Source organism: Meles meles, chromosome 8, assembly GCF_922984935.1.
Source record: "Meles meles chromosome 8, mMelMel3.1 paternal haplotype, whole genome shotgun sequence".
NCBI lineage: Eukaryota > Metazoa > Chordata > Mammalia > Carnivora > Mustelidae > Meles > Meles meles.
This window is the reverse complement of record NC_060073.1, coordinates 87,705,539-87,849,115: the sequence shown is the minus strand read 5'-3', so window position 1 is coordinate 87,849,115 and position 143,577 is coordinate 87,705,539. Positions and strand designations below refer to the sequence as shown.

Below are 143,577 nucleotides of genomic sequence, written 5' to 3'. Positions count from 1 at the left end.
CCTTGTGTTCCCAGTTCAGGAATGAACTTAGAATATGGGAACACTATAAGCCAGTTGATTACTCTGAGTTAACTGTTCGTCCAGTCCCTGATGCTTCCAAACTGTATGAACGCACTTCAGGTGAAGGGTCCTATGCGGCCTTGTGTTCCCAGTTCAGGAATGAATTTAGAACATGGGAACACTATAAGCCAGTTGATTACTCTGAGTTAAGTGTACGTCCAGTCCCTGATGCTACCACCTGTATAAACGCTATTCAGTTGAAGAAGCCTATGCGGCCCTGTGTTCCCAGGTCAGGGAAGAACTCAGATCAGGGGCAGTGTATAAGCCAGGTGGTTACTCTGAGTTGAGTGCACATCCTGTCCCTTATGCTTCCAACACGTAGAAACGCTCTTCCTGGGAAGTGGCCTATGCGGCCGTTTGTTCCCAGTCCAGGAAAGACCTTAGAACAGGGGCAGACTCTAAGCCAACTGATTACTCCAAGTTAAGTGTACGTCCAGTCCCTTATGCTACCAAATTGCATAACCGCTCTTCAGGGGAAGAGGCCTTTGCGGCCGTGTGTTCCCTGTTCAGGAAATAACTTAGAACAAGGCCGACTATACACCAGTTGAATCCTCTGATATAAGTGCACAGCCAGGCCCTTATGCTTCTGAAACATATAAGCGCTCCTTAGGCGAGAGGCCTATGCGGCTGGGTGTTCCCAGTTCAGAACAGAACTTAGAACAATGGCAGACTATAAGCCAGTTGGATACTCTGAGTTAAGTGCATGTCCCGTCCCTTAGGTTTCCAAAACGTAAAAACGCTATTCAGGTGAAGAAGCCTATGCGGCCTTGTGTTCCAAGTTCAGGAAAGAACTTAGTACAAGGACAGACTCTAGGCAAGTAGGATACTCTGTGTTAAGTGCACAGCCAGTCCCTTATGCTTCCAAAACGTATAAGCGCTCTTCAGGTGAAGAGGCCTATGGGGCCGTGTGTTCCCAGTTCAGAAAGAACTTAGATCAGAGGCACATTATAAGCCATTTGTTTACTCTGAGTTAAGTGATCGCCCCGTCCCTTATGCTTCCAAAACGTAGAAACGCTCCTCAGGCGAAGGGGCCTATGCGGCCTTGTGTTTCCAGTTCAGGAATGAACTTAGAACATGGGAACACTATAAGCCAGTTGATTACTCTGAGTTAAGTGTACGTCCAGTCCCTGATGCTTCCAAACTTTATAAACGCACTTATGGCAAAGAGTCCTATGCGGCCTTGTGTTCCCAGTCCAGGAATGAACTTAGAACATGGGAACACTATAAGCCAGTTGATTACTCTGAGTTAAGTGTACGTCTAGTCCCTGATGCTTCCAAACTGTATAAACGCTCTTCAGGCGAAGAGTCCTATGCGGCCTTGTGTTCCCAGTTCAGGAATGAACTTAGAGTATGGGTACACTATAAGCCAGTTGATTACTCTGAGTTAAGTGTACGTCCAGTCCCTGATGCTTCCAAAGTGTATAAACGCTATTCAGTTGAAGAAGCCTATGCGGCCGTGTGTTCCCAGTTCCGGGAAGAACTCAGAACAGGGGCAGTTTTTAAGCCAGTTGGTTACTCTGAGTTATGTGCACATCCTGTCCCTTATACTTCCAACACGTAGAAACGCTCTTCCAGGGAAGTGGCCTATGCGGCCGTGTGTTCCCAGTTCAGGAAAGAACTTAGAACAGGGGCCGTTTATAAGCCAGGTGGTTACTCTGAGTTAAGTGCACGTCCTCTCCCTTATGCTTCCAAAACGTAGAAACGCTCTTCAGGGAAGACGCCTATGCCGCCGTGTGTTCCCAGTCCAGGAAAGACCTTAGAACAAGGGCAGACTCTAAGCCAGTTGAATACTCTGATATAAGAGCACGACCAGTCCCTTATGCTTCCAAAACTTAAAAACGCTCCTCAGGCAAAGAAGGCTATGCGGCCTTGTGTTCCCTGTTCAGGAAATAACTTAGAACAAGGGCAGACTATACACCAGTTGAATCCTCTGATATAAGTGCACAGCCAGGCCCTTATGCTTCTGAAACGTATAAGCCCTCTTTAGGCGAGAGGCCTATGCGCCTGGGTGTTCCCAGTTCAGAACAGAACTTAGAAAAAGGGCAGACTATAAGCCAGTTGGATACTCTGAGTTAAGTGCATGTCCCGTCCCTTAGGTTTCCAAAACGTAAAAACGCTATTCAGGTGAAGAAGCCTATGCGGCCTTGTGTTCCAAGTTCAAGAAAGAACTTAGTACAAGAACAGACCCTAGGCAAGTGGGATACTCTGTGTTAAGTGCACGGCCAGTCCCTTATGCTTCCAAAACGTATAAGCGCACTTCAGGTGAAGAGGCCTATGCGGCCGTGTGTTCCCAGTTAAGGCAGAACTTAGACCAGAGGCACATTATAAGCCATTTGGTAACTCTGAGTTAAGTGAACGTCCTGTCCCTTATGCTTCCAAAAGGTAGAATCGCTCCTCAGGCGAAGGGGCCTATGCGGCCTTGTGTTCCCAGTTCAGGAATGAACTTAGAACATGGGAACACTACAAGTCAGTTGATTACTCTGAGGTAACTGTACGTCCAGTCCCTGATGCTTCCAAACTGTATAAACGCTCTTCAGGCGAAGAGTCCTATGCGGCCTTTTGATCCCAGTTCAGGAATGAATTTAGAACATGGGAACAGTATAAGCCAGTTGATTACTCTGAGTTAAGTGTACGTCCAGTCCCTGATGCTTCCAAACTGTATAAACGCTATTCAGTCGAAGAAGCCTATGCGGCCGTGTGTTCCCAGGTCAGGGAAGAACTCAGAACAGGGGCAGTTTATAAGCCAGTTGGTTACTCTGGGTTAAGTGCACATCCTGTCCCTTATGCTTCCAACACGTAGAAACGCTCTTCCTGGGACGTGGCCTATGCGGCCGTGTGTTCCCTGTTCAGGAAATAACTGAGAACAAGGGCAGACTATTCACCAGTTGAATCCTCTGATATAAGTGCACAGCCAGGCCCTTATGCTTCTGAAATGTATAAGCGCTCTTTAGGCGAGAGGCCTATGCGGCTGGGTGTTCCCAGTTCAGAACAGAACTTAGAACAAGGGAAGACTATAAGCCAGTTGGATACTCTGAGTTAAGTGCATGTCCCGTCCCTTAGGTTTCCAAAACGTAAAAACGCTATTCAGTTGAAGAAGCCTATGCGGCCTTGTGTTCCAAGTTCAGGAAAGAACTTAGTACAAGGACAGACTCTAGGCAAGTAGGAGAGTCTGTGTTAAGGGCACAGCCAGTCCCTTATGCTTCCAAAACGTATAAGCGCACTTCAGGTGAAGCGGCCTCTGCGGCCGTGTGTTCCCAGTTCAGGAAGAACTTAGTTCAGAGGCACATTATACGCCATTTGGTTACTCTGAGTTAAGTGTACGTCCTGTCCCTGATCCTTCCAAACTGTATAAACGCACTTCAGGCAAAGAGTCCTATGCGGCCTTGTGTTCCCAGTCCAGGAATGAACTTAGAACATGGGAACACTCTAAGCCAGTTGATTACTCTGAGTTAAGTGTATGTCTACTCCCTGATGCTTCCAAACTGTATAAACGCTCCTCAGGCGAAGAGTCCTATGTGGTCTTGTGTTCCCAGTTCAGGAATGTACTTAGAATATGGGTACACTATAAGCCAGTTGATTACTCTGAGGTAACTGTACGTCCAGTCCCTGATACTTCCAAACTGTATAAACGCACTTCAGGCGAAGAGTCCTACGCGTCCTTGTGTTCCCAGTTCAGGAATGAATTTAGAACATGGGAACACTATAAGCCAGTTGATTACTCTGAGTTAAGTGTACGTCCAGTCCCTGAGGCTTCCAAACTGTATAAACGCTATTCAGTTGAAGAAGCCTATGCGGCCGTGTGTTCCCAGGTCAGGGAAGAACTCAGAACAGGGACAGTTTATAAGCCAGTTGGTTACTCTGAGTTAAGTGCACATCCTGTCCCTTATGCTTCCAACACGTAGAAACGCTCTTTCTTGGACGTGGCCTATGCGGCCGTGTGTTCCCAGTCCAGGAAAGACCTTAGAACAGGGGCAGACTCTAAGCCAACTGATTACTCCAAGTTAAGTGTACGTCCAGTCCCTTATGCTACCAAATTGCATAACCTCTCTTCAGGGGAAGAGGCCTATGCGGCCTTGTGTTCCCTGTTCAGGAAATAACTTAGAACAAGGGCAGACTATACACCAGTTGAATCCTCTGATATAAGTGCACAGCCAGGCCCTTATGCTTCTGAAATGTATAAGCGCTCTGTAGGCGAGAGGCCTATGCGCCTGGGTGTTCCCAGTTCAGAACAGAACTTAGAACAAGGGAAGACTATAAGCCAGTTGGATACTCTGAGTTAAGTGCATGTCCCGTCCCTTAGGTTTCCAAAACGTAAAAACGCTATTCAGGTGAAGAAGCCTATGCGGCCTTGTGTTCCAAGTTCAGGAAAGAACTTAGTACAAGGACAGACTCTAGGCAAGTAGGAGAGTCTGTGTTAAGGGCACAGCCAGTCCCTTATGCTTCCAAAACGTATAAGCGCACTTCAGGTGAAGCGGCCTATGCGGCCGTGTGTTCCCAGTTCAGGAAGAACTTAGTTCAGAGGCACATTATAAGCCATTGGTTACTCTGAGTTAGGTGTACGTCCTGTCCCTGATCCTTCCAAACTGTATAAACGCACTTCAGGCAAAGAGTCCTATGCGGCCTTGTGTTCCCAGTCCAGGAATGAACTTAGAACATGGGAACACTCTAAGCCAGTTGATTACTCTGAGTTAAGTGTATGTCTACTCCCTGATGCTTCCAAACTATATAAACACTCCTCAGGCGAAGAGTCCTATGTGGTCTTGTGTTCCCAGTTCAGGAATGTACTTAGAATATGGGTACACTATAAGCCAGTTGATTACTCTGAGGTAACTGTACGTCCAGTCCCTGATACTTCCAAACTGTATAAACGCACTTCAGGCGAAGAGTCCTACGCGTCCTTGTGTTCCCAGTTCAGGAATGAACTTAGAACATGGGAATACTATAAGCCAGTTGATTACTCTGAGTTAACTGTACGTCCAGTCCCTGATGCTTCCAAACTGTATAATCGCACTTCAGGTGAAGAGTCCTATGCGGCCTTGTGTTCCCAGTTCAGGAATGAATTTAGAACATGGGAACACTATAAGCCAGTTGATTACTCTGAGTTAAGTGTACGTCCAGTCCCTGAGGCTTCCAAACTGTATAAACGCTATTCAGTTGAAGAAGCCTATGTGGCCGTGTGTTCCCAGGTCAGGGAAGAACTCAGAACAGGGGCAGTTTATAAGCCAGTTGGTTACTCTGAGTTAAGTGCACATCCTGTCCCTTATGCTTCCAACACGTAGAAACGCTCTTCCAGGGATGTGGCCGATGCGGCCGTGTGTTCCCAGTCCAGGAAAGACCTTAGAACAGGGGCAGACTCTAAGCCAACTGATTACTCCAAGTTAAGTGTACGTCCAGTCCCTTATGCTACCAAATTGCATAACCGCTCTTCAGGGGAAGAGGCCTATGCGGCCGTCTGTTCCCAGTTCAGGAAAGAACTTAGAACAGGGGCAGTTCATAAGCCAGGTGGTTACTCTGAGTTCAGTGCACGTCCTGTCCCTTATGCTTCCAAAACGTAGAAACGCTCTTCAGGGAAGACGCCTATGCCGCCGTGTGTTCCCAGTCCAGGAAAGAACTTAGAACAAGGGCAGACTCTAAGCCAGTTGAATACTCTGAAATAAGAGCACGACCAGTCCCTTATGCTTCCAAAACTTAAAAACGCTCCTCAGGCAAAGAAGCCTATGCGGCCTTGTGTTCCCTGTTCAGGAAATAACTTAGAACAAGGGCAGACTATACACCAGTTGATTCCTCTGATATAAGTGCACAGCCAGGCCCTTATGCTTCTGAAATGTATAAGCGCACTTTAGGCGAGAGGCCTATGCGGCTCGGTGTTCCCAGTCCAGGAATGAACTTAGAACATGGGAACACTATAAGCCAGTTGATTACTCTGAGTTAAGTGTACGTCTAGTCCCTGATGCTTCCAAACTGTATAAACGCTCTTCAGGCGAAGAGTCCTATGCGGCCTTGTGTTCCCAGTTCAGGAATGAACTTAGAATATGGGTACACTATAAGCCAGTTGATTACTCTGAGTTAAGTGGACGTCCAGTCCATGATGCTTCCAAACTGTATAAGCGCACTTCAGGCAAAGAGTCCTATGCGGCCTTGTGTTCCCAGTCCAGGAATGAACTTAGAACATGGGTATACTTTAAGCCAGTTGATTACTCTGAGTTAAGTGTACGTCCAGTCCCTGATGCTTCCAAACTGTATAAACGCTATTCAGTTGAAGAAGCCTATGCGGCCGTGTGTTCCCAGTTCCGGGAAGAACTCAGAACAGGGGCAGTTTTTAAGCCAGTTGGTTACTCTGAGTAATGTTCACATCCTGTCCCTTATACTTCCAACACGTAGAAACGCTCTTCCAGGGAAGTGGCCTATGCGGCCGTGTGTTCCCAGTTCAGGAAAGAACTTAGAACAGGGGCCGTTTATAAGCCAGGTGGTTATTCTGAGTTAAGTGCACGTCCTGTCCCTTATGCTTCCAAAACGTAGAAACGCTCTTCAAGGAAGACGCCTATGCCGCCGTGTGTTCCCAGTCCAGGAAAGACCTTAGAACAAAGGCAGACTCTAAGCCTGTTGAATACTCTGATATAAGAGCACGACCAGTCCCTTATGCTTCCAAAACTTAAAAACGCTCCTCAGGCAAAGAAGCCTATGCGGCCTTGTGTTCCCTGTTCAGGAAATAACTTAGAACAAGGGCAGTTGTATCCTCTGATATAAGTGCACAGCCAGGCCCTTATGCTTCTGAAACGTATAAGCGCTCTTTAGGCGAGAGGCCTATGCGGCTGGGTGTTCCCAGTTCAGAACAGAACTTAGAACAAGGGCAGACTATAAGCCAGTTGGATACTCTGAGTTAAGTGCATGTCCCGTCCCTTAGGTTTCCAAAACGTAAAAACGCTATTCAGGTGAAGAAGCCTATGCGGCCTTGTGTTCCAAGTTCAAGAAAGAACTTAGTACAAGAACAGACCCTAGGCAAGTGGGATACTCTGTGTTAAGTGCACGGCCAGTCCCTTACGCTTCCAAAACTTATAAGCGCACTTCAGGTGAAGAGGCCTATGCGGCCGTGTGTTCCCAGTTAAGGCAGAACTTAGACCAGAGGCACATTATAAGCCATTTGGTAACTCTGAGTTAAGTGAACGTCCTGTCCCTTATGCTTCCAAAAGGTAGAATCGCTCCTCAGGCGAAGGGGCCTATGCGGCCTTGTGTTCCCAGTTCAGGAATGAACTTAGAACATGGGAACACTACAAGTCAGTTGATTACTCTGAGGTAACTGTACCTCCAGTCCCTGATGCTTCCAAACTGTATAAACGCACTTATGGCAAAGAGTCCTATGCGGCCTTGTGTTCCCAGTTCAGGAATGAACATAGAATATGGGAACACTATAAGCCAGTTGATTACTCTGAGTTAACTGTACGTCCAGTCCCTGATGCTTCCAAACTGTATGAACGCACTTCAAGTGAAGAGTCCTATGCGGCCTTTTGTTCCCAGTTCAGGAATGAATTTAGAACATGGGAACAGTATAAGCCAGTTGATTACTCTGAGTTAAGTGTACGTCCAGTCCCTGATGCTTCCAAACTGTATAAACGCTATTCAGTTGAAGAAGCCTATGCGGCCGTGTGTTCCCAGGTCAGGGAAGAACTCAGATCAGGGGCAGTTTATAAGCCAGTTGGTTACTCTGAGTTAAGTGCACATCCTGTCCCTTATGCTTCCAAAACGTAGAAACGCTCTTCCTGGGAAGTGGCCTATGCGGCCGTGTGTTCCCAGTCCAGGAAAGACCTTAGAACAGGGGCAGACTCTAAGCCAACTGATTACTCCAAGTGAAGTGTACGTCCAGTCCCTTATGCTACCAAATTGCATAACCGCTCTTCAGGGGAAGAGGCCTATGCGGCCGTGTGTTCCCTGTTCAGGAAATAACTTAGAACAAGGGCAGACTATACACCAGTTGAATCCTCTGATATAAGTGCACAGCCAGGCCCTTATGCTTCTGAAACATATAAGCGCTCTTTAGGCGAGAGGCCTATGCGGCTGGGTGTTCCCAGTTCAGAACAGAACTTAGAACAAGGGCAGACTATAAGCCAGTTGGATACTCTGAGTTAAGTGCATGTCCCGTCCCTTAGGTTTCCAAAACGTAAAAATGCTATTCAGGTGAAGAAGCCTATGCGGCCTTGTGTTCCAAGTTCAAGAAAGAACTTAGTACAAGAACAGACCCTAGGCAAGTGGGATACTCTGTGTTAAGTGCACAGCCAGTCCCTTATGCTTCCAAAACGTATAAGCGCTCTTCAGGTGAAGAGGCCTATGCGGCCGTGTGTTCCCAATTCAGAAAGAACTTAGATCAGAGGCACATTATAAGCCATTTGGTTACTCTGAGTTAAGTGAACGCCCCGTCCCTTATGCTTCCAAACTGTATAAGCGCACTTCAGGTGAAGAGGCCTATGCGGCCGTCTGTTCCCAGATCAGGAAGAATTAAGAACAGAGGCACATTATAAGCCATTTGGTTACTCTGAGTTAAGTGAACGTCCTGTCCCTTATGCTTCCAAAAGGTAGAAGCGCTCCTCAGGCGAAGGGGCCTATGCGGCCTTGTGTTCCCAGTTCAGGAATGAACTTAGAATATGGGAACACTATAAGCCAGTTGATTACTCTGAGTTAACTGTTCGTCCAATCCCTGATGCTTCCAAACTGTATGAACGCACTTCAGGTGAAGAGTCCTATGCGGCCTTGTGTTCCCAGTTCAGGAATGAATTTAGAACATGGGAATACTATAAGCCAGTTGATTACTCTGAGTTAAGTGTACGTCCAGTCCCTGATGCTTCCAAACTGTATAAACGCTATTCAGTTGAAGAAGCCTATGCGGCCGTGTGTTCCCAGGTCAGGGAAGAACTCAGATCAGGGGCAGTTTATAAGCCAGTTGGTTACTCTGAGTTAAGTGCACATCCTGTCCCTTATGCTTCCAACACGTAGAAACGCTCTTCCTGGGAAGTGGCCTATGCGGCCGTGTGTTACCAGTCCAGGAAAGACCTTAGAACAGGGGCAGACTCTAAGCCAACTGATTACTCCAAGTTCAGTGTACGTCCAATCCCTTATGCTACCAAATTGCATAACCGCTCTTCAGGGGAAGAGGCCTATGCGGCCGTGTGTTCCCTGTTCAGGAAATATCTTAGAACAAGGCCGACTATACACCAGTTGAATCCTCTGATATAAGTGCACAGCCAGGCCCTTATGCTTCTGAAACATATAAGCGCTCTTTAGGCGAGAGGCCTATGCGGCCTTGTGTTCCCAGTTCAGGAATGAACTTACAATATGGGTACACTATAAGCCAGTTGATTACTCTGAGTTAAGTGAACGTCCAGTCCATGATGCTTCCAAACTGTATAAGCGCACTTCAGGCAAAGAGTCCTATGTGGCCTTGTGTTCCCAGTCCAGGAATGAACTTAGAACATGGGAACACTATAAGCCAGTTGATTACTCTGAGTTAAGTGGACGTCCAGTCCCTGATGCTTCCAAACTGTATAAACGCTCTTCAGGCGCAGAGTCCTATGCGGCCTTGTGTTCCCAGTTCAGGAATGAACTTAGAACATGGGAATACTATAAGCCAGTTGATTACTCTGAGTTAAGTGTACGTCCAGTCCCTGATGCTTCCAAACTGTATAAACGCTATTCAGTTGAAGAAGCCTATGCGGCCGTGTGTTCCCATTTCCGGGAAGAACTCAGAACAGGGGCAGTTTTTAAGCCAGTTGGTTACTCTGAGTTATGTGCACATCCTGTCCCTTATACTTCCAACACGTAGAAACGCTCTTCCAGGGAAGTGGCCTATGCGGCCGTGTGTTCCCAGTTCAGGAAAGAACTTAGAACAGGGGCCGTTTATAAGCCAGGTGGTTACTCTGAGTTAAGTGCACGACCTGTCCCTTATGCTTCCAAAACGTAGAAACGCTCTTCAGGGAAGACGCCTATGCCGCCGTGTGTTCCCAGTCCAGGAAAGACCTTAGAACAAGGGCAGACTCTAAGCCAGTTGAATACTCTGATATAAGAGCACGACCAGTCCCTTATGCTTCCAAAACTTAAAAACGCTCCTCAGGCAAAGAAGGCTATGCGGCCTTGTGTTCCCTGTTCAGGAAATAACTTAGAACAAGGGCAGACTATACACCAGTTGAATCCTCTGATATAAGTGCACAGCCAGGCCCTTATGCTTCTGAAACGTATAAGCGCTCTTTAGGCGAGAGGCCTATGCGCCTGGGTGTTCCCAGTTCAGAACAGAACTTAGAACAAGGGCAGACTATAAGCCAGTTGGATACTCTGAGTTAAGTGCATGTCCCGTCCCTTAGGATTCCAAAACGTAAAAACGCTATTCAGGTACAGAAGCCTATGCGGCCTTGTGTTCCAAGTTCAGGAAAGAACTTAGTACAAGAACAGACTCTAGGCAAGTAGGATACTCTGTGTTAAGTGCACGGCCAGTCCCTTACGCTTCCAAAACTTATAAGCGCACTTCAGGTGAAGAGGCCTATGCGGCCGTGTGTTCCCAGTTAAGGCAGAACTTAGACCAGAGGCACATTATAAGCAATTTGGTAACTCTGAGTTAAGTGAACGTCCTGTCCCTTATGCTTCGAAAAGGTAGAATCGCTCCTCAGGCGAAGGGGCCTATGCGGCCTTGTGTTCCCAGTTCAGGAAAGAACTTAGAACATGGGAACACTACAAGTCAGTTGATTACTCTGAGGTAACTGTACGTCCAGTCCCTGATGCTTCCAAACTGTATAAACGCACTTATGGCAAAGAGTCCTATGCGGCCTTGTGTTCCTAGTTCAGGAATGAACTTAGAATATGGGAACACTATAAGCCAGTTGATTACTCTGAGTTAACTGTACGTCCAGTCCCTGATGCTTCCAAACTGTATGAACGCACTTCGGGTGAAGAGTCCTATGCGGCCTTTTGTTCCCAGTTCAGGAATGAATTTAGAACATGGGAACAGTATAAGCCAGTTGATTACTCTGAGTTAAGTGTACATCCAGTCCCTGATGCTTCCAAACTGTATAAACGCTATTCAGTTGAAGAAGCCTAAGCGGCCGTGTGTTCCCAGTTCCGGGAAGAACTCAGAACAGGGTCAGTTTTTAAGCCAGTTGTTTACTCTGAGTTATGTGCACATCCTGTCCCTTATACTTCCAACACGTAGAAAGGCTCTTCCAGGGAAGTGGCCTATGCGGCCGTGTGTTCCCAGTTCAGGAAAGAACTTAGAACAGGGGCCGTTTATAAGCCAGGTGGTTACTCTGAGTTAAGTGCACGTCCTGTCCTTTATGCTTCCAAAACGTAGAAACGCTCTTCAGGGAAGACGCCTATGCCACCGTGTGTTCCCAGTCCAGGAAAGACCTTAGAACAGGGGCAGTCTCTAAGCCAACTGATTACTCCAAGTTAAGTGTGCGTCCAGTCCCTTATGCTACCAAATTGCATAACCTCTCTTCAGGGGAAGAGGCCTATGCGGACGTGTGTTCCCTGTTCAGGAAATAACTTAGAACAAGGGCAGACTATACACCAGTTGAATCCTCTGATATAAGTGCACAGCCAGGCCCTTATGCTTCTGAAACGTATAAGCGCTCTTTAGGCGAGAGGCCTATGCGGCTGGGTGTTCCCAGTTCAGAACAGAACTTAGAACAAGGGCAGACTATAAGCCAGTTGGATACTCTGAGTTAAGTGCATGTCCCGTCCCTTAGGTTTCCAAAACGTAAAAACGCTATTCAGGTGAAGAAGCCTAGGCGGCCTTGTGTTCCAAGTTCAGGAAAGAACTTAGTACAAGGACAGACTCTAGGCAAGTAGGATAGTCTGTGTTAAGGGCACAGCCAGTCCCTTATGCTTCCAAAACGTATAAGCGCACTTCAGGTGAAGAGGCCTATGCGGCCGTGTGTTCCCAGTTCAGGAAGAACTTAGTTCAGAGGCACATTATAAGCCATTTGGTTACTCTGAGTTAAGTGAACGTCCCGGCCCTTATGGTTCCAAAACGTAGAAACGCTCCTCAGGCGAAGGGGCCTATGCGGCCTTGTGTTCCCAGTTCAGGAATGAACTTAGAACATGGGAACACTATAAGCCAGTTGATTACTCTGAGTTAAGTGTACGTCCAGTCCCTGATGCTTCCAAAGTGTATAAACGCACTGCAGGCAAAGGATCCTATGCGACCTTGTGTTCCCAATCCAGGAATGAACTTAGAACATGGAACACTATAAGCCAGTTGATTACTCTGAGTTAAGTGTACGTCTACTCCTTGATGCTTCCAAACTGTATAAACGCTCCTCAGGCGAAGAGTCCTATGCGGCCTTGTGTTCCCAGTTCAGGAATGAACGTAGAATATGGGTACACTATAAGCCAGTTGATTACTCTGAGGTAACTGTACGTCCAGGCCCTGATACTTCCAAACTGTATAAACGCACTTCAGGCGAAGAGTCCTATGCGGCCTTGTGTTCCCAGTTCAGGAATGAACTTAGAACATGTGAATACTATAAGCCAGTTGATTACTCTGAGTTAAGTGTACGTCCAGTCCCTGATGCTTCCAAACTGTATAAACGCTATTGAGTTGAAGAAGCCTATGCGGCGGAGTGTTCCCAGTTCAGGGAAGAACTCAGAACAGGGGCAGTTTTTAAGCCAGTTGGTTACTCTGAGTTAAGTGCACGTCCTGTCCCTTATGCTTCCAACACGTAGAAACGCTCTTCCAGGGATTTGGCCTATGCGGCCGTGTGTTCCCAGTCCAGGAAAGACCTTAGAACAGGGGCAGACTCTAAGCCAACTGATTACTCCAAGTTAATTGTACGTCCAGTCCCTTATGCTACCAAATTGCATAAACGCTCTTCAGGGGAAGAGGCCTATGCGGCCGTCTGTTCCCAGTTCAGGAAAGAACTTAGAACAGGGGCAGTTCATAAGCCAGGTGGTTACTCTGAGTTAAGTGCACGTCCTGTCCCTTATGCTTCCAAAACGTAGAAACGCTCTTCAGGGAAGACGCCTATGCCGCCGTGTGTTCCCAGTCCAGGAAAGACCTCAGAACAAGGGCAGACTCTAAGCCAGTTGAATACTCTGATATAAGAGCACGACCAGTCCCTTATGCTTCCAAAACTTAAAAACGCTCCTCAGGCAAAGAAGCCTATGCGGCCTTGTGTTCCCTGTTCAGGAAATAACTTAGAACAAGGGCAGACTATACACCAGTTGAATCCTCTGATATAAGTGCACAGCCAGGCCCTTATGCTTCTGAAACGTATAAGCCCTCTTTAGGCGAGAGGCCTATGCGGCTGGGTGTTCCCAGTTCAGAACAGAACTTAGAACAAGGGCAGACTATAATCCAGTGGGATACTTTGAGTTAAGTGCATGTCCCGTCCCTTAGGTTTCCAAAACGTAAAAACGCTATTCAGGTGAAGAAGCCTATGCGGCCTTGTGTTCCAAGTGCAGGAAAGAACTTAGTACAAGAACAGACCCTAGGCAAGTGGGATACTCTGTGTTAAGTGCACGGCCAGTCCCTTATGCTTCCAAAACGTATAAGCGCACTTCAGGTGAAGAGGCCTATGCGGCCGTGTGCTCCCAGATCAGGAAGAACTTAGAACAGAGGCACATTATAAGCCATTTGGTTACTCTGAGTTAAGTGCACGTCCAGTTCCAGATGCTTCCAAACTGTATAAACGCACTTCAGGCGAAGAGGCCTATGCGGCCTTGTGTTCCCAGTTCAGGAATGAACTTAGAACATGGGAACACTATAAGCCAGTTGATTACTCTGAGTTAAGTGTACGTAAAGTCCCTGATGCTTCCAAACTGTATAAACGCACTTCAGGCAAAGAGTCCTATGCGGCCTTGTGTTCCCAGTCCAGGAATGAACTTAGAACATGGGAACACTATAAGCCAGTTGATTACTCTGTGTTAAGTGTACGTCTAGTCCCTGATGCTTCCAAACTGTATAAACGCTCTTCAGGTGAAAAGTCCTATGCGGCCTTGTGTTCCCAGTTCAGGAATTAACTTAGAATATGAGTACACTATAAGCCAGTTGATTACTCTGAGTTAAGTGTACGTCCAGTCCATGATGCTTCCAAACTGTATAAGCCCACTTCAGGCAAAGAGGCCTATGCGGCCTTGTGTTCCCAGTCCAGGAATGAACTTAGAACATGGGAACACTATAAGCCAGTTGATTACTCTGAGTTAAGTGGACGTCCAGTCCCTAATGCTTCCAAACTGTATAGACGCTTTTCAGGCGAAGAGTCCTATGCGGCCTTGTGTTCCGAGTTCAAGAATGAACTTAGAACATGGGAATACTATAAGCCAGTTGATTACTCTGAGTTAAGTGTACGTCCAGTCCCTGATGCTTCCAAACGGTATAAACGCTATTCAGTTGAAGAAGCCTATGCGGCCGTGTGTTCCGAGTTCCGGGAAGAACTCTGAACAGGGTCCGGTTTTAAGCCAGTTGGTTACTCTGAGTTATGTGCACATCCTGTCCCTTATACTTCCAACACGTAGAAACGCTCTTCTAGGGAAGTAGCCTATGGGGCCGTGTGTTCCCAGTTCAGGAAAGAACTTAGAACAGGGGCCGTTTATAAGCCAGGTGGTTACTCTGAGTTAAGTGCACGTCCTGTCCCTTATGCTTCCAAAACGTAGAAACGCTCTTCAGGGAAGACGCCTATGCCGCCGTGTGTTCCCAGTCCAGGAAAGACCTTAAAACAAGGGCAGACTGTAAGCCAGTTGAATACTCTGATATAAGAGCACGACCAGTCCCTTATGCTTCCAAAACTTAAAAACGCTCCTCAGGCAAAGAAGCCTATGCGGCCTTGTGTTCCCTGTTCAGGAAATAACTTAGAACAAGGGCAGACTATACACCAGTTGAATCCTCTGATATAAGTGCACAGCCAGGCCCTTATGCTTCTGAAACGTATAAGCGCTCTTTAGGCGAGAGGCCTATGCAGCTAGGTGTCCCCAGTTCAGAACAGAACTTAGAACAAGGGCAGACTATAAGCCAGTTGGATACTCTGAGTTAAGTGCATGTCCCGTCCCTTAGGTTTCCAAAACGTTAAAACGATATTCAGGTAGAGAAGCCTATGCGGCCTTGTGTTCCAAGTTCAAGAAAGAACTTAGTAAAAGAACAGACCCTAGGCAAGTGGGATACTCTGTGTTAAGTGCACGGCCAGTCCCTTACGCTTCCAAAACTTATAAGCGCACCTCAGGTGAAGAGGCCTATGCAGCCGTGTGTTCCCAGTTAAGGCAGAACTTAGACCAGAGGCACACTATAAGCCATTTGGTAACTCTGAGTTAAGTGAACGTCCTGTCCCTTATGCTTCCAAAAGGTAGAATCGCTCCTCAGGCGAAGGGGCCAATGCGGCCTTGTGTTCCCAGTTCAGGAATGAACTTAGAACATGGGAACACTACAAGTCAGTTGATTACTCTGAGGTAACTGTACGTCCAGTCCCTGATGCTTCCAAACTGTATAAACGCACTTATGGCAAAGAGTCCTATGCGGCCTTGTGTTCCCAGTTCAGGAATGAACTTAGAATATGGGAACACTATAAGCCAGTTGATTACTCTGAGTTAACTGTACGTCCAGTCCCTGATGCTTCCAAACAGTTAAACGCACTTTAGGCGAGGAGTCCTATGCGGCCTTGTGTTCCCAATTCAGGAATGAATTTAGAACATGGGAACACTATAAGCCAGTTGATTACTCTGAGTTAAGTGTACGTCCAGTCCCTGATTCTTCCAAACTGTATAAACGCTATTCATTTGAAGAAGCCTATGCGGCCGTGTGTCCCAGGTCAGGGAAGAACTCAGAACAGGGGCAGTTTATAAGCCAGTTGGTTACTCTGAGTTAAGTGCACATCCTGTCCCTTATGCTTCCAAAATGTAGAAACCCTCTTCCTGGGAAGTGGCCTATGCGGCCGTGTGTTCCCAGTCCAGGAAAGACCTTAGAACAGGGGCAGACTCTAAGCCAACTGATTACTCCAAGTTAAGTGTACGTCCAGTCCCTTATGCTACCAAATTGCATAAACGCTCTTCAGGGGAAGAGGCCTATGCGGCCGTGTGTTCCCTGTTCAGGAAATAACTTAGAACAAGGGCAGACTATACACCAGTTGAATCCTCTGAAATAAGTGCACAGCCAGGCCCTTATGCTTCTGAAATGTATAAGCGCTCTTTAGGCGAGAGGCCTATGCGGCTGGGTGTTCCCAGTTCAGAACAGAAATTAGAACAAGAGAAGACTATAAACCAGTTGGATACTCTGAGTTAAGTGAATGTCCCATCCCTTAGGTTTCCAAAACGTAAAAACGCTATTCAGGTGAAGAAGCCTATGCGTCCTTGTGTTTCAAGTTCAGGAAAGAACTTAGTACAAGGACAGACTGTAGGCAAGTGGGATGCGCTGTGTTACGTGCACAGCCAGTCCCTTATGCTTCCAAAACGTATAAGCGCTCTTCAGGTGAAGAGGCCTCTGCGGCCGTGTGTTCCCAGTTCAGGAAGAACTTAGATCAGAGGCACATTATAAGCCATTTGGTTACTCTGAGTTAAGTGAACGTCCAGTCCCTTATGCTTGCAAAATGTAGAATCGCTCCTCAGGCGAAGGGGCCTATGCGGCCTTGTGTTCCCAGTTCAGGAATGAACTTAGAACAAGGGAACACTACAAGTCAGATGATTACTCTGGGTTAAGTGTACGTCCAGTCCCTGATGCTTCCAAACTGTATAAGCGTACTTCAGGCAAAGAGTCCTATGCGACCTTGTGTTCCCAGTTTAGGAATGAACTTAGAACATGGGAACACTATAAGCCAGTTGATTACTCTGAGTTAAGTGTACGTCCAGTCCCTGATGCTTCCAAACTGTATAAACGCACTTCAGGCGAAGAGTCTTATGCGTCCTTGTGTTCCCAGTTCAGGAATGAACTTAGAACATGGGAACACTCTAAGCCGGTTGATAACTCTGAGTTAAGTGTACGTCCAGTCCCTGAGGCTTCCAAACTGTATAAACGCTATTCAGTTGGAGAAGCCTAAGCGGCCGTGTGTTCCCAGTTCACGGAAGAACTCAGAACAGGGGCATTTTTTAATGTCCCTTATGCTTCCAAAGCGTAGAAACGCTCTTCCAGGGAAGAGTCCTATGCGGCCGTGTGTTCCAGTTCAGGAAAGAACTTAGAACAGGTGCCGATTATAAGCCAAGTGGTTACTCTGAGTTCAGTGCACGTCCTGTCCCTTATGCTTCGAAAACGTAGAAACGCTCTTCAGGGAAGACGCCTATGCCGCCGTGTGTTCCCAGTCCAGGAAAGACCTTAGAACAAGGGCAGACTCTAAGCCAGTTGAATACTCTGATAAGAGCACGACCAGTCCCTTATGCTTCCAAAACTTAAAAACGCTCCTCAGGCAAAGAAGCCTATGCGGCCTTGTGTTCCCTGTTCAGGAAATAACGTAGAACAAGGGCAGACTATACACCAGTTGAATCCTCTGATATAAGTGCACAGCCAGGCCCTTATGCTTCTGAAACGTATAAGCGCTCTTTAGGCGAGAGGCCTATGCGGCTGGGTGTTCCCAGTTCAGAACAGAACTTAGAACAAGGGCAGACTATAAACCAGTTGGATACTCTGAGTTAAGTGAATGTCCCATCCCTTAGGTTTCCAAAACGTAAAAACGCTATTCAGATGAAGAAGCCTATGCGTCCTTGTGTTTCAAGTTCAGGAAAGAACTTAGTACAAGGACAGCCTGTAGGCAAGTGGGATACTCTGTGTTAAGTGCACAGCCAGTCCCTTATGCTTCCAAAACGTATAAGCGCTCTTCAGGTGAAGAGGCCTCTGCGGCCGTGTGTTCCCAGTTCAGGAAGAACTTAGATCAGAGGCACATTATAAGCCATTTGGTTACTCTGAGTTAAGTGAACGTCCCGTCCCTTATGCTTCCAAAACGTAGAAACGCTCCTCAGGCGAAGGGGCCTATGCGGCCTTGTGTTCCCAGTTCAGGAATGAACTTCGAACATGGGAACACTATAAGCCAGTTGATTACTCTGAGTTAAGTGTACGTCCAGTCCCTTATGCTTCCAAACTGTATAAACGCACTTCAGGCGAAGAGTCCTATGCGGCCTTGGGTTCCCAGTCCAGGAATGAACTTAGAACATGGGAACACTATAAGCCAGTTGGTTATTCTGAGTTAAGTGCACGTCCTGTCCCTTATGCTTCCAACACGTAGAAACGCTCTTCCAGGGAAGTGGCCTATGCAGCCGTGTGTTCCCAGTCCAGGAAAGACCTTAGGATAGGGGCAGACTCTAAGCCAATTGATTACTCCAAGTTAAGTGTACGTACAGTCCCTTACGCTACCAAATTGCATAAAGGCTCTTCAGGGGAAGAGGCTTATGCGGCCGTGTGTTCCCAGTTCAGAACAGAACTTAGAACAAGGGCAGACTATAAGCCATTTGGATACTCTGAGTTAAGTGCATGTCCCGTCCCTTAGGTTTCCAAAACGTAAAAACGCTATTCAGGTAAGAATCCTTTGCGGCCTTGTGTTCCAAGTTCAGGAAAGAACTTAGTACAAGGACAGACTCTAGGCAAGTGGGATACTCTGTGTTAAGTGCACAGCCAGTCCCTTATGCTTCCAAAACGTATAAGCGCTCTTCAGGTGAAGAGGCCTATGCGGCCGTGTGTTCCCAGTTCAGGAAGAACTTAGATCAGAGGCACATTATAAGCCATTTGGTTACTCTGAGTTAAGTGAACGTCCCGTCCCTTATGCTTCCAAAACGTAGAAACGCTCCTCAGGCGAAGGGGCCTATGCGGCCTTGTGTTCCCAGTTCAGGAATGAACTTCGAACATGGGAACAATATAAGCCATTTGATTACTCTGAGTTAAGTGCACGTCCAGTCCCTGATGCTTCCAAACTGTATAAACGCACTTCAGGCGAAGAGTCCTATGCGGCCTTGTGTTCCCAGTTCAAGAATGAACTTAGAACATGGGAACACTCTAAGCCGGTTGATTACTCTGAGGTAACTGTACGTCCAGTCCCAGATGCTTCCAAACTGTATAAACGCACTTCAGGTGAAGAGTCCTATGCGGCCTTGTGTTCCCAGTTCAGGAATGAACTTAGAATATGGGAACACTATAAGTCAGTTGATTACTCTGAGGTAACTCTACGTCCATTCCCTGATGCTTCCAAACTGTATAAACGCACTTATGGCAGAGTCCTACGCGTCCTTGTGTTCCCAGTTCAGGAATGAACTTAGAATATGGGAACACAATAAGCCAGTTGATTACTCTAAGATAACTGTACGTCGAGTCCCTGATGATTCCAAACTGTATAAACGCACTTCAGGTGAAGAGACCTATGCGGCCTTGTGTTCCCAGTTCAGGAATGAATTTAGAACATGGGAACACTATAAGCCAGTTGATTACTCTGAGTTAAGTGTACGTCCAGTCCCTGATGCTTCCAAACTGTATAAACGCACTTCAGGCGAAGAGTCTTATGCGTCCTTGTGTTCCCAGTTCAGGAATGAACTTAGAACATGGGAACACTCTAAGCCGGTTGATAACTCTGAGTTAAGTGTACGTCCAGTCCCTGAGGCTTCCAAACTGTATAAACGCTATTCAGTTGGATAAGCCTAAGCGGCCGTGTGTTCCCAGTTCACGGAAGAACTCAGAACAGGGGCATTTTTTAATGTCCCTTATGCTTCCAAAGCGTAGAAACGCTCTTCCAGGGAAGAGTCCTATGCGGCCGTGTGTTCCAGTTCAGGAAAGAACTTAGAACAGATGCCGATTATAAGCCAAGTGGTTACTCTGAGTTCAGTGCACGTCCTGTCCCTTATGCTTCGAAAACGTAGAAACGCTCTTCAGGGAAGACGCCTATGCCGCCGTGTGTTCCCAGTCCAGGAAAGACCTTAGAACAAGGGCAGACTCTAAGCCAGTTGAATACTCTGATAAGAGCACGACCAGTCCCTTATGCTTCCAAAACTTAAAAACGCTCCTCAGGCAAAGAAGCCTATGCGGCCTTGTGTTCCCTGTTCAGGAAATAACGTAGAACAAGGGCAGACTATACACCAGTTGAATCCTCTGATATAAGTGCACAGCCAGGCCCTTATGCTTCTGAAACGTATAAGCGCTCTTTAGGCGAGAGGCCTATGCGGCTGGGTGTTCCCAGTTCAGAACAGAACTTAGAACAAGGGCAGACTATAAACCAGTTGGATACTCTGAGTTAAGTGAATGTCCCATCCCTTAGGTTTCCAAAACGTAAAAACGCTATTCAGATGAAGAAGCCTATGCGTCCTTGTGTTTCAAGTTCAGGAAAGAACTTAGTACAAGGACAGCCTGTAGGCAAGTGGGATACTCTGTGTTAAGTGCACAGCCAGTCCCTTATGCTTCCAAAACGTATAAGCGCTCTTCAGGTGAAGAGGCCTCTGCGGCCGTGTGTTCCCAGTTCAGGAAGAACTTAGATCAGAGGCACATTATAAGCCATTTGGTTACTCTGAGTTAAGTGAACGTCCCGTCCCTTATGCTTCCAAAACGTAGAAACGCTCCTCAGGCGAAGGGGCCTATGCGGCCTTGTGTTCCCAGTTCAGGAATGAACTTCGAACATGGGAACACTATAAGCCAGTTGATTACTCTGAGTTAAGTGTACGTCCAGTCCCTGATGCTTCCAAACTGTATAAACGCACTTCAGGCGAAGAGTCCTATGCGGCCTTGGGTTCCCAGTCCAGGAATGAACTTAGAACATGGGAACACTATAAGCCAGTTGGTTATTCTGAGTTAAGTGCACGTCCTGTCCCTTATGCTTCCAACACGTAGAAACGCTCTTCCAGGGAAGTGGCCTATGCAGCCGTGTGTTCCCAGTCCAGGAAAGACCTTAGGATAGGGGCAGACTCTAAGCCAATTGATTACTCCAAGTTAAGTGTACGTACAGTCCCTTACGCTACCAAATTGCATAAAGGCTCTTCAGGGGAAGAGGCTTATGCGGCCGTGTGTTCCCAGTTCAGAACAGAACTTAGAACAAGGGCAGACTATAAGCCATTTGGATACTCTGAGTTAAGTGCATGTCCCGTCCCTTAGGTTTCCAAAACGTAAAAACGCTATTCAGGTAAGAATCCTTTGCGGCCTTGTGTTCCAAGTTCAGGAAAGAACTTAGTACAAGGACAGACTCTAGGCAAGTGGGATACTCTGTGTTAAGTGCACAGCCAGTCCCTTATGCTTCCAAAACGTATAAGCGCTCTTCAGGTGAAGAGGCCTATGCGGCCGTGTGTTCCCAGTTCAGGAAGAACTTAGATCAGAGGCACATTATAAGCCATTTGGTTACTCTGAGTTAAGTGAACGTCCCGTCCCTTATGCTTCCAAAACGTAGAAACGCTCCTCAGGCGAAGGGGCCTATGCGGCCTTGTGTTCCCAGTTCAGGAATGAACTTCGAACATGGGAACAATATAAGCCATTTGATTACTCTGAGTTAAGTGCACGTCCAGTCCCTGATGCTTCCAAACTGTATAAACGCACTTCAGGCGAAGAGTCCTATGCGGCCTTGTGTTCCCAGTTCAAGAATGAACTTAGAACATGGGAACACTCTAAGCCGGTTGATTACTCTGAGGTAACTGTACGTCCAGTCCCAGATGCTTCCAAACTGTATAAACGCACTTCAGGTGAAGAGTCCTATGCGGCCTTGTGTTCCCAGTTCAGGAATGAACTTAGAATATGGGAACACTATAAGTCAGTTGATTACTCTGAGGTAACTCTACGTCCATTCCCTGATGCTTCCAAACTGTATAAACGCACTTATGGCAGAGTCCTACGCGTCCTTGTGTTCCCAGTTCAGGAATGAACTTAGAATATGGGAACACAATAAGCCAGTTGATTACTCTAAGATAACTGTACGTCGAGTCCCTGATGATTCCAAACTGTATAAACGCACTTCAGGTGAAGAGACCTATGCGGCCTTGTGTTCCCAGTTCAGGAATGAATTTAGAACATGGGAACACTATAAGCCAGTTGATTACTCTGAGTTAAGTGTACGTCCAGTCCCTGATGCTTCCAAAATGTATAAACGCTATTCATTTGAAGAAGCCTATGCGGCCGTGTGTCCCAGGTCAGGGAAGAACTCAGAACGGGGGCAGTTTATAAGCCAGTTGGTTACTCTGAGTTAAGTGCACATCCTGTCCCTTATGCTTCCAAAACGTAGAAACCCTCTTCCTGGGAAGTGGCCTATGCGGCCGTGTGTTCCCAGTCCAGGAAAGACCTTAGAACAGGGGCAGACTCTAAGCCAACTGATTACTCCAAGTTAAGTGTACGTCCAGTCCCTTATGCTACCAAATTGCATAAACGCTCTTCAGGGGAAGAGGCCTATGCGGCCGTGTGTTCCCTGTTCAGGAAATAACTTAGAACAAGGGCAGACTATACACCTGTTGAATCCTCTGATATAAGTGCACAGCCAGGCCCTTATGCTTCTGAAATGTATAAGCGCTCTTTAGGCGAGAGGCCTATGCGGCTGGGTGTTCCCAGTTCAGAACAGAAATTAGAACAAGGGAAGACTATAAACCAGTTGGATACTCTGAGGTAAGTGAATGTCCCATCCCTTAGGTTTCCAAAACGTAAAAACGCTATTCAGATGAAGAAGCCTATGCGTCCTTGTGTTTCAAGTTCAGGAAAGAACTTAGTACAAGGACAGACTGTAGGCAAGTGGGATACTCTGTGTTAAGTGCACAGCCAGTCCCTTATGCTTCCAAAACGTATAAGCGCTCTTCAGGTGAAGAGGCCTCTGCGGCCGTGTGTTCCCAGTTCAGGAAGAACTTAGATCAGAGGCACATTATAAGCCATTTGGTTACTCTGAGTTAAGTGAACGTCCTGTCCCTTATGCTTGCAAAACGTAGAAACGCTCCTCAGGCGAAGGGGCCTATGCGGCCTTGTATTCCCAGTTCAGGAATGAACTTAGAACATGGGAACACTATAAGCCAGTTGATTACTCTGAGTTAAGTGCACGTCCTGTCCCTTATGCTTCCAACACGTAGAAACGCTCTTCCAGGGAAGTGGCCTATGGGGCCGTGTGTTCCCATTCCAGGAAATACCTTAGAATAGGGGCAGACTCTAAGCCAAGTGATTACTCCAAGTTAAGTGTACGTCCAGTCCCTTATGCTACCAAATTGCATAAACGCTCTTCAGGGGAAGAGGCCTATGCGGCCGTGTGTTCCCAGTTCAGGAAAGAACTTAGAACAGGGGCAGTTCATAAGCCAGGTGGTTACTCTGAGTTAAGTGCACGTCCTGTCCCTTATGCTTCCAAAACGTAGAAACGCTCTTCAGGGAAGACGCCTATGCCGCCGTGTGTTCCCAGTCCAGGAAAGACCTCAGAACAAGGGCAGACTCTAAGCCAGTTGAATACTCTGATATAAGAGCACGACCAGTCCCTTATGCTTCCAAAACTTAAAAACGCTCCTCAGGCAAAGAAGCCTATGCGGCCTTGTGTTCCCTGTTCAGGAAATAACTTAGAACAAGGGCAGACTATACACCAGTTGAATCCTCTGATATAAGTGCACAGCCAGGCCCTTATGCTTCTGAAACGTATAAGCGCTCTTTAGGCGAGAGGCCTATGCGGCTGGGTGTTCCCAGTTCAGAACAGAACTTAGAACAAGGGCAGACTATAAGCCAGTTGGATACTCTGAGTTAAGTGCATGGCCCGTCCCTTAGGTTTCCAAAACGTAAAAACGCTATTCAGGTGAAGAAGCCTATGCGGCCTTGTGTTCCAAGTGCAGGAAAGAACTTAGTACAAGAACAGACCCTAGGCAAGTGGGATACTCTGTGTTAAGTGCACGGCCAGTCCCTTATGCTTCCAAAACGTATAAGCGCACTTCAGGTGAAGAGGCCTATGCGGCCGTGTGTTCCCAGTTCAGGAAGAACTTAGAACAGAGGCACATTATAAGCCATTTGGTTACTCTGAGTTAAGTGAACGTCCTGTCCCTTATACTTCCAAAAGGTAGAATCGCTCCTCAGGCGAAGGGTCCTATGCGGCCTTGTGTTCCCAGTTCAGGAATGAACTTAGAACATGGGAACACTACAAGTCAGTTGATTATTCAGAGGTAAATGTACGTCCATTCCCTGATGCTTCCAAACTGTATAAACGCACTTATGGCAAAGAGTCCTATGCGGCCTTGTGTTCCCAGTTCAGGAATGAACTTACAATATGGGAACACTATAAGCCAGTTGATTACTCTTAGTTAAGTGTACGTCCAGTCCCTGATGCTTCCAAACTGTATAAACGCACTTCAGGCCAAGAGTCCTATGCGGCCTTGTTTTCCCAGTTCAGGAATGAACTTAGAATATGGGAACACTATAAGCCAGTTGATTACTCTGAGTTAAGTGTACGTCCAGTCCCTGATGCTTCCAAACTGTATAAACGCTATTCAGTTGGAGAAGCCTAAGCGGCCGTGTGTTCCCAGTTCACGGAAGAACTCAGAACAGGGGCATTTTTTAATGTCCCTTATGCTTCCAAAACTTAGAAACGCTCTTCCAGGGAAGAGTCCTATGCGGCCGTTTGTTCCAGTTCAGGAAAGAACTTAGAACAGGTGCCGATTATAAGCCAAGTGGTTACTCTGAGTTCAGTGCACGTCCTGTCCCTTATGCTTCGAAAACGTAGAAACGCTCTTCAGGGAAGACGCCTATGCCGCCGTGTGTTCCCAGTCCAGGAAAGACCTTAGAACAAGGGCAGACTCTAAGCCAGTTGAATACTCTGATAAGAGCACGACCAGTCCCTTATGCTTCCAAAACTTAAAAACGCTCCTCAGGCAAAGAAGCCTATGCGGCCTTGTGTTCCCTGTTCAGGAAATAACGTAGAACAAGGGCAGACTATACACCAGTTGAATCCTCTGATATAAGTGCACAGCCAGGCCCTTATGCTTCTGAAACGTATAAGCGCTCTTTAGGCGAGAGGCCTATGCGGCTGGGTGTTCCCAGTTCAGAACAGAACTTAGAACAAGGGCAGACTATAAACCAGTTGGATACTCTGAGTTAAGTGAATGTCCCATCCCTTAGGTTTCCAAAACGTAAAAACGCTATTCAGATGAAGAAGCCTATGCGTCCTTGTGTTTCAAGTTCAGGAAAGAACTTAGTACAAGGACAGACTGTAGGCAAGTGGGATACTCTGTGTTAAGTGCACAGCCAGTCCCTTATGCTTCCAAAACGTATAAGCGCTCTTCAGGTGAAGAGGCCTCTGCGGCCGTGTGTTCCCAGTTCAGGAAGAACTTAGATCAGAGGCACATTATAAGCCATTTGGTTACTCTGAGTTAAGTGAACGTCCCGTCCCTTATGCTTCCAAAACGTAGAAACGCTCCTCAGGCGAAGGGGCCTATGCGGCCTTGTGTTCCCAGTTCAGGAATGAACTTCGAACATGGGAACACTATAAGCCAGTTGATTACTCTGAGTTAAGTGTACGTCCAGTCCCTGATGCTTCCAAACTGTATAAACGCACTTCAGGCGAAGAGTCCTATGCGGCCTTGGGTTCCCAGTCCAGGAATGAACTTAGAACATGGGAACACTATAAGCCAGTTGGTTATTCTGAGTTAAGTGCACGTCCTGTCCCTTATGCTTCCAACACGTAGAAACGCTCTTCCAGGGAAGTGGCCTATGCAGCCGTGTGTTCCCAGTCCAGGAAAGACCTTAGGATAGGGGCAGACTCTAAGCCAATTGATTACTCCAAGTTAAGTGTACGTACAGTCCCTTACGCTACCAAATTGCATAAAGGCTCTTCAGGGGAAGAGGCTTATGCGGCCGTGTGTTCCCAGTTCAGAACAGAACTTAGAACAAGGGCAGACTATAAGCCATTTGGATACTCTGAGTTAAGTGCATGTCCCGTCCCTTAGGTTTCCAAAACGTAAAAACGCTATTCAGGTAAGAATCCTTTGCGGCCTTGTGTTCCAAGTTCAGGAAAGAACTTAGTACAAGGACAGACTCTAGGCAAGTGGGATACTCTGTGTTAAGTGCACAGCCAGTCCCTTATGCTTCCAAAACGTATAAGCGCTCTTCAGGTGAAGAGGCCTATGCGGCCGTGTGTTCCCAGTTCAGGAAGAACTTAGATCAGAGGCACATTATAAGCCATTTGGTTACTCTGAGTTAAGTGAACGTCCCGTCCCTTATGCTTCCAAAACGTAGAAACGCTCCTCAGGCGAAGGGGCCTATGCGGCCTTGTGTTCCCAGTTCAGGAATGAACTTCGAACATGGGAACAATATAAGCCATTTGATTACTCTGAGTTAAGTGCACGTCCAGTCCCTGATGCTTCCAAACTGTATAAACGCACTTCAGGCGAAGAGTCCTATGCGGCCTTGTGTTCCCAGTTCAAGAATGAACTTAGAACATGGGAACACTCTAAGCCGGTTGATTACTCTGAGGTAACTGTACGTCCAGTCCCAGATGCTTCCAAACTGTATAAACGCACTTCAGGTGAAGAGTCCTATGCGGCCTTGTGTTCCCAGTTCAGGAATGAACTTAGAATATGGGAACACTATAAGTCAGTTGATTACTCTGAGGTAACTCTACGTCCATTCCCTGATGCTTCCAAACTGTATAAACGCACTTATGGCAGAGTCCTACGCGTCCTTGTGTTCCCAGTTCAGGAATGAACTTAGAATATGGGAACACAATAAGCCAGTTGATTACTCTAAGATAACTGTACGTCGAGTCCCTGATGATTCCAAACTGTATAAACGCACTTCAGGTGAAGAGACCTATGCGGCCTTGTGTTCCCAGTTCAGGAATGAATTTAGAACATGGGAACACTATAAGCCAGTTGATTACTCTGAGTTAAGTGTACGTCCAGTCCCTGATGCTTCCAAAATGTATAAACGCTATTCATTTGAAGAAGCCTATGCGGCCGTGTGTCCCAGGTCAGGGAAGAACTCAGAACGGGGGCAGTTTATAAGCCAGTTGGTTACTCTGAGTTAAGTGCACATCCTGTCCCTTATGCTTCCAAAACGTAGAAACCCTCTTCCTGGGAAGTGGCCTATGCGGCCGTGTGTTCCCAGTCCAGGAAAGACCTTAGAACAGGGGCAGACTCTAAGCCAACTGATTACTCCAAGTTAAGTGTACGTCCAGTCCCTTATGCTACCAAATTGCATAAACGCTCTTCAGGGGAAGAGGCCTATGCGGCCGTGTGTTCCCTGTTCAGGAAATAACTTAGAACAAGGGCAGACTATACACCTGTTGAATCCTCTGATATAAGTGCACAGCCAGGCCCTTATGCTTCTGAAATGTATAAGCGCTCTTTAGGCGAGAGGCCTATGCGGCTGGGTGTTCCCAGTTCAGAACAGAACTTAGAACAAGGGCAGACTATAAACCAGTTGGATACTCTGAGTTAAGTGAATGTCCCATCCCTTAGGTTTCCAAAACGTAAAAACGCTATTCAGATGAAGAAGCCTATGCGTCCTTGTGTTTCAAGTTCAGGAAAGAACTTAGTACAAGGACAGACTGTAGGCAAGTGGGATACTCTGTGTTAAGTGCACAGCCAGTCCCTTATGCTTCCAAAACGTATAAGCGCTCTTCAGGTGAAGAGGCCTCTGCGGCCGTGTGTTCCCAGTTCAGGAAGAACTTAGATCAGAGGCACATTATAAGCCATTTGGTTACTCTGAGTTAAGTGAACGTCCCGTCCCTTATGCTTCCAAAACGTAGAAACGCTCCTCAGGCGAAGGGGCCTATGCGGCCTTGTGTTCCCAGTTCAGGAATGAACTTCGAACATGGGAACACTATAAGCCAGTTGATTACTCTGAGTTAAGTGTACGTCCAGTCCCTGATGCTTCCAAACTGTATAAACGCACTTCAGGCGAAGAGTCCTATGCGGCCTTGGGTTCCCAGTCCAGGAATGAACTTAGAACATGGGAACACTATAAGCCAGTTGGTTATTCTGAGTTAAGTGCACGTCCTGTCCCTTATGCTTCCAACACGTAGAAACGCTCTTCCAGGGAAGTGGCCTATGCAGCCGTGTGTTCCCAGTCCAGGAAAGACCTTAGGATAGGGGCAGACTCTAAGCCAATTGATTACTCCAAGTTAAGTGTACGTACAGTCCCTTACGCTACCAAATTGCATAAAGGCTCTTCAGGGGAAGAGGCTTATGCGGCCGTGTGTTCCCAGTTCAGAACAGAACTTAGAACAAGGGCAGACTATAAGCCATTTGGATACTCTGAGTTAAGTGCATGTCCCGTCCCTTAGGTTTCCAAAACGTAAAAACGCTATTCAGGTAAGAATCCTTTGCGGCCTTGTGTTCCAAGTTCAGGAAAGAACTTAGTACAAGGACAGACTCTAGGCAAGTGGGATACTCTGTGTTAAGTGCACAGCCAGTCCCTTATGCTTCCAAAACGTATAAGCGCTCTTCAGGTGAAGAGGCCTATGCGGCCGTGTGTTCCCAGTTCAGGAAGAACTTAGATCAGAGGCACATTATAAGCCATTTGGTTACTCTGAGTTAAGTGAACGTCCCGTCCCTTATGCTTCCAAAACGTAGAAACGCTCCTCAGGCGAAGGGGCCTATGCGGCCTTGTGTTCCCAGTTCAGGAATGAACTTCGAACATGGGAACAATATAAGCCATTTGATTACTCTGAGTTAAGTGCACGTCCAGTCCCTGATGCTTTCAAACTGTATAAACGCACTTCAGGCGAAGAGTCCTATGCGGCCTTGTGTTCCCAGTTCAAGAATGAACTTAGAACATGGGAACACTCTAAGCCGGTTGATTACTCTGAGGTAACTGTACGTCCAGTCCCAGATGCTTCCAAACTGTATAAACGCACTTCAGGTGAAGAGTCCTATGCGGCCTTGTGTTCCCAGTTCAGGAATGAACTTAGAATATGGGAACACTATAAGTCAGTTGATTACTCTGAGGTAACTCTACGTCCATTCCCTGATGCTTCCAAACTGTATAAACGCACTTATGGCAGAGTCCTACGCGTCCTTGTGTTCCCAGTTCAGGAATGAACTTAGAATATGGGAACACAATAAGCCAGTTGATTACTCTAAGATAACTGTACGTCGAGTCCCTGATGATTCCAAACTGTATAAACGCACTTCAGGTGAAGAGACCTATGCGGCCTTGTGTTCCCAGTTCAGGAATGAATTTAGAACATGGGAACACTATAAGCCAGTTGATTACTCTGAGTTAAGTGTACGTCCAGTCCCTGATGCTTCCAAAATGTATAAACGCTATTCATTTGAAGAAGCCTATGCGGCCGTGTGTCCCAGGTCAGGGAAGAACTCAGAACGGGGGCAGTTTATAAGCCAGTTGGTTACTCTGAGTTAAGTGCACATCCTGTCCCTTATGCTTCCAAAACGTAGAAACCCTCTTCCTGGGAAGTGGCCTATGCGGCCGTGTGTTCCCAGTCCAGGAAAGACCTTAGAACAGGGGCAGACTCTAAGCCAACTGATTACTCCAAGTTAAGTGTACGTCCAGTCCCTTATGCTACCAAATTGCATAAACGCTCTTCAGGGGAAGAGGCCTATGCGGCCGTGTGTTCCCTGTTCAGGAAATAACTTAGAACAAGGGCAGACTATACACCTGTTGAATCCTCTGATATAAGTGCACAGCCAGGCCCTTATGCTTCTGAAATGTATAAGCGCTCTTTAGGCGAGAGGCCTATGCGGCTGGGTGTTCCCAGTTCAGAACAGAACTTAGAACAAGGGCAGACTATAAACCAGTTGGATACTCTGAGTTAAGTGAATGTCCCATCCCTTAGGTTTCCAAAACGTAAAAACGCTATTCAGATGAAGAAGCCTATGCGTCCTTGTGTTTCAAGTTCAGGAAAGAACTTAGTACAAGGACAGACTGTAGGCAAGTGGGATACTCTGTGTTAAGTGCACAGCCAGTCCCTTATGCTTCCAAAACGTATAAGCGCTCTTCAGGTGAAGAGGCCTCTGCGGCCGTGTGTTCCCAGTTCAGGAAGAACTTAGATCAGAGGCACATTATAAGCCATTTGGTTACTCTGAGTTAAGTGAACGTCCCGTCCCTTATGCTTCCAAAACGTAGAAACGCTCCTCAGGCGAAGGGGCCTATGCGGCCTTGTGTTCCCAGTTCAGGAATGAACTTCGAACATGGGAACACTATAAGCCAGTTGATTACTCTGAGTTAAGTGTACGTCCAGTCCCTGATGCTTCCAAACTGTATAAACGCACTTCAGGCGAAGAGTCCTATGCGGCCTTGGGTTCCCAGTCCAGGAATGAACTTAGAACATGGGAACACTATAAGCCAGTTGGTTATTCTGAGTTAAGTGCACGTCCTGTCCCTTATGCTTCCAACACGTAGAAACGCTCTTCCAGGGAAGTGGCCTATGCAGCCGTGTGTTCCCAGTCCAGGAAAGACCTTAGGATAGGGGCAGACTCTAAGCCAATTGATTACTCCAAGTTAAGTGTACGTACAGTCCCTTACGCTACCAAATTGCATAAAGGCTCTTCAGGGGAAGAGGCTTATGCGGCCGTGTGTTCCCAGTTCAGAACAGAACTTAGAACAAGGGCAGACTATAAGCCATTTGGATACTCTGAGTTAAGTGCATGTCCCGTCCCTTAGGTTTCCAAAACGTAAAAACGCTATTCAGGTAAGAATCCTTTGCGGCCTTGTGTTCCAAGTTCAGGAAAGAACTTAGTACAAGGACAGACTCTAGGCAAGTAGGATACTCTGTGTTAAGTGCACAGCCAGTCCCTTATGCTTCCAAAACGTATAAGCGCTCTTCAGGTGAAGAGGCCTCTGCGGCCGTGTGTTCCCAGTTCAGGAAGAACTTAGATCAGAGGCACATTATAAGCCATTTGGTTACTCTGAGTTAAGTGAACGTCCCGTCCCTTATGCTTCCAAAACGTAGAAACGCTCCTCAGGCGAAGGGGCCTATGCGGCCTTGTGTTCCCAGTTCAGGAATGAACTTAGAACATGGGAACACTACAAGTCAGTTGATTACTCTGGGTTAAGTGTACGTCCAGTCCCTGATGCTTCCAAACTGTATAAGCGCACATCAGGCAAAGAGTCCTATGCGACCTTGTGTTCCCAGTTTAGGAATGAACTTAGAACATGGGAACACTATAAGCCAGTTGATAACTCTGAGTTAAGTGTACGTCCAGTCCCTGATGCTTCCAAACTGTATAAACGCACTTCAGGCAAAGAGTCTTATGCGGCCTTGTGTTCCCAGTTCAGGAATGAACTTAGAACATGGGAACACTCTAAGCCGGTTGATTACTCTGAGGTAACTGTACGTCCAGTCCCAGATGCTTCCAAACTGTATAAACGCACTTCAGGTGAAGAGTCCTATGCGGCCTTGTGTTCCCAGTTCAGGAATGAATTTAGAACATGGGAACACTATAAGCCAGTTGATTACTCTGAGTTAAGTGTACGTCCAGTCCCTGATGCTTCCAATCTGTATAAACGCTATTCAGTTGAAGAAGCCTATGCGGCAGTGTGTTCCCAGGTCAGGGAAGAACTCAGAACAGGGGCAGTTTATAAGCCAGTTGATTACTCTGAGTTAAGTGCACATCCTGTCCCTTATGCTTCCAACACGTAGAAACGCTCTTCCAGGGAAGTGGCCTATGCGGCCGTGTGTTCCCAGTCCAGGAAAGACCTTAGAATAGGGGCAGACTCTAAGCCAATTGATTACTCCAAGTTAAGTGTACGTACAATCCCTTATGCTACCAAATTGCATAAACGCTCTTCAGGGGAAGAGGCCTATGCGGCCGTGTGTTCCCAGTTCAGAACAGAACTTAGAACAAGGGCAGACTATAAGCCAGTTGGATACCCTGAGTTAAGTGCATGTTCCGTCCCTTAGGTTTCCAAAACGTAAAAACGCTATTCAGGTGAAGAATCCTTTGCGGCCTTGTGTTCCAAGTTCAGGAAAGAACTTAGTACAAGGACAGACTCTAGGCAAGTGGGATACTCTGTGTTAAGTGCACAGCCAGTCCCTTATGCTTCCAAAACGTATAAGCGCTCTTCAGGTGAAGAGGCCTCTGCGGCCGTGTGTTCCCAGTTCAGGAAGAACTTAGATCAGAGGCACATTATAAGCCATTTTGTTACTCTGAGTTAAGTGAACGTCCCGTCCCTTATGCTTCCAAAACGTAGAAACGCTCCTCAGGCGAAGGGGCCTATGCGGCCTTGTGTTCCCAGTTCAGGAATGAACTTCGAACATGGGAACACTATAAGCCAGTTGATTACTCTGAGTTAAGTGTACGTCCAGTCCCTGATGCTTCCAAACTGTATAAACGCACTTATGGCAAAGAGTCCTATGCGGCCTTGGGTTCCCAGTCCAGGAATGAACTTAGAACATGGGACCACTATAAGCCAGTTGGTTACTCTGAGTTAAGTGCACGTCCTGTCCCTTATGCTTCCAACACGTAGAAACGCTCTTCCAGGGAAGTGGCCTATGTGGCCGTGTGTTCCCAGTCCCGGAAAGGCCTTAGAATAGGGGCAGACTCTAAGCCAATTGATTAATCCAAGTTAATTGTACCTCCAGTCCCTTATGCTACCAAATTGCATAACCGCTCTTCAGGGGAAGAGGCCTATGCGGCCGTGTGTTCCCTGTTCAGGAAATAACTTAGAAGAAGTGCAGACTATACACCAGGTGAATCCTCTGATATAAGTGCACAGCCATGCCCTTATGCTTCTGATACGTATAAGCGCTCTTTAGGCGAGAGGCCTATGCGGCTGGGTGTTCCCAGTTCAGAACAGAACTTAGAACAAGGGCAGACTATAAGCCAGTTGGATACTCGGAGTTAAGTGCATGTCCCGTCCCTTAGGTTTCCAAAACGTAAAAACGCTATTCAGGTGAAGAAGCCTATGCTGCCTTGTGTTCCAAGTTCAGGAAAGAACTTAGTACAAGAACACACCCTAGGCAAGTGGGATACTCTGTGTTAATTGCACGGCCAGTCCCTTATGCTTCCAAAACGTATAAGCGCTCTTCAGGTGAAGAGGCCTCTGCGGCCGTGTGTTCCCAGTTCAGGAAGAACTTAGAACAGAGGCACATTATAAGCCATTTGGTTACTCTGAGTTAAGTGAACGTCCTGTCCCTTATGCTTCCAAAAGGTAGAATCGCTCCTCAGGCGAAGGGGCCTATGTGGCCTTGTGTTCCCAGTTCAGGAATGAACTTAGAACATGGGAACACTACAAGTCAGTTGATTATTCTGAGGTAAATGTACGTCCAGTCCCTGCTGCTTCCAAACTGTATAAACGCGTAGAATTGCTCGTAGTATGTTCTTATAATTGTCTGTATTTCTTTGGTGTTAGTTGTGATCTCTCCTCTTTCATTCATGATTTTATTGATTTGGGTCCTTTCTCTTTTCTTTTTGATAAGTCTGGCCAGGGGTTTATCAATCCTATTGATTCTTTCAAAGAACCAGCTCCTAGTTTCATTGATTTTTTCTATTGTTTTTTTGGTTTCTATTTCATTGATTTCTGCTCTGATCTTTATGATTTCTCTTCTCCTGCTGGGTTTAGGGTTTCTTTCTTGTTCTTTCTCCAGCTCCTTTACGCGTAGGGTTAGGTTGTGTACTTGAGACCTTTCTTGTTTCTTGAGAAAGGCTTGTACCGCTATATATTTTCCTCTCAGGACTGCCTTTGCTGTGGCCCACAGATTTTGAACTGTTGTGTTTTCATTATCATTTGTTTCCATGAATTTTTTCAATTCTTCTTTAATTTCCTGGTTAGCCCATTCATTCTTTAGAAGGATGCTGTTTAGTCTCCATGTATTTGGGTTCTTTCCAGCTTTCGTCTTGTGATTGAGTTCTAGCATCAGAGCATTGTGGTCTGAAAATATGCAGGGAATAATCCTAATCTTTTGATACCGGTTGAGACCTGATTTGTGACCCAGGATGTGATCTATTCTGGAGAAGGTTCCATGTGCACTAGAGAAGAATGTGTATTCTGTTGCTTTGGGATGAAATGTTCTGAATATATCTGTGATGTCCATCTGGTCCAGTGTGTCATTTAAGGCCTTTATTTCCTTGTTGATCTTTTGCTTGGATGATCTGTCCATTTCAGTGAGGGGAGTGTTAAAGTCCCCTACTATTATTGTATTATTATTGATGTGTTTCTTTGATTTTGTTATTAATTGGTTGATATAGTTGGCTTCTCCCACGTTAGGGGCATAGATATTTAAAATTGTTAGATCTTCTTGTTGGACAGACCCTTTGAGTAGGATCTACGCCAACAAATTGGACAATCTGGAAGAAATGGATGCATTCCTAGAGACATATAAACTACCACAACTGAACCAGGAAGAAATAGAAAGCCTGAACAGGCCCATAACCAGTAAGGAGATTGAAACAGTCATCAAAAATCTCCAAACAAACAAAAGCCCAGGGCCAGATGGCTTCCCAGGGGAATTCTACCAAACATTTAAAGAAGAACTCATTCCTATTCTCCTGAAACTGTTCCAAAAAATAGAAATGGAAGGAAAACTTCCAAACTCATTTTATGAGGCCAGCATCACCTTGATCCCAAAACCAGACAAGGATCCCACCAAAAAAGAGAACTACAGACCAATATCCTTGATGAACACAGACGCAAAAATTCTCGCCAAAATACTAGCCAATAGGATTCAACAGTACATTAAAAGGATTATTCACCACGATCAAGTGGGATTTATTCCAGGGCTGCAGGGTTGGTTCAACATCCACAAATCAATCAATGTGATAGAACACATTAATAAAAGAAAGAACAAGAACCATATGATACTCTCAATAGATGCTGAAAAAGCATTTGACAAAGTACAGCATCCCTTCCTGATCAAAACTCTTCAAAGTGTAGGGATAGAGGGCACATACCTCAATATTATCAAAGCCATCTATGAAAAACCCACCGCAAATATCATTCTCAATGGAGAAAAACTGAAAGCTTTTCCGTTAAGGTCAGGAACACGGCAGGGATGTCCATTATCACCACTGCTATTCAACATAGTATTAGAAGTCCTAGCCTCAGCAATCAGACAACAAAAAGAAATTAAAGGCATCCAAATTGGTAAAGAAGAAGTCAAACTATCACTCTTCGCAGATGATATGATACTATATGTGGAAAACCCAAAAGACTCCACTCCAAAACTGCTAGAACTTGTCCAGGAATTCAGTAAAGTGTCAGGATATAAAATCAATGCACAGAAATCAGTTGCATTTCTGTACACCAACAACAAGACTGAAGAAAGAGAAATTAAGGAGTCAATCCCATTCACAATTGTACCCAAAACTATAAGATACCTAGGAATAAACCTAACCAAAGAGACTAAGAATCTATACCAAACTGTATAAACGCACTTTTGGCAAAGAGTCCTATGCAGCCTTGTGTTCCCAGTTCAGGAATGAACTTACAATATGGGAACACTATAAGCCAGTTCATTACTCTGAGTTAAGTGTACGTCCAGTCCCTGATGCTTCCAAACTGTATAAACGCACTTCAGGCCAAGAGTCCTATGCGGCCTTGTGTTCCTAGTTCAGGAATGAACTTAGAATATGGGAACACTATAAGCCAGTTGATTACTCTGAGTTAAGTGTACGTCCAGTCCCTGATGCTTCCAAACTGTATAAACGCACTTCAGGCGAAGAGTCCTATGGGTCCTTGTGTTCCCAGTTCAGGAATGAACTTAGAACATGGGAACACTATAAGTCAGTTGATTACTCTGAGTTACATGTACGTCCAGTCCCTGATGCTTCCAAACTGTATAAACGCTATTCAGTTGAAGAAGCCTATGCGGCCGTGTGTTCCCAGGTCAGGGAAGAACTCAGAACAGGGGCAGTTTATAAGCCAGGTGGTTACTCTGAGTTGAGTGCACATCCTGTCCCTTATGCTTCCAAAACGTAGAAACGCTCTTCCAGGGAAGTGGCCTATGCGGCCGTGTGTTCCCAGTCCAGGAAAGACCTTAGAATAGGGGCAGACTCTAAGCCAACTGATTACTCCAATTTAAGTGTACGTCCAGTCCCTTATGCTACCAAATTGCATAAACGCTTTTAAGGGGAAGAGGCCTATGCAGCCGTGTGTTCCCTGTTCAGGAAATAACTTAGAACAAGAGCAGACTATACACCAGTTGAATCCTCTCATATAAGTGCACAGCCAGGCCCTTATGCTTCTGAAATGAATAAGCGCTCTTTAGGCGAGAGGCCTATGCGGCTGGGTGTTCCCAGTCAGAACAGAACTTAGAACAAGGGCAGACTATAAGCCAGTTGGATACTCTGAGTTAAGTGCACATCGTGTCTCTTATGCTTCCAACACGTAGAAATGCTCTTCCAGGGAATTGGCCTATGCGGCCGTGTGTTCCCAGTCCAGGAAAGACCTTAGAACAGGGGCAGACTCTAAGCCAATTGATTACTCCAAGTTAAGTGTACGTCCAGTCCCTTATGCTACCAAATTGCATAAACGCTCTTCAGGGGAAGAGGTCTATGCGGCCGTGTGTTCCCAGTTCAGGAAAGAACTTAGAACAGGGGCCGACTATAAACCAGGTGGTTACTCTGAGTTCAGTGCACGTCCTGTCCCTTATGCTTCCAAAACGTAGAAACGCTCTTCAGGGAAGACGCCTATGCCGCCATGTGTTCCCTGTCCAGGAAAGACCTTAGAACAAGGGCAGACTCTAAGCCAGTTGAATACTCTGATATAAGAGCAAGACCAGTCCCTTATGCTTCCAAAACTTAAAAACGCTCCTCAGGCAAAGAAGCCTATGCGGCCTTGTGTTCCCTGTTCAGGAAATAACTTAGAACAAGGGCAGACTATACACCAGTTGAATCCTCTGATATAAGTGCACAGCCAGGTCCTTATGCTTCTGAAACGTATAAGCGCTCTTTAGGCGAGAGGCCTATGCGCCTGGGTGTTCCCAGTTCAGAACAGAACTTAGAACAAGGGCAGACTATAAGCCAGTTGGATACTCTGAGTTAAGTGCATGTCCCGTCCCTTAGGTTTCCAAAACGCAAAAACGCTATTCAGGTGAAGAAGCCTATGCGGCCTTGTGTTCCAAGTTCATGAAAGAACTTAGTACAAGAACAGACCCTAGGCAAGTGGGATACTCTGTGTTAAGTGCACGGCCAGTCCCTTATGCTTCCAAAACGTATAAGCGCTCTTCAGGTGAAGAGGCCTATGCGGTCGTGTCTTCCCAGTTCAGGAAGAACTTAGAACAGAGGCACATTATAAGCCATTTGGTTACTCTGAGTTAAGTGAACGTCCTGTCCCTTATGCTTCCAAAAGGTAGAATCGCTCCTCAGGCGAAGGGGCCTATGCGGCCTTGTGTTCCCAGTTCAGGAATGAACTTAGAACATGGCAACACTATAAGCCATTTGATTACTCTGAGTTAAGTGTACGTCCAGTCGCTGATGCTTCCAAACTGTATAAACGCACTTATGGCAAAGAGTCCTATGCGGCCTTGTGTTCCCAGTTCAGGAATGAACTTAGAACATGGGAACACTATAAGCCAGTTGATTACTCTGAGTTAAGTGTACTTCCAGTCCCTGATGCTTCCAAACTGTATAAATGAACTTCAGGCGACGAGTCCTATGTGGCCTTGTGTTCCCAGTCCAGGAATGAACTTAGAATATGGGAACACTATAAGCCAGTTGATTACTCTGAGTTAAGTGTACGTCCAGTCCCTGATGCTTCCAAACTGTATAAACGTACTTCAGGCGAAGAGTCCTATGGGGCCTTGTGTTCCCAGTTCAGGAATGAACTTAGAACAAGGGAACACTATAAGTCAGTTGATTACTCTGAGGTAACTGTACGTCCAGTCCCTGATGCTTCCAAACTGTATAAACGCTATTCAGTTGAAGAAGCCTAAGCGGCCGTGTGTTCCCAGTTCAGGGAAGAACTCAGAACAGGGGCAGTTTATAATGTCCCTTATGCTTCCAAAACGTAGAAACGCTCTTCCAGGGAAGAGGCCTATGCGGCCGTGTGTTCCCAGTTCAGGAAAAACTTAGAACAGGGGCCGATTATAAGCCAGGTGGTTACTCTGAGTTCAGTGCACGTCCTGTCCCTTATGCTTCCAAAACGTAGAAACGCTCTTCAGGGAAGACGCCTATGCCGCCGTGTGTTCCCAGTCCAGGAAAGACCTTAGAACAAGGGCAGACTCTAAACCAGATGAATACTCTGATATAAGAGCACGACCAGTCCCTTATGCTTCCAAAACTTAAAAACGCTCCTCAGGCAAAGAAGCCTATGCGGCCTTGTGTTCCCTGTTCAGGAAATAACTTAGAACAAGGGCAGACTCTGCACCAGTTGAATCCTCTGATATAAGTGCACAGCCAGACCCTTATGCTTCTGAAACGCATAAGCGTTCTTTAGGCGAGAGGCCTATGCAGCTGTGTGTTCCCAGTTCAGAAGAGAACGTAGAACAAGGGCAGACTATAAGCCAGTTGGATACTCTGAGTTAAGTGCATGTCCCGTCCCTTAGGTTTCCAAAACGTAAAAACGCTATTCAGGTGAAGAAGCCTATGCGGCCTTGTGTTCCAAGTTCAGGAAAGAACTTAGTACAAGAACAGACCCTAGGCAAGTGGGATACTCTGTGTTAAGTGCACGGCCAGTCCCTTATGCTTCCAAAACGTATAAGCGCTCTTCAGGTGAAGAGGCCTATGCGGCCGTGTGTTCCCAGTTCAGGAAGAACTTAGAACAGAGGCACATTATAAGCCATTTGGTTACTCTGAGTTAAGTGAACGTCCTGTCCCTTATGCATCCAAAACGTACAATCGCTCCTCAGGCGAAGGGGCCTATGCGGCCTTGCGTTCCCAGTTCAGGAATGAACTTAGAACATGGGAACACTACAAGTCAGTTGATTACTCTGAGTTAAGTGTACGTCAGTCCCTGATGCTTCCAAACTGTATAAGCGCACTTCAGGCAAAGAGTTCTATGCGGCCTTGTGTTTCAGGTTCAGGAATGAACTTAGAACATGGGAATACTATAAGCCAGTTGATTACTCCAAGTTAAGTGTACGTCCAGTCCCTTATGCTACCAAATTGCATAAACGCTCTTCAGGGGAAGAGGCCTATGCGGCCGTGTGTTCCCAGTTCAGGAAAGAACTTAGAACAGGGGCAGTTCATAAGCCAGGTGGTTACTCTGAGTTAAGTGCACGTCCTGTCCCTTATGCTTCCAAAACGTAGAAACGCTCTTCAGGGAAGACGCCTATGCCGCCGTGTGTTCACAGTCCAGGAAAGACCTCAGAACAAGGGCAGACTCTAAGCCAGTTGAATACTCTGATATAAGAGCACGACCAGTCCCTTATGCTTCCAAAACTTAAAAACGCTCCTCAGGCAAAGAAGCCTATGCGGCCTTGTGTTCCCTGTTCAGGAAATAACTTAGAACAAGGGCAGACTATACACCAGTTGAATCCTCTGATATAAGTGCACAGCCAGGCCCTTATGCTTCTGAAACGTATAAGCGCTCTTTAGGCGAGAGGCCTATGCGGCTGGGTGTTCCCAGTTCAGAACAGAACTTAGAACAAGGGCAGACTATAAGCCAGTTGGATACTCTGAGTTAAGTGCATGGCCCGTCCCTTAGGTTTCCAAAACGGAAAAACGCTATTCAGGTGAAGAAGCCTATGCGGCCTTGTGTTCCAAGTGCAGGAAAGAACTTAGTACAAGAACAGACCCTAGGCAAGTGGGATACTCTGTGTTAAGTGCACGGCCAGTCCCTTATGCTTCCAAAACGTATAAGCGCACTTCAGGTGAAGAGGCCTATGCGGCCGTGTGTTCCCAGTTCAGGAAGAACTTAGAACAGAGGCACATTATAAGCCATTTGGTTACTCTGAGTTAAGTGAACGTCCTGTCCCTTATGCTTCCAAAAGGTAGAATCGCTCCTCAGGCGAAGGGTCCTATGCGGCCTTGTGTTCCCAGTTCAGGAATGAACTTAGAACATGGGAACACTACAAGTCAGTTGATTATTCAGAGGTAAATGTACGTCCATTCCCTGATGCTTCCAAACTGTATAAACGCACTTATGGCAAAGAGTCCTATGCGGCCTTGTGTTCCCAGTTCAGGAATGAACTTACAATATGGGAACACTATAAGCCAGTTGATTACTCTGAGTTAAGTGTACGTCCAGTCCCTGATGCTTCCAAACTGTATAAACGCACTTCAGGCCAAGAGTCCTATGCGGCCTTGTTTTCCCAGTTCAGGAATGAACTTAGAATATGGGAACACTATAAGCCAGTTGATTACTCTGAGTTAAGTGTACGTCCATTCCCTGATGCTTCCAAACTGTATAAACGCTATTCAGTTGGAGAAGCCTAAGCGGCCGTGTGTTCCCAGTTCACGGAAGAACTCAGAACAGGGGCATTTTTTAATGTCCCTTATGCTTCCAAAACTTAGAAACGCTCTTCCAGGGAAGAGTCCTATGCGGCCGTGTGTTCCAGTTCAGGAAAGAACTTAGAACAGGGGCAGTTCATAAGCCAAGTGGTTACTCTGAGTTCAGTGCACGTCCTGTCCCTTATGCTTCCAAAACGTAGAAACCCTCTTCAGGGAAGACGCCTATGCCGCCGTGTGTTCCCAGTCCAGGAAAGACCTTAGAACAAGGGCAGACTCTAAGCCAGTTGAATACTCTGATATAAGAGCACGACCAGTCCCTTATGCTTCCAAAACTTAAAAACGCTCCTCAGGCAAAGAATCCTATGCGGCCTTGTGTTCCCTGTTCAGGAAATAACTTAGAACAAGGGCAGACTATACACCAGTTGAATCCTCTGATATAAGTGCACAGCCAGGCCCTTATGCTTCTGAAACGTATAAGCGCTCTTTAGGCGAGAGGCCTATGCGGCTGGGTGTTCCCAGTTCAGAACAGAACTTAGAACAAGGGCAGACTATAAGCCAGTTGGATACTCGGAGTTAAGTGCATGTCCCGTCCCTTAGGTTTCCAAAACGTAAAAACGCTATTCAGGTGAAGAAGCCTATGCGGCCTTGTGTTCCAAGTTCAAGAAAGAACTTAGTACAAGGACAGACTCTAGGCAAGTAGGATACTCTGTGTTAAGTGCACAGCCAGTCCCTTATGCTTCCAAAACGTATAAGCGCTCTTCAGGTGAAGAGGCCTCTGCGGCCGTGTGTTCCCAGTTCAGGAAGAACTTAGATCAGAGGCACATTATAAGCCATTTGGTTACTCTGAGTTAAGTGAACGTCCCGTCCCTTATGCTTCCAAAACGTAGAAACGCTCCTCAGGCGAAGGGGCCTATGCGGCCTTGTGTTCCCAGTTCAGGAATGAACTTAGAACATGGGAACACTACAAGTCAGTTGATTACTCTGGGTTAAGTGTACGTCCAGTCCCTGATGCTTCCAAACTGTATAAGCGCACATCAGGCAAAGAGTCCTATGCGACCTTGTGTTCCCAGTTTAGGAATGAACTTAGAACATGGGAACACTATAAGCCAGTTGATAACTCTGAGTTAAGTGTACGTCCAGTCCCTGATGCTTCCAAACTGTATAAACGCACTTCAGGCGAAGAGTCTTATGCGGCCTTGTGTTCCCAGTTCAGGAATGAACTTAGAACATGGGAACACTCTAAGCCGGTTGATTACTCTGAGGTAACTGTACGTCCAGTCCCAGATGCTTCCAAACTGTATAAACGCACTTCAGGTGAAGAGTCCTATGCGGCCTTGTGTTCCCAGTTCAGGAATGAATTTAGAACATGGGAACACTATAAGCCAGTTGATTACTCTGAGTTAAGTGTACGTCCAGTCCCTGATGCTTCCAATCTGTATAAACGCTATTCAGTTGAAGAAGCCTATGCGGCAGTGTGTTCCCAGGTCAGGGAAGAACTCAGAACAGGGGCAGTTTATAAGCCAGTTGATTACTCTGAGTTAAGTGCACATCCTGTCCCTTATGCTTCCAACACGTAGAAACGCTCTTCCAGGGAAGTGGCCTATGCGGCCGTGTGTTCCCAGTCCAGGAAAGACCTTAGAATAGGGGCAGACTCTAAGCCAATTGATTACTCCAAGTTAAGTGTACGTACAATCCCTTATGCTACCAAATTGCATAAACGCTCTTCAGGGGAAGAGGCCTATGCGGCCGTGTGTTCCCAGTTCAGAACAGAACTTAGAACAAGGGCAGACTATAAGCCAGTTGGATACCCTGAGTTAAGTGCATGTTCCGTCCCTTAGGTTTCCAAAACGTAAAAACGCTATTCAGGTGAAGAATCCTTTGCGGCCTTGTGTTCCAAGTTCAGGAAAGAACTTAGTACAAGGACAGACTCTAGGCAAGTGGGATACTCTGTGTTAAGTGCACAGCCAGTCCCTTATGCTTCCAAAACGTATAAGCGCTCTTCAGGTGAAGAGGCCTCTGCGGCCGTGTGTTCCCAGTTCAGGAAGAACTTAGATCAGAGGCACATTATAAGCCATTTTGTTACTCTGAGTTAAGTGAACGTCCCGTCCCTTATGCTTCCAAAACGTAGAAACGCTCCTCAGGCGAAGGGGCCTATGCGGCCTTGTGTTCCCAGTTCAGGAATGAACTTCGAACATGGGAACACTATAAGCCAGTTGATTACTCTGAGTTAAGTGTACGTCCAGTCCCTGATGCTTCCAAACTGTATAAACGCACTTATGGCAAAGAGTCCTATGCGGCCTTGGGTTCCCAGTCCAGGAATGAACTTAGAACATGGGACCACTATAAGCCAGTTGGTTACTCTGAGTTAAGTGCACGTCCTGTCCCTTATGCTTCCAACACGTAGAAACGCTCTTCCAGGGAAGTGGCCTATGTGGCCGTGTGTTCCCAGTCCCGGAAAGGCCTTAGAATAGGGGCAGACTCTAAGCCAATTGATTAATCCAAGTTAATTGTACCTCCAGTCCCTTATGCTACCAAATTGCATAACCGCTCTTCAGGGGAAGAGGCCTATGCGGCCGTGTGTTCCCTGTTCAGGAAATAACTTAGAAGAAGTGCAGACTATACACCAGGTGAATCCTCTGATATAAGTGCACAGCCATGCCCTTATGCTTCTGATACGTATAAGCGCTCTTTAGGCGAGAGGCCTATGCGGCTGGGTGTTCCCAGTTCAGAACAGAACTTAGAACAAGGGCAGACTATAAGCCAGTTGGATACTCGGAGTTAAGTGCATGTCCCGTCCCTTAGGTTTCCAAAACGTAAAAACGCTATTCAGGTGAAGAAGCCTATGCTGCCTTGTGTTCCAAGTTCAGGAAAGAACTTAGTACAAGAACACACCCTAGGCAAGTGGGATACTCTGTGTTAATTGCACGGCCAGTCCCTTATGCTTCCAAAACGTATAAGCGCTCTTCAGGTGAAGAGGCCTCTGCGGCCGTGTGTTCCCAGTTCAGGAAGAACTTAGAACAGAGGCACATTATAAGCCATTTGGTTACTCTGAGTTAAGTGAACGTCCTGTCCCTTATGCTTCCAAAAGGTAGAATCGCTCCTCAGGCGAAGGGGCCTATGTGGCCTTGTGTTCCCAGTTCAGGAATGAACTTAGAACATGGGAACACTACAAGTCAGTTGATTATTCTGAGGTAAATGTACGTCCAGTCCCTGATGCTTCCAAACTGTATAAACGCGTAGAATTGCTCGTAGTATGTTCTTATAATTGTCTGTATTTCTTTGGTGTTAGTTGTGATCTCTCCTCTTTCATTCATGATTTTATTGATTTGGGTCCTTTCTCTTTTCTTTTTGATAAGTCTGGCCAGGGGTTTATCAATCCTATTGATTCTTTCAAAGAACCAGCTCCTAGTTTCATTGATTTTTTCTATTGTTTTTTTGGTTTCTATTTCATTGATTTCTGCTCTGATCTTTATGATTTCTCTTCTCCTGCTGGGTTTAGGGTTTCTTTCTTGTTCTTTCTCCAGCTCCTTTACGCGTAGGGTTAGGTTGTGTACTTGAGACCTTTCTTGTTTCTTGAGAAAGGCTTGTACCGCTATATATTTTCCTCTCAGGACTGCCTTTGCTGTGGCCCACAGATTTTGAACTGTTGTGTTTTCATTATCATTTGTTTCCATGAATTTTTTCAATTCTTCTTTAATTTCCTGGTTAGCCCATTCATTCTTTAGAAGGATGCTGTTTAGTCTCCATGTATTTGGGTTCTTTCCAGCTTTCGTCTTGTGATTGAGTTCTAGCATCAGAGCATTGTGGTCTGAAAATATGCAGGGAATAATCCTAATCTTTTGATACCGGTTGAGACCTGATTTGTGACCCAGGATGTGATCTATTCTGGAGAAGGTTCCATGTGCACTAGAGAAGAATGTGTATTCTGTTGCTTTGGGATGAAATGTTCTGAATATATCTGTGATGTCCATCTGGTCCAGTGTGTCATTTAAGGCCTTTATTTCCTTGTTGATCTTTTGCTTGGATGATCTGTCCATTTCAGTGAGGGGAGTGTTAAAGTCCCCTACTATTATTGTATTATTATTGATGTGTTTCTTTGATTTTGTTATTAATTGGTTGATATAGTTGGCTTCTCCCACGTTAGGGGCATAGATATTTAAAATTGTTAGATCTTCTTGTTGGACAGACCCTTTGAGTAGGATCTACGCCAACAAATTGGACAATCTGGAAGAAATGGATGCATTCCTAGAGACATATAAACTACCACAACTGAACCAGGAAGAAATAGAAAGCCTGAACAGGCCCATAACCAGTAAGGAGATTGAAACAGTCATCAAAAATCTCCAAACAAACAAAAGCCCAGGGCCAGATGGCTTCCCAGGGGAATTCTACCAAACATTTAAAGAAGAACTCATTCCTATTCTCCTGAAACTGTTCCAAAAAATAGAAATGGAAGGAAAACTTCCAAACTCATTTTATGAGGCCAGCATCACCTTGATCCCAAAACCAGACAAGGATCCCACCAAAAAAGAGAACTACAGACCAATATCCTTGATGAACACAGACGCAAAAATTCTCGCCAAAATACTAGCCAATAGGATTCAACAGTACATTAAAAGGATTATTCACCACGATCAAGTGGGATTTATTCCAGGGCTGCAGGGTTGGTTCAACATCCACAAATCAATCAATGTGATAGAACACATTAATAAAAGAAAGAACAAGAACCATATGATACTCTCAATAGATGCTGAAAAAGCATTTGACAAAGTACAGCATCCCTTCCTGATCAAAACTCTTCAAAGTGTAGGGATAGAGGGCACATACCTCAATATTATCAAAGCCATCTATGAAAAACCCACCGCAAATATCATTCTCAATGGAGAAAAACTGAAAGCTTTTCCGTTAAGGTCAGGAACACGGCAGGGATGTCCATTATCACCACTGCTATTCAACATAGTATTAGAAGTCCTAGCCTCAGCAATCAGACAACAAAAAGAAATTAAAGGCATCCAAATTGGTAAAGAAGAAGTCAAACTATCACTCTTCGCAGATGATATGATACTATATGTGGAAAACCCAAAAGACTCCACTCCAAAACTGCTAGAACTTGTCCAGGAATTCAGTAAAGTGTCAGGATATAAAATCAATGCACAGAAATCAGTTGCATTTCTGTACACCAACAACAAGACTGAAGAAAGAGAAATTAAGGAGTCAATCCCATTCACAATTGTACCCAAAACTATAAGATACCTAGGAATAAACCTAACCAAAGAGACTAAGAATCTATACCAAACTGTATAAACGCACTTTTGGCAAAGAGTCCTATGCAGCCTTGTGTTCCCAGTTCAGGAATGAACTTACAATATGGGAACACTATAAGCCAGTTCATTACTCTGAGTTAAGTGTACGTCCAGTCCCTGATGCTTCCAAACTGTATAAACGCACTTCAGGCCAAGAGTCCTATGCGGCCTTGTGTTCCTAGTTCAGGAATGAACTTAGAATATGGGAACACTATAAGCCAGTTGATTACTCTGAGTTAAGTGTACGTCCAGTCCCTGATGCTTCCAAACTGTATAAACGCACTTCAGGCGAAGAGTCCTATGGGTCCTTGTGTTCCCAGTTCAGGAATGAACTTAGAACATGGGAACACTATAAGTCAGTTGATTACTCTGAGTTACATGTACGTCCAGTCCCTGATGCTTCCAAACTGTATAAACGCTATTCAGTTGAAGAAGCCTATGCGGCCGTGTGTTCCCAGGTCAGGGAAGAACTCAGAACAGGGGCAGTTTATAAGCCAGGTGGTTACTCTGAGTTGAGTGCACATCCTGTCCCTTATGCTTCCAAAACGTAGAAACGCTCTTCCAGGGAAGTGGCCTATGCGGCCGTGTGTTCCCAGTCCAGGAAAGACCTTAGAATAGGGGCAGACTCTAAGCCAACTGATTACTCCAATTTAAGTGTACGTCCAGTCCCTTATGCTACCAAATTGCATAAACGCTTTTAAGGGGAAGAGGCCTATGCAGCCGTGTGTTCCCTGTTCAGGAAATAACTTAGAACAAGAGCAGACTATACACCAGTTGAATCCTCTCATATAAGTGCACAGCCAGGCCCTTATGCTTCTGAAATGAATAAGCGCTCTTTAGGCGAGAGGCCTATGCGGCTGGGTGTTCCCAGTCAGAACAGAACTTAGAACAAGGGCAGACTATAAGCCAGTTGGATACTCTGAGTTAAGTGCACATCGTGTCTCTTATGCTTCCAACACGTAGAAATGCTCTTCCAGGGAATTGGCCTATGCGGCCGTGTGTTCCCAGTCCAGGAAAGACCTTAGAACAGGGGCAGACTCTAAGCCAATTGATTACTCCAAGTTAAGTGTACGTCCAGTCCCTTATGCTACCAAATTGCATAAACGCTCTTCAGGGGAAGAGGTCTATGCGGCCGTGTGTTCCCAGTTCAGGAAAGAACTTAGAACAGGGGCCGACTATAAACCAGGTGGTTACTCTGAGTTCAGTGCACGTCCTGTCCCTTATGCTTCCAAAACGTAGAAACGCTCTTCAGGGAAGACGCCTATGCCGCCATGTGTTCCCTGTCCAGGAAAGACCTTAGAACAAGGGCAGACTCTAAGCCAGTTGAATACTCTGATATAAGAGCAAGACCAGTCCCTTATGCTTCCAAAACTTAAAAACGCTCCTCAGGCAAAGAAGCCTATGCGGCCTTGTGTTCCCTGTTCAGGAAATAACTTAGAACAAGGGCAGACTATACACCAGTTGAATCCTCTGATATAAGTGCACAGCCAGGTCCTTATGCTTCTGAAACGTATAAGCGCTCTTTAGGCGAGAGGCCTATGCGCCTGGGTGTTCCCAGTTCAGAACAGAACTTAGAACAAGGGCAGACTATAAGCCAGTTGGATACTCTGAGTTAAGTGCATGTCCCGTCCCTTAGGTTTCCAAAACGCAAAAACGCTATTCAGGTGAAGAAGCCTATGCGGCCTTGTGTTCCAAGTTCATGAAAGAACTTAGTACAAGAACAGACCCTAGGCAAGTGGGATACTCTGTGTTAAGTGCACGGCCAGTCCCTTATGCTTCCAAAACGTATAAGCGCTCTTCAGGTGAAGAGGCCTATGCGGTCGTGTCTTCCCAGTTCAGGAAGAACTTAGAACAGAGGCACATTATAAGCCATTTGGTAACTCTGAGTTAAGTGAACGTCCTGTCCCTTATGCTTCCAAAAGGTAGAATCGCTCCTCAGGCGAAGGGGCCTATGCGGCCTTGTGTTCCCAGTTCAGGAATGAACTTAGAACATGGCAACACTATAAGCCATTTGATTACTCTGAGTTAAGTGTACGTCCAGTCGCTGATGCTTCCAAACTGTATAAACGCACTTATGGCAAAGAGTCCTATGCGGCCTTGTGTTCCCAGTTCAGGAATGAACTTAGAACATGGGAACACTATAAGCCAGTTGATTACTCTGAGTTAAGTGTACTTCCAGTCCCTGATGCTTCCAAACTGTATAAATGAACTTCAGGCGACGAGTCCTATGTGGCCTTGTGTTCCCAGTCCAGGAATGAACTTAGAATATGGGAACACTATAAGCCAGTTGATTACTCTGAGTTAAGTGTACGTCCAGTCCCTGATGCTTCCAAACTGTATAAACGTACTTCAGGCGAAGAGTCCTATGGGGCCTTGTGTTCCCAGTTCAGGAATGAACTTAGAACAAGGGAACACTATAAGTCAGTTGATTACTCTGAGGTAACTGTACGTCCAGTCCCTGATGCTTCCAAACTGTATAAACGCTATTCAGTTGAAGAAGCCTAAGCGGCCGTGTGTTCCCAGTTCAGGGAAGAACTCAGAACAGGGGCAGTTTATAATGTCCCTTATGCTTCCAAAACGTAGAAACGCTCTTCCAGGGAAGAGGCCTATGCGGCCGTGTGTTCCCAGTTCAGGAAAAACTTAGAACAGGGGCCGATTATAAGCCAGGTGGTTACTCTGAGTTCAGTGCACGTCCTGTCCCTTATGCTTCCAAAACGTAGAAACGCTCTTCAGGGAAGACGCCTATGCCGCCGTGTGTTCCCAGTCCAGGAAAGACCTTAGAACAAGGGCAGACTCTAAACCAGATGAATACTCTGATATAAGAGCACGACCAGTCCCTTATGCTTCCAAAACTTAAAAACGCTCCTCAGGCAAAGAAGCCTATGCGGCCTTGTGTTCCCTGTTCAGGAAATAACTTAGAACAAGGGCAGACTCTGCACCAGTTGAATCCTCTGATATAAGTGCACAGCCAGACCCTTATGCTTCTGAAACGCATAAGCGTTCTTTAGGCGAGAGGCCTATGCAGCTGTGTGTTCCCAGTTCAGAAGAGAACGTAGAACAAGGGCAGACTATAAGCCAGTTGGATACTCTGAGTTAAGTGCATGTCCCGTCCCTTAGGTTTCCAAAACGTAAAAACGCTATTCAGGTGAAGAAGCCTATGCGGCCTTGTGTTCCAAGTTCAGGAAAGAACTTAGTACAAGAACAGACCCTAGGCAAGTGGGATACTCTGTGTTAAGTGCACGGCCAGTCCCTTATGCTTCCAAAACGTATAAGCGCTCTTCAGGTGAAGAGGCCTATGCGGCCGTGTGTTCCCAGTTCAGGAAGAACTTAGAACAGAGGCACATTATAAGCCATTTGGTTACTCTGAGTTAAGTGAACGTCCTGTCCCTTATGCATCCAAAACGTACAATCGCTCCTCAGGCGAAGGGGCCTATGCGGCCTTGCGTTCCCAGTTCAGGAATGAACTTAGAACATGGGAACACTACAAGTCAGTTGATTACTCTGAGTTAAGTGTACGTCAGTCCCTGATGCTTCCAAACTGTATAAGCGCACTTCAGGCAAAGAGTTCTATGCGGCCTTGTGTTTCAGGTTCAGGAATGAACTTAGAACATGGGAATACTATAAGCCAGTTGATTACTCCAAGTTAAGTGTACGTCCAGTCCCTTATGCTACCAAATTGCATAAACGCTCTTCAGGGGAAGAGGCCTATGTGGCTGTGTGTTCCCAGTTCAGGAAAGAACTTAGAACAGGGGCAGTTTATAAGCCAGGTGGTTACTCTGAGATAAGTGCACGTCCTGTCCCTTATGCTTCCAAAACGTAGAAACGCTCTTCAGGGAAGACGCCTATGCCATCCTGTGTTCCCAGTCCAGGTAAGACCTTAGAATAAGGGCAGACTCTAAGCCAGTTGAATACTCTGATATAAGAGCACGACCAGTCCCTTATGCTTCCAAAACTTAAAAACGCTCCTCAGGCAAAGAAGCCTATGCGGCCTTGTGTTCCCTGTTCAGGAAATAACTTAGAACAAGGGCAGACTATACACCACTTGAATCCTCTGATATAAGTGCACAGCCAGGCCCTTATGCTTCTGAAACGTATAAGCGCTCTTTAGGCGAGAGGCCTATGCGGCTGGGTGTTCCCCGTCAGAACGGAACTTAGAACAAGGGCAGACTATAAGCCAGTTGGATACTCTGAGTTAAGTGCATGTCCCGTCCCTTAGGTTTCCAAAACGTAAAAACGCTATTCAGGTGAAGAAGCCTATGCCGCCTTGTGTTCCAAGTTCAGGAAAGAACTTAGTACAAGAACAGACCCTAGGCAAGTGGGATACTCTGTGTTAAGTGCACGGCCAGTCCCTTATGCTTCCAAAACATATAAGCGCTCTTCAGGTGAAGAGGCCTATGCGGCCGTGTGTTCCCAGTTCAGGAAGAACTTAGAACAGAGGCACATTATAAGCCATTTGGTTACTCTGAGTTAAGTGAACGTCCTGTCCCTTATGCTTCCAAAACATAGAATCGCTCCTCAGGCGAAAGGGTCTATGCGGCCTTGTGTTCCCAGTTCAGGAATGAACTTAGAACATGGGAACACTATAAGCCAGTTGATTACTCTGAGTTAAGTGTACGTCCAGTCCCTGATGCTTCCAAACTGTATAAACTCACTTCAGGCGAAGAGTCCTATGCGACCTTGTGTTCCCAGTTCAGGAATGAACTTGGAACATGGGAACACTATAAGCCAGTTGATTACTCTGAGTTAAGTGTACGTCCAGTCCCTGATGCTTCCAAACTGTATAAACGCTATTCAGTTGAAGAAGCCTATGCGGCCGTGTGTTCCCAGTTCAGGGAAGAACTCAGAACAGGGGCAGTTTATAAGCCAGTTGGTTACTCTGAGTTAAGTGCACATCCTGTCCCTTATGCTTCCAACACGTAGAAACGCTCTTCCAGGGAAGTGGCCTATGCGGCCGTGTGTTCCCAGTCCAGGAAAGACCTTAGAACAGGGGCAGACTCTAAGCCAATTGATTACTCCAAGGTAAGTGTACGTCCAGTCCCTTATGCTACCAAATTGCATAAACGCTCTTCAGGGGAAGAGGCCTATGCGGCCGTGTGTTTCCAGTCCAGGAAAGACCTTAGATCAAGGGCAGACTATAAGCCAGTAAATTACTCCGAGTTAAGTGTACTTCCAGTCCCTTATGCTACCAAATTGTATAAGCACTGTTCAGGGGAAGAGGCCTATGCGGCCGTGTGTTCCCATTTCAGGAAAGAACTTAAACATGGACAGATTCTAAGCCAGTTCGATCCTCTGAATTTAGTGCAGAGCCAGTCCTTATGCTTCCGAAACTTATAAGCGCTCTTCAGGCGAGAGGCGTATGGGGCCGTGTGTTCCCAGTTCAGAAAAGAACTTAGAACAAGGGCACATTATAAGCCAGTTGTTTACCTTTGAGTTAAGTGCACGTCCTGTCCCTTATTCTTCCAAAAGGTAGAAACGCTCCTCAAGCGAGGGGCCTATGCGGCCTTGTCTTCCCAGTTCAGGAATGAACTTAGAACAAGGGCAGACTATAAGCCAGTTGATTACTGAGTTAAGTGTACGTCCAGTCCCTTATGCTTCCAAACTGTATAAACGCTCTTCATGGGAAGAGACCTATGCGGCCGTGTGTTCCTAGTCCAGGAAAGACCTTAGAACAAGGGCAGAGTATAAGCCAGTTGAATACTCTGATATAAGTGCACGTCCAGTCCCTTATGTTTCCAAAACGTAAAAACGCTCTTCAGGCGAAGAAGCCTATGCGGCCTTGTGTTCCCAGTTCAGGAAAGAACTTAGAACACAGACAGACTCTAAGCCAATTGATCCTCTGAATTTAGTGCACAGCCAGGCCCTTATGCTTCCGAAACGTATAAACGCTCTTATGGCGAGAGGCCTATGTGGCCGTGTGTTCCCAGTTAAGAACAGAACTTAGAACAAGGGCAGACTACAAGCCAATTGGATACTCTGAGTTAAGTGCACGTCCCGTCCCTCGTGCTTCCAAAATTTATAAATTCTCTTCAGGCGAAGAGTCCTATGAGGCCTTGTGTTCCCAGTTCAGGAAATACCTTAGAACATGGGCAGACTATAAGCCAGTTGAATATTCTGAGTAAAGTGCACGTCCAGTCCCTTATGTTTCCAAAACGTAAAAATGCCCTTCAGGCGAAGAAGCCTATGCGGCCTTGTGTTCCCATTTCAGGAAAGAACTTAGAACAAAGAAAGACTCTAAGCCAGTTCGATACTCTGAGTTAAGTGACCGGCCCATCCATTATGCTTCCAAAACGTATAAGCTCTCTTCAGGTGAAGAGTCCTATTCGGCCGTGTGTTCCCAGTTCAGGAAAGAACGTAGAACAAGGGCAGACTATAAGCCATTTGGATCCTCTGAATTTAGTGCACAGCCAGTCCTTTATGCTTCCGAAACTTATAAGCGCTCTTCAGGCGAGAGGCCTATGCGGCCGTGTGTTCCCAGTTCAGAACAGAACTTAGAACAAGGGCAGACTATAAGCCAGTTCGATACTCTGAGTTAAGTGCCCGGCCCGTCCATTATGCTTCCAAAACGTATAAGCTCTCGTCAGGTGAAGAGTCCTATGCGGCCGTGTGTTCCCAGTTCAGGAAAGAACGTAGAACAATGGCAGACTATAAGCCAGTTGGATACTCTGAGTTAAGTGCACGTCCTGTCCCTTATGCTTCCAAATGTAGAAACGCTCTTCCGTGGAAGAGACCTATGTGGCCGTGTGTTCCCAGTCCAGGAAAGACCTTAGAACAAGGGCAGACTATAAGGCAGTTGAATACTCTGAGTTAAGTGCACGTCCCGACCCTCATGCTTCCAAAGTGTATAATCACTCTTAAGGTTAAGTCTCCTAATGGCAGTGAGTTCCCAGGTGAGGAAAGATCGTAGAACAAGGGCAGACTATAAGCCAGTTGGATACTCTGAGTTAAGTGCTGGTCCCGTCCCTCATGCTTCCAAAACGTATAAACGCTCTTCAGGCTAATCGTCCTATGCTGCCATGTGTTCCCAGTTCAGGAAAGAACTTAGAACAAGTTCAGACTATAAGCCAGTTGAAGACTCTGAGTTAAGTGCCGGCCACGACCCTTATGCTTCCAAAACATAAATACGATCTGAAGTGAAGATTCATATGTGCCTTTTTGTGTCCAGTTCGGAAAGAAGTTACAACAAGGCCGCACTATAGGCAATTTGGATATTCTAAGGTACGTGCATTCCATGTCCCTTATGCTTCCAAAACGTATAATCGCTCTTAAGGTTAAGTCTCCTACGTAGCAGTGAGTTCCCAGGTGAGGAAAGATCTTAGATCAAGGGCAGACTATAAAAATGTTGGACACTCTGAGTTAAATTCAAGTGAAGGCCCTTATGCTTCCAAAACCTACAAACGCCCTGAAGACGAACACTCCTAAATGGCAGTGTTTTCCCATTTAAGGAAAGGTGTTAGAACAAGGGCGGACTCTAGGCTATCTGGAGACTCTGAGTTAAATGCTCGCCAATGCAATTCTGCTTCGAAAACTAAAAATCCCGCTGAATACGAAAACCCATTCTGGCCTTGTTTTCCCAGTTGAGGAAAGAAGTTAGAACAAGGGACTGGAGTCACGCTGGATACTCTGATTGAAGTGTATACCAAGTCCCTTAGACTTCCAAAACGTATCGTCCCTCTGAAGGTGAAATCTCATTAGTGGCAGTGTGTTCGCAATTCAGGAAAGAACTTAGAACAAAGGCGGACTATAAGCAAGTTGGAAGCTCTAAGTAAAATGTAGGCTAAGGCTCTTAGGCTTCCAAAACTTATAAACGCTCTTAAGCCGAAGAGGCCTATGCAGCCGTGTGTTCCCAGTTCAGGAAAGAACTTAGAACAAGGGCCAACTATTAGCCGGTTGGATACTCTGAGTTAAGTGCACGTCTAGTCCCTTATGCTTCCAAAACCTATATATGCCCTTAAGTTTGTTTCCTAAGTGGCAGTATGTTCCCTGTTAAGGAAAGAATTTAGAACAAGGGCGGACTAGAAGCTTGTTGGATACTCTGAGTTAAGCACACAAAGACGCTTATGCTTCCAAAACGTAAATGCGATCTTAAAGTGAAGTTTCAAAAATGGCAGTTTGTTCCCAGTTGTGGAAGGAAGTTAGAACCAGGGCACATGATAGGCAATTTGCATCCTCTAAGTTAAGTGCACGCCAAGACCCTTATGCTTCCAAAACGTAACCTCGATCTGAAGTGAAGATTCATATGTGGCATTTTGTGCCCAGTTGTGGAAAGAAGTTAGAACAAGGCTGCACTATAGGCAAGTTGGATACTCTAAGATAAGTGCATGCCAAGTCCCTTATGCTTCCAAAACGTATAATCGCACTTAAGGTAAGTCTCCTAAGTGGCAGTGAGTTCCCAGGTGAGGAATGATCTTAGAACAAGGGCAGACTATAAACATGTTGGGCACTCTAAGTTAAATTCATGTGAAGGCCCTTATGCTTCCAAAACCTACAAATGCCCTGAAGACAAACACTCCTAAATGGCAGTGTTTTCCCAGTTGAAGAAATGTGTTAGAACAAGGGTGGACTCTAGGCAGGTTGGAGACTCTGAGTTAAGAGCTCGCCAATGCACTTCTGCTTCCAGAATGTAAAATCCCGCTGAATACGAAAACCCATTCTGGCATTGTTTTCCCAGTTGAGGAAAGAAGTTAGAACAAGGACGGACTGGAGGCAAGATGGATACTCTGAATGAAGTACACACCAAGTCCCTTAGACTTCTAAAACGTATCATCGCTCTTAAGGTGAAGTCTCATTAGTGTCAGTGTGTTCGCTGTTCAGGAATGAACTTAGAACAAAGGTGGACTATAAGCAAGTTGGAAGCTCTAGGTAAAATGCAGGCTAAGGCCTTTATGCTTCTAAAACGTATAAACGCTCTTTATGCAAAGAGGCTTATGTGGCCGTGTGTTCCCATGCAGGAAAGAACTTAGAACAAGGGCCGACTATAAGCCAGTTGGATACTCTGAGTTAAGCGCACGTCCAGTCCCTTATGCTTCCAAAACGTATAATCGCAGTTAAGGTTAAGTCTCATAAGAGCCAGTGTGTTCCCAGTTAAGGAAAAATTGAGAACAAGGGCGGACTAGAAGCTTGTTGGATACTCTATGAGTTAAGGGCACACAAAGACGCTTATGCTTCCAAAACCTAAAAGCCATGTTAAAGTGAAGATTTAAAAATGGCAGTTTGTTCCCAGTTTTGGAAAGAAGTTAGAACCTGGGTGCACTCTAGGCAAATTGCATACTCTAAGTTAAGTGCACTCCAAGACCCTTATCCTTCCAAAACGTAAACTCGATCTCTAGTGAAGATTCATATGTGGTTGTATGTTCCCAGTTGTGGAAAGAAGTTAGAACCTGGGTACACTATAGACAAGTTGCGTACTCACAGTTAAGTGCAGGCCAAGACCCTTATGCTCCAATATGTAAAATCCATCTGAAGTGAAGATTCATATGTGGCTCTGTGTTCCCATTTGTGGAAAGAGGGTAGTACCTGGGTTCACTATAGGCAAGTTGCATACTCTAAGCTAAGTGCAGGACAAGACCCTTATGCTTCCAAAGCATAAACTCGATCTCTAGTGAAGATTCATATGTCGCTGTGTGTTCCCAGTTGTGGAAAGAAGTTAGAACCTGGGTGCACTATCGCAAGTTGCATACCATAAGTATGCATAAGCAGGCCAAGACCCTTATGCTTAAAAACGTAAGTTCCATCTGAAGTAAAGATTCATTTCTGGCAGTTTGTGTCCAGTTGTGGAAAGAAGTTAGAACCAGGCTGCACTATTAGCAAGTTGGACACTCTAACGTAAGCGCATACCAAGTCCCTTAGGCTTCCAAAATGTATAAACGCTCTTAAAGCAAAGAGGCCTATGTGGCTGTATTTTCCCAGTTCAGGAAAGAACTTAGAACAAGGGCAGACTATAAGCCAGTTGGATACTCTGAGTTAAGTGCAGGTCCAGTCCTTATGCTTCCAAAATGTATAAACGCTCTTCAGGTGAAAAGGCCTATGGGGCCTTGTGTTCCCAGTCCAGGAAAGAACTTAGAACAAGGACAGATTGTAAGCCAGTTGGATACTCTGAGTTAAGTGCACGTCCCATCCCTTATGCTTCCAAAGAGTATAATCTCACTTAAGGTTAAGACTCCTAACTGGCAGTGAATTCCCAGGTGAGGAAAGATCTTAGAACAAGGGCAGACGATAAACATGTTGGACACTCTGAATTAAATTCAAGTGAAGGCCCTTATGCTTCCAAAACCTACAAATGCCCTGAAGACGAACACTCCTAAATGGCAGTGTTTTCCCAGTTGAGGAGAGATGTTAGAACAAGGGCGGACTCTAGGCAGGTTGGAAACTCTGAGTTAAGTGCTCGCCAATGCGCTTCTGCTTCCAGAATGTAAAATCCCGCTGAATACGAAAACCCATTCTGGCATTGTTTTCCCAGTTGAGGAAAGAAGTTAGAACAAGGACAGACTGGAGGCACGTTGGATACTCTGAAGGAAGGGCACACCATGTCCCTTAAACTTCCAAAACGTATCATCGCTCTTAAGGTGAAGTCTCATTAGTGGCAGTGTGTTCGCAGTTCAGGAAAGAACTTAGAACAAAGGTGGACTATAAGCAAGTTGGAAGCTCTAAGTAAAATGCAGGCTAAGGCCCTTAGGCTTCCAAAGCTTATAAACGCTCTTAAGGCAAAGAGGCCTATGCGGCCGTGTGTTCCCAGTTCAGGAAAGAACTTAGAACAAGGGCAGATTATAAGCCAGTTGGATACTCTGAGTTAAGTACACGTCCAGTCCCTTATGCTTCCAAAACCTATAATCACACTTAAGGTTAAGTCTCATAAGTGGCAGTATGTTTGCAGTTAAAGAAAGAATTTAGAACAAGGGCGTACTAGAAGCTTGTTGGATACTCTGAGTTAAGGGCACACAAAGACGCTTATGCTTCGAAAACGTAAACGCGATCTTAAAGTGAAGATTCAAAAATGGCAGTTTGTTCCCAGTTGTGGAAAGAAGTTAGAACCTGGGCGCACTATAGGCAAGTTGCATACTCTAAGTTAAGTGGAGGCCAAGACCCTTATGCTTCCAAAACGTAAACTCGATCTCTAGTGAAGATTCATATGTGGCTGTGTGTTCCCAGTCGTGGAAAGAAGTTAGAACCTGGGTGCACTATAGGCAAGTTGCATACTCTAAGTGGAGGCCAAGACCCTTATGCTTCCAAATTGTAAATTCGATCGAAGTCAAGATTCATATGTGGCAGTTTGTGCCCAGTTGTGGAAAGAAGTTAGAACAAGGCCACACTATAGGCAAGTTGGATACTCTAAGGTAAGTGCATACCAAGTCCCTTATGCTTCCAATACGTATAATCGCTCTTAAGGTTAAGTCTCCTAAGTGGCAGTGAGTTCCCAGGTGAGGAAAGATCTTAGAACAAGGGCAGACGATAAACATGTGGGACACTCTGGGTTAAATTCATGTGAAGGCCCTTATGCTTCCAAAACCTACAAACGCCCTGAAGACGAACACTCCTAAATGGCAGTGTTTTCCCAGTTGAGGAGAGATGTTAGAACAAGGGCGGACTCTAGGCAGGTTGGAAACTCTGAGTTAAGTGCTCGCCAATGCGCTTCTGCTTCCAGAATGTAAAATCCCGCTGAATACGAAAACCCATTCTGGCATTGTTTTCCCAGTTGAGGAAAGAAGTTAGAACAAGGACAGACTGGAGGCACGTTGGATACTCTGAAGGAAGGGCACACCATGTCCCTTAAACTTCCAAAACGTATCATCGCTCTTAAGGTGAAGTCTCATTAGTGGCAGTGTGTTCGCAGTTCAGGAAAGAACTTAGAACAAAGGTGGACTATAAGCAAGTTGGAAGCTCTAAGTAAAATGCAGGCTAAGGCCCTTAGGCTTCCAAAGCTTATAAACGCTCTTAAGGCAAAGAGGCCTATGCGGCCGTGTGTTCCCAGTTCAGGAAAGAACTTAGAACAAGGGCAGATTATAAGCCAGTTGGATACTCTGAGTTAAGTACACGTCCAGTCCCTTATGCTTCCAAAACCTATAATCACACTTAAGGTTAAGTCTCATAAGTGGCAGTATGTTTGCAGTTAAAGAAAGAATTTAGAACAAGGGCGTACTAGAAGCTTGTTGGATACTCTGAGTTAAGGGCACACAAAGACGCTTATGCTTCGAAAACGTAAACGCGATCTTAAAGTGAAGATTCAAAAATGGCAGTTTGTTCCCAGTTGTGGAAAGAAGTTAGAACCTGGGCGCACTATAGGCAAGTTGCATACTCTAAGTTAAGTGGAGGCCAAGACCCTTATGCTTCCAAAACGTAAACTCGATCTCTAGTGAAGATTCATATGTGGCTGTGTGTTCCCAGTCGTGGAAAGAAGTTAGAACCTGGGTGCACTATAGGCAAGTTGCATACTCTAAGTGGAGGCCAAGACCCTTATGCTTCCAAATTGTAAATTCGATCGAAGTCAAGATTCATATGTGGCAGTTTGTGCCCAGTTGTGGAAAGAAGTTAGAACAAGGCCACACTATAGGCAAGTTGGATACTCTAAGGTAAGTGCATACCAAGTCCCTTATGCTTCCAATACGTATAATCGCTCTTAAGGTTAAGTCTCCTAAGTGGCAGTGAGTTCCCAGGTGAGGAAAGATCTTAGAACAAGGGCAGACGATAAACATGTGGGACACTCTGGGTTAAATTCATGTGAAGGCCCTTATGCTTCCAAAACCTACAAACGCCCTGAAGACGAACACTCCTAAATGGCAGTGTTTTCCCAGTTGAGGAGAGATGTTAGAACAAGGGCGGACTCTAGGCAGGTTGGAAACTCTGAGTTAAGTGCTCGCCAATGCGCTTCTGCTTCCAGAATGTAAAATCCCGCTGAATACGAAAACCCATTCTGGCATTGTTTTCCCAGTTGAGGAAAGAAGTTAGAACAAGGACAGACTGGAGGCACGTTGGATACTCTGAAGGAAGGGCACACCATGTCCCTTAAACTTCCAAAACGTATCATCGCTCTTAAGGTGAAGTCTCATTAGTGGCAGTGTGTTCGCAGTTCAGGAAAGAACTTAGAACAAAGGTGGACTATAAGCAAGTTGGAAGCTCTAAGTAAAATGCAGGCTAAGGCCCTTAGGCTTCCAAAGCTTATAAACGCTCTTAAGGCGAAGAGGCCTATGCAGCCGTGTGTTCCCAGTTCAGGAAAGAACTTAGAACAAGGGCAGACTATAAGCCAGTTGGATACTCTGAGTTAAGTGCACATCCAGTCCCTTATGCTTCCAAAGCATATAATCGCACTTAAGGTTAAGTCTCATAAGTGGCAGTATGTTTCCAGTTAAGGAAAGAATTTAGACCAAGGGCCGCTACAAGCTTGTTGGATACTCTGAGTTAAGGGCACACAAAGACGCTTATGCTTCCAAAACGTAAACGCGATCTTAAAATGAAGATTCAAAAATGGCAGTTTTTTCCCAGTTGTGGAAAGAAGTTAGAACCTGGGCGCACTATAGGCAAGTTGCATACTCTAAGTTAAGTGCACACCAAGACCCTTATGCTTCCAAAACGTAAACTCGATCTTTAGTGAAGATTCATATGTGGCTGTGTGTTCCCAGTTGTGGAAAGAAGTTAGAACCTGGTCGCATTATAGGCAAGTTGCATACTCTAAGTTAAGTGCAGGCCAAGATCCTTATGCTTCCAAAACGTAAATTCAATCTGAAGTGTAGATTCATATGTGGCAGTTTGTGCCCAGTTTTGGATAGAAGTTCAAATAATTCATGTCGCCATTTTTTTCCTGATATTTACACCCTTTCTAGGGTGTTAGATACCAACAGATTGTTGTAAGATACCAAGAGAGATACCAACAGATTATTTCAGCAATATGAGCCCTCATTCATTCAACAAGAATTCATTGAGATGATGGATACTACTCCATGCCTGGTTCTGTGCTAGGGATGGAGTTATGAATGAAATGTGATCCCTGCCCCCATGGTATTCTGGGAGATGCATATATATGGAGCATATAAGAGGGTCATGGAATCTTCCCTAGATTTGTGCATATGGGAAGTCTTCCTGAGGAAAAGGCCTGGCCTCTTAGCTATCTTTGTTCTCCTTTAGTTTTAATCTAATCTCATTCTCCCATCTACTATTTTAGTTCAGGCATTTTGTTTCATATCTGAATTATAGCAACAAGTTTCCAAGTGGATTAGATATTTCTGCTCTTATCCTGGTCCCTAATACCCAATTCATCCTTTACTGATGAAAGAATGATTTTTTTTTTTAACTTAGAAACATTTTACTAGGGGCACCTGGGTGGCTCAGTGGGTTAAAGCCTCTGCCTTCGGCTCAGGTCATGATCCCAGGGTCCTGGGATCGAGCCCCACATCGGGCTCCTTGCTCTGTAGGGAGCCTGCTTTCTCCTCTCTCTCTGCCTGCCTCTCTGCCTACTTGTGATCCGTGTCTGTTAAAAAAATAAATAAATAAAATCTTTAAAAAAAATTTACAAAAAAAAAACAAAAACAAAAACCCCAAACCCAAAACATTTTACTAAAGTGTAAGATACAGACACAAAGATACATATGTAAGTCTACAGTTTAATGAATTTACTCAATAGAACACACCCATTAACCAGTGTGTCTGTCAATAAACAGGGCTAGCACACCAAAGCCTATCTTATGTCAACTTCCAAATACTGGGCACCCCTCACAGTGAGCTTGTACAAATACTAATCCCATTAATTGCTCCCTTCCTTTGTTAAAGCCTTTTGAAGACTCTCTCCAGCCTTCAGGCGAAAACCCCCATCTCCTTAGCCAAACTAAACTGTAGTGACTTCTAACCAACCATCCTCATCCTCACTGTCTGGCCGTTGGTATGCTGCCCCTTCTTCTAACATTTCAGCCCGCTTCCTGATTTTAATGGACCCTAATTACTCCAGGAGCCACCTTCTCAAAGCCTTCTAGGATTCCTTCCCTCTGTTTCAGATTCTTGAAGGTAGAAATAGTATTTTTTATTCCAGTTTCCCAACTGGTTACATAAATAAATAAGAATACTCTATTCCTTTTTTTTAAAAAAAGATTTTATTTATTTATTTGACAGAGAGAGATCACAAGTAGGCAGAGAGGCAGGCAGAGAGTGAGAGGGAAGCAGGCTCCCTGCCAAGCAGAGAGCCTGATGCGGGACTCGATCCCAGGACCTTGAGATCATGACCTGAGCCGAAGGCAGCGGCTTAAACCACTGAGCCACCCAGGCGCCCGAATACTCTATTCCTTTAAAATAAGAGCAAACCATGACCCAGGGAGTAAATGAATCACTTGGTTGTAGAGAAGTCATGATGGGTTTTTATCAATCCAACTATACCCTCTTCTAGGTATCCCTTCCCTTAACATCAAGATAAGACTAAACAGAGAGTTGTATCCTTCACCCTACCAAGATAAGTAGAGACAATGGAAACTGATGTTCTTGAGATGACTCTGACAATAGAGTTTGACAGAAAAGGAAAGAGAGAGAACACAAGCAGGGGGAGCGGGAGAGGGAGAAGCTCTCCCCAGGATGCTGGGATCATGACCTGATCTGAAGGCAGACACTTAACTGACTGAGCCACCTAGGTGCCCTGGTTTTGTTTTGTTTTGTTTTGTTTTGTTTTGTTTTATTAAAAGTGTAAGAGTAGAAGTGAAATTCCTAATTTCAATGACAATTGGCTTAAGTAGCTTGAAAATGATTCTGTGAAATTAAAAAAACAAAACACACAAGTAAGGTTTTAGTGTGTAAGAAAGGGTCACTACATTGATGGGTACAGTTAAAACTGTCACTGTGGGCCAGGAGGCAAGGCACATGAAACCATCTTTATAGAAGCTTTCACAATCTGTACTTGATTTTTTAAAAAAGATTTACTATTTATTTGTGGGGGGGAGGGGGCAAAGGGAGAGGGAGATACAGTCTTAAGCAGACTCCCAGCTGAGCCCAAAGCCCATCTGGGTGTGTGTGTAGGGGGGAGGGGTTGGGGAGGGCTGGATCTCAAGGCCCTGAAATCACAACCCTGAGATCAGGGACCTGAGTTCAAACCAGGAGTCTGATGCTTAACCCACTGTGCCACCCAGGTGCCCCTACAATCTGTACCTGACTTTTAATGAGAAAGTTCTTCCTAGGAAATTCTAATGGCAAATCCAGGTTTATCTTCTGTATGCATAGCATCAATAACACCTGACAGGCTGGCCCCATTCTCAGCAAATCTATTTCTCCTAACATCCTATAACTTAATATGACACTGGGCTGGGGGAACCACCATGCACAGCTGTGTTCTACTACAAGTTCTCTCCCAGCTGCCACCTCTCCTTAGGTCAGCAGCCCACCTATGGCCTATTGGAATTTCACTGAATAAGAGTTTAATAACTTAAGTGAAGGCCTAAATTCTGGGTCTAAACCCAGAAATCCGGGCCCCTGGGTGGCTCAGTGGGTTAAAGCCTCTGCCTTCGGCTCAGGTCATGATCCCATGGTCCTGGGATCGAGCCCCACATCGGGCTCTTTGCTCTGTAGGGAGCCTGCTTCCTCCTCTCTCTCTCTCTGCCTGCCTCTCTGCCTGCTTGTGATCTCTGTCTGTCAAATAAATAAATAAAATCTTAAAAAAAAATAATAAACCCAGAAATCCAAATTCAAGCTGTAGGGGAAAAAACTGCTCAAGTGACTGTAGAAGTGGATGCCTGGGTTGGGACTCACTGATGCAGGAGGAATTGAGATCCTTATCTTTTACATCCTAAACTTGGGTGCTGTCGTAATTATCCTGGCCATCATTTTACAGTCCAGAGTGTTCGCCCATCCAAGTACTAACCAGGCCCGACCCTGCTTAGCTTCCGAGATCAGACCAGATCGGGCGCGTTCAGGGTGGTATGGCGGTAGACCAGAGTGTTCTGTGTGATCTTCATGAGTACAGAAATTCGGTCGTTTCTTCCGTGCTTAGACAAATGAATAGTGCTGTTCATTCATTCCTTTCACTGAATAGGCAGGAAGTGCCTTGAGCACAAGGCCACAAGGGCCATACCTTTATCTTTGGCTTATGAGTTCTCCTATCCCCATACAAAGAATGCTATGGGCTAGCAGTCAGAAGTATTTCGAGGCGGAGGGAGGGAAAAGAATGTTTCGATTGCTCAGAAAATGTTTTATTCTTCCGATCCTCTCCTCGGGAGGCAGGCAAAGGAAACGTTCTTGTGACATCAGGGTTTAACTATCCTCCCTGGAAACTTGGTTTCACAAAATGCACTACCGCTCTGTGGGTCGCGCTGCCGGCCGGTCTCCGAGGGTCGCGAGGTCATGGTCACCGCCACGGTGGCCGCGCCTCAGCCCGCACGTCCCCGCGGCCTCTCGGGCTCCCTCCCTCCAGCAGGCGTCGCTGGCCACAGCAGGGCGGTGAGGAAGGAAGAGCACCCGATCTTCCGTCCCCGCCCCCCCCCCCCCCCGGGGTCTCGGCACCCCCGGCCTTCCTTCCCCAGGAACCCGCGCCTGCTTTGCGGCTCTCCGCACGCGCCCAGCGATGAACCGAGTCCAGCGATGAACCGAGTCCCCCCTCTGCAAGGCGAGGGTGCAGGCCACCGCGACTGAAAGCCGGGGCTCAGCTGGGAGAGAGCCGCGGGCAGGCCCCGGCTCAAGGCCGGAGTGCTGGTCGCGCGCAGAAAGGCCCGGGACCCGGGGAGGCGGGATCCCGAGGAGCGGGTGAGCGGCCTGGGCCGCGCAGCTGGGCGTCCGGGAGCCCCGGACAGGGTGAGGCGGGCGGAGGCGCGGCAGGAAGGGCCCGCGGCAGCCGCGCGGGTCCGGCTGGGGGCATGGTGGAGGGGAGGGACGGGGCGGCGCCCTCCTGGTCTGCCCTGACGGCTCACCTCGCCCCGGCGGCGCGCCCTGCGGGAACTCGCGGGGAGGAGAGCCAGACCCGCGAGCCTCGGGATTCCGGGACCGCCCTCTCCCGCCCCAGGGCCAGTGGCGAGCGGCAACGACGGCTGGAGCCGCGGCGGCAGCATGAGAGCTGGTTCCGCCGCTCTCCGCCGGCGGACGCTGGGCGACAGGCGGCGGCAGTTCCTGCGCGCGCCATGGGGGCGCCGTGGGGCCGGGCGGCGGGTCGGGGCTTCGGGCGGCGCCGAGGCCGGGGGCTTCCGCGGGGCGCTTTGGCGCTGGCCGCCGGCCTGCTGTGCACCGCTCTGGCAGCCTACTCCTGCTGGACTCGGCTGCCGCCGCTGCCCTGGGCATCCCCCGCCCCGCCAAGGCCGGTGGGCGTGCTGCTGTGGTGGGAACCCTTCGCGGGGCGCGACAGCGGCGCGCGGCAGCCCCCGGACTGCTGGCTGCGCTTCAACATCAGCGGCTGCCGCCTGCTCACCGACCGAGCGGCCTATGCGGAGGCCCAGGCGGTGCTCTTCCACCACCGGGACCTCGTAAAGGGCCCCCCCGACTGGCCCCCGCCCTGGGGCGTCCCGGCGCGCGGGACGGAGGAGCTTCAGTTGCGGGTGTTGGACGACCAGGCGGCGGCCGCGGCCGAAGTCCTGGCCACCTCGGGCCTCAGGCCCCCAGGCCAGCGCTGGGTGTGGATGAACTTCGAGTCGCCTTCCCACTCCCCAGGCTTGCGCAGCCTGGCGGGTAACCTCTTCAACTGGACCCTCTCCTACCGGGCCGACTCGGACATCTTCGTGCCTTACGGCTTCCTCTACCCCAGGGCCCATCCCAGCGACCAGCCCCTGGGCCTGGGCCCGCCGCTCGCCCGGAAACGGGGGCTGGTGTCCTGGGTGGTGAGCAACTGGGACGAGCGCCAGGCGCGGGTCCGCTACTACCACCAGCTGAGCCAGCACGTGGCGGTGGACGTGTTTGGCCGCAGTGGGCCTGGGCGGCCGGTGCCGGACGCCGGTCTCCTGCACACGGTGGCCCGCTACAAGTTCTACCTGGCCTTCGAGAACTCGCAGCACCTCGATTACATCACCGAGAAGTTCTGGCGCAACGCGCTGCTGACCGGGACCGTGCCGGTGGTGCTGGGCCCTGACCGTGCCAACTACGAGCGCTTCGTGCCCCGCGGTGCTTTCATCCACGTGGATGACTTCCCTAGTGCCTCCTCCCTGGCTGCCTACCTGCTCTTCCTCGACCGAAACCCGGCAGTCTACCGTCGCTACTTCAACTGGCGCCGGAGCTACGCCGTGCACATCACCTCCTTCTGGGACGAGCCCTGGTGCCGAGCCTGCCAGGCTGTGCAGACCGCCGGGGACCGGCCCAAGAGCATACGCAACTTGGCTCGCTGGTTTGAGCGGTGAGGCCACTCTCCTGTGCGTGTATCCCTGGGGAGGTCAGATCGGCAGCTTTTTGAGCCTCAGCTGTGCATCTCCTGAACTCCTGAATCATGGGATGGAGTTTTCCAAACACCCATTTGCACTCTTTGGGGAAATGGTAGTTTCCGTATGGCCAATCAGTATTAGCGCAAAGACTGGGTGGGAAGGATTCCTGGTTCTCATGGGGTTTTTGCATAAACAGCAGTTGGCCTCTGTCTGCTGTTCATGGGTATCAGTGTTTACCTGTGAAGAAGGGAGCCCTTCCTTACTGTGTAACTTGTGCAGAGGGGAAGAAATAGCTTATCTACCAGAAGCCTTTGCGTTGTTGCTCTGGCTTTCCTCATCCGCCCCAGGCAATATTAGTGGTCTGTGTGGACTCCAAATCCACACTTCCGTTTCACTGCGCCAATGGGCAGCAAGCTTCGGGTTTAGGAAGGCGCCTTGTTGTGGAACAGTGATAGGACTAGGCCACCAGTGGGTCCTCTTTGTTGAATTCTGAAAAGCCTCATCTCCTAAGAAGAAGGAAGATGAGAAGGAGGGTCGCCCAAGAATCCATTGACTGTTCCTTAACAAGTCCTTTTTATTGCCCTGCTCTATGAATGCAAAGAAGATGCTAGATTTTCCTTGAAGGAGAGTTCAGATGAATCTATAGGTATACCTCACTTTTACAAATGTATTTTTGAAATGTATTTTTGGAAAGCTGCTTTTAGATCAAGTCCCAATCACTGCTTTAGGAGAGTTCAGTATTTAATGCAGCCCTATGGAGAATCCCTTTGCAATGTGAATGATCATCTAACTTATTTCCTCTGTGTCTCTGTTTTTCTATAACTTAAAATTTTTAAGAAGTGTATTGAAATTACAGATGTGAAAATAAAGTGGAAGCAATCTCTCCCCTCTTTCCAGAAAACCAGCCTGTGTTTACAAACAGAGGAGAAGGAAGCCACGGTGTCACTTTCCACAAAATTACTTGTTCTCATCTATTTCACTGGACCAAAATTTCAGCAGGAACACCAGTCCTCCAGGGGTGCTGATATTACCTGTTTGCAGAACAAGGAAAGATTGTACTGCATTATGGAATCATGGAAGAGGGAAAAAGTGTCTGTTAATGCTACTTTTTTTCCCCTTCCAGTCAGTTTTTGGTAAAATGTTTAGTTACTAGGGAGTGGAATTAAATTAGTTTCTGCAGTGAGCTTTGGGTTTTGTTAAAATCCAAATCTGCAACTTTTCTTAGGGCCAGCAGGTTCCCCTCCTGGTCTGCATGGTAGTCAAGTGCATCCTTACCTTCCTAGTGACCTTGACATAGTGTCCTGGGGCCAACTTTGAAAATATATGTATTGCCTTGGAAAGTTGTTGAATCAATAGCTTACTTAGTAGGTGTCCTCATGTGCCTGCTCTGTGCCAAACACTGGGCTGCAGGTGCCGGGAAAGACACAAAAATGTGTAAGGCAAGGAAGGTCCTTTGAAGGCGCCTCGAATTGCCACTGCCAACAAGTAAGTAAGTAACTTTGATAAATCAGTTGGCAGAACCTATTTGTTTAAAATGACATTCTTTAATGTAATACAGGCCATAGGTCAATAACTAGAAAACCAGTTGATTTACAGCCTCAAACAATGGTTTCTTTTTCTCCTAGATTTATTATTTTCTTTCAGTTATATTAAGAAATAATTATTTCTACATACATGTCACTGTATACGTTGAAGGCATAGAGCATGATGGTTGGTTTACATAAAACGTGCGATGGTTATTGCAATACGTTCAGCTAACACCCATTATCTAATACAGATACAATATAAAGAAATCCTCGATTTATTATAACAAAGCTCCTCAGCAACTCATTGTTATGGGTGTGGTACAAGATTAATCAGGTTTATATAACGTTCTGCCGTAAACAGCAATTGTGCACTTGATTAAGACAATTAGCTGAATCATAGAGTAAGTACTTTGTTGCAGACTCACTTGAAAAGCTCACTAAAATCCAGCCGCTTCTGTTCTTCTTTTCCTTGAAAGGAGAGAGTAAAGGGGTGCCTCGGTGGCTTAGATGGTTGGGTGTCTGCCTTCAGCTCTGGTCTCTCTCTGGTCGTGGTCCCTGTCTGGGTCCCCGTCATGGTCCCCGTCGTGGTCCCCGGGTCCTGGGATCTGGCCTGCATCGGGCTCCCTGCTTGGCAGGGTGCCTGCTTTTCCCTCTCCCGATGCTTGTGTTCCCTCTATCGTGGTGTCTCTCTGTCATATAAATAAATGAAATCTTAAAAAAAGAGAGAGAAATTAAGGCCCACCAATAAAATTTCCTTATTTAAATATTATAGTGTGGGTGGCATTACAAATTATCAGCTAGCCAATAAAGAAAAAGTTAAAAATTCTATTCTTTTAAAAAAATACTTTGTGTATTTGAGGGAGAGAGCACACACGAGCGTGAGCACGAGTGGGTGGAGGGGCACAGGGAGAGGGAGAAGCAGATGCGGATCATGACCTGAGCTAAAGTCAGACGCTGAACGGACTGAGCCACCTGGGTGCCCAGAAAAACTCTTTTCTTGAAAATGAGTATTTATGAGGTGCTGGTGTTACTGGGAATCTGCATGGGGCAGCAGGAGAGTAGATTTCGGAGGTAATCTGGCTTAGATTTGATTCCAGCTGTGTGACCTCTGCAGATTAGTAATAGCCTTGAACCTAGATTCCTTATCTGAAAAATGGAGGAGGACAGTACTTCACAGCTCATTCTGAGCATTTGGGGAAGTAAAATAAAGGTGCCTAACACATAGCAGACAGTTGGCAAAAGAGAAATTTTTTCTTTGTTTCCTGTTTTGTTTTTTTGCAGTGATTTCAGGGTTCCTCCATATCTGTTTGTATGTCTACAATTCTCAACATATATTTCAGGATATATCTGAAATAAAAAGGGGCCTCATACTGTATTACAAATGTATCCCTAAAGCTAAACTGTATGATTTCAAGAATCACCATTGTTACTTAGACTGAACTTGCATTTTCAGACTAGGAGGAAGCACCTATGCTTTCTTTGAAAAAAAAAATTATCAAATTACATAGTTACATGAGTAACTATTATTTTACCATGCTTTTCTTGGTGGTAAGTCTATTTAAAACTGACCATATTTATTAAATATTTTGCTGAAGGAAGGTATACTTGCATTTTTACGTACGTGCAAATTGTGGGTATAGAAGGAACAATATTTTTTAGACCGATCTCTTCAGAGTAAGAAATATAGCAGTTGCTCATTTTATGTTGTTTTTCATACTCTTAAATTGAGTAGGTGAAAATTCATATCCAGAATGCATATAAGTGCATCATATATATTTAAAAATGTCTCTTCTGTGGTTGTCATGCCGTCTCTTTCAGGCATAAACTTTTCTTTCAAAAATTTACAAATTTCATATTTTTGGTACTGGATGACTCTAACGACGTGAGCGCACCTGGAACGATACTGGGATAGGGAAGGCAGTCTGACTTGCTTTCAAGCAGTAGCTTAGAGAGGACAGGGTAGCTTCGTGGGAAGAGTTGGCAATTTGGAGTCAGAAACTGGGTGCATGGTTCTGATTAGGCAGGTTACTTAAACTCTCTGAGCTTTAGCTTCCTCCTTTATAAAGCATGAATGTCCAAGCAAAATGAGGATTAAATGTGATTATGTGGCCCTAAGTGCATTGTACTCAGTAAAGTGCTACAGAGTTACAGTACACTCTAGATCTTCAAAGTTCTAGTATGGAATGAGCAAACCCTCTGTAAAGGGCCAGAGTAATTATTGCTGGCTTTGGAGGCCATCCAGTCTCTGCTGCTGCTAAACTCTGCTGATGTAAGGGCAAAAGCAGCCTTTGACAATACTAAACAGATTGCGGGGGGGGACTGGTTTTGTCAGTGGTTTGTCAATGCTGTGCAAGTCTTTCAGCTATAGAAGGAATTTGGGAACCCACCTGATGGGTATTTCTTAGAAGGGATTTAAGAATTGGAATGGAGGAATTTGGGAGGCAAATATTCCTGGGTTCCTAGATCAGCTTTGCAACATTTCCTAATTGTCTTATCTTGGGTACATCATCTAAGGCTTCTGTGTTTTGATAGTCCCATCTCTAATTGAAGGTAATCATCTATAGGTTATGGAGGTGTTGGAATAATTAGATCAGACACTTAAAGTCCTTGGTTTGGTGTCTGGCACATAGGAAGCCCCTGGAAGATGTTTGCTGTGACTATCACCTGTCCATTGTACAAAGGAAGGAGTCCAGACGTGCCTGAGGTTACGGTCATAGTGGCAGAACCAGCTGTGCTTGTCACAAGACATACCCCTTTGAGCCTCTGTCACTTGAACTGCAAAGTGAGGGGGTTGGACAACGTCTTTTTGGGAGACCTCCTAGTTTCACTTGCCATCATTCTGTCGACTGGCACCCCAGGGCTTAAGAAATAATTCACCTCCCCATGAGCCTTCCTTACAGTCTGAAAATGACTTCCTGCCCAGCAGCAGTAAACTGGCAGAAAGTCAGGCAGCAGAAAATCAGGCAGCAGAAAGGGAGACTGGTTTAGCGTTGAAACATGCATCTATATATATGACCACACACGTATATCCAAGTGTCACCTGCCTCAGATACAAGGGAAGGGAGCCAAGTTCTTGGTAATTAGTATGGTGAATAATCGTATTTAATATGCTTCACATCATTTTTGGATGTATCTCAGGGATTTTTTATGCCGCACGTTCTTATAACAAAGTATTTATGTATGCGTGTTCAGATTATTTTGGTAAAATTATTAAAGTGTTGAGATGGAAAGCAACTCCTTGTTTATAATGTCTATCCCCCAGGCACTGACGTGTGCAACCGGGACATGGGGGGTGTTTCTTGGTTGCGGGGTTTCTGTAAGGTCATCAGTCCTGGATTAGTCACTAAAATGTGATGGTTTTGTCTCTTCCGAGGTGTGCCAGGTCTAATTCAGCTCATCCTCTTTACTTTCTTGCCTGGTTTCTTCACTTGAACCTGGTGACTTGTCCCCAAGAACATAAGTAGGGTTTTCCCTTCTCTCATTCCAATTTATTTTACTAAGTGCTCCAACACACTCCTGTTCAGTAAGCTGAATAATGCCATTTAAAAGAGATAGAATGAAGACTGGGAACAGGATGGTGGACAGAGGCATCATTCTTAACAGCTGATGCTTAAATGATTGAAAAGGGGAAAACATCAAATATTTTCTGGGCATTCCTTTCTCCAACACACACACACACACACACACACACACACACACACACACACTGATGTGATGCTCATTTCAGTAGATTGTGAAAACTGATGATGACCAGTGGAGAGTAGGAGCAGGCATGATAAGAAAAGGGGATTCAGGGGTGCCTGGGTGGCTCAGCGGGTTAAAGCCTCTGCCTTCGGCTCAGGTCATGATCCCAGGGTCCTGGGATCGAGCCCCGCATCGGGCTCTCTGCTTGGCTGGGAGCCTGCTTACTCCTCTCTCTCTCTCTGCCTGCCTCTCTGCCTACTTATAATCTCTATCTGTCAAAAAAATAAATCTTAAAAAAAAAAAAAAAGAAAAGGGGATTCAAAAGTGAGGACTCAATAGTGAATAATAAATGAGTGCAAAGGAGGGTGCCCCAGAAAGTAGGACAGCTGGTGATCACACGTGGGAAGTGCAGAGAAAAAAGGAAAAAGCAAAGACATTGAAGTAAATGAGTGAGAAGTATTTGAAGAGCAAGTGAGAAGAGCAAATAGAAAAGAAGGAGGGGGAAGATAAGCAGTAACTGACATGTAAAGACACAGGACCAAGGAGGAACAGATGCGCAGAGAATGAGGGAATAGAGGAAACTCTCCATTTGGTGTACTGTTCTGAAAGGCAAGCTTTGTTCTACCTTGAAATACAGCATCTGTTGGCACACGGGAAGTGAAATCAAGAAGTCTGAACTCACTGACAGGGAAAGTCAGGACCTTAACAAGGAGTACACTAACATTTCAGCAGATACAGAAAACTGTCCCCTGATTTCATTACAAGAGATTCTTGAACTCTTGTGAATGCTTCTTTTTTATCTTGCAAAACCCACTTTTGTTGCAGGTTTCTGTTTATTCGGGTTTTTTTTTTTTTCCTGTTGTTTTTTAATTCCTGGTTGGCTACTTCAAGTGTACTCAGTATCTACTTGTAGAGAAATTTATTATTTTTTTTATGTAGCCATAATCACGGAATGACTCCTTTGAAAAAGAGCCCAAGGGAAACAAGAGACTCAGTACATTGGACAGAGTTACTAGTCTCATGGGGAACCGTGTGACAAAACTATTTCAAGTAAGGGGTACCGGGTTGGATTTTTGAGATCTTTTAATTCATGGGTTGTGTTTTTTTTTTAAGGTTTATTTATTTATTTTAGAGTGTGTGTGTGTGTGTGTGTGTGTGTGTGTGTGTGTGTAGGGGGGAGGGCCGAAGGAGAGAGAGAGAGAGAGAATCCTTAAGTGGACTCTCTTCCCCTACATGAGGCTCGATCCCAGTACCAGGAAATCATGACCTGAGCCAAAATCAAGAGTCAAATGCCCAACAAACTGAACCACCCAGTTACCCCTCGAATTCATGTTTTTAAAATATACAGACTTTTATCTAAATATACTAAAAAACATTGCCCTGTTAGACCATGAGTGCTAAACATTTTAACCTGAGGTGTTTTTTTTTTTAATATTTTACTTTATTTGACAGAGATCACAAGTAGGCAGAGAGAGAGGAGGAAGCAGGCTCCCTGCTGAGCAGAGAGCCCGATGTGGGGCTCGATCCCAGGACCCTGGGATCATGACCTGAGCCGAAGGCAGAAGCTTTAACCCACTGAGCCACCCACGTGCCCCTAATCTGAGTTGTTTTTAAGAGGGGAGAGAAATGGGCTATTCAACACTTCATGAACATTTCTTAAAAAAAAAAAAAAGATTTTGTTTAATTTGAGAGAACACAAGCAGAGGAAGGGGCGGAGGGAGAGGGAGAGAGAACCTCAAGCAGGCTGAGTGCAGAGCCTGACTCAAGGCTCCATCTCACAACCCTGAGGTCAGGACCTGAGCCAAAATCAAGAGTTGGCCTCTTAATCCACTGAGCCACCCAGGTGCCCCATTAACGCAAATTTCTTGTGAGATCACAGACTAAGTCTTTTTGATGTTCTTCCCCCAAAATACACTTACTTCTGGTCTCAACACTTACCTACCTGATTATTTTCACTAATACTACAGTTAAAAATAAATGTCATTATGAAGTATCGCCTTCAAAATGACTAAACTCTGTAGGGATTTTGCTCTCCTAGCAACTAGGAACAGCTGCCCCTACCCACTGATTTTTTCTCAGTAGGTAAACATTTCAGAAATTTCTGTTGCAGTACCTGAAACTTAGTCTGAGATACAATTAAGTACAGTTATCTTAGTGATCAAGTCTTTAGATAAAAATGAATCTTATCTAATAATTTATCATGGCTCCTTCTTCCAGAGGTACAAATTTGTGGCTTTTAAACAAGAATTGTTTGCCAGAAGTTCACTAATATTTATTACTTATTAGACTCCTACTAAACACAGGGTGCTTTCCATATACTTTTCCCCTTGACATTGAAGCCATTGTGGTAGGCAGCCTCTAAGATGACACTCATTGGTCCCCCACCGCTGGTCTCCATGCCCCTGTGTAACTATCTCCCTTTGAGTATGGTCTGGATTTATAGACTCAATTCCTTTTTTTTTTTTTTGAAGATTTAATTTATCCATTTATTTGAGAAAGGAAGAGCAGAAGTAGGGTCAGAGGGAGAGGAACAAGCAGAATCTCCAAGGTGGGGTGAGGGGTGAACCCATGACCCTGAGATCATGACCTGAGCTGAAATCAAGTGTTGGATGCCCAATGGACTGAGCCACCAGGAGCCCCTTTAGGGACTCATTTCTAATGAATAGAATATGGCTGAAGAGTGAGGCTGAATCTTTGAAATATGTTTACTAATAGTTTGGTTTTCTGTCTTGGGAGCCCTTTGTTGCTTTCTAGCTTGCCAGCTCTGAGAGAAGCCAGCTGACATGGCGTGAGCTGCCCTGTGTCAAGAGACTGAGGAAAACTGGGAAACTCATGTAAGTTGCCCTCAGTCCACGAGCTCAAGAACAACGGAGTCCTGCCAACCAGATGAGTGAGCTTGGAAGCAGTTCTCCCCAAGCTGAGCTTTCAGATGTGTCCTCACACCCGGCTACCACTTTAAGGGCAACATCAGGAGAGACGGTAAGTCGGAGGCCCCCAGGTGCACCACACCTGCATTCTGACCCACAGAATCTGTGAGATAATGTTTCTTGTTTTAGGGTTTGGAGGTATTCGTTGTGCAACAATAGCTGACAAACGCCGTCATTAACCCTATTTTAGAGATAAGAAAACTAAGAATCAAACTGGTTAATCATTTATGAAGATAATACCTGAGCCCAGATTCTGGCTCTGTTTGGTTCCAAATCTTTCTTTCTTCCTAGTATCCTGCTTTTCACTAAGTCTAATTCTTGTAGTGACTGTGATGTAGACCCCTCTGTCCTAGTTTACTTGAGTTTCACTAGTCCTCAGCTACTGATATGGGCAATCTTCTCAAGTACTGTCCATTTGGGATATGGGGCATATATTTAGCACTGGCTTCCCAGGAAGCTTGCTGGGACTTCCATGGCTGGGCATTTGGAAAGACATTTGGTTAGATAAGGTTGGCCAGCTCACTCACTAGAAACAAGGCCTCTGGTTGCGTGTCAACAACCCTTACTATAGTATCTCCAAGAGCCTGGAGACCTCATGGTGAGGGCTGGGATCAAGCTAACAGCAGTTGTGATCTTCTGGACTAAGTACAAGACTCTCCAGTGGACAGGACGAAGGGCCAGATGGGTAACTGCACCCTTGCTAGTTAAGATGTTTGGTCCATGTGATTTAAAGCAGGATCTCCGTCCCATGCTAGGGCCCAGTCCCTAGAGGGAGGAGGTTGGTCAGAGCTAGAGAAGATTCCAGGTCTTCTGAGCAGGGCTGGGGTGAAAGAGGCTGGAAAATACAACTGGTCTTCTCAACTGGTCCCACTGGTGCCAGGTTCCTCATCATGACACTAGCTTTCTAGCTCTCTGCATTCTCAGTGATGGAATGACAGCAAATACTGGCCACATGAAGAAATAATCTGGCCCTCGAGCAGCGTGTAGCTGAAGAGAGCATTGATTTCAGCTCCCGATTCACTGTAACCACGGCTCTAGATTTTCCCAGATCCCCCAATTTACAATATTTTGTCATGGATGCATATTCATACCATTTCCTAATGCTGGATTTTAAAAAGATACCATAGGTTTCTGCCATCTGCAGTACATTCCCCAATTCAAGCTGGACAAAATCCTTCTGGCGATGAGTGAATGGAAAGAAGAAGGGTGTGGGTGGTGGGGGCCAGAGAGATGTTGCTGAGTTGCCCATTGGTGCTTTGATTATTTCTTTGCTTTTTGAGAACCAGAAGTTTAGGGATTAAGGGTTTACTGTGTTCAGGAGATTCTTTCTTAGATTGAATCTGAAAAATTTGAATAACACTTAAAAAAAAAAGGTTTGCAAAGGGATTTAATAGCAGCCTATAGAATTTTATCTCAGTATGCATTTTGATGTGGTATGGATTTATGGATTTCCTACATGACTTCTCTAAAACTGTGACACTAGAATGTTGTCTAGCTCTTAAATATCAGCTATTTGTCCTAGACTCATAGCTCTGGATTAATGTTCATATCTGAGGCATCTTTGTTCTAGAGTTCTGTTTCTGTTATTAATAGGTTTGTATTATTTAAACTGTAGGTGAACACAAATAACTAGAAGCTATGAGCAAATGTGAGGTCAGAATTCCAGTTAGCAGAACTCAGAATCACTGCACTGACCTTCAGTAGTGTTTAACACTAACAGCCTGACAATTGGTTGCTTTGCTTTTCATACCATATTATATGCATATTTATCATAATCATTTATATTACTTGAATTGCATATTGCACCAACTTATTAAGTTTAAGAGTATCTGGGAGAAAGTATTGTTATGCCAAAAGTACATTTTAAAAGTATTTTTAAAAAATATTTTATTTATTTATTTGACAGACAGAGATCACAAGTAGACAGAGAGGCAGGCAGAGAGAGAGGAGGAAGCAGGCTCCCCGCTGGGCAGAGAGCCCGATGTGGGGCTTGATCCCAGGACTCTGGGATCATGACCTGAGCCGAAGGCAGAGGCCTTAACCCACTGAGCCACCCAGGTGCCCATTAAAAGTATTTTTTAATTATTAGATTTTTCCCTCATGCACGATTATTTAATATATTCATTTTGCTTCATTCATCTAAGCCTAGCTCTCTGTCCCCATTAATTATCTAAGTAGAGCATAGTGTCCTTTTCTGCCCATTCCTGCCACTTCTCCTTTTCCTCAATGCAGAGGAGGAAGATTACGGTTATATTTTAGCTATTTGATGCTATTTTTGAGATTAAATGTGGGCCTATAGAACCATGATCAAACTGGAACAGTACATAGTAACTGTCTGATTTGCTGGTCATCTTGATGTTGTCTAAGCCATGATTCTTGTATTTTCTGAAAGGTGCTGCCATACAGACGTTCCACAGCCAAGCAATGTTAAAATACGCAAGTCCCCTCCAACCCAGTACGTACTATTTTCTGCAGCTATTATAATCTAACTTAATCGGTATGCATTTCATATCTGAAAACAGGGAGTGGTGGTGGGATAACTAGAAATCCAAAATCAGTCCATCAGATTAATTGATGAACAAGAAAATAGAGAAATATACATTTACATACTTATTTTATAGCTTTTCTTTATGTATCCAGCCATCATTCATCCATCCACATCCATCCACTCAGCCATTCATGTAATCAATACGTATTTTCATGTAATAGGTATCACGCCAGACTCTAGACACAGAGGTGAAAAATGTGATCTTCAGGGAGATGACAGGCTAGAAGCAGACACAAATGAAGCAATGATTTTCAGTGGCCTGATTAGAATCACAGCACAGGAATGTATGAAGCATTATGGGAGCACAGATGAGGGCTGTCAACTTCTGCTTGGGTGCTGAGAGTGAGCAGAGATCACGGAAAGTGTCCCTTGGTTTAGAGATGTTTGAGTGAGTCTTTAAGTGTGAAGAGGAGTTACCAGTACACTTTCGAAGCGAGGAGAAGAGGTATGTATTTAGGAGGAACTAGAATAGGCAGAGCCCGTAAGTATGAGAGAATACGGTGAGTTAGAGGAATACTCTGTCATTCTGGACAAGAAGACAAGGGCATGCTGGGGCAGGAGGGATGGGAGGGGGCTAGAGATCATTTGCTAGAGAGCAAATCAGGATCTGATCGTGAAAAGTCTTATAAATGAAGCTAAGAATTTTGGATTGTTTCCAAAAAGGGGAGAGAACCATCAAAGGCTTCCGTTTGGTTTGCCTGGAGTCAATGTCAAAGAGGAGCCATGGCCTGCCTCTGCAGCTGCTTCCTCGTTTTACAGATTTCTGAGCAGATAGCCATCTTAGATGTTCACTTCCCTGGGCTCATTTGCATGTCTGAAATCTAATGAAATGTGGTTAGTTCAGGTAATTCACTCCAGTGATCTGATGGCCCCGCACTGCGGGTGCCCCTCCAGGATCCAGGAAACAAGTCTTGCAGTCAAGTTCCATCATTCCTTACATTTTCCTTCTGCCTCTTTGGGCACAGTTCCCGCCCCCACCCCCCCCACCCCCCACACCGACCTGGTTTTAGCAACCCCTGATCTGTTCTCTATTGCGGTATTTTGCTTTTTGCTAAAACATCATAAATAAAACTGAGCACTAGGTAGACTTTCAATCTGGCTTCTTTGGCTTAACATAATACATTTGGCCCACTTCAGTATTATTGCATGGATCAGTAGTTCTTTTAAAAATTTTATTTAAATTCAGGTGCCTGTGTGGCTCAGTTGGTTGGGAGACTGCCTTTGGCTTGGGTCATGATCCCAGGGTCCCCGGATCGAGTCCTGCATCAGGCTCCCAGCTTCATGCAGAGTCTGCTTCTCCCTCTGACCTTCCCCCTTCTCATGCTCTCTCTCTCACTCATTTCGAATAAATAAATAAAATCTTAAAAAACATTTATTTTATTTAAATTCAATTAATTAACATATACTGTATTATTAATTGCAGAGGTAAAGTTTAGGGCTTCATCAGTTGCATATAACAGCCAGTGCTCATTCCATCACATGCCCTCCTTAATGCCCATCACCCAGTAACCCTATCCCTCCACCCTCTTCCCCACCAGCAACCCTCAGTTTGTTTCCTAGAGTTAAGAGTCTCTTATGGTTTGTCTCCCTCTGATTTCATCTTATTTTATTTTAGTTCCTTTTTATTGCTGAAGAGCATTCCATTAAATCTTTGCATAATCTGTATACACGTTCTTTACCTTTGTGTGTGTGTGTGTGTGTGTGTTTGATAGACTTTCTATTTTAGTTTTTTTTTAAAGATTTTATTTATTTATTTTAGAAAGAGAGAGAGAGCAGAGAGGGAGAGAGAGAGGGAGAAGCAGACTCCCCGCTGAGCAGAGTCCCACATGGGGCTTGATCCCAGGACCTTGAGATCCTGACCTGAGCTGAAGGCAGACGCTTAATGACTGAGCCACCCAGGCACCCCAACTTTCTAACTTAGAGCAGTTTTAGTTTCAGAGCAAAATTGAGAGGAAAGTACAGAGATTTCCCAGATGTCCCCTCACCCTCATTGTCAATATCCCCCACCGGAGTGATACACTTGTTACAACTGATGAGCCTGCACTGATACACTGACAATCACCCAGTCTTTTTACATTAGGGTTCACCTTTGGTGTTGTACATTTTATGAGTCTGGACAAATGTCTAATGATGTGTATGCACCATTACAGTTTCATACAGGGTAGTTTCACTGCCTTAAAAATCCTCTGTGCTTCACCTCTTCAGCCCCCCACCCCTCAGACCCCCGGCAACAACTGATCTTTCTACTGTCTCCATAGTTTGGCTTTCTATAATATCATATGGTCAGAATCATACAATATTAGCCTTTTCTGATTGGCTTCTTTCACTTACTAATCTGCATTTAAGTTTCTTCTATGTTTTTTAAGGGCTTGAGAGCCCAATTCTTTTTAGCACAGAATAATATTCCATTGTCTGGATAGACCACGGTTTCTCTATCCATTCACCTACCAAGGGACATCTTGATTGCTTCTGAGTTTTGGCAATTATGAGTATGAGTAAGACTGCAATAAACATCCATATACAGCTTTTGAGAATGTAAGTGTTCAACTCCTTTGGGTAAATACTAAGGAGCTCAATTGCTGGATCATATGGTAAGAGGTGGGTTATTTAAGTTTGTCCCTTGAACCGTACCACTTATCCATAATCTCCCAGGTTTTTAAAAATAAGTAGAAATAATAATAATAACAATAATAATAATAATTATTATTATTATTATTTTGGGGAGTGAGAGAAAAAGCATGCAAGTGGGGTGGCAGAGGGGAAGAGCAAAGTGAGAGAGGGAATTTAAGCAGGCTCCATGCCCAGCGTAAAGTCTGACATGGGGCTCAGTCTCATGACCCTGACCCTGAGATCTTGACCAGAGTTGAAATCAAGAGTCAGAGGCTTAACTGACTGAGCCACGCGGATGCCCCAAGAAATGATTTTATTGTTGCCTTAGTAACTATGACTACATTCTTCTTTTTTGCTGTTGTTCTTATTTAAAGGTCTGACAATACTGTCCTTTTTCTTGATGTACTGGAAAGAAGATGGTTCAAGATACTCCTGTCTGGGAGACAAACATGGCTTGTGGGCCAACTTTGTGTGGGACCATTCTTAGCTTTAAGTCAGTACCACTGTCTGGGGCAGGACACTTAGTAGACGACTCCTGGCAAGTCCTGTTACTCATTTATTGAGAAGGACTGATATGGTATTAAGATCATTAGTTCGTATAGTACTGGCAGCTTTGCTCTTGAATTCTTATTCTGTAAAGCAAATCAGTGAGACTGACTATAGACTACTTACTTTATTTTCACTTAGCCATGTATCTGTTTGAGTCTTCAGGGCATAAACACTTTGCCTGCGCTATTTTCTGAGCTTCTGTTAATCATGAGCTTGTTAAATGAGCTTCTGTTTATCATGCTCCATACATATCTGAACAAAGAATCATTAGTAAGGCAGATACATTTTTAAAAATTTCAATAACAGGTCCATTTGCTTCTTTCTTTTATACCTTACCATATTGTATTTATTCTTTCCACCAGTCTTAACAGATAAATTCCTCTTGGAAAAAGAAACGAATGTCTCTGCTTATTCCAGTTGAAAGCATTTTACTTGCCAGCAGTCCTCTAGAATGAGTAATAGAGTTCTAAACTTTTTTTCATGATTTCATAATAAAATAGTTGAAAATATTATAGAGTACTCTTGGAAATTAGTCATACTCAATTCCTTCCTTAAAGGTTTAACAAGGTCCTTTATGGCCTAGTAATTCCATAAGCATGTAGCATACATCATAAACCAGAAACCACAATTATTTAGACATCAGTTTTGGCAGACCTGCTGTTCTGCTTGAAATTCCATTTACATTCTTTTGGGATTATGGGTGTAATGTCTTGCTTTATTTATTATGTATGCTAGTCCTGGACTAGACTCTGAGCAGTGAGTAAGTTGAACTAAGTAAGCAAGATACAAGTTTCCGTGTGTCATAATGCATGAGAGTGAATGATTTTTTGTCTTATGTTAGTAGTAATCTACTTTCATACGTGCCAAAATTGCTGAGCCATTTGGGAAACAAGATTAAAGAGTTGGAATGCAAATTCTTTAGGAAAAAAAAAAAAAAAAAAAGAAGCAATGGGACAGTATTAACCAGAGAAGAAAAAGCAATGGGGAGTTTCCTCCTGGTCTTCAAGCATCTTCAATCATCTAACAAATAATTTTGCGAGGCGCTGGGACCAGAGTAGTTGCTGGGGATAAAGTATCAAGCATACAAAGTTCAACTTCTCTTGGTGGAACCATATGGAGGGAACGGAAAGAGTACAAGGAAAACAATAAATAAAATAATTTTCTATAGCACCTGAGGGCTCAGGATGTTCAGGATGATATCCAGCACCTTTTATCTTTCCTGGAGCCCAAAGAGAAAACAGGTTTTGCACCATAGAATAGAAAAGAAATTCCTTTTGCAGGGAGAGTAGGTAGGGGTTGCCCCTAAGGGGGCAAAGCAGCAAAGAGAAGGTGAATTTTACTGAACCTGCTATGTAGCCATCTAAGCCGGATACTTTCTCACATCTGTGAAAGTCTGCATTTTACAATCACAACACGCCCTGTGAGTTAACTTTTATGATCCCCATTTTGCAGATAACGAAGCGGCCACTTACTTGCTCAGGGCTGCACATCTCATCACTGCTGAGCTGGGGTTGATTGTCTTGGACTCTAGGGCCACTTGTTTTCACTGTGCACAGTCTTGAGTGCTGGGAGATGGCATACTGCCATTCTAAATCTTTCAGCTTGTGTATAGGAGTCCATAAGTAGCTTCTTGCTCAAAAGTAAGGAAAGAGACTGAGTCTCACACCTGTTTTTTTGAGACGGAGAGTCTAGTTTTTAATAGGACTTAGTGTGAGATACCACTGTATAAAACAGATAAAGCAGACCAGCCCTGCTAGATTTGGGGTGCATTGTTAAGAGCTCCCCCCCTCAGTGAAGCTCCACTGGGATTCAGGAACTTACTCCTTGCCTAGTGGTGGACATTTTAGAACAGTTACTAAGAAACAAAGTGAATAAAGCCAAGTACTGATAGGAGGGAAACAAAGAGGAAACAGAAAGGGGTAGGTCATGAGACTTAATTCATCCCCACAGGGCGGGAATCTTTAGATATTCATTTAAAAATGGGATGAATAAGGGTGCCTGACAGGCTCAGTTGGAGTAGCATGTGACTCTTGATCTTGGGGTCATGAGTTCAAGGCACCACGTTGGGTGTAGGGATTGCTAAAATAAATAAGTACATTTTAAAAAATGGGATGAATAAAATGGATATCTGTGGGGTTAAAACAATTTAATACAGCACTACCTAATGTTGGGTGGAACAAAGGGACTCCCTACTGCTCTCCCAACATTAAAGGGCCCCCAAAAAGTCTACTCTATTTACCCCTGTTTGGAGAAACTCAGGAAGTTAAAAGGCAGGAATTGCAAGGAGGAAACTTGACCAGCAATTCCCCAGGGCAATAGGCCAATTAATCAAGTTAAAGAGTCACCAAAGGGCCTGGGCCCCTTGTTCAACTCCCAGCTGGTAACCCAAAGCCTTTTGCACAAGAGGGTCAGGGGAGTGGAGAAGAGAAGTTCCCAGGATTCCTTGATTCAGGAGTCCCATTGACTGTGGTACCGAAACCCACTGGTGAGGCCCTCACTCAGGGTGCAGTTAGTTTTGAGAGCATGTAAAGTAAGGGTCAGTAAGATGATGAAAACTAGAATGTTGAACCAGGCTTTATGTGAAGTAACTGTACCTTATTGCTGATCTTAGGAGGAAAATAACCAGTATTTTGTTTTGTTTGTTTTTTTTTAAGATTTTATTTATTTATTTGACAGGCAGAGATCACAAGTAGGCAGAGAGGCAGGCAGAGAGAGTGAGGAGGAAGCAGGCTCCCTGCCCAGTGTGGGGCTCAATCCCAGGACCCTGACACCATGACCTGAGCCAAAGGCAGAGACTTTAACCCACCGAGCCACCCAGGTGCTCCAATAACCAGAGTTTTGCCATGTTTGCTATAGGATTTCTCATAAATGCTCTTAGTCAGATTGGGAAAATTTCCTTCTACTATTAGTTTGTTGAGTGTTTCTTTTGTCATAAAAGGGTTCCAGATTTTATCAAATACTTTATTTTCTCCATCTGTTGAGGTAAACATGGGTTTTTCTTTTTTATTATTTTATTATATTATTTATTTATTATTTATTATTTTATTAATATGGTATATTTTGTTAATTGATTTTTTTGGATGTTAAACCAATTTTACATTCCTGGAATAAATTCCACTTAGTCATGTGTATATTTCTTTTTATTTGTTGCTAGGTTTAATTTGCTATGTTTTCTTGAGGATTTCTGTGTCTATATTCAGGTATTGGCTTTTCTATCCTTGTGATATCTTTGTCTGTTTTTTTTTTGTTTGTTTGTTTTTGTGGTTTTTTTTTTTTCTTTGTCTGGTTTTGGTGTCTGATTAATACTGGCCTCATAGAATGAGTTGGGTTGTATTCCCTACTCTTCTTTTTGGAAGTGTTTGTAAAATCATTATTAATTCTTTAAATATTTGGTAGAATTCGTCAGTGAAGCCATTTATTCTAGGCTTTTTTGGGGGGCGGGGCAGAGGGAGAGGATAGTTTTTGGTTACTGATTGATTCAATCTTTCAACTTGTTATAGATATATTCATACTGCCTGTTTCTCCTCTAGTGAGTTTAGTACTTCCTCTTTCTATGAATTTGTCTATTTTATCTAAGTGATCTAATTTCTTGGCAAATAATTGTTCATAATATTCTTTTATAAATCTCTTTATTTCTCTGTGGTCAGTCATAATGTCCCCTCTTTTATTGCTGATCCTAGTAATTTGTCTTCTCTCTCTTCCTTCCTCCCTTCCTCTCTCCCTCCCTGCCTTCTTTCCTTCTTCCTTCCTTCCTTCCTTCCTTCCTTCCTCCTTCTCTCTCTCTCTCTCTTTGTGAGTCTAGGTGAAGATTTGTTAGTTTTGCTGCTCTTTCAAAGGACCAAATTTGATTTAGTTAATTTCATGTATTGCTTGTATATTCCCTTTATTTCATTAATTTCCCCTCTAACCTTACTTTTTCCTTCTTTCTGCTTGCTTCTGGTTTAGTTTGCTTCTCTTTTTCCTTTGGTGTAAGGTGAAAGATTAGGTAATTGTTTTGAGATGTTTATTTTATTTTTTATTATTATTTTTTATTATGTTATGTTAGTCACCATACAGTAAGAGATGTTTCTCTCTCTCTCTCCTTTTTAAAGATTTTATCTATTTATTTGACAGAGAGAGAGGGAGAGATATCACAAGTAGGCAGAGAGGCAGGCAGAGAAAGAGAGGGGAAGCAGGCTCCCTGCTGAGCAGAGAGCCCGATGTGGGGCTTGATCCTAGGACCCTGAGATCATGACCTGAGCTGAAGGCAGAGGCTTTAACCCATTGAGCCACCCAGGCGCCCCTGTTTCTCTTTTTTTAATGCATACATTTACAGCTATAAATTTCCCTCTCAGCACTGCTTTAGTAGCATCCCATAAAATTTGCTATTTTCATTTTCATTAATCTCAAGAATTTTCTAATTTCCTTTTGATGTCTTCTTTGATCCTGGTTTTATAGAAGTGCGTTGTTTAATTTCCACATATTTGTGAGTTTCTCGAATTTCTTTCAGTTACAGATAAATTTCTAATTCCATGCCACTGTGATAAGAAAACATATTTTGTATCATTTCTATCATTTTTAATTTTTAGAGGTATGTGGCCTAGCAATGGTTTATCCTGAAGAATGTCCCATATGCATTTGAGAAGAATGTATATTCTGCTATTGTTGGGTGAACTGTTTTGTAAATGTCGGTTAGTTTATTCTGTTGGTTCATAGTATTATTCATGTCCTCTTTTTCTATTATTGTTGACCTTCTACATAGTTGTCTTATCTGTTATCAAAAGTGGGATATTGAAGTCTCCAACTATTGTGCTTATATTGTCTATTTCTCTCTTAATTTCTGTCAGTTTTGTTTTCATGTCTTTAATACTTGGTCATTAGATGCATATGTGTTTGTAATTACTTTATTTTTCTGATGGATTAATCTTTTTATCAGTATAGAATGTCCCTGTTATCCCTGTGCATATTTTTTAAAAAGTCTCTTTTGTCCACTCCAGCTTTTTTTACAGTTGCTGTTTGTCTGGGATGTCTTTTCCCATCCATTTAACTTTAATCTATTTGTAATTAAATCTGTGTCTTTAATTTGTAATTAAATATGTGTCTGCTATAGACAGCATAGTTGGTTCTTGTTTGGTTTTCAGTCTAACAATGTGCACTTTGATTCACTTGTTTAATTTATATTTACATTTAATGTGAATACTGACACAGTTGAATTTATGATGCCATTTTGCTTTTTGTGTTCTGTTTCTTGGGTACTTTCCTTCCTCTTTTACTGACTCCTTTTTTATTAAGTGGATGTTTTCTACTATAATTTTTAAATGATTTAATGATATTTTACTACGTTTCTGAGTCATTTTATTTATTTATTTATTTATTTATTTGAGAGAGAGAGAGAGAGAGAGAGAGAGCAAGCGAGCATGGTAGAGAGAGGGGCAGAGGCAGAAGGAGAAGCAGATTCCCTACTGAGCAGGAATCCTGATATGGGGCTTAATCCCAGGACTCTGAGATCACCACCTGACCCGAAAGCAGATGCTTAAACAGCTGAGTCATCCAGGTGCTCCTGAATTATTTTCTAAGTAGCTCTTTTGTCATTTTTATTGCAGGCATTTTTAAGTTTTTTTTCTTTTTATCATATATAATATGTATTTATGTTACGTATTTATATAAAATTTTGATTATATTGCTCTGTGTCACACAATTTCAATATTGAATTTTTATGAACTTCTTTTTACTATATTTTCTTTCTGCTGATTCTCCTAGTTTTTTTTTTCCATTTGTACTCATTTCTTGCTGTAAGTTGCTCTGTTTTCTTATGAAATTATTTGTGTAAATTCTTTGACACCTAGGTTAAATATAGATTCACTAGGGACTTTTGTTTCTTTCTTCCAATTTTTGGGTTATCACAAATCCAGGGCCACTATAAAATGAAATCATAGCTTGAGGTTATTTTGGCTCAAATGGTAAAGCAAATTTAGATTATAAATGACAGATGGGTTAGCTCATGATTACAAATTCCCCCAAAACATGAAATTTTCTTAGAAAATTCTTCTATTAGAAGGTAGAGCAGATTTTATTTTGTTTCATTCTTATTCTGAGAATATGAATGTTGCTTTCTCAGATTTTCAGAGAGGGGTTATCTCATATGCTCCCCACATGAATAAACTCTGGGCATCATTTCCTGTCTGTCACAACTCATGAGCCTGAGAAAACCACAGCTAAGATTTTTCCGGATTTTGCAAATGCCCTAAGGTTAAAACCAACTGTTCTTTCTGGATTATTGCCCACTTTTATATTTTTGGGCCAAATGATTATTCTCTTGATAGTTGTACTATACTTTTTGATGTTTTTTACATTTTATCAATTATTTTTCATGGAAGAGGCAACTTAAAAATCAAGTCTACCATGTTACTGGACATGGAATCCCATTTACTTTTTCACTCCTATTCTTTTTTTTTTCCCCCACTCTGTTTTTTCACTCCTGTTCTTTTATCTGGGACCAGGACAAGCCCTGGAATACAAGCTACTTTGTGTCTTCAGTAGTAAGCCAGTGCTGGTTTGTGAACTATTTGTTATCAAGATACAGACAGGAATTGAAAGTGAGTATGAGCAACTAAACCTCTACCTTATCTTGTCCCAGACTGGTAATTGCCACACACACACACACACACACACACACACACACACACACACACACACACAGAGAGAGCATTTATATCATGCCATGGATCTGCTGAAGACTGATAGCTCTTCACCGGCCAGAGATGAGTAGCATAGTTTCTAAACAAGAATTGTTTTTTTTAGACTTTTGCCAGGACCGCATAGAAACTGATGTGTTATGGATACTCTTTCCAGAAATATGTGCACATAAAGAGGAATAAAAAGTTAATGTAAAGTATCGGTGTATATATACAGATTCTCTGAAATCTTACAGATCTTTTTCTTTTAATCTTAGCAACAAAGGCAAGGAGATTCTGAGTAATCATTTCACCATTCAGCTTATTTGCCACGCACTTATTTGTGAGTATAAACCAGAGTGGACAGGAGGAGGGGTCCCCATAAGACCCTATCGAGGGAATAAGTTGAAAGATGTCATTTGTTAGTCACTCATTCATCCAACCACACCCAAGTGCCTACAGTCTACCAGATCAACTTCTAGATCTCAGATCATTGCTCCCAAAATTAGAATTGACCATTCTTTTTTCCATTGCCTACCTCCAAGTTCCACTTCTGGAACCTGTACCCTGCTTCCACATTAGAATCCCACATTTACAGTCTAGGTAGGAAGCAGAGCCCACTTTCCTCCATAAGAGAGGAAAACTCACCTTCCCAAACATTCTTGTATTGAAGAGAGCACAAAGTTCCAGTATTCTGGTGGTCTTGAGTCAGAGGGTGGCACATGGTCAGCAAACCTCACCGTCAGCTCCAGTGTCTGGCATCACAGGAGTCAGTGCTGTGGACAATGACGTTTGTGTTCAGGGGCTTCTTAGAAATTCAGAACCACATAGGGTGCGATTCTGGATTCTGTTCCCAGCTGAGTAGCCTCAAGCCTGTTCTGTAGTGTTCCCTGAAATAAAACAAGGCATGTATATGTATGCATGCATGCCTGCCTGCCTTCTTCCTTCCTTCCTCCTTTCTCTCTCTCTCTCTCTTTCTTTCTTTCATCTCTATTAGAACAACTTGGAATCTGTTGTTCACACCAAGAAGTGAAAAGAGAAATTCATGTAAGATATGGTCTCAGTAGGGATTCAGAAATTTGTTTTTCAATTTTATTGAGATGCAGTTGACATATAACATTGGATAAGTTTCAGATGTATGCCTGTTTAAAAAAAAAAAGATGTACACCTGTTGATTTGACATACTTATATATTGCAAAAAGATCACCATCCCAAGGTTAATTACACCTGCAAGTTACATAATTACCATTTCTTTTTTTGTGGTGAGTACATTTAAGATCCACTCTCTTGGCCACTCAGAGATTTTTTTTATGTTGAGCAGCTAATTTCTTCCTAAATCTTCCACCTGGCTGTACTCTAATAGAGAAAACAACATGTATCTATCTCCTCTTGACTTTTTGTTCACAGGAAAAAAAAATAACATTGAAATGTGGACTCAAGTCCCTTTACCACTCTGAGGGCTCTGCCAAAATTGCCCCTCAGCTATAGAACTTATGCTCCACAAGGCTGGCAGTGTTGACCTATTTTGTTTCATTTTTTTTTTTCCACTGAGGTTTTCTACATCAAAGAGAGTCTGTCATATATCTGCCACACAACAAATATCAGTTGAATGAATAATCAGTGTAGAACACCTCCCTGCTCTAGAGATATTATCTTTATTAATGCGACCTTTAGGCCAAATGCTGTTTTGTGGCAGCTGCCCTACCCATCCACTCACTTTGCCATCAATCCTGCCTGTGCTTTCTCACAGTGCTGCTCTCCTTCCCTCTGTTAGGCTCCTCCCTCCACACCAACCCTCCTGCACAGCCCAGGATTACATTTCTTTCTTCAGAAAAGATGACCCTAGGCTATGGGTCCCATTTTCTAACCAACTGTGAATCTAAATTAAACTCTTTCTTGTAAACCCATGAGTTTGGGCCCCTGGCTAGCTCAGTCGTTTAAGCATCTACCTTTGGCTCAGGTCATGATTCCAGGATCCTGGGATCAAGCCCTACATCAGGCTCCCTGCTCAGTGGGGAGTCTGCTTCTCCCTTTCTCTTTGCTACTCCCCTGCTTGTGTTCTCTTTCTCGCTCTCTCTGCTGAATACATAAAATCTTAAAAAAAAAAAAATCCATGAGTTTGCATGAGTTTGCAAGAGCCAGCACTTGGATAACTGGAGGGAAGGGCAGAGGAAGGGGGCAAGCTGCAGAGAAGGTAGCAACCCAACAGGAATTCAATTAAGATAAAAACTGTTGGATCCCTCCTCTCTACTAATTCGAGAATCTGATTTTTTTTTAAAAATCAGGGAATAAATAACCCAGGACTCAGCCCTAGAAGGAGGGCAAGACCTGGATGAGTGTGAAAATGAGTCTCTCGAAGCTACAAGAGGCCTGTGGGCAGGGGTTCCCTGGGATTGGTAAGAACAATCACAGGAAGAATGACTCCTCCTGCTGTGAGAGATGGGGGAAGCCCAGAGGAAATGAGGCCAGAACTCTACACATGAAAAAGAAGAGGTAGAATCCAAAAGAACCCACAGAAGCAAAATATAAATACACAAAGGAGAGGGGCTGAGGGCTGGACCCAAGCCTGAACACAGGCTGACGGAGCTACATGAACCTCTTCCTGCTCAGGGACCTGGAAACAGGACAAGATCCTCATGATGTCCTAGTCCTTCTGATCATGGGTCCTAGTGGGACAGGTTTCTACTGGAGGGATAAGGACAAAGGAGCAGAGAAGATGACCCTGCCCAAGAGTGACCGTGGTGAAAGACCACACAGCCTCGTCATGGCTTCGTCCATGCTAGGCTCCCTGCAGCCTCTCCTGTCCCCACCGGCAACATAGCACCTCCCACATGCAGATTCTGGAAGGTTCTCAGTGCTTCCCCTTACTTCCTGTCTCAAACTTTACGAATCTTCTCCTTTATTAACCCATCAACCCCATGTGACAAGAAGTAGAAAGAAGAAACTCATATCCAGACCTTTATTTTATTTTTTAAGGATTTTATTATTTATTTGGGATAGAGAATGAGAGCGAGCCCATGAGAGGGGAAGGTCAGAGGGAGAAGCAGACTCCCCACTGAGCAGAAAGCCCAAGCAGGGCTCAATGCTGGACTCCAGGGTTATGACCTGAGCTGAAGGCAGTCACTTAACCAGCTGAGCCACCCAGGCACCCAGTGGATTTTTATTTTAAATAGGGAAGTAGGACATTACTATTTAGTGGGACATGAAGTAAAAACGGGGAGGGAGACAGCATAGCTTTTCTTCTGCTGGAACCGGAAAGCTGACGAGGGAAGAAACATGTAGGTCAATGTGGGGAGGGGGTCCTCGTGGGCAGGGGTGGGTCAGTCTCCCTAGCTCCTTGCATCGTGCTAATAGGAACACAGACATGTCCAGATGCCAGTGGCAAAAAGAGAAGCCAGGGGTTCTGGAAGTCATGTGCTGGAAGTGGGAACAAATCTTGCGTCACCAGTCTGACACAAGACAGCTGTCTCATACTATAGAAAAAAGTAGTCACGAACAAATTCAGGTTGGTCACACAAGGGTTTTGTTTTTGCTTTTGTTTTAAAGAATTAAATTGTTTTAAAGAATGTGCTAATGTACCCGAACAGGGAGAGCAAAGGGAGAAGCAGTCTCCCCGCTGAGCAGAGAGCCCAGTCTGATGCTGGGCATGATCCCAAGATTCTGGGATCATGACCTGACCTGAAGGCAGATGCTTAAACGACTGAGCTACCCAGGCATCCTGGTCACACAAGTGTTGACATTCTCAGCAGTCTATTAAATGCCCAAAATGTCCCACTCAAAGAATCTCCATAACCCCATTGTGTCCCCTCTGTCCCAACCCCTTCCCTACCCTGGGCCCTCCAGGGTCTCACCTTTAACCCTAGGGACACATCAGAGCCCCAGGCACTGTCACTGCCTGGATTAGAACAATAATAGGATGTGGTCCAAGCTCAGAGCAGTAACTAAAGGAGGAAACATGGGGTGGGCGAGCCTCCCCCTCTTACCCTGACCATGGGCATAGTGTCTCAGGGATCAACCTCCTGACCCAAACTCACTTGAGGCTGAGCATCAACCCCCTTCCTTTTTTCCTGTGGGAAAAAAACATCATGTGAGAGTCCAGGGAGAAGACTGGACAATGAGAGCCTAGACATCCCCCAGCCCTGGACCAGAGGCTCTTGGCACACTTCGGATCTTAGTTTTGTATGTTTAGGGATCCATCTTGTTCCATGATTGTATGTTACCAGCAGCACAAGTGTCTCAGACTGCTTTCTCTTCGAAGGTTCTCTAATAGTTATCCTATACCCGTCCCATAGCTGTATTTGTGTTTCCCAGTCCTGCCCTGAGTCTTCAGTCACAGAAGAATTTTAGGGCTCTCTGGGACTCCTTTCATTTATACTATCTTTTCACCTTTTACTGAAAACTTGGGGTATTTATGTAAATCTAATTCTCCTAAAAAACCTCTCTTCAAAGTCCAGCCTCTGACTTTGAAGTCAAAATACTGCCTGATTCCAAAGCTATGACCTCATTTTAATTTTTTTTTTGCAACAGCACCCCATTCCCAGACACCAAATCCTGTAATAGTTACCTACTGCTGTGTAACAAATTATTTTTAAAAAAGGAGAAAACTGGAAACAGTGAACATTTCTTGTCTCAATCCATTTCTGAGGGTCTGAATTCGAAGAACAGTCTAGCTGGGTATTTCTGGCTAGAGGTTTCTCATTGGGTTACTATCAACAGGTTGGCTGGAATTGCAGTGATGAGGGGTCTTGACCAGGGCTAATGGATGTGTATTCAAGCTCACACATGGGGCTGTTGGCTGGAAGCTTTGGTTCCTCGCTGGCCTCTTAGCTGGAAGCCCTGGCCTTTGACTACATCTTTATGACATGGCGCGTGGCTTCTTCGAAAACACAGGCGCAAAAAGAAGGAGAAAGCAAGAGTGCAAAAGACCACAGACCCTTTTATGGCCTAATCTCTAAAGTCACACAACATGGCGCCCACTTTATTCGTTAGAAGTGAGTCACTGAGTCCAGTCCACACCCAAGAGGAAAGGAAGTAGTTGGACGCCTGGAGAGGAGGGAAATTTGAGTCTGTAAACATTTTCAAACCACCACACACTATACGTAAGGTATTATTATCTCCTGCTGCTTTCCAGATTTTTTTTTTTCCCTATCTTTGGTTTCCATCAGTTGAAGAGAGATGTGCCTGGGTGGTCTTCTTGGTGGTCTTCTTGGTGGTCTCTTTTGGTGTATTGAGCATCTTGGATCTGTGTGTTAAAGTTGGGGCCTTCTAAATGTGATTTCTTCAAAATTTTTTCTTCTCTTTTCCTCCTTATTTTTGAACTCTGATTGATTGTCTATTGCCTATTATTGCCTTTTATATATTCTTCCATGGGTTTCTAAGGATTTATTCATTTTTCATTCCCTTTTTTCTCTCTGGTTTGTGTGTGTGTGTGTGTGTGTGTGTGTGTGTGTGTGTGTTGTGTTTTGGATTGCGTAATTTCTGTGGACTTCTATTCAACCTCACTGCTTTCCCAAGATCTTCTTTTGCACTTGTCCACTGAATTTTTATTTCAGTTTGCGAATTTTTATTTGGTCCTTTTTATACTTTTCATTTCTTCATTCAGATTTCCTGCCTGTTCACTTTTTAATACCAAGATTTCCTTTAATTCCTTCAACATGTTTTCATTCAATTCTTTGAGTTTCTTAGATCCACGTGGGAGTCTTTGAATGCTGAATCCAATATTGGGACATACTGGGAATACTTTTTTTTTTTTTTGCTGGGAATACATTTCTGTTGACTTTCTCATTATGGTCACATACTTCTCTTTCTTTGCATGTCTGATAATATTTAATTTAAAAGTGGGCATTAGAGATATGTTTTAGCAAATCTGGAACCTATTTTATTTCTCTGAGGATTGCCTTTATTTTTTTTCCTATAAAGTGGTCGACCTGCCTGAACCACACTGTGAAATGGGAACCCCTGCCATGTGCGACAGTTGGTGGGTCGACTCCATTTTTAGGTATCCAGTTGCTGTGTTTTTATCCTGAATCTTGAGCAAGGATCTATCCCTGCATCTGTGTAATTTAGTGGCCAACCAAGGATTTCGACCGTTTCTACTCCCATTTTGGCTTCACTGCCTCTGTGGTCGCCTTATTCTTGTATTTCCCCTAAATTTCCAGATGGACCCCGACCACACATTCTGACCTTAGAAACCTCAAAACAGTAAGGTTTTTTTTCTTTCTGCTGCCTAAGCTTTGTGGTAACTGAAGAATTCATCAGTCCAAGTGTGGACTTGCAGAATTCACCAGGATCCATCTGGTTCTCACTGCATTTTCAGCAGTTTCTCTTGAGGGTCCCACAACTACACGCACAGTTCAGCGTCAACCAGAGATTTTGTTGCAGGCTTATTTGGGATCTCAATACTTCTGCTGCTCTCTCGCTTTCATATTTTTCCCTCTAAACTTCCAATTACTCTGTACCATGAATGCCATCACCTGTCTTCTTGAGCCATGGGGGCTGCAGTTATCAATAGTCAAAGAGAAGGGGAGAACGAGACAAGAAAAGAGAGCAAAAGAGGTAGGAGAACATGCCCATAGGTAAGAAGGTGACAACTTGCCGCTCCTACCCGTTTCATTCAAGATTCAAGTAATTCAAGATCAAAGTGCTTCTCGTCTTTGACCTGCCTGTGTTTCTTTTTCAGTGACTTCAAATATTTGTTTTGAATATTTGTGTCCAGTTTTCATAATTGTCTTCTGTGGGAAGATTTGCTCTGCCTCTTTGTACTGCCATTATCAGAAGGCCCACCTTGCAAGAGAGTTTAGGGGAGAGAAGGCCCTAGGCCATCTTTTGATTTCCAGAGACTAAAATGGATCTAGGTAGGCACTATTCAGTTTTCTCAAATGGAAATAAGATGAGGCCTGGGGTCTGGGCACACAAACTCCCCCAGAGGAATCCCTGACTTCATGCCACCCACAGTGACAAAGGACACCCCCATGTCATTGCTTCTCTAGTGTTGGAGACCACAAATTACATACCTGAGAATTTTCACACATTTCTGAATGAATTCACCAAAAATGCAGCTAAATCTGAACAGCGGCCGTAGAAGTAGTTCAGTTAAATCTGAAGCAGGTTCTGCCTTTGTCCTCCATCCTCCTCAGGACTGTGAAGTGACGGGCGTCTCTCACCAACTGATGGCTGTTTGTAGCCTTTGTCAGTGACAGGCCCCAGCTATTTTGTGGGATCTGTCTTATAATCTACCTCCGAGGAGTGTAAACCCCTTGAGACATAACTGCATCGGTGTAATCAAATCCTAGCGAATAACAATGACCAAGCCCAAGGGAAAGTCACGACATCTTATCCCACTTGGGGTCTTCTCTGAATCAAAGTCGTAAAAGGTACACAAGCTCCCACATGAAATGGAAATGGCACGTCTACCTGAAGGCCAAGCCTGGATGCAGAGGCCTTAGCAATCTGCACCAAGGGATGATGGGCAACCCATGTGCCCATCACTGCTTTCCCAAATCCCTGGCCACCGAGGGATGTGACAACAGACGTGCCACCTGAGAAAGAAGCCCGTTCCATGGGGGCACCTCCAGAGGAATGCTGCAGCCGTCCACGGTTGGAAGGTGAGGGCTGACAGCCCACGGCGTTGGAGACTCTGCGCAGCTACCTGACTGGCCACGGAGCACACAAGCTGACGTGGACTGACACACATAGACTTGTGGGCCTTCACTGAGCTGCTGAACAGTCAGGCCACTGGGCCCCTGAATACTGAATTTTGAATGGTACATCACATGGCAAACCCTTTTATAGATGCAGGTTAAACCCCAGACACAAATTCAGACTTCATGTTTGATCTTTCATGCCCATGAGAATGGATTTCTCTGTTTCTATATTTAGAGGCTAAATTATTGGATGGACATTAAAGAGTCGTATCTTTCTATTAAACTGACATTGTCCTTATTATGTGGCCAGTAATGTATTATAATATGGCATACTTCTTCTTGCCTTAAGTCTACCTTCTCAGACAGTAAGAGAGCTTCTCCAGCTCTTTCCTGGTTCGCTTTTCATGGTATTTTTTAACCCCCCTTCTTTTCAACCTACTGCATCCCAGTATTGAAAATGTATCCTTTAAATAGCTTGTATTGGTTTTTTTTCTTTATCTAGCCAGACCATCTTTGTCATTAAACTGGTATATTTAGCTTACTTACTCTCTTCCTTATTTACATAGAGGAAAAAATTAATCTTCATGATATACTCGATGGGATTTTGCAAATCCTAGAGTGTATGTCCATTACCATAGTCATCACATGGCAGAGTTCCATCTCCCATAAATTTCATCTTGTTATATACCCAAACTTGGCAATGATCTGTTCTCCATCCTTCTCGTTTGTCTTTTCTAAAATGTCATGGGAGTAGAATTCTGCAAAGTGTTACCCTTTGAGTTTGGCAACTTCCACTTAGCAACACGTATTTGAGATTCATTCATGTTGTGATAATCAGTATTTCATTGCTTTTACTGTTGAGTAATAGATGTAACACAGTTTGCTTATCCATTCACCTGTTGAAGGACATCTGGACCACAACTGGGAGTGGTAACTAATAACTAATAGTGATAATTAATACATAATAATACATAATACATAATACATAATAATAGTGATAACTAATACAGCTACAAGAACAGTGACTTATGTGAATGTAAGTGTTCAATTCTCTTCGATCAGTGAGAGTGGGTTTGCTAGGTTATAGTGTAAGCACACGTTTAAATTTATGACACTGCCAAACTGTTTTCCGAAGTGGTTGTATCATTTTACACTCACACCAACATATATGAGAGTTCCGGTTGCTCCGTGTTATTGCCAGCATTTGGCACTGTCGGCTTTGGGTGGTGTTTTTTTGTGTGTTTGTTTGTCTTAGATATTGTATGAGGTGTGTAAAAGGATCACACCATGGTTTTAATTTGCACTTCCCTTATGGCTAATGATACTGAGTATTTTTCGTATGCTGTGTTGCCTCCCACATATTTTTTTGGTGCGGTTTTTACCCCTTTGGTGAAGCCTCTATTCAGGTATTTTGCCCATTTTAATTTTTATTTAATGAAATAATTAATTAATTCATTGCTTGTTTAATTAGTTAATTAATTAATTTAAAGGTTATTTATTTGTCAGAGAGAGCACATGAGTGGGGAGGAAGGGCAGAGGGAGAAGCAGGCTCTTCCCTGAGCAAAGAGCCCAATGTGAGACTCGATCCCAGGACGCTGGCATCAAGACTTGAACCAAAGGCAGATGCTTAACCCACTGAGCCATCCAAGCATCCCCAGCTCATTTTAAAAATTGTTTTTCTTACTGTTCAATTTTGAGAATTTTATATATCTTCTGGGAAAAAGTCCTTATTAAAATGTGATTTGCAAGTATTTCTTCTCAGTTTCTCATTTGCCTTTTCATTGTCCTTACAGCACCTTACACAGAGCAAGTGTTTAGTTTTGTTAAAGTCAAATAAATCATTTTGTTCTTACATAGATTGTACTTTTTGTAGTGCATATAAGAACTTTGTCTAATCAAAGATCACAAATATTTTCTTCTATACCTAATTTCTGGCAGTTTCATAGTTGCACATTTTACGTTTAAGTCTACATTCATTTTGAATTAATTTTTATAAAGTGTGAGGTATGGGTAGATTTCCCCTTGTTTGCAAATAACAAATCATTCCAGCACCATTTGTTGAAAAAAATGATCCTTTCTTCATTGAGTTGCCTTTAAAATTTGTCAAATATCCATTTAATGCATTTGTGTGTGTCTATTTCTGTTTTCATCCTCATTATTTCCTTTCTTCTTGCTTTGGGTGTACTTTGTTCTTTTTCTAGATTCCTAAGATGGAAGCTTTTAGACTACTGATTTGATAACTTTCTCTTTTAAAAAAGTGTTTAATGCTATGAATTTTTCTCTAAGCACTCCTTTAGCTATATCCCCCAATTTTGCATATGTTTAAATTGGTCCTAATTTAAAAATTCTTGAGGCATCTGGGTGGCTCATTCGGTTAAGTGTCTGCTTTCGGCTCAGGTCATGATCTCAGGGTCCTGAGATGGAGCCCCACATCAGATTCCCTGCTCAGTGAGAAGTTTGCTTCTGCCCTCCCCCTGACTTGTGCACTCTCTCTCTCTCAAATAAATAAATAAGATCATTAAAAAGAGATTCTTTTGAAACTTCCTCTTTGACCCAGGAATTATTTACAAGTGTGTATAAAATTTCTAAATACATGGAATCTTTGGGAAATAATTCAGTTTTCATTTTCTAATTGAGTCTTACATTGGTCACAGAATATATGTTGCATGATATCTATTTTTTTAATCCTTTAAAGTTTGTTTTATAGTTCAGCATATGGTCCTCTTGGTTAATGTCCCAGATACACTTGAAAAGAGCTATATTCTGCTGTTGTTGAATGTTCTTAATGTCATTTTAAGTTTTCCCTTTTCATCCCTGATAATATTCTTTGTTTTAAAATCTACTGTGTCTAACAGTATACAAGTTTGCTAGGGCTACTGTAATAAAGCACCACAGCTCTGGAGGATAGAAGTCCAAAGTCAAGGTGTGGGCCAGGGTTGGTTCCTTCTAAGGGCTGGGAGGGAAGGTTCTGGTCCAGGATCTCTCACTGGCTTGTAGATACCCACCTTCTCCTTCTCTCTCTCCACATCATCTTTCTTTTTTTTATGTGTCTCTCTGTAAGTTTTCCCTTTTTACAAGGACCCCAGTCATACTGGAGTAGGCCCTACCACAATGACTTCGCTTTACCATGATTACCTCCATAAAGAACTAATCTTTAAATCAGATCACATTCTAAGGTACTTAGGACTAGGATGTCAACATATGAATATGGGGGACTTGATTCACCCATAACAGATAGTAGTACAGGTACTCCATTTTTCTTTTAGTTAGGATTTACATGACATATCTTTTTTCCATTCTTTTAACCTATCTATGTGTGATATTTAAAATAGGTTTTTTTTTGTAGACAGCATATAGCTTGTCTTTTAATTGTCACATTTAGACCACATATATTTAATATAATCATTGATACAGTTGGATTAAAATCTACCATCTGGCTAGGTGTTTTCTATTCCATCTTTTTTTTTTTTTTTGCTTTCTCAGGTAATTTGAACATTTTTTATGATCCTATTTTATCTCCATAATTGACTTATTATGTATTTATAATTGTCCTTATAATTCTTTATTGAATACCCTAAGGTTTACTAATATATCAATAACTAATTAGAGTCTACCTTCAAATACTGTTATAGTGCTTCCCGAATAGTGTTACCTTATAATAATGTATTCCCAAGTCCTCCCGTCCTTGGCTATTGGCATACATTTTATTTTTACACATTGCTACTATTTTTGGCTTTGGATTGTTATCTTTTAGAGAAAGTAAAAATGCAAAAAAAAGATATTTTATTTTACATTTATTTATTGCTGCACTCTTCATGTCTTTATATAGATCCAAGTTTCTCTACACTCTCATATTTCTTTAGCTTAAAGAATTTCCTTTTACATTTTTTATAGTATAGATCTACTGACTCTGAATTCTCTTTCTCTGAGAAAGTCTTTATTTCACCCTCATTTTGAAGGTATCTTTGCTGGCTTTAGAATTCTGAGTTGACATTTTTCTTCTTTGAACACTTCAGAAACATGACTCTTTTGTCTTCTAGCTTGCCTGGTTTCTGACGAGAAGTTTTATGGGACTCATTTTTCTGGCAAGTTGTGCTGGTTGCTGACATGAGGCCTCCGTTTCTCACCCTATAAATCTCCTAAGGTTGCTTGAGTGTCCTTATGCTATGGCTGCTGACAGCCCCCAGAGCAAATGATTTAAGAAAGACAGAGCAAGGAGGAAGCTACAGTTTGTCTTCCATGACCTACTCACAGAAGACACAACCATCATCTCTGTCACATTCTATTTGTTAGAAGAAAGTCACTAAGAGAAGCCCATGCTTAATGGGAGGGAATTAGACTTGGCCTTTTGAGAGGAAGAAAATCAGAGCATCTGTACAATTATTGAAAAACTGCTACAGGGTTTAAAGACCCTCACTCTGGGGGTACCTGGGTGGCTCAGTTAAGTGTCCCACTCTTAAGTTTCAGCTCAGGTCATGATCTCAGGATTATGAGATTGAACCCAGAGTCAGGCTCTGCACTCATTGCGGAGTCAGCTTGAAATTTTCTCCCTCCTCCCTCTGTCCTTCCCCCTGCTCTCTCTCTCTTTAAAATAAAATAAATAAATACAATCTTTAAAAAGCCTCACTCTGTAGGGGCTTGTGAAGTGAATTCCTCGCCCTTGCCCATACCTGTGAAGGTGCTAATATGATTTGAATGCTTCAGTCAACACACTGTTCTTACCAGTGGCCCTTTTCATGGGTGGACACAGTTACCAGGGCTCATAACTGTCTTTTCTTGTCTGAGAAGAAGAAAACATATTTTAAACTCGAGTTTAAATATATATATATACACACACACACATATATATACATCCACACACATACTCCTGAAGGATAAAAGATAATATGTGAACAGTAAATTTATAAAGTCAATAAAATAAAATATCATATAATGTCCTTGTAAACTTAGGGCCGGGTAAACGTTCTTTTGAAAAGACCCCCAAAGTACAAACCAAGTAGGTATGACTACACCAAAATTAAGGATTTGGGTTAGATAAAGGACTTCCTAGTTAAAAAATAACGAGGGATAGATTGGGAGTAGATATTTACGATGTTAAAAAAAAAAAAAAGAAGGATAAAATTTCTTCCAAATCAAAAGAAAAACATGAGAAACCCAGTTCTTAAAATGGCAACAGGAGTTACCAGTTCAGAGAATGGAAAGCTCTGTAGCTATCACGCACAGAAGAGGTGCTTGGCCACGCTAGTGAGCAGAGAAGACCAATGGAGAAAAGCGAGTCTGATGCAACCTTACAGGCATAACATGGGCAAAACCCAGTATGTTGGAAGATGCCAAATTTGGAGGGGGTGGGGGATGGCGAGTCAAGGGAAGTCGGGGCTCCGCCCCGCCCCCGGTCACGTGCTCCCCGGAGCAGGCAGGATCCCGCAGGCGGTGCTCGCCCCTGCACCCACGCGTGGGCCGCCGCCGTGTCTCCCGGCCCCGGCGTCAGAGACTCGCCGCGACCGCCACCTCGAGTCACAGCCTCGCCCTTTGGACTCCAAGGGGAAAATACTCTTCTTGAGACCTTGCTGCCTGGAGAGTCCCCCTGCGCTCATCAGTAACATGAGTGGCCGCGCCCGCGTGAGGGCCAGAGGCATGGCCCGCAGCCCCCGCGCCGTGGAAGCCGGTCGCACCTGTGCCCCGCCATCACGGTCACGGTTGCCATCACCATCGGTGTGTAGGACTCGTGGCGGACAGGGCCTCGCGCTCTCCTCCTCGGTGGCCTTTATGCACACCGCCTTCCTCTGCTTTTACCTCCTCAGCTCTGCTGGGAAGGAGTGGGGGTATCTTCTTCCCGCTGGACTTTGGGTCTTTCCAGGATTTCTCATATTTTTCCCTTCCCGGGAGGTGGGGTGCTTATCTGGGTAGGATAGTCATGTAGATATTTTTGGCCGGTGAAGAGTACTGAAGATTGGAGGCAAGTGCCTTGTTCCTTCTGCTTTCTGAGAGTTTAATTACTTAACTCAGTTTTAAGTCTCTTGGTAAAACTGTTGTACTACCATTGTAGGACATAGCAGCTAATATGATTTGTCTCTCTAATTCCTACGCCCGCATAAGTAATCTCAGACACAGATATGGTTTAGATTAAATCGCTGTTTCTTGATCCACCAGCGTGGGTAGGGCTTCTGGTTACATTTAGGCAAGATTAGATTAAATTGACCGGGGAATCAGCAACTTTTGAGGGATGTTAGGCCGACCTATCAGTATTTGGAGCAGTCTCTTAGACCAGCAGTTCTCAAGTGTGCTCCCTGTGCCTTTACTTTCATGTCATTGTTTTCCCTTGACTTCATGCATTTCTTAGCAGGTCAACATATACTTCTTGAGCCAACAGAAATAGTTACTGTGAAAAGAGGAAATATCAGTGGTTCCCTTGGCCTATCTCTTAAACTAATTTGGGACCCATTTATTCAAAAGAGTCATCACCTGAGCTGGTGACCCAGGTCCTCTGGGCTCAGTTTGTTTTCTTGCTATAAATGTTTACATCGGAGGCCCCATGCGTGGAGGCAGGGGAAGCATGAGGTCCGTTTTCATCTCCGCCACCTTCCCTCTGATGAGTTCCCCGGGGATGAGAATCACAGCTCTGCCTCCTTATACCTCTTATCTAGCTCAGAGTCAAAACTAAAGTTTGATAAATGGGGAAAACTATAGCTGGTCCTTATCCTTTTTTTGTTTTGAATGAACAGTCTCTTCTCATCATCTCTAGCATTTTAAGGACATTAGTTAACATTAGCTGACATTCGTTAACATTAGTTATTGAAGACTTAGGACATGATACACTTCTTATTTTGTGATAACCTTTTTGTTTATGACTTAACATCTTAAATCTAACCAAGCTTTTCTCCGCCCCCCTCCCCCATTTTAGCCTACATCTGTTGATACTGGCAACAATGAAACATCTTCTACCAGTAGCTTCGTGGGAACAAGCAGGATGTCCCAGAGTTGTAAGTGCAGCTTGATCTGCCCTCCCCTGCATCCCATCCCATCCCATCCCATCCCATCTGAATGGAACCGGAGTGACTGCTAGGCTTTACAGCAGTCCACTCACTTCTCTGGCATCTCATTTACCTCTTCTCAGAGGATCCCGTGTGTGTGTTCGGTTTCTTTGGGACCCCAAAACACAGTCTGTCACTGAATTTCCTGATACTCCTTGGCACTTGGGCATCCACAGTTGCCAGGAATCCAGTCTTCTGGTTTTTTCTGTTCACTGAGTAATTCTTTTTTTGTTTTGTTTTTTGTTTAAAGATTTTATTTATTTATTTGTGAGAGAGAGAGCAAGCACAGGCAGACAGAGTGGCAGGCAGAGGCAGAGGGAGAAGCAGGCTCCGTGCCGAGCGAGGAGCCCGATGTGGGACTTGATCCCAGGACGCTGGGATCATGACCTGAGCCGAAGGCAGCTGCTTAACCAACTGAGCCACCCAGGCATCCCTGTTTAGTGAATAATTCTGAAAAATATTCAGAAGTTCTTTATGACATAGAAGTGTCTGTGCCCCATCCTGAAGGGATGGTAGAAACCTACCACCCCAGCTGCTATGCTCTATTCTTTTTTCCCACCATTTGATGGTAGCTGTCTTCACTACAAATCCAGACTGGGACTCAGGGTACTTTTCCACTGGCTACCGCAAGTTGCCACTATCACGATGTGGGTTGGCAAACCAGGGGTTTTCTAGGGCTGCCATGACAAAGTGCTGTAGACTTGGGATAGAAGTGTGGTGTTTCATAATTCTGAAGGCTGGAAGTCCAAGATCAAGGTTCCACAGAGTTGGTTTCTTCTGAGGCCTCTCTCCAGGGCTCATAGAGGGCTGTCTTCTCCCTGTGTCTTCACATGGTCTTCTCTCTGTATTTGTCTGTGACTTTATCTCTTCTTATAAGGACACAGTCATATTGCATTAGGGCTCATGCTAATGACATTATTTTATTTTATTTTTTTAAAGATTTTATTTATTTATTTGAGAGAGAGCCAGCTAAAGAGAGCACGAGCAGTGGGAGGGGCAGAGGGATAGGGAGAAGCAGGCTCTCCGCTGAGTAGGGAGCCTGATGTGGGGCTCGATCCCAGGACCCTGGGATCATGACCTGAGCCAGAAGCAGATGCTCAATAACTGAGCCACCAGGTACCCTCTGGTAACTACCATCTTATGGTAGATTCATTTTTTATAAACCACCTAACATTCTGAAATCAAGAGCAGTGAATGATATGGATAATCTAGTAAGAATAATTTTTAAACATTTTTAAAAATTAAATAAATGTGATTTTCCTGGGTGACTCAGACTCCACAGAAAGGATATGAGCAGTGGTTTTGAGCCAGGGATAGTGTCATTTGAGGGGGTTGCGGTGGCTGTATCAAAGGGTAGTCAGAGTCCTAGAGATTGGTCATACTATTACTTCATAGGAATACTACTATTACGCTTGCTTTGTAGAAATACTCTGTACTTTCCTATTTTCACATTATCTTCAAAGTGCCACGTCATACCCCAACAAACAACATCTCTGTACTTGTTTAAAGAGAAAATGTTCATTTGGAAACAGATTTTCCTTTCACATTTGCCAGAACCTAACAGTAAGTAACTAACATGCCCCACGGTGAAATGCTGGCTTTCATTTTCGAAGGAATGAACTACATAAAAACTGACAGCAGTGTTCTCGGAGTTCTCTTCTCATGACTGAGAGACGTCACAGATTCAGTCCCAATCTGTAAAGAAGTTGGTGTGGACAGTCTTTGTCTGTGAGTGTTCAGGGAGTTATGCAAGAGCTGAAGGAGGGACAGCTGCCCTCCATACCTGTGTGTGGAGGAGGGCATAGGGGATGGGCCTTTCTCTCCTTAACAAAAAGAGGAGAATCAGACTAGATCGAAACATTATGAGGTAGAATTAACTTGTGGTATGTTCTTTCTAACAGCACATATCACGCTTCCTTTACGGTTTTCAGGTTTTAGGCTGAAGACTTCTACATAGTCACGATTATTTTCAGCAGTGTGGGTCGGTTTTCATTAAAGCCACAAAAGTCTGGGCTTCGGTTAGAGACTCAGTTTTGACATAGTAGTTGTTAACAGCATCACTAGAATGAAACATGAGATGTCATGGCATTCTCTTCACATTTTAGGTCAAGACGTTGTATCTTCCGGTGATGCTGGAGGTACTTTCACTGAAAGAGGTGGGAAAATCAGACGGGACTTCAAAGATCTGAGTGTCTGTACCAGAGAGAAATTAGCCCATGTGAGAGATTGCAAAAGAGGTATGGAGTAATCGTGTGACTTACTTTTTAAATGTTACCAAATCGTGCTTAAGGAATTTTAATTTCTAGATCTAAAATAAACAAGTTTACATATTGACTTAAAAGACATTTATTGAGTGTCTGTTATATTTAAAACATTATTTAGACACTAGTTGTTTTAGCCTTAATTCACTCCTTTATTAATAGAAGTAAGAATATTTCCCCTAAACCTATCACTTTTTGAAAGGATTTTCTCCTTACACTTGGGGTAGGGGTTGAAGGATAGGCTCTGTTTCTTTTCCAACAGTTTTCCTATGGGAAACAATAACGTCTCTGGACTTCAATTGTAAAAAGAAAGATCTAGTCAGTTTTGGGAATTTTTAACTATTTTTCAAAGTCCCCCCTGAAATTACACCCAGAATTATGGTCCTATGCATCTTCAGGAAGTTAGGTGTTTTCATTAGATTCTTGAAAGGCTTTGTGACACCCTCCCAAAAGTTGAGAAAAACTCCCTGATGCAGATCAGTTTTCTTCAAGCTTTTTATAACCATGCAAAAAATTAAGGAGTAGATACGTTGTTATCTAGCATACACACAGTACCACAAAAAATGGGAGCCAAGTTTCATGAAAGAATGCTTGCCTTTACTATGTACAAGGCACTCTGGTCAATTCTGTTGCATTCTAGTCATTTCATAAAATGTGTTGGGTCATGTCATATGTTGTCATAACATCAGCTCTAATGGGTCATAATCACAGTGTACAAACACTGGTGGAGGTAATATCCAAGGGTCTTGCCAGATCTGACATTCTAGGATGACTCCTCTTTGTCCATGAATATGAGTAGCTAAAATATACTGCCTTTTCCCAGGATACAGGAGAACAAAAGAAAGCTTTTCTTTTTTTTTTTTTAAGATTTTATTTATTTATTTGACAGAGAGATCACAAGTAGGTAGAGAAGCAGGCAGAGAGAGAGGAGGAAGCAGGCTCCCTGCGGAGCAGAGAGCCTGATGCAGGATCAATCCCAGGACCCTGAGATCATGACCTGAGCTGAAGGCAGAGGCTTAACCTGCTGAGCCACCCAGGCACCTGAAAGCTTTTCTTTAAAATAGCACAAGAATCACTTGCTCCTAACAGATATCTACCATACATAGAAACTGAGGAAATACCAACGCACACATGATGCTCTTTTTCTTTACCACCTTGGGGGCTCATGTTTCCACTTCCTTCATGAAAGGAAGCAAAATAGTGCCCATCTAATAGAATTCCTTTCTATAAGACAAACACTGGATGATTCCCTACAAGGAGAAGTCAGAAGTACCTCCTTTGTGCCCTCCTAGATTCCGTCCTAGAGGGAGCTGATGCCATCTTGAGCACTGAACAACAACTACAATGAGGTCATCCCTGAATTTGTCTGATACACTTTGAAGAAGTGAATAAAAAATTCTGTAGGGGATGGAATTTCTGGAAGCTTACCCATGTCTGCAGAAAAGAAGCCCAGAGACCTTGTCTGTTTTCATGCATAAAAGATGTGTAATTTCTTTCCTTCCCCCGTTCTCCCCTCAATCTCTGAGGGCCTTCCACTTTTCCCTGATTGAACTATTTCAGAATTGTCAGAAGGATGGGTAACTTTTGATTGTCTCGATTTCCAAGGGGTTGGGGGCTGTGCTCATGGTTAGAACTGGACAGCGTCTTTATAATCTAAGAGCAGCATAATTTCAGAGCAGCATCTGAAAATACTGCTTGATTTAATTTGCATTGCACAGACGCAGAGCTGGAAGGCAGGCTCTAGAAGAAATCCTATGACAAGAATGTTAGTATCTTCTCTTAGGTTCTTACAAGGCCTGCTTTACACATGATCACATGATCTCTTTTTAATTCCCGAATGTGTGTGTGTAGGATTCCATAAGGTTAATGGGCGGTAGGTTATGAAAGCTTGTCTTGTGTCACTGAACCAGAACCCTTGCTTTACAACAACAATGATGCACAGGCAAGTAAAAAATCTTAAATGGTGTGATTAATATTAACAAGGTGTGATTTTATTTTGGTGGAAAAAAGTCTTTTTTCTTTGTCTCAGGTTCCAGTGGAGTACCTGTGAAACTGGTCACAAACCTCTTTAGTCTAGATCTGCCCCCGGACTGGCAGCTCTACCAGTACCATGTGGCCTATGTTCCAGATATCGAGTCCAGACGGCTGAGGATTGCTTTGCTTTACAGTCAGGAGGCACTTTCCAGCAAAGCAAAAGCATTTGATGGCACCATCCTTTTCCTCTCACAAAAGCTGGAAGCAAAGGTACAGTAGGGTTACATTTTACACCTACACATATGTATGTACGTACACTCACCCGAGTATAGTTAAGAGGTTAGTTGATTGTTATTACAGTTGGAATGAGTGTCTCACTCCTTTACTCTGTCCTGTCCCATGCCTGAGAGCAAAAAGACTTCCTAATTAAGATCTCATCAGTAATTGATTTCTTAATTAAGAAGCTGATGATGTGGCATTTAAAAAATAAGAGCTGTATTACAAACACTGCCTTTTTAAATACAGCAATTTTTTTTTTTTTTTTTGCAAAGTGTCCTTGAAATAGGCCTCCTTTTAAACTTTTCCCAAATAGGCAAGACTTCAACAAACACCATTTAGCCTATGGCTTCAGAGCCTTAAATTTGTTCTTTTGCTCCTGCACAATTGTACCTGTGTGTCAGGTTATATTAGAGATTATATCAATTTCTAATTTGAAAGCTGTCATTTATTTCATCATATAAAATGTGAGTTATTGATACCAATTCTAAGGATTTTTTTAATGGTGTGATCACTGGATATGGCGGTCGCATGATTCATATTCCTTTATCCATGTTTTTGTACATTCAGCATTTTCAGTCCCAAAATATACAGTTTTTGATGCCTTTAATCATATCTGTTCTAAGGCAGTTTTAAATTACTACAAGGAAAAAAGAACCAGTGTCTTTATAAAAAATTAAAGTAGAGCATCGAATTAAAACTTTATGTTTCTATCCCTGAGAAACCTTAATCTTTAGTTCAACATTTTGGACAGGATGGTACAAGGCATAAATTTAAATTTCTAGACTCCATATAAATCTCTGCGAATTTCCTCAAGAAATGCATTTCTGAGCACTCTTGGGGCCTTTATCTTTTTATGAGAGTCTAAGATTTACATGAGCTGCTTGAGTGATTATTTTCTCTGGATATGGAATTAAAAAATCATACCATAGGCTTAAAATGTAGAGACTTGGAAAATCTGGATCTGTAAATTTAGAAACATTTTAATTCGTCGTAAATCCTTATTGATCCTTCAGGGTTTCGTCCTATGACCAGACATCGATAGCAGACTAATATGGTGCCTCTCATACTTAAATGCTGTATTTCAAGTGTATTGTTATCATTAAGGATTATCTTGTTCTTGTTGATACATCTGCAGTAACAGTGAATTAAATATGTTAATATTATCCCCCCCCACACACACACCATGAGTGGTCCAGCTTTCTTTGATTGAACCTAATCAAAATGGAGAAATTTTACTCTACAGATGCTCCGAATAAACATATTATTTGTTTCTCATTCAAAATGAGCATGTAGTATGCACCTTGGGGATGGTATCTAATAAAGAGGCAGGTGAGTAAAGAGTGTAAAAACACTGTTAGATCGTGGATCATGTGGATGGCTCAGTGAGTTAAGTGTCTGCCTTCGACTCAGGTCATAATCCCCGAGTGCTGGGATAGAGCCCCTGCTCAGCAAAGAGCCTGCCTCTTTTTCTGTGCATTCTCTCTCTCTCAAATAAATAAATCTTAAAAAAAAAAAAAGGTAGTGGGACAAATCAGGGTTGTTGACTTTATTTCCCAGGTTTCAACAAAAATGTCTTATATCTTATCGCCCTATGGCCTGCCTACCCAGTGATAGTGAGATAGAAATAGTAGAAATAGTGTCAAAACAAACATGTTACTGTGCTCACCTTTTTATTCACCTTCACAGTGACTCAGGCTTAATCCTACACTCCCATCCATCCTCTGCACACTTTGTAGGATCCCTGTTTTTGTTGAGCGAGACCCTGCACTCACGCATTCATCACAGCCCCCCAGAGTGCGGTTCTAGAAGTCCTAGTCGGCTGCTTCCTGGCCTTCCACTGTCTTGCAGACTCCATCTGTGTATCTGTGGCCACCATGTGGCCTGCTCTCACTGGTCACATCTAGCTGCCACTCCTAGCATTCATTCTGCCCTTAGAGCCTGCGGTGTGATTTCAGGGTGCTGGCATCATTGAGGTAATGACAGATAAAACACGGCTCGTGTCAAATCATTTCCACTCAGTAGGAAAGTTACTGATGACCAAGTACAGGGCGAGGTTATTTACAAATGAATACGGTACAAGATTACATTTCACCAGTACCTGCTCTTCCAGGCTCTTTATCTGTGCGCTCTTCTCTTGCTCTCACTTAATCCTCTCAACACCAGGATCCCCAGACAAGAGGACCGGGAGGAGCAAGGGCGCAGTGATAGGAGGCTGGGGAGGGGAGGGGCATATTTTAGAAACTTCTGATTGTTCAGGTTTAGCTAGGAAGGAATGACGTTGTGGCTCCAAAGGTAGGGAGAATCTTAAATGTCCTGCTGGGGGATAGGGACCGTCCTCCATGGAGCACTGAATCCTCTGAGAGAGTGCTTCTCTGCTAGATTACGTTTACTTGATCACATCCTGCTGGACGGTTGACGGGAGAAAATGGAAAGATTAATAAAGAGCCACTGGAGTCATCTGGGCAGAAGTCAAAGGGGCTTGAACCAAGGGACAACGCCCTGCAATTTATTTAACCTTCCTGCGTGTGTGTGCTGTGGGATAAAGATGAGATCCATGAATTATCCCATTTAATCTTCACAACACTGGGACTGAGGCGAGATGTTCTCCTATTTTAGAGATGGAGAAGGGTCTTAAGGAATAGAAGTGACTTGCTCTGTGTCACACGGGCTGCAAGAGGCAGAGAGCAGGTACTCCAGGGTTTGTCCAATTCCCAGTCATGTCCTCTTAAGCCCTAGTGGTAAGTAACTGGAGCAGTGGAAGCCGATGAAAGACATTGTTGGTGTAGAAGTGCTAAGTCCGCCAACCAGACGACCATGAGGTGGCTGCTTGGTTGAGAAGTGAAAGCACAGTCTGACGTAGCCTGGGACGGGAAGCCTGGGGGGTCGTGGGCAAGAACAAACACAGGAACCCAAGAGGAGTTGGCGTCTGGCCGGGGAGGTGCAGGGAGCACTGAGAGTTTGCTTAGAAGTCTCCGAGGAATGCAGTTCCTGGATGGCAGTGTGAGGGGGGACCTTTGCTGCCACCTGCCCGCCAGCCCCTCGGCCCAATGTCCTTTGTTGTCTGAAGCCTTTGTCCTGAAATCCCCACAGCGGTTTAGAAGTATCTCACCTCTTTTGCCTGCTAGACTTCTCCCAGGTGTTGATGCGCTCTTCCTACAGCTCTTCACCTCTGACTTCTCACAAGTTGAATAAGCAATCACCTTAGTGGAGTACTTCACCCCCCGTGGAAGGAGTCATCTGTCTGTGTCCATGCAATGAGCCATTCCTGCCCTACATTTCTGTTTCGGCCTGAAAGTGATTACAAGTACAGTGTAGCTACAGAAAGTAGGGATAAAATACTGGCTAATGAACTGGCCTCTTCTGATTCCTTAAACCTTCCTGAAAAGTCCTTGGTCATTGGTTTTTATTGTCTGATTTGGTCACTCTTTTATTCCAAAAGCCTGTACCAAGTCCTGTCTGGTCTGGCAAACTTCATATCTCGTTGAGTAGCTGATATAGAAACCGGTTCATGCGATTATTCTATTATTAGAACATTGTTTCAGATTATAAGAAACATACAGATTTCTCTAGACCTTTCAGAAGTTAGTAGATTTCCTGTGTGTTTTAATGCCTGCTGATTTCTTCCCCATGTTTACTTGCCCTCTCCCAAATTCCCTCTCCTTACCTTTCTTTTCTGCTTTTCTGTTTTTTTAAAAAGGATTTATTTTATTTACTTGTCACACAGAGAGAGAGAGCACGTGCCCCGTGTGCAAGTTGGGGGGAAGGGCAGAGGGAGAGGTGAAAGATTCCTCAAGCGGACTCCCCACTGAGCATGGAGTCCCACTCGGGCTCCTTCCCAGGACCCTGGGATCATGACCTGAGTCAAAATCAAGAGTCAGATGCTGAACCAACTGAGCCATCTGGGTGCCCCTCCACTTTTCTGTTTATGAATAAACTTTTGAGAGGCCTCTGGAATCCATGAACCCAGGATGGGCTGGACAGTGCACTAATAGGCTTCTGGGTGTCAGTGAACCACCTGAAAGTGGGTACAGCGTTGTGGTATACACGTACGTGCAGCTTTCATGGGACAACGCCTTTAACTTTTATCAGACTCTCCAAGTAACTTGTGACCTGCTCCCCAACCTCAGCTAAGTAAGGTCAAGAAACACTTTATCTTTGGATCAAGTCTCTGTATCCTAAGTCTGATTTTGATTCTCCATTAAGAAGTTAGAGAAGGGGGCGCCTGGGTGGCTCAGTGGGTTAAGCCTCTGCCTTCAGCTCAGGTCATGATCTCAGGGTCCTGGGATCGAGCTCCGTATCGGGCTCTCTGCTTGGCAGGGAGCCTGCTTCCTCTCCTCTCTGGCTGCTGCTCTGCCTACTTGTAATCTCTCTCTCTCTCTCTCTCTCAATCTGTAAAAAAGAAAAAAAAATTTAAAAAAAAAAAAAAGAAGAAGTTAGAGAGGTGGGGTGCCTGGGTGGCTCAGTGGGTTAAGCCTCTGCCCTCCGCTCAGGTCATGGTCTCAGGGTCCTGGGATTGAGCCCTGCATGGGGCTCTCTGCTCAGCGGGAAGCCTGCTTCCCCCTCTCTCTGCCTGCCTCTCTGCCTACTTGTGATCTCTCTGTCAAATAGATAAATAAAATCTTAAAAAGAAAAGAGAAGTTAGGAGAGGGATGCCTGGGTGGCTCAGTCGATTAAGCAAGCGACTGCGTTGGGCTCAGGTCAAGATCCCAGAGTTCTTGAATCCAGCCCTGGGCGAGGCTCTGTGCTCAGCAGGGAACCTGCTTCTCCCTCTGCCTCTGCCTGCCTTTCCCCCTGCTTGTGCTCGCTCTCTCAAATTAATAAAATCCTTACCAAAAAAAAAAAAGGAGAGAGAAGTGTTGCTTTTCTAGGATTAGCAAGATAGGAAAAGCCTGCAAGTGCAGTGTGATTAGATTATTACATGCTAACACCTGCAGTTCTGTTTGTTAATACATATTAAATTGTGACGGCTGTGTTGTCTCTGATTCTTCACACTTGCAGATGATCTAGCGTGCACATTAAGTACATCTTTTCCCAGGTCACCGAACTGTCCAGTGAAACTTCGAGAGGCAACACTGTACAGATGACTATCACTCTGACAGGGGAGCTGCCGGCAAGTTCCCCCGTGTGCACCCAGGTCTTCAGCATCATCTTCAGAAAGTGAGGCGCCTCCCACAGCACTTTAGTTGAGGCTAGCAATGCCGTTCGTGGTATATACATACATATACATACAAGTCTCGTGCTTTCCTGTAGCTGTGTGGTGATGGGCCCCGCAGTCCCTCACAGCCTCTCACTGGCTCCCGCCTCATCATCCAGCGCTCTCTGTGTTGGGACAAAGGGTTGTAGGGTCTCAGTGGTGGCAGAGCTGGAGTGGGGAAGGGTTGGGTGGGGTTACTTTTTCTCTCCCTTTTTTTTCTGTACCCTCTCCTGCCCTCCCACCCAGGCTGAAAAATCAGGGATGTCTGGGTTTGTCATGAAAGATTTGTTATTCTCCAACATCACCCGCGCTCTCTGCTCTCCCTTCCCCCCAGCCCCCTGCCATGTGAACCCCTGGGGCAGAAGGAGGGTTGTGACATCACTGTCCAGTGTCCTAAGTGATGTGAGGATCACTTGCCTCTCGGAGGTCATCTCAGGGGTTGTTGGGTGGATCTCCATGAAATGTTGGTTTCTTGGCCCCTCACTCAACCTAGTAAAGAGAATTTCAAGAGTGGGACCTGAAATTCTCATTTTTAGCACGTTTCCTGGATGACAAGTGGGAACACAGAGACTTGTAAACCAGTATTTTCCACGCTCCTGGTTGGACCAGCAAGAGGATATGTTCAAAAAGCTTCGGCGCCAGCGCTTTGCTTAATAATGGCCTCTGGACGGAGGAGTTTGGGTTTTGCTGGGTGGGATACGCAAAAGGAATACACCCCCACCCCCAGATACATCATTTCTTAATTCTAGTCAGACGTCTTGCTAAATAGCTTTAGATGGTATTCAGTGTTGGAGGCCGAGGCTCAGTGACATTTCGTAGCCCAAATCCTGCAGTTGTAACCTGTGTTTCCTGACTTGAAACGCTTACACTTCCGCCATGCAATGGGCAGCCTCAGGACAGTGATGTGTCCTGTTCCAGAGGTGGCCAGGCTTAGTTGCTGAAGAGGCAGCAATGCTATGTAGCCTCATTAGAAACAGCCTCCCAGGAGCGCCTGGGTGGCTCAGTGGGTTAAGCCTCTGCCTTTGGCTCAGGTCATGATCTCAGGGTCCTGGGATGAGCCCCGCATCTGGCTCTCTGCTCAGCAGGGAGCCTGCTTCCCTTCCTCTCTCTGCCTGCCACTCTGCCTACTTGTGATCTCTGTCAAATAAATAAATAAAATCTTAAAAAAAAAAAAAAGGAAAGAAACAGCCTCCCATCTCAAAACAGGGAAGAGGCCAGAAAACCTTCAAACATGGCTTGCCTTACCCCCTCCATGCTAACCAGAATGTTACAACCACAGTCATATTGTGACCACGTATTTATCATTGCAGTTACATGCAAACAGACAAAAGTAATTTCTGTTATCATTCTCAAATAGAAAGAAGTCATAGTCCTTATATATATACTCAGAGGTATATTTAGCTTCTAAACCCTCCAGTGCCGGAAGAATGAGAGTTCTATAGTTCCGACATATTTTTATCATACATTCAGCATGGGGACAAACGTAGAATTGTACTGTTACTAACTGATGTCGGCCAGAGATTTAAAAAAAAATGTATACTTGCAGGATCTTTAAAAAGTTGGCCATGTACCAAATTGGACGGAACTTCTATAAGCCTTCTGAGCCGGTGGAAATTCCCCAGCACAAGTAGGTTTATTTCTATTTTCTGTTACCCTGAAATTGTTACAATGTGAAGAATGTAATTTATGATGCAGTATTACACATCATGCCCTCCTGCGAGAGAGTCTGTGTTATGAAAAATAAGGATTTTTTACATTTTCAACTTTTTTATAGAATGGAGAACATCAGTGTGAAGCTAGCAGCCTGTTTTCTTCTATTAGCATGCTAGATTATTATCATAAATCCTAGAAGGAATTCAGAAACTGCATTTTCTGCGTGTGACAAGTAATAATGAAGGCAGAGTAAGCAGGATGGTGTCACACCATGTAGTTAAAGCCGTTTTCTTGTCGGCAGGAAGTTAGCACAGCCAGAGTGGTTGACATTGGGTAAGCAGAGGTCAGACAAACAAGTCAGCTACACGAAACTGGAATTTCCACTCTAAATGGGAAGTAGGTGTTTCAGGTTAGGTCATCCATCAGCTGTGTCTAGAACGGGTTGTTAGCTCTCCCAGATATGCGGTCAAGCTAAAGACAGAGAGGCAGTTGGTAGCCCAAAGACAGATATCTAAACGCAGGAAGGAGTGCAGAAGGTAGAAAAGGAGGGGGATAGGCTGTTTCGCCTTGTGCCAGGTAGGGGGGACATGGTGGGATTTCCGTATGGTAAGTCAGTGTGGCACAGCAGTCTGTGTAAAGCATCCTGTCCGTCCTTGTCACTCGTCCCCTGCCATGGACAAGCCCCTCTTGTGAGCTGGAGTTGGCACAGGGCATATGTTTGTCCTGAAGCCTGGCTCACGAGCACCGTGAATTAAGTCCACAAAATAAACTGAAGTAGTTCTTAAAAAAATATTTGCTCTTTCTTTCATGTCATTTCTGTTAAGTTTTCCTTAGGCAGGACTTCAGTCTGTGATAGCCCTAGATGTGGACGGGGGCTGTAGCCTCTGCTACAGTGTCCCTTGTGTCCTTGTACGTGATACTATCTAGATGACTGCTTGCTCTCATGAGGTCTATACACTGTCTATGCCATCGAGTCTGTGTGCTTTTCTGAACCCAGAGGTTTTCACGCTGGGATAGAACAGATCCGGTCCAAAATGTCAGTAGTGCCAAGGTAAATTCCTCCTGCTCTGTGGGCATGTAATTCTCATAAATGTATGTTTAAAGGCACTCCAGCTAAAAATAACTAACATTTTAATCAGCAACTAGAAGGAATCAGACGGAAGAAAAGTAGTTTCGTAAAATCTAGAAAGTTGGAATGTAAAATCAGCACTTAAAAATGGTGATTGTTTCATGATACGACATTTCAAATATGTATTTTTCAATATTTATTTATTTGAAGGTTGTCCCTTTGGCCTGGGTTTGCTATTTCTGTGTCACAGTTTGAAAGCAGGCTCCTGTTTACTGCTGACGTGAGTTATAAAGTACTCCGGAATGAGACTGTTCTAGAATTCATGACTGGTATCTGCCAGGAAACTGGTATGTCCTGCTTTACCCAGATGTGTGAAAAACAGCTGCTTGGGCTCATTGTGCTCACAAGGTAAAAGCCTGCATTTAAAAAGCTTTACCCTAGGGAATGCATTCTTTCTGCCTTCTGGCAACAGGAATAGCATCAGGGCCGAGTCCTGAGATCTGATCAGTTTACCCATCTGTTTAGATGTGGCCGTACTGGGTTGACTGGGGTTCGGACTTCCTGGAGTGGCCTTCGGGGAGCCTCCACCATAGGACAGAGTCCTGTGTTAACGCTTGCTGCACCCCTCCCCCACCCCGGGGTAGTTTGCATTTGGCTGCTTCAGTAGCTCTGCCTGGATTTTCAACCTGGAATTTTGACTTTCTCCTTGACAAAACGCAGCTCCAACAGTACTGCTTTTCTGCAGCCTTCCTCTGGCCACTCAGTTAAAATACTCCGTTCCCTCCCCTGTGATGTGCCGGTGGCACACTGCTCATAGCCAGCCTTTCATAGCCATTTTATTTTGTTTTATCACATCACAGGAGAGAACATTAGGTCCACGACCCCTCTTATCTGGAAGGGTCTGAGATCTTTAAGGCTGAGACCTTTCCAGTCCCTAGACTCTCCTATATATAATTTTCCCACAGTGCAAATTGAACTGAATTAAACACAAATTAGGTTACTTCCTGAGTACCAGAAAGTCACCGTGTACTGCTGTTAGTCCACAGATCATTCTTTTAGAGGACGTGCTAGCCTTCTAATCTGGCTTGGAATTGCCACTTAATGTTGTTTTTCTGGGTTATTCAGCTGGGAGGTGGGCCTGGTCGAATTAGCCTCCTGTCCTCTTAGCCTCCTGTCATGATCATCGTGAATTAGTATATTGCACTGTTCCAAAGTAACCTTGCAAAGTACCAAGAGCCCAAGAGAAACCTGACAAGGAGGTTTTTGCCCCAGGGCTGGGGCGGCGTATGAAGACACCACATGCCACACAGAGCTGCAGGGTAGAGAGAGCTTAGAAGGATTTTAACCAATCTCCTTGGCAGTTCCACTAAGGGCAGCCCTAGATGGGAGATTAAGTGGGGTACTCGAATTGCATGGTTCATCAGCCTTTTTTGGGTGTCTTTTCTTTCTTTTTCTTTTCATTCCTTTTTTCTTTCTTCCTTTCTAGATTGATTTATTCATTTAAGAGAGAAAGAGCTGAAGTAGGGCAGGGTGAGGGAAAGGGAGATGGAGAGAGAGAATCCCCAAGCAGACTCTCCACTGAGCACAGATCCTGATGCGGGGCTCGATCCCAGGACCCTGAGATCATGACCTGAGCTGAGATCACGAGATGGACCCTTACCCGATTGAGCCACCCAACATGCCCCTTGTTTGGGTGCTTTTTATCAGAACTATCTGGGAGCTAAAAAACTGAATGACACCAGAAGCTGATGGCAAAGTTTTGAGCAATGCTTCAGCCTTTGAACTTATAGGAATAATTTATAGTGAAGTTACGGTGTCTTTCAGTGAGAAAGATTGTGGTCTAATGACTTTCTCACCAGTTTTGTTGAAACGTGGAGGCTTTCCTGTATTCTGAAGAGTTAATGAATGCTCTTCTCAGATAAAAGCTGATCATTAGGGGCACCTGGGTGGCTCAGTGGGTTAAAGCCTCTGCCTTCGGCTCAGGTCACGATCCCAGGATCCTGGGATCGAGCCCCACATCGGGCTCTCTGCTCAGTAGGGAGCCTGCTTCCTCCTCTCTCTCTCTGCCTGCCTCTCCGCCTACTTGTAATTTCTGTCTTTCAAATAAATAAATAAAATCTTAAAAAAAAAAAAACTGATCATAAGCGAAAAAAAAAGACTACTTGTGTATTACTATTGTAATTTCTGAAAGTTAGGAGTCTAATACTTTGAATTATAACTGTAGTGAAATAGCCACTTTGTCTTGTATGATTTGGGGAAAACGTTGAAAGATTCCTTGCATTTCCCAGATACAATAACAAAACCTATCGCATTGATGACATTGACTGGTCGGTGAAGCCCACACACACCTTTCGGAAGAAGGACGGCACTGAGGTCACCTACGTGGATTACTATAAACAGGTTGGACTTTTTTACTTTACCCTCATCTCCCTTCCTCTTATCTCAGAGAAGTCTCCCTATTCCTTTCCAAATCAAACAAGTCTCCGGAACCGTCAGGCTGAGTCTGTTTCTGACACCATTCTTCGACTTGTCCCTTCCCCTCCGTCCCCACCTTCCCTGGCTTGGCTCAGACTCTCCTCCTGTCTCCTGTTGCCCTGCCTCCTGTAGCCTGGGGCATTTCCCTTCAAAGCATATCTGATAATATCACTTCCCTGCTTAAAACATTTCTGTGGCTCTCTAGTGCCTCAGGGACTGGATCTGAGCTCCCGGGCAGTGCCCTTATGTGCCCTTATGATCTGGCGGCTCCTTTTCCTGACCTCCTCTCTTACCACTTCCGCTTCCTTTGTATGTTCCGCTGTGTTTCCCCTTTGTTTGAGGTTCCTTCCATCAGTTACTCCCCTTCACAGCCGGCCAATCACTGACCACCCTCCCCTCCTCGGCTCAGCTGTCCACTCTTTTGGGACCTCCAGGCGCTCTCCCTAGGGGTCCCTTCCTGCATTTGGCGGCATCACATTGTCACGGGCAGGATGCAAAGGGTCTTTTTTTTTTTTTAGAAGAGTACTGTATTTTTTTTTAAAGATTTTATTTATTTATTTGACAGATAGAGATCACAAGTAGGGAGAGAGGCAGGCAGAGAGAGAGAGAGATTGGAGGAAGCAGGCTCTCTGCCAAGCAGAGAGCCCGATGCGGGGCTCGATCCCAGGACCCTGGGATCATGACCTGAGCCGAAGGCAGAGGCTTTAACCCACTGAGCCACCCAGGCGCCCCGCAAAGGGTCTTTTTTCCCTCCAGAACTTGGAGCTCTTTATTCCCGGATACCCAGGTCTAGCCCAGCACCTTGCACGGAGTACTTACTCTGACTTTTGCTGATGGAGTCGACTCCCTCGGGAGCTGGATTCATCGGCATCTCCATGACCTCTGCCCCACCTTCCATCCACAGTTCCTCCCAGAGGCTCCTTCTCTTTGAGGTATAATCGTATTTCAGTCTCCAAAATCTCACAGATGTTTCGGAAACAAGAACAAACACATAGCAAGAACTCTGCCTTTCTACACCCTTAAGAAAAGGTTTTTTTTTTCCTCTTTAGCTGATTTCTTTGGAAGGTCATCTTCACCTCTCCTGTTCTTCCTCCCTGAAACCTCGGTAGTCTGGCATCTGCTCTGCTGCTGTGGAAATAGCTCTCTGAAGGTCAAATTCAGCTGCCGTTCTTATTCTGAAGGGCTTTTGGTGGCCCTTGACACCAGTGAGCCCCCCCCCAGCTGGAGCTGCTCCCTTCCTTGACTGGGGGGCTCATCCCTGGTGGCTCTCCACCAGATTTTGTTCTTGTCTCAGCCTCCTTAGCTGTTTCCCCTTCCTTTTCCCCCACATGTTAAATGCTGTTACTCACCATAGCTCCCTCCTGAGGGGTCTGATCTTCTTATCCTGAGACCTCACAAATGGACTTTTTCCTTGCCCTCATTCTTAAATTACAGACTCATCTCCATTTTCAGACCACATTTGCAGGGATGACCCACAGGGATCTCAGAATAGCATCATGCATGCTGAATTTGTTGTCTTTCCCACTCCCACTTCTCCTTGGGAATTCAGCCCCTTGCTGCCTTCCTCTTCTTATCCTCACCTGCTCATTCACTCATCACCGACAGGAAGCCTTTCCCCTCTGCACTTGGATCCTCCCTGGAACCCAGCCCCGGACCCCAGCCCTGTTACCCCTGCAGGAATGCAGGACACCTCACAGATTGCCATCTGGGGGATTTGGGTCACCCCTTTATGGTGTCCTCGCCCCAGCAATCTTCACTGTGACCTACCATCCTCACTGCCACCAGAGAGATCCTCCTGAAATACTGCCCAGGAAGGTGGTTAAGAGCATTAACGGTGGAGTGATGTAGTCCTGGCTTGGCCGTGACCTTGAGCAAAACACTGAACTTGGAGTGTCCTATGTAAAAGGGAGCCATTGATCTGCCTTCGCGGTGCGGCTGAGCACTGAGTGAGTTGAGCGTGTCTACAGACCTCTCAGGCCCGTACCTGCATGTGGCGAGCTCCGGACACATGGAGGAGACCCGCCCCTCTTTCCCCAGCCTCCCCTTCTTCCTCTCTAGCATCAGGCCCTTTCATCTCCTCTCATCTTTCAGCTTCACGTCTCCCCACCTTGCCACCAGGCACCCCATGCTGCCATCCCCCCATCCACTTGCTGCCACTAAGCATTTCTCAGCCTTCGTTCATGTTTGCTAGACGTCCGCACAAATCCACGCTGTGCTTTTCCCCTTCAACACCAGCTAAAACCCTAGCTTCGAAGTCAGCTGTCACCTCATCAGTGAAGTCCTCTATGACCCCGCTTCCTGTCACACTCACAGAAGAGCTAGCCGTTCTCTGAGCATTTGTTCCACGCAACACACATTGCTTCTAGAATGTCTTCCTTGTAGAACAGGGATGGCGTTTAGCTAACCCGAGATGAATAGCGCTTACCAAAGCGTCTTGTGCATGACATGCTCCATATGTGTTTGTTTATTAAACACCAAGTTTGTTGAACATTTGGGTTTTTTCTTGCCTGAGTAAATGTGTTCCTTGAACAGAGGTATTTTTAGGATCTGTGACATTCTGAGAAGGGAATCGTGGTAACATCCTACTCACTTTCTTTGTAATGAGTTGTGGCTTACTCTATATTTATTGTAATTAGGGAGAAAAAGAAATGAATTGTGTCAATTCTAGAATGTCTCAGGGAAGGAGCACTAAATTACTATGTAACCAGCTCTCACAGTGATCTTCTTGATATTAGCCTTTACATTTCCCTGTTTTATCTCATGAAAAGCATTTTCAAATGCTAAGACAATTAGGGCAAGGGAGAGAGTCAAGTTTACTCTATGCCACAGCTTAGGGAGCAGAATTCTTGGCCATGTCACAGATAAATACAATACCCTCTTCCTGGAACATGTCCCAGCTTTGCTACCTGGGAATCCTTATACTCCTGTATTTTCTTCAAGGTGTTCTTTGGGATTCTGCCTCCTTCATGAAGCCTTACCAGCCTTAAATTGTTTCACTGCCACCACCATACCCCACCCCTACTTTCCTCCCCAGGCACCCAGTACTAAATGGTGTAACACGCAGAGATTCCCAAATCTTATGGGATAAATGCTGGTTGTGCTAATTTCCAGTTATGGGACCTTGGGGAAATTGTTAATTTCTTGTGGGTTTCCTAATCTGTGGAGGGATGGTGATAGTGTCTGACTTGTAGGTGTGTCGTTAAGATTAAATGAGGAAAAATGCAAGTGCTTAGCATTTCCTTATTGGTGCTTCTCATCTTCTTTGTTTTGTAAATATGTAGTTGGGTGTAAGGTAGGGGCTGTGCCTCTCATCCTTGTGTCCATGGCAGCTGCTGGCACATCACAGACATGAGCTGTGTACTGAATTAATGACATCACATGCAAAAATTCTCCTTCTATGAAGACTTCCTCAAGCTTTTTAGCTGGAGCATTAGTGACAATCAGCCCTTCAAATTGCAATTTCCCAAATTGTTTTTCATTTTAATGACTAGAAGTCCTTATTGAATAGAGAAACTCTCGTTTCTCACTTCCTTAATTATAATTACTGATGTCAGCATCACACAGTGCCCAGACATTTTGTAAATTATAATTCCAGTTGTTCTGTCATTAGTGTTGAGTGAGCTATACTGGAAACGAGTGTTAATTGGGACCTTTGCCATTGGAAAGGAAATGAACTTTTGGCAAGGTGAGAATGTTTGAAATTCCGGCTTAGGCAGGAAAAGGGGAGGGTTAGGTATGGACCGTTGCGGAGGACTCATATACCAGACAGCGTGCTGGTGGTTTACGGTTTATGGCAGATGCCTCTGAGCAGATGTCCCCCTCATTTCGTACCTGAGGAAGGGTGAGAACTTCCTTAGTGTCCCAGCTCAATGAAGACGAGCCAGGGATCAGGTTTCCATTCGTCAGACTTTAGAGCTGATTCCCTAGTAACGTCAGGCAGTCCTGGGAATCAGGGATGGTCCTGCTTTTTGGGGAACTCTGGAGTCTGACTTAATGTAACTGTCGCCTCCAATCTGTGTGTACATATTTTCCGAATTGAGTATGCTGGTTATGCACAGAGCTGCGCGTTGGTCATCAGTGGTGGAAGTACTGACCCTGACTCAGCTCCAGGGGGGCCTTTAATATGCGGAGGTGGCTGGAGGCGATTTGGACTCTGGATGAAGCAATGAACAAATCTTTTTTTTCTTTCTTTTTAAAAAGTGTTGCATTATAAAGGCTAATAATTAAAATCATAAAACAGACCCTGAGAAAGGAAAGATAAGTCCTCAGCAGGAAATAGAAACGAGTGGGGAACCATAAGGATTGGTGGGGATTTTTTGGTTTCTTTATTAAAAAGATTTGCTCATCTGTTCATTTCGGGATGAGCTTGTTGGTTGTAAGTGAGGATGCTCATTTTCCAGTGTTTCCATAGTAACTTTTCCCTCCTTCATCTCGCACTCTGTAGCAATATGATATTACTTTATCCGACCTAAACCAGCCAGTGCTGGTGAGTCTGCTGAAAAGCAAGAGAAATGACAGCACTGAGGCCCAGGTGGCCCACCTGATCCCCGAGCTCTGCTTTCTAACAGGTAACATTTGTGCTTTACCATCCGTCAGTCAGGCTCGTGATCCCAGGCTCCGGACACACTCCGCGGAGGCGGGACCTCCCCCAGCTCGTGGGGACCGGCCCGGAGCATTCATCTGGCCCGCGCAGCCCTGTGTGTTGGACAAAGTGGGAAGACAGAGAGCGCTTGGGAATTGCTTGGCATAGGAGGGGTTGTATGTTTTCTTTAGTTCATGCATTCCCTTTGCTACTTCGACATAAAACAGGCCCCCAGAGATTTCCCTGAAACTAAGCCTCTCTCTCTCTCTCTCTCTTTTTTTAAAGATTTTATTTATTTATTTGACAGAGAGATCACAAGTAGGCAGAGAGGCAGGCAGAGAGAGAGGAGGAAGCAGGCTCATTGCAGAGCAGAGAGCCCAATGCAGGGCTCGATCCAGGACTCTGGGATCATGACCTGAGCTGAAGGCAGAGGCTTTAACCCCCTGAGCCACCCAGGCCCCAGCCTCTCTTTTTTTATGTGCAGTCTTTACTTTTTTATTTATGTATATTAGACCACTTAGTTGAGGTAATGATTGACATGATGAAAGCTGTATATATTTAGGGGCGCATGGGTGGCTCATTCAGGATGAAGCGACTTGATATTGGCTCAGGTCATGTTCTCAGGGTTGTGAGTTTTAGCCCCATGTTGGGCTCCACACTGGGTGTCCTACTTAGTGAAGAAAAAAAATCTAGTAAAAGCTGTACATTATTTATTGAATACAACTGGATGAGTTTGAAGTAACTGTACACTTAAAAACCGTCATCACCATCAAGGTCATAGACCTATCCTTCAGCTCCCAAAGTTTCTTACTTCCCCAATTATGATTATTACTTTGAGACACACTATTCTGTTTAACTTCCACGTAATCTTTATGAAAATCCCTGTGATTTAGGTATAATTCTTATTGCCCCCATTTCATAGTCCAGGGAGCTGAAGCTTGCAGCTTGCTCTTAGTCCCATGTCTTTTAATGGGCAGAATTTAAGATTTTTAACAAGATTTTATTGATTTATTTATTTGAAAGAGAGAGTGAGTGGGAGAGAGAGAAGGAGCAGGGGGACAGGCAAAAGGAGAGGGAGAGTGAGCAGGAGACCGAGGCATGAATGGGAGGAGGGGCACAGGGAGAGGGAGAAGCCCATTCCCCGCTGAGCAGGGAGCCTGATGTGGGGCTTGAGCCCTGGACTGCCGAATCCTGACCTGAGCTGAAGGCAGACGGTAACAGCCTAAGCCACCCAGGCACCTCAGAATTTAGGATTTAAACTTTTACCTGTTCAACTTCAGATCTTAATTTCTTTTTTATGATCCTTCTCATCCCAGAATGAGTGAGAGGATTCAAGGGAGTTAATTGAAACCAGAACCACAAACCTTTACAGTGGTGTTATCTAATCAGAGTGAGCTCAAAGGGAGTAGTAGAGAACCAGTCCGAATTACTTTATTTGGGAGAGACTCTAGAGCCGCTAGTAACTTAATAAGAGATAAACTCTCAAGGTCAAAGTTTTCTAATCCAGGACTAGTTTACCAATGATAACACCACGTTTACTCTTAGCTCTCTGCCTTTGGGTTAGCTGTCCCCTGTGCCTGAATATTCTTTTTTAAAATTTATTTTTTTTAATTCCAGTACAGTTACTGTACAGTGTTATATTCCAGTACAGTTTCAGGTGTACAATATGGTGGTTCAACGATTCTGTACGTTCCTCAGCGCTCATCCCGATGGATGGGCTCTTAGTCCCCTTCACCTCGCTCACCCCCCACCCCCGCAACTCCCCTCTGGCGTCCACCAGTTTGTTCTTTAATTTAGGAGTCTGTACTTCTGTTTGTCTTTTTTCTTTGTTTGTTTTCTTTCTTAAATTCTACATATGAGTGAAATCATATGTTAGTTGTTTTTCTCATTCTGACTGAATTCATTTGATGTTCTACTGTCTAGATCCACCCATGTTGTTACAGATGGCAATATTTCATTCTTTTTTATGGCTGATAATATTCCAATGTGTGTATGTATGTGTGTGTGTACACATGTATGTATATGTTTATGTGTGTGTATATATATATATATATATAGCTACACCCCACATCATCTTTATCCATTCATCTATTGATGGACACTTGGGCTGCTTCCATATCTTGGCTATTGTAAAGAATACTGCAGTAAACATAGGGGTGCAGGTATCTTTTTGAATTAGTGTTTTCGTTTTCTTGGGGTAAATACCTAGTAGTGGAATTGCTGGATCATATTAAACCAAGCTTCTCTCCAGCATTTTTGAGCTTCATTAGTGTGGGAAGCAATAGGGTTTTGATTTTCTTCAGGTATTGTTTGTGTGGTGCCAAAATGACCCTTGTTTTCCTTCTGCGTGAGTTCTAGAAGGTAATTCTCACCATACAGTAGAATATGAGCACTTTTAATCATGCTCATTTGATTAGCAGGGCGGGACTAAGCAAGGAGGACTTTCCACCTTTTAATTTTGTTATCAGTTACAATGGGTATATATTTATTTCACAATTAGAAAAATCAATAAGGATATAATTCTCAAAGGGAGGGGTACTGCTCATTCTTAATGGCGTTCTGATACTCTAGATCTGCACAGTTGCATTTGGTAGCCACTGGCCATATAGGGTTACTGAGCCCTGGAAATGTGGCTAGTGCAACTGAGGGGCCAGCTAGAGACAGGCTGTGAGTGTAAAATACACACTGGATTTCTAAGACTTAGTGTGAGAAAACGGGGAAAATCACTTATTGTAAATTTTTAAAATATTGATCACATGTTGAATTGGTAACATTTTGGATATATTGAATTAAGTAATATATACTATTTGAATTACTTCATTTTTTTTTTTTGGCTTTTTGAAAAACAGATCAACTTATTTTAGAGAGAGAAGCAGGGGGAAGCGCAAAGGGAGAGGAAGGAGTCTCAAGCAGACTCGCAGGGAGCTGGGCCGGGGCTCCATCTCACGACCCTGGGATCATGACCTGAGCTGAAAGCAGGAGTTGAATGCTTAACTGACTGAGCCACCCAGGTGCTCCTCTTTTTGGCTTTTCAAAACATGATTGCTAGAAAATTTAGAATGACATGAGGGGCTTGCATTTTGAGGGGACAGTGCTATCCATAGGCTAGATCCAAGTCAATTTAGGTGCAAAGCTTAAAAGCTGGCAGAGCTGGGCTGGGTTACATTGCATGCTGTTCATTTTCCCTTCGTTTTCACTTCCATTAATAGGGCTGACCCGCCAGGCAACCTCTGATTTCCAGCTGATGAAGGCCATGGCTGGAGAAACGCGTCTCAGCCCTATGAGAAGGCAGCAGCGCCTGGCCAGGCTCGCTGACGACATTCAGAGGTACTGGACCAGAGTGTATCCTGCCTCAGGCCTGGTTTACGGAATTGGATGGTCTACAGAATGTCTCATTCCTTGATGGAATGTCTCTTTGCTGTTGACTCAGGGCAAGGCAATTTTGGGTTGTGTGGTCCAGAGCCAGACGTTCATCCCTGATGCCTCAGGGATCACAGACGGGGTGTTGGGGGAGGGGTTGGAGGGGAAGAGGTTGGAGCCCACGCGGGCCGAAGTACCATCCAGCTTCAACAAGATAACCCTCCTCTCACCTGTTTAATACATGGAGGTTTTGGATAAACATTCAAATGAAGGAAAGGGTTGGAGATTATAAAAACAGAAAACAGAACCACAGCAGACCCCCCCCACCCATATTCGAGATTGAGAATGTTCAGATCTTCATATGGTGGCCTCAGCACATTGATCGTTAGAAAGATTCTACTGTGCAATCTTTAAACTTAGGAATACCTTCGTGCCCTTTGGTTTAGCCCGTCTACCCTCATGCTGCATTCCTGTCCTCATTCTGACAGTTTGCTGTGACCTGGAATGCCAGTAACGAGCGGCTCCCGTTTCTCCCTTCTGACCTACGAAAACGTTGCTGTCTAGTGCTGTAGCCTCGTGACACTGCAGGACATATGGAATGCGGTTACATCTTGAAATTATCACATTTTGAATTTATTGGGCTAAAGGACATAGATTTTCAGAACAGTTTTACTTGGCGATTTTTACTTTTTTTAATGCGGCTCTTAGAAAACTTAAAAATTATATATGTGGATGGCTTTATATTTCTGCTGGACAACATTGTAGAATGGTCTTTTTTTCTTCAAAGATAAAAAATTTGGAGGATGAACTTGGAAATTTCTGCAAACAGAAAAGAAATGCATGTGTGTGCACACTCAGTAAACATTTATTTCATGCATGAATGAATCATAATTGAATGGTGTATATTGTCTCTGATATTTTCAAATTCATATAATCATGTTCTTTTTAGGAAAATGGCAAAGTACTGTACATCATGTTTTGTAATGTGCTTTTTCTTGAACGTTTCTGTAGGGTAAATGTGTGTTTCTGTTATGCTCGTGGTCTCGTAGTTTTCCATTTTATGGCTACACTTCACGTCATTTATCCTGGATATCCCTCAGACTTACACCTCCTGGAGATGCTTCTCTCCCCTTATTCTGGGCTGTAGATTACTCTCCCGGATGCCTCTCCTTGCCATCTTTCAGGAATCGCATTGGCTTCAGAAGCCCGTTTCTTGACTGGTGATTACTTCACCCATCTCATCTTGAGCAGATAGTATCTGAAGCCAAATGATTAATTCAAAGTATTCCATGTGACCAGACCAGACAGAGCATTACTAGATGGAAATAATGAGCTGTTGCAGAGAGCCCGTGTAAGGGAGTTTGAGCTCCCCTAAAGAGAGAGGGGAAGCTTTGCGAGGTAAAGCACGAGTCTCATCCGTCTCTCTAGTGAGGGCCTGGCTCTCCTTGTGCTGGCTGCCACATCGACGGCCAGGAGGCAAAGTCGGCATGCTTGCTCTCCTGAAGGAACTTAGCGCCTACTAGAGATAACCATGTATCATAATCCAAGGATATCGCACATCAACTACGATTAAGGTTTACTAGTTCTAATCTGAAAGTACCATACAAATATAAAGCTGTGATTATTGCTGATACTAATATTCTCCTCACGATCTTCCTCCTGCCGCCTATCCTATGAACCTTCCGAAGCCCAAGTCTGTATGTTTCCTTCCTCTGTCATCTTTCATCCTCTCCTTGGCCAACCAGTTCAGATATTCACAGAAGACATCCCCACACGCAGAGGCTCCATAATGTCTCTTTATTAACATGTTTATTATTGGGAGAAATGGCTCACCTTTATTGAGCACATAGCATGTGCCAGGTTCTGTGGTAGCGGTTTCCATGTCAGCTTGATCTTTAACATCAACCCTTGGAAGTTGCTAAGCTTATTATTCCTACATTTTACCAATAAGGAAACCGTAGCTTTAAAAAATTTGAGTCTTACTCAAGGTCACATATTGTGAAATGTCAGCACTCGGAGTTAAACCAGGGTCTGTCCGGCTCACAGGCCCGTTTTGCTGACCAGGGTGCCACACCAGAAACCTTCTTCATCTCTGCATGTCCCAAATGGGTTCGGTTGTCCCCATCATCATTTGTTTGAGGGGGGGGGGAATGGTGAGTAGAAATAGAAGTCAGGAATCCTAAAAAAATAAATTAGTCCTTGAACAATTCAGTAAGTTATATTTCTCTCTCTAATGATCAGAATTCTTTAGAAAATTATTAATGATTTAAAACTCAACTCTATCAACAGAAACAAGGATGCTCGTTTTGAGCTGGAGACCTGGGGGCTGCATTTTGGATGCCAGATGTCTCTGACTGGGCGGGTTTTGCCTTCAGAAAAAATATTAATGCAAGACCATGTAGTAAGTACTGTGATCCTATTTTCATTTAAAAGTATTTGCTTTAATATGTGTGTGTTTGATCATATGCAGGGGTGACTAGTGGGCTTATAATAGTCATTTGGTTTCTCTATGTCCATGTCCACATCCTCCCTTTGTGCTAAACCTTGAAGTCTCCTCTGTTTTCCTTTTCAATCTGAGTATACTTGGGAGGACTTATCAGCACCCATTGGACATGATTTAGGTCAGTGTGGTTTGGTTTCTCATTTAAAGACGCATTAGAAAAATGTGTATTTCAGGCTATGACAATTAAAATATGCCCACCTGTTATTAGGTGTTACAAAACTCTTGTATCTCTCTCTCTCTCTCTCACACACACACACACACACGCACACACACACACACTCACTCACTCCATAGTATCTGAGAAAATGTTTTAACTGGTGAGAGGTAATTCCAATAGACTACGTTTTCTGATACCGGGGTTCTTTCTTTTCCTCCAAGTAAAATGCTGCTCAGTTGGCATCAACAGGAAGGAATGTGCCCAGAGCCCATCCCTAGCCACACAGAACTTAGTTAGAGGGGCTTTTCTGAAACCTGAAGAGACACTTCTCTTTCAGGCTTCAGTTGAACAAATTAACCTATTTTATGCAAAATGGTGCATTATCGTTCTACTTTTCCCAAGGTTTGCTCATTTTTAAAGCCAGTTACATATTTTATTTTTAAAGGCCCTCTTCTCATCTTTCTTTTTTTTTTTTTTTAAGATTTTATTTATTTATTTGTGAGAGAGACAGTGAGAGAGAGCATGAGAAGGGAGAAGGTCAGAGGGAGAAGCAGACTCCCCAGGAAGCAGGGAGCTGCATGTGGGACCCAATCCCAGGACTCTGGGATCATGACCCGAGCCGAAGGCAGTTGTACAACCAACTGAGCCACCCAGGTGCCCTCTTCTCATCTTTCTCAGGTGATATGTCTAAATGAATGTAACTGAGAAACGGAAGTTTTGTGTTGGTGGCACTGGAATTTTTCAGCATTTCTTTTCTGTCATCCATCCAAGTTACCAAAACCCTCACTGGAGAAGCTGAGGAAAAACTACTTTTAAAAACAAGACAGAACTAAAATGTGTAAAGTACAAAATGTAGGTCCCCATTAAGATTTTGGTCAGGAGTCAGTAAAGAGAAGGTCAGTTTGGTTCCACATATGAAGCAGGTTATAAATATTTAACATAGTCTGTCTCATCATCTCTGTAAGCAAAATCATATTTCTCAGAGCTTTTTTGTTGTGTTTCTTTAGCGTGGAAACTGGTTTCCTTGGAAGGGTCACTAAAATGGGAGAAGGCGCCCCCTAGCGGTGGTTGTGGCTGATGAGCGTTGACTGTGTCCTGGGCTGCTTGCTTTTCTGAACTTGGGTTCTAGGAACTTCACAGGCCTCAGAGTGTTTTGGGCAGTTGTCCTGGGTCTTCTGCCAGCCCATAACAAGTAGGAGTGAGGTGAGGGGGCCATGGCTCGCCTCATGCTGGTGGAAATGGAAAGAATGAACCGTGACTCCAGAGAGAACCAGCGATGGAGGGCTACCCTTGCCCATCTTTTGCTAAGGTCACCTCCTGGAACTGAGTCCCTGCCTGGCCATTTAATGGTGGGGCATTATGAGGGTGCCTGTGGTTGGATTTCAGAGTTTGGTGGAAAGTACAGCCTTCCTGATTGCAGCCTCTGGAAGACCAGTCTAAATCTGTCACTGGCACCAACTGCCTCCATAATGTTTCTCGGCCATAGCTGGGGAGTCTGTGGAACAAGGGGATCGTAATCCTTCCTTAGGTGCTCATGTGCTGACGAGTGACTGGGAACATGTTAACATGCAGATTCCGATTCAGCGGGTCTGGGATGGGCCCCAGGACTCAGCGTTTCTGACAAGCTCTCGGGAGATAACCAGGCCAAATCACCAGGGACTCGATTACAGGGTGGTCCTCTTCAACTCTAACTGTGGCTCTTCCCGGCCCACTGGAACAAGGACATTCTGTTCAGTTCCGGTCCATGGATATCAGCAGAAGGCTGGTAACCCGTCTAAAATCTCCCCTTTTCCGTGCAGGGAGCACAGTTTTCCTGGTCCCTTGGGGCAGGGACTGTCCAAGAGTGAGAAAGGAACTTGTGCCCTGGCCTCATCTTTGCTCCTAGACGTAGCTACTCCTGGCTTGATGCATGTTCTTAACTGCCCCGTAGTGTTTGTGAGCTGTAGTTTGATGCCCTGGAGTATGAGTAGTGAGCATTTTCCCCTTCAGATTGCTTTCTGCCTCAGGAGACTGAGTCAGACAGCCCACTCGCCTGCAGCATTCATATTAAAGACCATCGATCTTAGAGCTGGAAGGGAACCTGGAGATCTTTGAACCAGACACCTTTCTTTGCACACAGCAGCAGCATGAGGTAAAGCGACTTGCCCAGCTGTCTGCAGCCAAGGACTGGCTGGCCTGCGGTGATGCTCAGACGCCTCCCCTTCCAGGAAGCCCATGTACTCTGTCCAGATGTGCAGTGCTTGGATCAGTGTTTTAAGTCTGTGAATAGCAAACTGTACTAAACAGGTCTCTTATGACGAATGTGGACCATCTTTGCACTACTTTTGTTTAGCTGCTTTCTGAATAAATGTGCTCAACCCTTTCATGATCATTATTTTTCTCAGTGTCAGCCTGGGTCTGCTGCTGAGTGGTCCAAGGATATGCGAAATTGCAAGATTTTAAGTGCACGGTCTTTGAGTAAATGGTTGATTATATGCAGCAACAGAGATGAAAAAGTGACCGAGGATTTTCTGCACTGCTTGAGAAGAGCTGGAAGTTCCATAGGATTTAATGTGGACTACCCCAAAACGTGAGAATACACGGAAAATTGTCCCAGCTGTTTTCATCTATTACTTTGGTTTAAAGATCAGAGAGGATGGTTGATGTAGCTACAAAAGCTTTAGCTAAGTAAAGTTTCCTAATACCAAGAAAACAGTTTTCTTGTACCAACAAAATAGTTATAAGTAGATAGATTTTGTAGTGACTGAAGTTTTATACAGTTAAAACATATTTTATGTTGGTCTTTATACAACTGCTTTCACAGTGCTTTAGGCAATAGTCTCATTACCCCCAAGATCTTTTCAGTACTAGTTGGGCCATAAATCCTTAATAAATCCATTAGCTTTCCCCCCCTTAATTATTTCATATCAGTTATTTATAAAACTTAATAGGAAACAGGATATTGAAAGATATAAAAGTTGCATTTCCTGACTTATTTGATAGATTTTATGTTTTAGAATTTAACTTAAGAAAGAAGGGCACCTGGGTAGTATGGTTGGTTAAGCATCTGACTTTCGGCTCAGGTCGTCATTTCAGGGTCATGAGATCAAGCCCTGCATCAGGCTCTGCACTGGTCATGGAGCCTGCTTGACTTTCTCTTTCTATCCCTCTGCCCTTCCACCTCACCCACTCTCTCTTAAATAAATAAACCCTAAAAATTTTAATGTAAAAATAGAGCTGAAATCGGCTTTTCTGATTCTGTTACTGTAGCCCAAGATTATTTAGATAGTTCTCTGATAAAACCAAGGGAATTATTCTTTGAACATTTATTGAGTATCCGCTGTATACTAGATGCTATGCCATTTGCTGGGGATGAGAAAGATAAACGAATTGCTCTCAGTTTAGTAAGGGATCCCTACATATCCAGTTACTCAGAATTGGATCTTGTTTGCTTTTAGGAAAGCAATCAAATTGGTCATGCCTCATTTTATTGAGCTTCATATGCTTCATAAGGAGGAATGCATACTTCTTTTTATTGCTGCTATAGTGAAGGGGCAAATGTCCTAATTGGCAAGGTGGGAAGTTATTCTTTAAACAAGCGGTTACTAATTCATTGCATCAGCAGTATAAGCATTGTTGAAAACCATCGATGTCCTTGAAGTCTCATTTTACAGTGTAGTTAGAATGGTCCTCTTATCACATCTGTTAACAAATCGTCTGGTTTCAGTTCCACCTGCTCTAATTTCTCTTAACCCAGGAGCTAAGAAAGCAGGAAAAGGTGAATGAAAGAAGCCCCAGTCACAGACTCTGGGGTGATGGTGCAAGCTCTTTCTTATATGAATTCCATGCACAAGCTTGTGCTGTGTTCTTAGCCTGTTTTATTTGAAAGCCCTTTTTAAAATTTAATTTAATTTAATTTTTTAAAAGGTTTTATTTATTTATTTGACAGAGAGAGACACAGTGAGAGAGGAAACACATACAAGGGGAGTGGAGAGGGAGAAGCAGGCCTCCCACCGAGGAGTGAGCCCAATGCAGGGCTAGATCCCAGGAGCCTGGGATCATGACTTGAGCCAAAGACAATGACTGAGCCACCCAGGGGCCCTGAAAGCCCATATTTTATTTCATTCTTTTATCTTTCCCATTTATGATTTATTTTTATTTATTTTAGAGAGAGGGAGAGTGGGGAGAGAGAGAGAATATCTTAAGTAGTGTCCTTGTCTAGCATGGAGCCCAATGTGGGGCTCGATCTCATGACCCTGAGGTCATGACCTGAGCGGAAATCAAGAGCCGGGTGTTTAGGTGACTGAGCCACCCAGGGGCCCCTTGGTTCCTGGATTTATATGCCTAGTTCCTCCTGTCTGAAACATTTACCTGATGAGTTTGGAAAGAGTGGATAGTAGATGGAGGCTGAGACTGCGTGTGCAAGAGATTGATTTGGAAAAATCAGGAACGTTTAGTTGCTTTTACAGAGCTGAGGGCCATCCCCAACGCTCAGTTAGAATCAGTGAGCAGGGAACCAGGGTCCTGCCACCTGCTGGGCAAGTCTGAAAAGGCCGCTGGGCATGAGGACCATCCAGCCTGTCCGCCTCTCAGAAGCTGATTCTACACAGAGAATCTGTGAAGTCCTCTGTGTGGGAATTACTTCTACAGCGTCTGGCTCCTAACATAATGTGAGCACAGAACAGATACGTACTTGCTGACTGACTGGTACAGGCTAAATAGTCGAGGCTCCAAACGAGCGGTCACTGAGGAAAAAAATAATCTTTCAGTCGGAAACATTCAGATTAGCTGAATAGCCTGGTCTCATTCATCTGATGATTTTTGAGACTTTTAAGGTTCTTGTGGGGATTCAGTATTAAAGAAACCTTAATCCCAGTTTAACTCTAACCAGTTTCAGATGCTTAGTATTGAGACTCATGCTTTCAAAACCTCACATTCAACCTCATTTTGGACTATGGAATTTTTAATTGTAGGGATATATACAACTGAGAAATTCGCAGTTTCTACCAGACTATTTCTAAGCTAATAAAAAATGATTAGTAAGTGTTTTGGTGTTATCTTGTAGTGGGATTATAAAAATCTGTATTATTTTTAACTCTATGATTATGTGTTACTAAAAAGAGAACTATATATCCTCAAAATTAATCTTTTTATGTAGCATCAAAGTACAAGAAAATCCAGCTGCATTCCTTAGCGCTCTACAGAGACACGTTGATCCTAATGTTCAGTTGGTAAGTATAGGATAATTTTTGTTTTGATGTGTAATTTTTATTTTTTCTTTATATCTAATAGTCTTCTTTCCTTGGAAGAAGGAATGTGAGCACATTCTCCTATAATATGTTTGCAAATGGCTGTGCATTTCCCCAAGAACCCAAGAAAGTATTAATCTTAGTATTTTAATCAGTATTTTATTTCCTTTTCATATTTCTAATGTTAATTTTAATTTTTTAAAAAGATTTTGTTTATTTGTTTGACAGGAAGAGACACAGAGAGAGGCAACACAAGCAGGGGGAGTGAGAGAGGGAAAAGCAGGCTTCCCAGCGAGCAGGGAGCCTGATGTGGGGCCTTTAGTTCCCAGGACTCTGGGATCATGACCTGAGCTGAAGGCAGACACTCAACGACTTAGCCACTCAGGCACCCCTAATGTTAATTTTTAAATACTTGTTTGTACCTCTATCTTATCCTCTTGGATGTCTACATATTTATTTAAGATTTAAGATAAAGTGACTCCCATCGTATCCCATAAATGCTGGGGCTCCCAGTGTTTCAGTGGGTTTTTGGAGGGTTTAGGTTTTTCCATGTTGCCTATGGCTGCTGCCGCTGGATTCTCGCCTCTTTTACGAGCACCATTTCCCGTGCACTGCGTCAGCTCCCACAGCGGCCTCATTTTCCAGAGCACTGCGCATGTGCAGGGGTGTAGTTGACTTGGCGGAGGGTTTGGGACCAAGGCATGATTAGAGCATACCCCAACACTGCAGACAAGTTAAAATTGGCATCCTTGTTCTGAAAAATCTCTCAGCCATCCCTATTTCTTGGAAATGCTTCCTCTTCTTCCAGGCCCCACCTCTCTCTGCACCGCAGTGTCTTACCTGTTCAATGTATGCGTCCAGGCTCCCAGCATCCCTCTCTACATTTCCCGCAAAGCAGCATGGCATGTCTGTTTCTCTTCTAGTCAGACACAAAAAAGGCCCATAAGGATGATATATTGAACAAAAGGAATTCTAACCCTAAGAGCATTTCTTTTCGTTAAAAATAAAATAAAAACAGATCATAAGAATACTACAAAGAACTGTCATATACCGGTCACCCAGATCCTCCAATTGTTGACATTTTATCATATGTGTTTTATTGTTTCCTTCCTTCCTATATCTATATATGTCTGTCCTCTTTTTTCCTGAATCATTTGAGAGTAGGTTACAGATCTGATGCCCCATTGTCCTTGAATACTTTTTTTTTTTAAGATTTTATTTATTTATTTGACAGAGAGATGACAAGTAGGCAGAGAGGCAGGCAGAGCGAGAGGGGTGAAGCAGGCTCACTGCCGAGCAGAGAGTCCGATGCGGGGCTCGATCCCGGAATCCCGGGATCATGACCTGAGCCGAAGGCAGAGGCTTTAAACCACTGAGCCACCCAGGCGCCCCTGTCCTTGAATACTTTAGTGCATGTTCTCTACAAGCAGGATCACTCTCCTACAGAACCATAGGACAACCATCAAAATCAGGAAACAGTAAGACCAGCTAATCCACAGACTCCATTCACATTTCTCCATCTGTCCTCAAAATATGTCCTCTCTAGTAAAAGGATCTGATGTATTGCACTTGGTTGTGCTGTCTCTTTAGACGCTCTTTCAATCTGAAATAGTTCCATAGTTTAAAAAGTTTTTTTAATTTTTTATTAATATATAATGTATTATTAGCCCCAGGGGTACAGGTCTGTGAATCGCCAGGTTTACACACTTCACAGAACTCACCATAGCACATACCTTACCCAATGTCCATAACCCTCTCCTTTCCCACCCCCCCCCCCAGCAACCCTGGGTTTGTTTGTTTTTTGGTGACATTAAGAGTCTCTTATGGTTTGTCTCCCTCCCAATCCCATCTTGTTTTGTAACGTAGTCGATTAACACGTATTTTGTATTTTATATATACCATATACTGTATTCTTACAATAAAGTAAGCTAGAGAAAAGAAAACATTATTAAAATCATAAGGAAGAGGAGCTACATTTATGGTACTGGACTATACTTATCCAAAAATCTGCATAGACACGGACTCGGACAGTTTAAACCCGTGTTGTTCAAGAGTCAACTGTAGATACATAACACATACATCTATGTGTGTCTATGTTAAACATGTGTTCACACCTCCAGTTCAACCCAGCAGCACAGGGAGGTGTCCCCCATATCCGTATTTGTACCTCCCTTCTCTGGGGGGAAGCACGGCTCCTGCTGTTCACATATCACCTGTGCCTCCATCCCCTGTAGGCAACCAATCTCACTTGTCTCCCACCTTCTTTTGGCCCCCATCCCCGCTGGACCACTGTCTTGTTCTGTCACCTACCTTGCTTGGTCCCAAATTCATAGGATGGAAGGAAGGAAGACTCCTCTAAGAGGATTGTGCTGACAAATGTATTTCCCTATTTTATGTAATTAGGTGTAAATAATTTTAGCCCTTGACATGATGATATTTTGAACAGATCTATAGGTGAAAAATCACTTTATTTGTCCTCTGCTAATCACGACAGTGCCCATGTTTTCTATATTATGGCAGTTTTGAATGTAAGGGGTACAAGATGGAAGGGAGATGCAGGTAGGTCAGGAGAGGCCCTTTGGAGAGAAGCACCTGATAAGAAAGAGGCCCGATGACAGAGATGGCAAAATTTAGAAATACCTGGGGACCTGAAGCTTCTTTCTCCTTATTTTCCTTCCGCCCCATATCCCTACTCTCAGGTCACAGTAAACAACAGCAACAACAAAATATTGTTGTTTGTTTCTTTTATTTTGGTTGTCTAGTACCTAGTGGGGGAAAAGACTACTGTGCAAGCTAGTCCTCCACCTGGCCTATGCGTGGGTGAGGCTGGGGGAGCGGGGTGGGGGTGAGAGCTGGAGAACCACAGGAAGGGCCAACAAGGGGCAGGAGGAAGCTGGAGAAGGAGCTAGGTTAGGAGGGAATTTGGGGAGCTTAATAGAATCAAATCTGAAGAGATGTGAGGCAGTGAAAGCCAAGACGGATGGGTAGCTTTGGAGTGGGACTGTGGAGCAGGTGGCTGATGAAAGGGCATTTGAAGCAGCGTTGACCCGTTGTCAGTGGTTAAGGGCCATTTGAGACGACTTTAGATATGTTAGTGTTTGCTTCTTCGGAACTTAAGGGCAAGATACTTGGAGAATCCACCTACTCATTTTTGTTTGTTTGTTTGTTTATTAGAGAGAGCACACATGCTTGAGGTGTGGGGGAGCCTGACGTGGGGCTCAATCTCATGACCCTGAGATCATGACCTGAGCCAAAATCAAGAGTCAGACACTTAACCGACTGAGCCACTCTGCCACCCCTCAGTTTTTGTAAAGCTACTTTTAAACATAAGTAAGGTGACTTTTTCTTCCTTTTTTTGTCTTTTAGGTAATGTGTATCCTGCCTTCTAATCAGAAGAGCTACTACGATTCCATTAAAAAATACCTGAGCTCCGTCTGCCCCGTGCCAAGCCAGTGCGCCCTCACGCGGACCTTGAACAAACAGGGAATGGTGATGAGCATTGCCACCAAGATCGCGATGCAAATGGCCTGCAAACTTGGAGGCGAGCTGTGGGCTGTGGAAATCCCTGTGAGCAGTCTGTCACTCTTCTCCTTTTAGCAATCCCTCAATGCTCTCCTTAATTTAACAATGACATCAAGTGGGAGGTGTTTTCCCATGATCCCAGAAGTGCTTGTTGTGGTTGTTGGGTCTGTCATCTGTCTGTGGGCGCTGGGCTCCGGCATGACTCAGGACCCCGTCTAGAAGGTAAGGTGCAGTTCCTGTTGTCCAGGAGCTTTGCGTGAGCTGTTGGCAGCACATCTCATGACTGAGAAGCTGGGCTGGCAGAGACTTGGAGGGACTCGATCTGGAGCCGCTCTGCTGCTGCTACAGGAAATCTGTGCTCCAAGGTCTCTGCTTTTATCAGCTTTCAGCAGCTGCTGGCCGTGAGAGGAGCTCCACACCCTGGAGGAGGCTCCCCAGGACTCAGGCAGCCGGCAGACCTCTGATCTTGGACTGTGGCGGGAACTGAGAAAGTCCTCTTCTCTTTCCCTAACTGTTGGCCACTGTAGAAGGAGGGGAGGGAATGAGAAGTGAAGGAATGGTGTCCATTGCCTTCCATTTCTGTAAGCAGGATGTATGTGGGGAGCCCCAGCCGCCTCCTGGGGGCTGCAGAGCCAAGGAGCGAGGTGGGGGGGGTCCCCCAGATATCTAAAGAATGGGGGATGCACTTCTCCTTGAGATCCCTGCAGCCCAGAGGCCTGGATAAATGACGGACCACTCACCTTGAGCCTCTTGGGTCACCACAGGCACTTGTCCATCTCCCCAAAGGATGGTAGCCACTACAGTGAGACTCTGAAGCAAAGTGTGTACCACAGCCCTCCCTCCATCTTTAAGTCTCTTTGGTTTCTGGTTTAATAGGCTGCTTCCTCGGGCCCTTGGTCTCGCTGGCATGTAGCTTCACTTAAATAATTTAATAACTAGGGACAGTTTTTTAAAAAAAAACTTATTAAATCATCGTTTGGGGAAATAATGCCCCATTCCATTAAATCATGAAAAATTTACTTTTACAGTTGAAGTCCCTGATGGTGGTCGGTATTGATGTCTGCAAAGATGAGTTCAACAAGGGAATGGTGGTGGTTGGATTTGTGGCCAGTATTAACCCCGGAATCACCAGGTGCTTTTACAATTACAATAATTCTCTAATTATTGTTTGTGGTTTAGATAAAAACCATAGAGCAGGAAACAGTTTGTGTTCTTCACTCATTTTATTTCTTTATTTATTTATTTTAAAGGTTTTGCTTATTTATTTGACAGAGAGAGAGGGATCACAAGTAGGCAGAGAGGCAGGCAGAGAGGAATGGGGAAGCAGGCTCCCCGCCGAGCAGAGAGCCCAATGCTGGGCTCGATCCCAGGACTCTGGCATCATGACCCGAGCTGAAGGCAGAGGCTTTAACCCACTGAGCCACCCAGGTGCCTCTTCACTCATTTTTAAAAATATGAACAATTTAGTCATAAATTATAGTTACAGATAAAAATGTGATTGATAATCTTAATAGGTAGCCTTATGGAAAAACTGTATTTATGCAAACATCAGGACAAGCTGTCACTCATATACCCATCATATTCCTAAAGTGATGGATGATGGAAATTCTTACATATCTGTACATCTGCCCTGTTTTGGGTCCTGTGCTAGAAACCTCATGTACATTACGTCAAGCAGCTAAGTTCTGGCTTCATATTGTTTGTATTTGTATCCTGATCTGCCATGTACTTATTCTGTGTTTGATGTCTGGCTATTTAAACTTGCTGTGCCTCACTTGTAGTCACCTGTAAAGTGGGGATGTCGGCAATGCCTGTTTCATAGGGCGTGTGTGGAAATAACGTGAGATAAAGTGCTTAAACCACAGGCTCAGTACGCGCAGCACGTGCTTCTTGTTACTGACACTTGCAGATGGTTGGTGTAGTTGTTCATGCAGCTGTTGGAAACAGAAACAGGTTCGGTGGTAATGCATTAAATATTGAGTCATGGTACTTAAGTAACTGTAGTTCTTAGGATCGTTTTACTATTTGCAACGAAACAGAGTGTTTTGAGACTGTAGGAACCGTGATGTATTTTATTCCCGGATGTAAGCGGTTTGGTTTACTCCATTAAATTTGTGGTCAGGTATATACTTGGGATGGCGAGAAACAGGAAAAGTCGCGGTGGGACTCCAGATTCCTTCCAGCTTGTATGAGATCCCGTTTGTCATTTCGTTAATGAACCAGATAAAGCATTTCCCGTTTGTTAGCCTCATTCCTCATTGTGTCATTATCGGTTATATAATAATAATGTCAATGCATAGTTACCACTAAGCCATGACTTCCATTTTTCAAGTGCTTTTATTTAATTAGTAACTTTAGCAAGAGAACTTCTTCTGAAATTTAAATAAGTTAATCATGTTCAGATTTCAAGTCCAAAAGGCTCATTGATAGGAGTTGACGTTTATGCCTGAGAAATCTTTGAGTATTTTGAAAGTAGATCTGCTAAACTAATAAATTCCTTTGTAACAATAATGTAGTGGTTTATATTTATTATTGCTTATTTTGTGCCAGGTACCATGCTAAGTCCTTTATATAGATTATCTAAATTAATTTTTACAACCTTATGAGGTAGTAACTACCTTACCGTCTTGTATGTTTCCTTAGTACAGACGAGGAGACCGAGGCTTAGGTTCATGTGGCTGGTGAGTGTGCCAGCCAGGATTTGAACCCAACTGTATCTGATGTCAGTACCATGCTTCAGTTTCTCTTACCAACAAATTTCTTTTGGGGAAGGGAGGTTCTTAATATAATTGTACTCATGTAGCATATACAAAATCATGAGCATTAAGTTTTATTCACAATGTCTTTTTTTTATTTCGATTGCGGCATAATGACATACATTACATCAGTTTCAGTATTCAGCATAATGATTCGATATTTGTACACATTGCAAAACGATCACCACAGTGAGTCTGTTAATATCATCACATAGTCATAACATTCATTTTTCTTGTGATGAGGACTTTCAAGATCTACTCTTTTAGCAACTTTCAAATATGCAATAATACAGTATTATTAACTGTGCTCACCAAGCTGCTCATTACGTCCCCAGGACTTCCTTATTTTGTATCAGGAAGTTTGTATCCTTCGATCTCCTTCTCCCCACATCCCCACTTCCACCTCCTGCCTCTGGCAACCACCAGTCTCCTCCTGTATCTAGAAGCTTTTTTTTCCCTCTTAATTTCACATGTAAGTGAGACTGTACAGTACTTGTCTTTCTCTACCTGACTCATCTCACTCAGTGTAACGTCCTCAGGACCCATCCATGTTGTCACAAATGGCAAGACTTTATTCTTTGCTGTGTCTGAATAGTATTCTGGGTGTGTGTGCGCACGCGGACTCACACACACATCTTTATCCATTCTCCCACCGACGGACACTTTGGTGGTTTTCCTTTTCTTCACTTAATCCTAGTGCACGTCTAGGGTAGACATTTTGAGTCTGAACTTTACTTTTGTGTTCTTCTCAATTTAGGTGGTTCTCTCGCTGTATCCTCCAGAGAACGACGACGGATGTTGCAGATTGCTTGAAAGTTTTCATGACTGGTACTCAAAATATCGCGGTGTGGGTGGGCTCCGAGCACGATTCTTTCTGACTCAGAGTCGGCATGCCCGTAGCAGATCAGACCGGGGAAGCAGATGCCCTCAGCCTGCCCAAGTAGACCGTCACCTGGTTAGAGATTTCCAGTGCTATGTCCTGACTCATGCTCATAGATATTGGAGAAGCCACACGTGTCCTCTGTGTGTGATAAACAGAAAGCCAAGAGGAAGGGCAGTTTTTAGCTGCTGGTGGCTCTGGCAAGCAGGGCAAATACCAAAGGAACCTACCCCAGAGAAACAAGGATTGTGACAGAGTGGCATGAGGTCTAGAAACAGGAAGGAAGCCTTTGGGGTGGGGGTAGAATAGGATGCTGGCAGATGAAGGGCGGCTTAGCAGGAGAAGGTGGGGAAGAAGGCAGGCGGGGAAGGGTGCCTTCTATGTAGTGGGATGTGATGGGAACAGTGTCTGGGGCTCCCGTCTCCTCTCCAGCCCTGGTCGGTGCCTGGCCTTGGCACTACCTCGCAGTGTGGTTTGTACAATTCACTTCCTCTCCTGATGTGCTTTTCCCGTCCATAAACTCTGGGGGTGGGGGGACGTTGTAAATGTTTCCTAAAAAAGTGAATTTGGTGATATGTGTTGGTTATGGCCTTACCTATATGATCATCTTCTGTTGAACTAAAATTTCCTGGAAAATAAATTCTTCTGAAGCAATTACCCAATGTATACATGAAATTAAGTATTATGTTACTTTGCCCTCACTTCAAAACTTGTTTTTTTTTAGTAGTCATGAAAAGTTTCTGTTGATAGGAGTTACTGTCTGGGCTCTGCTCTTGGGGCAGTTTCTAGTTGGAGTGGGTGGAGATGTTCTCAGAGTTCACATTGTCGGTGCAACTTAGAACCGAATTGGGTGAGTCCACGGTAAGAGATGCTCTCAGAGGAGCGGCCACATCCTTTCCTTATGTCTTCATATTTACGCTCATTGGAGAAGGAAATGACATGGAGTTATCCAGCCTGTATCTATCGATAGCATTTAAAGACTCGAAGAAGCCAAATTAGTATTCTTTTGGTTTTGGGAATTTGTTTATTGCATGACTTCCTTGATTGCTGGAATATTAAAATGTCACAAAAGAGGCACGCTAAGTTCAAGAAAACGTTATGCCATAGAAACTATTATGAGTCCTCCAAGAGCAGAGATGCTGAATATCCCCCTAAAGTTACCTGCTTTTATTATTATTTATATTATTGCAGATACAACTCAGGTCTAGGAATTACCCTCTTAGGGAAGTAGTAACACACTTCTCTAAAACCCTGAGCTCTAGGGGGATGCTATTCTTTGTTGGTGCTGGATGAACCATTCTCTTCTCACCAACTAACTACTCGTTCCACAGGAGCGCTCAACAGATGGCACAGGCACAACCATGGCCTGCCCGCGCGGGTGGTCGTGTACCGGGATGGGGTGGGGGACGGCCAGCTGCAGACCCTGCTTGAATACGAGGTTCCGCAGCTGCTGAGCAGTGTGACAGAGGCAAGTTCCAATACCAGGTAGGCAATCACTGTGCGTTCCCCGCACTTGCGGTGACAGCTCCTTAGTTAGAAGTGTTAAAATTCATAGATGCCAGCATCTTTTTTTTTCACGCAGTGAAGGTAGGCTCTATGCCTGCATCATGTGAGTACAGCCGATGGTTAGATCTCCCGCAGCTCGGAGCATCGTTGGGATGCTGTTCTGTGAAGTGGGGGTGGGGGCACCCGGAGGAAGGCAGGTGTCCTTCAGCGCGGCTGACACGGAGATCCAGCCAGGTTGGGGGAAGACGCTTCACACATATTGATAAGCCATGGGACTAAACATGCTGTGGTTTGAAATACAAGGCCCAAATCAGCCAGGGCTCAGGCCCTTTCAAGTGCAGGCCCCAGTACGCGGCCAAGGTGGGTGGGAGGTGCGAACAGCAGTGGAGGGCAGAGCCGCTGGGCTGCCTCGCCCGTCGCCAGCCTTCTGGATTCAGGGGTGTGGTAGTGAGTATGTCAAGTGGCTGGTGCAAGGAAAATATTAGAACTGACAAGCAGGGGAGGATGATAATCTCAAATTGGCTTCTTAAAATATTTGGGGGAACGTTCCTCCAAGCAGAGCCCTGTGTTCATCTGTCCGGGACACCATCAACACCAAAGGTGCAGGCGTGAGTCGTGGAGGAGCTGAGTCCCGGCAGCATCAGGATCGGGCAGCCAGCGGGGAGGGCGTAATGGCTTGGGGCGGGGGCAGTATCACCTGCCGCTGCATCCAGACCCTCACAGCCCAGGTCTCTCCCTCCCAACTGACCTCAGGGGACTGTGTCTGCTCCCATCCACAAGCATGCAGTTGAGGGCCAGTGGGAGTACATTCAGCAGCTGACTGTGCTAAGGAATGCTCTATCAGTATGACATCAACTCTGAAAAGTTTCTACATTGAAAACAATATATTTTTCAAATAAAATGATTAAAGTGAAATTTCCCCATAATTTTTGCATCCCAGTGGTTGCTTTGGGAATGATGGCCGGTATTTGGATCTGGCCTTGGCTTTACTGAATCCAGGCTTTAATTCCTGGTCATTCAACATCTGGCCCAAATGTGCATTCTGTCCATCCATCTATCCTCCTCAGGTGTGTGTCTTGCGGGATTCAGGAATGATGATTTGAGGAATAAGAGGAACCTGTGGGTCTTTTTTGCTGTTCAGGAATTGAGAGGAAGGATGAAGGTGAAATAAGGGGGTTATTGCTAATGCAAAAAGGAAATCTTGTCTCCATGGAAAATTCTGGAAAGTCTTCCTTTAGAGGTACTAGTTGAAGCTCATTGCCTTACTAACCATTGCTCCCGTCCCCTTCAAGGGATAGAAACCAGACGAGTGACTGGACATGGCACACTCTTGCCACAAGGAAGAACAACCTCTAATTTTGAAAACTGTGTATCTTGGGGGGAGTTGATGTGGGGGATAGTTTTTACTTCATTTGGCAGTGTTTTTCTAATGAATGGATGAATTTATCTAGAAATTACCAAAAAAGATGACTAGAAAGCTGCAGGCTTGTTTTTGACTCTCTGCATCTCCCTTTCTGCCTTTCTGGTTCCAAGCGCCAAGCTGTCAGTGATCGTGGTCAGGAAGAAGTGCATGCCCCGATTCTTCACTGAAGCAAACCGGTCGGTGCAGAACCCGCCGCTCGGCACCGTGGTGGACTCCGAGGCCACACGTCCTGAATGGCAAGTGCTGTTCGAAAGCCAGTTTTCCGCGAAGTGTTCGCTGCCTGTTTTTCATGCTGGGCCTCCTTGGCTGGGCTTCTTTCTCACGCTCGTGCCCGTTTCCCGCTCAGGTATGACTTCTACCTGATCAGTCAGGCAGCTGGCCAGGGAACGGTTACCCCCACCCACTATAACGTCATCTACGACGACAATGGCTTGAAGCCCGACCACATGCAGAGACTCACCTTCAAACTGTGCCACCTCTACTACAACTGGCCGGTGAGTGACGCTGTGGGACACGGACACGTGGCGTTCCCTCCCGGGGTCGTCACCCGGCTCACCCAGCACGACGCCAGACTTCCCGAAGGAGGAATGAATGCATGCATGCGTGCATGAATGAATGAATGAGGCCCGAGTCCACAGTAGGAGAAACCCAGTCTGTCCTAGAAACGAAGCAGCAATAACTGTTAACGTTATTATTATTACTTCTAGCACTAGTATTTATTATTCCCGGAGGACCTTATTCTGTGCATTGTCTTAAGCACACTAGGGAGGAAATCAGGGTGTTATTTCCAAGTTGCTGTTGAGGAAATTGAAGCCAGCTCAGACACTGTGTGCAGTGGGAACATTAAGGTTGCATCTGTTCTGTGTTTCCGTGCACGAAGCCGAGGGCCACTGTCAAAGTCCGAGGCCAAGGTTTGCTCTGAGCCCCTTGGAGCCTTGAGTCACAGGAAACTTAGATGAATGCTAAGTGTGATGGCTCCCAGCTCCCAGCTCCCAGCTCTGTGGTGCCAGACGGGCCCCCAACCCCATCTCACCTGGTGAGTCTGTGCTCCACAGGATGCGGTTGCCCTTTGTTGGTTGAGTTTAGGTGGTTTACTTGCGAATGCTTTCTGCTGTGTATGGAATTAGCAGAGGATAAAACTCAGGAGCACAGATTACTCTAAAGAACAGGCAGACCTCGTAATTGCTGTCAATATGTTTTCTCCTCAGGGCTTAATCAGCATCCCAGCCCCCTGTCAGTACGCGCACAAGCTGACCTTTCTGGTAGCACAGAGCATTCACAAAGAACCAAATCTGGAACTAGCCAACTCTCTCTTCTACCTGTGATGACGGGAACTACAGGTGTCCCGAGAGGAGCCGTCTGAGGAATGGGTGGATTTTGTACAGACCTGTCGCAGGTGCAAGGCTGTGACTGGGGAAAGGAGATTGGGCTTAGTTTCAACTTTTGGAAAAACACCCAACACAGTTTGATCTGAGGTGGTTCAAAAGAAATACGTAGTGTTTTATTTTGAAAAGTTTTATGCTCGTGATAAATCCCCATGCTGGTAAATGGAATTAAAATGTGCCATCATCGGTAAGTAATTCCACAAACTGAATATCCTCTAAGAAAATAAGTGTTTGCAAGGTGTTTTTGATGGTAGGGAAATGGGGTGTAATTCCCACCTTAAATTTTGCCCACGTTTTGTTAAATAATATTATAGGACGTTTTGTAGAGTGGTTCAAATAGTTATTAGAAAATAAAATTCAGAGCATTGCATATGTGTTTACTGTTGTTTGAATTTCAGTTGAAGTTACATGCAGACCCCATGATTGGTTTTCAGCACAGACTTACCCACTAACCACATCACCACCCTCTGAGTGATGTTTTGGAACCAGAGCACACCTCCTGCTCTCCAGAAGGTGCTTGATCTCACTTATAAGCAGGTGCTCGCACTGATGACCTCGCCTCGCACCGCACTGAGAAAACGGATTCCCAAAGAAGAGGGCTGGCCCAGGCCCCATCCCCTGCCCCCACTGCAGGGCAGCTGTGTGTGGAAACCCCCCCAACCCCTGTCATCGTAAATGAACCCTGTCACTGATCCTGCGGGTACCAAATCCCGCTCCTGCTCTGGGAATTCTCCCTCTCCCTCCTGCGGCAGCCATTCCTTCCTCACACTGGGTCATTCCTGGCATCATCGCCCCTATGCTGTTACTCCTCCCATCTTGAAGAGGAAACTTCTTCCTCCTCCAGTGTCCACCCCATTTCTTTGCTCCTCTTTGTAGAAAAAGTTCTCAGAGAGCAGTCGATGCCTGATCTACCAAATTCCATACTCCAGTCAGAATTCACCACACCCACTACGGCATCAAGGCTTTTACCTCCGCTTTGTCTAGCCGGATTGTCAGTTCTCAGGCCTTGCCTTCCTGAGGGATCCCAGCCTTTGACCTGGTTGGTTATTTCCTCCACCCTCGACTCTCCAGTGGCCTCTAGGAGGACATGCTCTCCCGGTTTCTCTTCTACTGTGTCAGTCCCTCAGTCTCCCTCGGTCTCCTTCTCTGGCTTCTTATCTTCTCGTCCTTTATACATGAAAACGCCCCAGGAAGGAGAACAGGACTCTGGAAACAATACTTTCCTGCAGGGGCATGAGGAGGGCAGCAGGTTCTCTCTGAGGTGTGAGATCCCATGAGATGGCCCTGAGAACACTGTTTTCTCCTCGGGAGTTCTCCCTAGGACTGGTCAAAAGGTGTCCACCATGGGTCAGTTTCAGTGATAGTGGTGCTCACCCTTTGCGGGGCTTGATGGTGGAGATTAGG

General features: G+C 44.6%; 2 protein-coding genes across 6 annotated transcripts; both read left to right on the top strand.

The window, feature by feature from the left end:
- The first annotated feature begins 63,165 nt into the window (after nt 1-63,165).
- LOC123948467 (alpha-(1,3)-fucosyltransferase 4-like) lies at nt 63,166-64,926 on the top strand. The gene has a single exon (XM_046015613.1). The coding sequence runs from the start codon at nt 63,311-63,313 to the stop codon at nt 64,772-64,774; it is 1,464 nt and encodes a 487-aa protein (XP_045871569.1). The 5' UTR covers nt 63,166-63,310; the 3' UTR covers nt 64,775-64,926.
- An 18-nt stretch (nt 64,927-64,944) lies between these two features.
- On the top strand, nt 64,945-142,505 carry PIWIL4 (piwi like RNA-mediated gene silencing 4). Of its 5 annotated transcripts, XM_046015609.1 has the most exons (23): nt 64,945-65,441; nt 72,742-72,984; nt 75,325-75,925; nt 85,119-85,214; nt 99,837-99,915; nt 102,072-102,203; nt 104,257-104,471; nt 109,516-109,637; nt 111,221-111,301; nt 112,607-112,804; nt 114,685-114,796; nt 119,316-119,439; nt 122,663-122,780; nt 125,103-125,214; nt 127,858-128,042; nt 130,611-130,683; nt 134,068-134,268; nt 135,252-135,355; nt 137,737-137,807; nt 139,191-139,344; nt 140,899-141,024; nt 141,135-141,282; nt 141,997-142,505. In XM_046015609.1, the coding sequence occupies exons 5-23, from the start codon at nt 99,903-99,905 to the stop codon at nt 142,111-142,113; spliced, it is 2,406 nt and encodes an 801-aa protein (XP_045871565.1). In that variant the 5' UTR covers nt 64,945-65,441; nt 72,742-72,984; nt 75,325-75,925; nt 85,119-85,214; nt 99,837-99,902; the 3' UTR covers nt 142,114-142,505. The 5 variants fall into 5 exon arrangements, with proteins under 5 accessions (XP_045871565.1, XP_045871564.1, XP_045871567.1 ...); XM_046015608.1 differs by lacking the exon at nt 85,119-85,214 and having other exon boundaries at nt 75,325-75,387; XM_046015610.1 differs by lacking the exons at nt 64,945-65,441; nt 72,742-72,984 and having other exon boundaries at nt 75,128-75,925.
- Nucleotides 142,506-143,577: the final 1,072 nt, after the last annotated feature.

Bases quoted from the DNA above. Each gene is read 5' to 3' on its own strand.
- PIWIL4 (XM_046015612.1), top strand. From the start codon at position 98,537: ATGAGTGGCCGCGCCCGCGTGAGGGCCAGAGGCATGGCCCGCAGCCCC. The intron at 98,648-99,836 runs GTGTGTAGGACT...CCCCCATTTTAG, and splicing joins CACGGTTGCCATCACCATCG to CCTACATCTGTTGATACTGG. The intron at 141,283-141,996 runs GTGAGTGACGCT...TTTTCTCCTCAG, and splicing joins ACCTCTACTACAACTGGCCG to GGCTTAATCAGCATCCCAGC.
- LOC123948467 (XM_046015613.1), top strand. From the start codon at position 63,311: ATGGTGGAGGGGAGGGACGGGGCGGCGCCCTCCTGGTCTGCCCTGACG.